The sequence below is a fragment of the Plectropomus leopardus genome, chromosome 1, assembly GCF_008729295.1.
Source record: "Plectropomus leopardus isolate mb chromosome 1, YSFRI_Pleo_2.0, whole genome shotgun sequence".
In the NCBI taxonomy this organism is placed as follows: Eukaryota; Metazoa; Chordata; class Actinopteri; order Perciformes; family Serranidae; genus Plectropomus; species Plectropomus leopardus.
This window is the reverse complement of record NC_056463.1, coordinates 21,042,241-21,165,803: the sequence shown is the minus strand read 5'-3', so window position 1 is coordinate 21,165,803 and position 123,563 is coordinate 21,042,241. Positions and strand designations below refer to the sequence as shown.

Below are 123,563 nucleotides of genomic sequence, written 5' to 3'. Positions count from 1 at the left end.
CTGACCTGGTCTACAGTCACAATGCTATTGCTAAGTTATAACTGGTCAAATTAAATATCTATTTTTAATGCAGTCAACAAAATCATTCTGTACCATCTGTTCTGGGCCATGACCACAATCCCTAATCTCACCTCACAGCAGATGAGACACAACATACCCAAAGAAACTAGAGTGCTGCTGAAGAAACGTGAGCCACAATATTTCATTTTATTACGGGACTTTGCTCAATAATATGTACAGAAAACAGCTTTCATAGATTCCTGGAATGAGAGTTTTGATTTTTTTTTTCAGCTCATTACCACATGAGCCAAAAAAAGAAAGGCAGCATGATCCTCTCACACATTAAACCAACCGACAGATTTTTTATTTTTGCATTGAGCATTTTTGCAAACCACAGATATTTGACATTTGTACATTATTTTATTTTGCAATGGATGCGCTGAAACTTGGGTTAGGTTTAGGGTTAGGGTTAAGGTTAGGGTCGTGAAGGTTTGGTTATGTTTAGACACAAAAACCAGTTGGTCATGGTCATAGGTGTATTACTGAACAGGCCTACAGGGCCCAAGCCCAGGGGCCCAAAGGTTCGGGAAGCCTCTGAGTCAGAGCCTCTGTGTGTTACTGTTATTAGTCTTGCATTTCATGTCAAAGGTTTAAGTCATCATTTAATAACAGAGCCCCAAAAGCCCCCCAAAAACTGAAGGAATAGCCTCAACATTCACTCTGAAGATGTCACAACAAACTATCTGTATTTTCTATTTTGTTTTCTAAAATGTTTGTTTTGTGAAATGTTGCAGTGTTTTCTGGAATGCTGTAGTGTTTTGGGAAAAGTTAATATGTTATCCAAAATGTTTAATTTTGGGAAATGCTGTTTTGTTTTCTGAAACGTTGTAGTGTTTAGGGAAATTTTGCAGTGCTTTGGGAAATGTTATTTTGTTTTGGGAAATGTTGTAGTGTTTTGGGAAATGTTAATTTGTTTTCCAAAATGATTTGTTTTGGGAAATTTTGTTTTGTTTCAGGAAATATTGTTTAGGGAAATGTAATGTTTCGGGAAATGTTCGTTTGTTTTGTTTTGGCAATTTTTTTTTTTTTTTTGTTTTCTGAAATATTGTTTTGTTTTAGGAAATGTTGTAGGGTTTTGACCCTCAGGGCCACCATATGGCTGGCATCTTGCCTCAGTGACACACCATCCACCATCCCCTCCACCTCCCAGCCATGAAATCAGCTCATATAAAACGTTGCCTCAAAAATGTGGATGCGATACGTATGAAACGTAATGTAACCTATTTGTGGTTTGCAAAAATGTGCAGTCTGGCAACTGGGCTGCTCACATGATGACCAGCTGTCCACGTCCATGTGCAAAAACACCTGTAGCTGATCAGCCTTCAGCCAACAGATGCAACCAACAGACTTCTACCTACATATTTTATCAGCCACCATCTGGGGATGCAGAATGACAGCAGTAAAAGCACCAGTATGTGTAAACGTTTCTTGGCACTGAGATAATGTCTCTCCCCATGTCATTCTTCTGTATCTTCTGTATCAAAAAAGGGTGAGCTGAGAAAAGTGCAACAACACAATATCACAATATTTGTAAGCACACACTCGCCTTTTCAAAACCTCATGTTTGTTTTATGTATCTCCATGTTTCTCAAAAGCACCTGTTAAAAATTTGTAAAGTCTTTTAACAGTCATAAAATCCCTTGTACAGTTTTCACCAGCAGAGGTGTGGTTTCTGTTGGTCCGTTGGATCCCCACTTGTTGGCTTGTCGGGGCACAAGGACATTCTTCTTCCAAACACTTCAGTGTCACCTTGTTTTTTGGAGGAGTGAGGCATCACAACTCATATGTTTTCCTTGTTGTTTACAGAGTGGAGGGTACCGTGCTCCCGGCACTATGATCTGTGAGAGTCTCTTTGGTGCAGTGCAGACAGAGCTTCATCAGATCTGATGGTTTCTCTTCATTTCATCCAGTGTTTTTTCAGTTGTTTATTCACCTTTATCCGCCTGCTCGCCTGTCAGGCTTCATGTCCCTCTGACTTTCTGCCTATCTGACTGTGCGTCAGTAATATCTGTTGAGACTTTGAGTGACTGTACTGATGTCTGGTTGTCCGTTCATCCAGATCTCTCTGAGAATCCTTTCCCGTTCTTCTAGCCGCTGGGCCCGGTCCAGCTCTGACGATACACACACACATACACACACACGCACACAGGATTAAAGCACGCCTATACACTGTCCATTCAAATAACCATCAAATTTCACATCACTGTTGAGAAGACTATTAAAGAAAGATATGAGCATGTGCGTCTGTGTCTACAGATAAACTGTCTGTGAGTGACTAGGCCTGCGCATAAAGGTGCACTGACACATAGTCTCTCTCTTAATAAGTCTATTTCATCTTTAAATACCTGTATAAAACACTTAGCAGCCCCTCCATAATGAGCTGCATTGGAAAAACACAGAGTTTTAAACTTAAAGTCCTTTATTCAGTGTTATCAATAGTTTAAATCACGTGAATCTATTTGTTTTGGAGAGAAAGAGACCTCTGTGCATAAACTGGCTCCTGAAAATAACTTTCCATACATCTGGATCTTCGGTGAGCACACATTGGCAGGTGGTGGGCTGGCAGCATATTTATGGTGACCCGAAGAAACACCGTTTGTTTGTTTGTTTTTTAATGTGAAAACTGATTTATTGGTGTTTTTCCTGGTTTAAATCATTTGCTCCTTTGGCTTTGAAGAGAAGGAAACCTCTGTGGATAATCCAGCTCCTGGTAAAAAAAAAAAACCTCCTTAACACAGAAGGAATCCTAACTGAGAGTTCACGCGTGGCACGTGGGAGCAGTTTCAGCTGGTTGCACTCTGCAATCCTCACCACTAGATGCCACTAAATCCTACACACTGCTCCTTTACGATATTTTATTTATGTAAAAGTATCACACCATATAAATATTTAGTTACAAGTAAACATCTTAGGCAGTTAAATGGCGACTTTCAGATTATCATATTATATTGTTATTGTTACTGAATCATTGGGCTACTGGCAAAGCTTTAAAAAAAATCTTAATGTTTAAAGTAACTTTATCTGTCAAATAAATACAGTGGAGTAAAAAGTACAATATTTGCCACAAAAATGTAAAGAAGTAGAAGAAAAAAGTCGCATAAAATGGAAATAAACTAAAGTGCAAGTTCCTTAAAAATGTACTATTCTGCTTTATCATCACGGCATTTGTCAATTATTGAGTGAATATAATCTATTGCATGTGCTTCCTACATGAGATATATTGATGACTTTTTTAATATTTGGTTTTAATGGTCTTCATATGACTCCTCATATGTTTGTGTTGTGTCTGTGAGAAATACCCTCAGCTGATGTGAACATGGTGGCGTGCAGCAGAGCTCTCTCGAAGCGTCTGCGTCTCCGTGCCGACAGGTCAGATGTGTCATCCCAGTCCTCTGATTCGCTGTCCCCAGCGGGCCCCGTCCCTCCAGAGGCAACAACAGCAGTGCTGTCTGGATTACTGTCGGTGGGCTGATGGAGGGGACAGCTAGGATGGCGACGGGGATGATGCCTGGTCCTGTGGCGATGGTGAGGATGCTTACTGTTGCCATAGTGACAGTCTGCTCGACAGTGTATCTGGAAGACGATGGCGCAGAGTGTGACAAGGAGGCCGATACAGACACCACCCAGAAACACCAAGGCCGTTCTCTCGGGTTGGTCTAAGAGACAAAGAGGATTAAAAAATGATGAAAAGTTTCAATGAATCATATTATTTATCAGTTAAAAGCCCCCCTCTACTAAAAGATGACACCAGATGTTTGTGCACTTCTCTAAGATCTGAGATTCAGAACAGGCAAGTTAGATTAGATATGTCACTAAGCCAAAGCTAACTGCTGTCTAATACTGGAGACATCGAAATGTAGGAGACAAAAGGGGATGATGCGCAGCAAAAAGCCACAGGCTTAAATCAAATGTGGGCTGCTGCAAAGGCCTCAGCCCACACGCTCCACCAGGGGAGCCAGAGGTCACCCCACCACAGTTCGTTTTCAGTGGAAGCCAATGACATAAGCCACAATCTGACGCCTAACTCTTGTCGCTGCCGACAGTATGACGTGCTACAAACAAAAGCTGAGCTGGCCTCAACTTTTTTTAGCACTCCAACGATGCAGTAAAGCGTCAACCAATCATATGTCTTTGTTTCTAACGATAGTACTGCAATTCTCTGAGACCACCTAGCTGCAGACACACAAACCTCCATAAGCACACGCGCAGTAAGATCTCCGTCACACTATGTGGGTTTCCATTACAGATTTGTGCAAAACTTAAGCAATATTTTCTAAATGTCAATGAAAAACAATTGCGAGATGACTGCATTTCCATTGAGTGATGTTATGCGACTTTAGCAAGACCGTTTGTCCTCTTCCCATATCTGTTTACTTATGACCCCTCAGATTTGTTATGCAAACCCATCAGGGCCCCAACCCCAATGTTGGAAACCAGTGTTCTAGATTATGGCCTGGTCAGCCAAACTCTCTTCTATTTTTTTATTTATTTATTTTTCAACTTGTAGTCAGGTACAATTTTTCAAAAGAAAAAAATTAGAGAAGGAGTTTGTCCACCCCTCCAATTTATTTTGTGTCCCCATCCTCAGGTTGGGATCATTGCCTTTTGGAAATCCATGAGGTGCCTAAAATACTGAGCTCTTTACTCCATTGATCTTATTGAAGACTATAAAGATGATCACACACAGTCACACATGACAGTTTTGATGAATGGACTTACCAGCAATGAAGGTGTAAGCTGCCAGTATGTTGCTAAGCAATGCCATCTCCTGGGAGACCACCTTCACCTCCATTTCTGGGCTTCCTGTCGTGGGAGCGCTCATGATTTCACCACCAGTTGAGCTTATTCTGTTGTCCTGAAGATGTTAGTGAAGTTCATACTTCATGACTCCTCTATTGTTGGTTTGAGGGGAGGAGGACAGAGGACAGAGGTAAGAAAAGACAAGGAAAAAGACAGAGAAAGTGAGAGAAGGGTGAGAGGAAAAACAATGGAGAAGCATTCACAAATCATTGCTTTTCCTTAACCCTTTGAAACTTGAGTAAATTGGCCTGATTTATTTAAAACATGAGAGAAGGCTATGAGAACTTTAATAAGAAATGGCCCCAAAACTTACCCTTCATAAATCTACTTGAAATTAGCAAAACGACAACAAAAACCCCCACATAAAATGACTTTTAAAAATGCTAAAACAAAAACAAACAAACAAACAAACAAACATTAATAATACTAATATTTCTTATGTTACCTAAATTTAAATCTATAATATCAGGATTATGATTTTGAGATTTGGGTCATTTTCTTGTCACCTTGTAATATTTTGATGTATTTAATTATTTATTTATTTTACAATTTGGAGGACATGTCATTGACTATCAAGTCACTGATTGCCCTCTTTCTATGTTTTTGAAAAAAAAAATCCCATTTCAAATGTTTAAACACTTGGGAAAGACATTTGAAGGCTATGCAAGAAAACTGATGCCCATCCAAGTTTTAAAGGGTTAAAGGTCCCATATTATGCTCATTTTCAGGTTCATACCTGTATTTGGGGTTTCTACTAGAACAAAACATAATTTTTCTCATACTGTTTGTCTGAATATACCCTTATTTATAGCGCCCATCTCTTTAAGCTCCCCTCCCGAAAAAGTCCAGTCTGCTCTGATTGGTCAGTTGACTCATAGGACGACTCATGAAGCAACAATATATTTCGAGCTGGGATGAAAATGTGTTGTGATAATGAGTTTGCATTAACAGTGAGTTATGATAACTTACCCTGAATACATGACCTTACCACAGTGACTGTTTATTTCTACATTCTTATACTAAAAAGATCAAACAAGTAACGCTAAAATGTCAGTGATCCTGTTACTCTGTGATTTGGGACTCACAGTCTGTGTTATTCATGTGAACCAGCCGTGCTTATTAAAATGATTCAGGCTGTGTTGAAATATTGTGTTGCATTTTCAGAGATATGCTCCTGGATAAAAGGCATCCCCAATCATTTCTATTTATCCAGAACTGAAAGATGTTATCATACAGAGAGAAGATGAGTTAATTGTGATATAATTATAATACTTTGGAAACTTGGACACCTTACACCCTAATCTGCACATCATCTCTCACTTTCCCCCTCTTTATCGACATGCCTGAGCTGTTCGCCTGCAGGGTTTAAGAGAAATGACAACCAAGGAATAAACTGAGGGGCTTTCCCCTGCAGTCACATGCCAATATTTAAATTTAAGATTGCACACATAGTATCAACACACAAACACACAAACTTGAATGCACTCATGTATAGTAGAACAAATACTACATACACACACATACACACACACACACACACAAACACACTATCCAGTGCAGAGGAAAAAAAATAACATCAAGTTAAAAAGTTGAATTTAAGGAGCATTTCTGGAAATAAAGGAAAATAAAAATGGACATAACCAGAATGGAAAATGGGCAATGAAGTGATACTTGTAGTTGTTATCTAAGTAACTTTTGAAAAGTATATCTTTTTCAAATCCTTTGTAATGCACTATTATGATGTATGAATTAGGATTTATCAAAGTTTACTGAAATTACTCTGTTGTTTCTGTATTTACATAAATTCAGTTCAATTTCCATAATTAGGATTTATTTTATTTATTTATTACATTATTGGTTTTATCAGCAGGGAGGGGATTGCTGTACTATATTACTGTACGAACAAGATAATAACTTTTTTTTTGATAATTAACATGTTTGCATGAATTAAAAAAGAAAAAAAAAACACATCTTGGGGCTTTAGGGGTGCCATAGTTTGTAGTTTAGTTTTTGGTTAACCACAATAACCCTCAGTATACACAATGCAGGTAAAGTTTGTCTCTGGAGGGAACCACTAGGGGGCAACAATCAGCCGTCAGCCAACTTCCTGTCTGTAGGTTGTAAATAAAAACACAGATCAACGTGTGTCTGACCTTGCTGGTGGACACAGACACACTCACACACTCATCATAGATGTGGTGTTGCTCTAACAGATAAGTTCATGTCGCATACTCAGCAAAGTCTTGCATGAACACAAATAATTTACGAGATATTTTAAAATAACAGTGCTGTTGGAGGGTCTTGTCCTGTAATCTTTGCCCACTTTCAGAGATCTAAACGCTCACTAACTGTTAATGTCTTGGGAGCTAAAAAGAAATCACAATTAAGGAACTGCTATGAGTGAGTTGCTTTTCATTGTTTGGGTAAACTGATTTCCAATTAAATAGTACAACTTTGAGGTAAAAGTGTTGACTTTTAGTGTTCACATCCGTACAGGACAAACAGTGTAGGCACTACACTTGTAGGCATTTTCCTCTTGGAGTATATACATGAAAAGGGCTACAGACAAGAAAGAAAAAAAACCAATGATTACAGTCATCATCAAGTCCTAAAATATCAAGATAAATATTTTAAGCATCTTGTCCAGCTCTCACTCGGCCATAATGAGCTGAAAATGAGACATGGATGCAGTATAACATTTGCTGTGAGCCTGGAAGTTTTGCGTGCTTGTTTCAGAGATAAGTATAGAGTATATCAATAAATGCCACACACCTTACCAACACTAGTTTGCCAATCTAGAGTAGAAATAGAAACAAATGCAGTATTGTGACTAGACATGTAGACACACACCCAGACTGGAATTCCCCCCACACACTCAGTCACTCCTTCAGAGTGTGTGTGTGTGTGTGTGTGTTACTTATTGATGGCTCTGATACTAAATATACAGCGTCTTTAATTGCACAGACCGTGATGGTAGAGAGATCAGGGGAGATGTCAGAGGGGAAGTGGGTAGAAAGAACAGAGCTGACGTGCTGGAGAAGATCCAGGAAGATCCTTCCTCCTCTGAAAATAGAGGAGGATTGAGAGGGAAACAAGAGGAGCGAGAAAAGAGAGGAGACTCCGCTGAGTCTGCTCTTCTTTCTTAACTTCTTCCTAACCTGATCTGATCAGCTTAAAGGCTCCACAGAGACGTCAATGAAAAAGCTCTGATTGTGATTTTATTTTATGAAACACTTGTTTTGTTTTGTTTTGCTTCACTTTACAAGAGATTCAATATTTCAAAAATATCCTGTTTTAAAGACTTGGGTCAAAGGTCAGCTGCTATCTTACAAGTGATCATGACAAAAATATATAAATCAGTGGTTCAGGACAAGATGGTTAACAAGTTGTAAAATCTGATGATTTACTTTAACTCAAACTGTTTGAGGAAACTGATTGCCTTAAACCATTTCACTTTATTAGGTGTAGCAAAAACATTTGATTTGAGTCCAAGTAACTCAAGTACTTATTGTTAAGGTAACTTAAGTAATTAATATCACTAATTTTGTTCAATTAATTGAACTTAAATCTATGAAGTATTGTGCACTAAGATGTGGCATTTCACCAAAGTTATTAAACATGAGTTAAAGAATTTATGTGAATTAAGTAAGATTAACTTAAATCTATCTTCTTTAAACAAATGTTACACCTTAAGTTTAATTTATTTCCACCAAAGCAAATCATCTTTAAATATTAGTTGTGAAAACTTGCTGCTACTCAATACAACAACTGAATTTGAGGAGGATTTAGTGTTAGTGTTTAATGTTAACCTTTACTTCTTTTATCAAGATGTGCTGTTGGGTTTGAAAGGAAAAAAAGAAAATATACATTTCTGCTATATATTTGTTTTTTACTTGTGGCAGCTACTTTGAAAGCAAAGCATTGCAAGTTCACACTGGAAGAAGTTTAACTACGGCAAAGCTAAAGGGAGAAATCTAGTTTAACAAAACCTACTTAGAAAGAGCAGTTCAAACTACTTTGTAGGAAATAATCAAGCTGATGATGTACATGTGATTTGAAATTATAACAAAATACAGTACCAAAAAAGTTACAATACAGCAAAAAGTACCACTCAATTCCCAGTAAGAATGTGTACATGGGGCCCATGTGGGTAAAATATGGGTTGAAAAATGGGCCCTATATGAGACTGTCCACTAGTACCATAATGGCTCAATGCCACTTGCACACATGGATGGGTTTACTCATGTGGGCCCACGATAAGATGCCCACTTTGATACCCAGTAAGCACAAGCATAACCCATGTGGCGCCCACTGGGGTAAACGCACCCAATTGGGGAATTGGTATTGTGTCATAATAGAAACAGTGGAAAATCCCATACAGGGCCCATTTTTCAGCCCATTAACTGCACACATGGGCCCTACGTACAAACACTGGCTGGGTTGAGATTTTGCCCACTACACAATTAAATACCCCATATTCATGAGAAAGTGTGGGAATGCCAGCTTTAGTTTTGTTTATTATGTTCATCAGATGCTAAGTTACTAAGTTACTGCATGCTAAAATAGCATGCAGTAACTTCTCTGAACATGTTTTAATACATAGCAATAAGCAATACTTATGACTAACTGTGGTCAAAAGGGTTTAATTAACCGTTTGAAACCAGTAGCAACATGGGAAAAACGCAATATGCAACTTGATAATAAATGTTTCACAAATGAAATTAGTGGATTAAGGACTATATAACTATCATAATTACATATTCAAACTTATGTTACAAAGTTATTATAATTTTTAAGCACTTTTTCTGGGTCATTTTAAATTTTCATTTTTATTTATCTATTTTCTTGGGAGTGAGAGAGTGGGGGAGTCATACACATCCTATGTCCAGGTTCCCCCTAGACTTGAGACATAACAGTTTATTTATTCATTTTTTAAAAATGTATTTTTACTAATTTTCAATTTTCCAATTTTCTTGTGTGTTTTTTTTTTTTTTTTTTTTTTGCTAATTGCCTTTGTCCCATGTTTTTTCCCCGGTGTGTTTTGTTATCCTTGGACAGAGCCTGGCTATTTGTGTCCCCCTGTTTCCTGTCTTTAAGCTAAGCTAAGCAGCTGCAGGTAGTAGCTTCACATTTACCATATAGACATGACAGTGATATCTGTCTCCTTATATGACTTTATACTTCTCTCGTCGAATAAATAGCAAATGTTTTTTTTAGAGAGACAGACAGGCAGATCAACAGAGTGAGATAAACTGTAAAAATCCTCTCATGCGTGGTGTGATCGTCAGTGTAAACAGCCCCTGTTGTCTAGACTGTTGGACAGAGCAGCTGTGGCTGCAGGCCAAGTGTCTTATGCACCAATGTCTTTACATAAGTGATGTTCAGCTGCCTGATAATAAATCATGGCGTGACTCTTCACCACACTAACCTGTTGAGACACAATGAATTTTTTCCTTCTCCAAGTTCTCTGCTTGTACTTGTTCATAAGTGTAGCAAAGACGTATTTACATCTTAAAGCAAAGTAGTTTTTAGTTTCTAAGAAACCAAGCATGAGTCATGCACTGCTAAATGAAATAACGTGCTGGTGATACTGAACTATGAATTACTTGTGATAGCATGGTGACATCCTTTTTTCTTTTTTCTTTTTTTTTTGCCATAACAAACAGTAACCCAAATTGACGAATCCAACAGACAGAGAGAGAGAATAAGAGCAAGCACAGGAGAGAGAAGGGCAGTCACGTCCTGCAGCATTTACACACAACATCACAAAATGACCCTGACAGTCGGTGGATTTAGAACTGCTCCGAGGTTGTGTTGTGTTTGGTTGTGTTATGTTTCACTGCGATGTCATGCGATCTGTTGTGTTGTTTTACTCTTGCACTTGCTGCATTGCCTTTTGACTGTTTTGTTAGTTTTGTAACATAATCACAGGCCCGCGGTGTATTTTTATGCAAATGAGCATGTGGATGAGACATAAATGTATATTGCATGTTTCCACAACATGCAGATTTGTTCTTCAGTTTTCACTAAAGGGTCAAGAGTGCTGTGCTTTCTGATTCAGTTTTTACAGCAGAAAACATCCTCAAAAATTAGGCCAGTTTGATCTTCTCTGAGAGCATCATCCATTTTTTATTTGTTCGGGCTTAAACTTCTGCCATGTCTTTAAAGCTGCACAGCATGACAGAAACACACGCAGGTTTTAGCTTCTTTATACTTCTGCTCTGTCTTCATTTTCTAAGGATTGTGTTTTCGTGATATGATACATTTACAGTTGTTTGTCATGAAACCTGGTCCGTCTTCATGGAGTAATTAGGCCTGCTTTCAATCATTAATAAAAGGTTTAGCGGAGAGAAAAGCTCATAAACACCGGATGAAAACACATTCACATGTGATGAGATGTGTTTAAAGCTGTCAGCTGGGAAATTATAACAGGATTATGAAATTAAAAAAGCTCTGCAAAAGAAGAAAATCAATGTCCGTGTCCTTTTAACCCCGCTGCGCTCAGTGTTTGTAATCTCATAACTGGATTACATCGACAGAGCTTCATTCAATTTGGAAGAAGAGATGTAAAAGTTTAGGATGAGAATATTACAAAATGTTGGAGAAGAATGTTTTGCCGAGGGGCTTCACACATTTTTGGAGTAATTATAGTCATGCTTCAAGCACACTCCACAGATTTAAAATTGTCACTCACATGTGCAGATACTGCTGAACTCAAGTGTTACAGTTTCACAGATAAAGAGAATAAAAGTAATTTAGGACACTTTCATTCATCTTTGAAAATGCTTAGAGGGGATTGTAAATGTTTGGAGGATTTTCAGTGTTGGTGAACTCTGAGTGATGATAAATATAAACTCTCTTATCTTTAACTGTTACACAAGACTGAAACTACAATGAGTGACAGTGGCTCATTTACATGATCCACTGTGAGAGGAGCGAGCTTTTAATTGCCGGACAAGCTGATGCAGGCAGATTTATTTCTGGAGCATTTTTAATTCAGTCAGTCGAACCACATCACGCAACGTCACTTCTGATACTTTGTCAAAGTTTTCATACATTTGTAAGATGGGAGCAAAGACAGATTTTTAACTCAGATGTGGGTATGTGCACTTTGGGTAGCCTGTCCTATACAATAAAGGCACAAAAAGACCCTATTAAATAAATGTGCAACGTGCAGATCCTGTGACAATGGTGACATCATGGCCGCACCTCACGCATCTGTGCGGTGTTCTTGTACGGTGTGTCATTACGAAGTTACACCACCAACTACTGGCCTGGCGTGCATACTACAACGAATTCAGTTGTTTTTGCAGCTCAGCGTACACAAGGATCATTCCCACATTATTATCATATGAATGCAGTTGTTTTTTTTTAAACGCAAAGCCATTTCCGTCTTTAGTAGGGCCGTTCTCGTCTAAACGTGGCCCGTTCACTGAAGCACAGAGCAGGTTAGGACATCTTCACCAGGAAACCCTGAAACAGCCACTTGCTTGCTCATTTAAATCGTGTCCAGTTAAGAGGAGGTTTTAGACTGTATAGCTTTTAGTGATCTGTACCAACAGGAGTAAACGTTTTAACATGTTAAATAGTGAGCTTTAGAGGAGTTATGAAGTGGATTTTGTTAAATTTGGACAGAACCAGGCTAAGCCATCAGCGTCTACCATGAACTCCCTGCATGGAAATTAAAATAATAATAATAATAATAATAATAATATCAGACTTACATAGCACTTTTAAGAGTCCTTAAAGGTGCAAATTGTGGAACTGTTCTTTTAAAAAATGGTTTAAAGCACCAAATGCATCAGGTTTTTACAACAGGACAATTCAAACCCTAACCCTAACCCTTTTTAGCCACAGAAAAGAATAATAAATTGACATTCATCAGCTTTCTTGGTGCATATTGAATAATCCAATGTGTTTCTTTCTGCTCCATGACCAAAGTCTGGATCCAACATGCAGTAAGTATAACGATACTTTTCCATCCTCGTCTTTTCACAGACACTGATCTTCCTCTCACTTTTCCTCTCTATGTGTGCAGCCTGGCCAGACTCTTATGTGGCACAATAGCTCTGTTTTTCTCCATGTGGTTAAGATGACTATTTGGTTCTTATGTGTGCTTCAGCCGAGCTCACGCTGTACTCCAGCAAACACACACACACACACACACACACAAGAAATACACAGACACACTTCACACACACATCGTCCACGTGCACTCATCACACTTTAAGCGTATTTCTCCCTCTGTGTGCGTGTGTAATGCTAATGCAATGTGACACTGGCCTTTCCCTCCGCTGCTGCACCGTTACTATCTAACATGACCTACAGAAGAGAAGAGACAGAGACACAGACAGTATGGACACAGATTTAGAAAAGATAAAATAAAAGAGAGAAAGAATTGGAGCAGGAGAAAGAGAAGATAGTGAAGAGGGAGACAGAATAATGTGTGGAGGGGGAGAAAGTAATCTAGAGACTCCCTACAGCAAACTACACTTGACATCATCAACATCATTGCGATCATCGACAGAGACAACAACAGAAAGTATCAGCAGCAGCAGCATCAACATGTGCAGCTCTCATCTCACGCACATGCAGTCACACTGTTTATTCTTACCTTTTATTAATGCCAAGATCCCATCTGGAGTGTGTTTACTCCTCTCCCCTCCTCTCCTCCCCTCTTCTCCTCTTCTCTCCTTCCTCCTCCTCTCTGTACTCCTCTCTGCTCTGGTCCTCTCCTCTCTCGGCTCTGTACTCCTCTACTCTCTCCTCCCCTTTCCCCTCATCCCCTCTCTTACTGTCTCCTCTCTGCTCTTTCCCTCAAAGAAGAAAAACACAAACAGTATAATTATATGAATAAATCCTCTGCATCCTCCAGACAGACCGACGCACCCAAATCCTCCTCTCCTCTTCACTTTCTTATGTTGATAAAAATCAAAATTTTCGGTCATTCTCTCCCTTCAGCTCTGTCTCTGATGCCGCAGGAGGGATGTTGCTCTGACTGTTTTGCAGAGTGGAGTTTTCCGATATCCCATTTTATTTTTTCCAGGTTATTTTCCAGACAGAGAGACAGAGGTCAGGTCCTCAGGGCAGAAATGTGACATGAAAGACCCCGACAGGTCAGCCAAATCCCTCTCTTCTCTCTCTGCCAAATGTCTGCATCCCTTTCTCTCCCTCTCTCACACACACTCACTCACTCTCTCACACACACACACACACACACACACACACACACACACTTGAACAAGAGCACACAGTCACACTCAGGCACATAGTTGTAAATGCAGAATCGCAGCCTCTGCCCTCCTGGTTTCTCTCTCTTTCGTTCAAGCAGAAAGCTAAACAGCAAGAGAGGGCAGAAAAGAGTGCAGGGAAAGAGAGAGAGAGGGACAGCGTGACATAGTGCCTTACAAAAAAAATCACATGCGAAAGAGATCTGACAGAAATGAAAATATATTTCATGGGTGATGCTGAAATATGACCTACCACATGTGAAATATCTGAAAATCACATGTGGATTTATCAATGTATCACGTATGAAACAGTGTTCAACTTATAATAAGCATATATTTATTAGAGATGCACCACTTTTAAGATTCTGTGCCGATACCGAGCGTCGACCTCCGAGGATGATAAATGAAGCCAATGTGGAAGTGCAATTAAAAAAATGGCCACTTGAGGCTGGCTCCAAGTCAATCTACCAATGGCAGTCAACAAGATGAATATCTGCCAACAACGATGTTCAGCTGATAAATCAGTGCATCCCTAAGCTGAGCTACAAAGTGCTTTACACACAACAAATATTAAAAACAAATATATAGGAATTAGACTAGTGAAACAAACATGAGATAAAAATCTAAAGTTTTGAGGTGTGAAACAAGATGCCAATAAATCAGAAAAAAGACTGTTGATCATTGTTAAAGAGTATTGTTATGCACATTTCATTCAGATGTGTTGAGAAATTCACCTTCTAGTGTTCACACACAGACACTTGCTGCTTTATTTGTGCTCAGACCTTATAAATGTGTGTGTGTTTGCATATCTGTGTGTGTGTGTGTGTGTGTGTGTGTGTGTGTGTGGGTGGGTGTGTGCGTGCTTGACTGAATTTTGCGGAAGCATGGGAATGGTGTTTCAGAGCTAAATCAACAATTTTCCTTAAATAACCTTATATCAGATACCGTTTATGAAATTTTTATCAGCCAACCTGTCATCTTGGCAGGTTATTTTCGTGCTGATGTTACGCAACGGGAAACGCCTGAGAAATCCTCCTGCTGCTGGTCGGGTGCTGACTGAGTTATCCAGGTCAACAGCTCTTAACAGGTATTTGAAGAAAAAACACCAAACTTTGCTTTTAGGTGAAATATGTGTGAGTGCTTTTATCCCTGTCAGCTTTAAATACAATGAAAGCAGCGAGGGAACTCCCAAACACTCCTGTCGAGGTTATTGGAGTCCATAATGAACTCTTGATGTTACTCAAAAGTGTTACTGGATGTGCTTTAGTCAATCTTAAATCTCAGCACATTTTAGCTGACTCCTCTCAACAGATCGCATAATTACTGGAGGGAGAACATTACAAGACATTACAGTAACGCCCTAATAGATGTAAAGGTCTTAATTCTGCCCTGCATGAGCAGAAGACTGAGGCAGAAAACCATCTTTCTTTTCTGTTATCCACACTGTGAGAGGGCCGATGAATCACAAAATATAAGAGAATAGTCTCAGATCATCTGCAAATATTTTGTAGAGTCCTCCCCCAAATTTTACCTCTTTTTTCTCAGTCCTCTTCTCATCCTACTCACTTCTCTTTCTCTCCTCATCTCCGTCATCTACACTCGGTCTACTCTGTCCAGGTTCTTCTCATGCATTGTTTGTACCTTTTTGCTACAAAAAGTAATGCAACAAAAATAGTAAAAAATAACACATAATCATGAGCTAGTAATTTGAGAATAACCCACATATTGGGAGGGCTGCAATTACATGAACAAAATGTGACGGGGGTAATGTAGGAAGGGGTCCCATACGGAGGAAAGCAGTTTTCCCAGAAATACAGATTCATTTTAATGTTCACTGTCAACACGTTTCTTTTCGTAAACCTGATCAGAGTAACTTTAAGTATGCGACGTCATTGTTGGGGCACTATTTGTAGGATATCATACAAACTGCTGTATGAGGATGTGTTGCTTTGTGTGTCTCTTTCATTCTGTAGCTCTTTACCACATCAAGTCATCTGAAGCTGAACATCATATGATGCTTTTGTTGTATGAGACTGCATTTGATAAACTAATAGCAATTAATGACAGTACCTATTTAAAATGTTCGCCTGAGCTTGGGAAAGTGGAGCTCTGCGAGCAGGGGGGGTGGGACTCAAACGGGAGTTGGCTAACGTCAGCTAACATCAATGAAAATGCTAACATGCTAATGTTTAGCAGATACAGTTTAGGCGTTTTATAGTGATCATGTCAATCTGGGTTAAATAATTTTACTATTTGAAACTGAACATACAGTGAAACTTATCTGTGCTCTCTTTATATTCAGGTGCAAATACTAAGGTTTTGGTGGGGTAAAAACAACAAACAAACGTATTTAGGAAGTACAGATACTTGTATTATACTGTGTTGCCTGTGAGTTTGTAAATGGATGTTTTGATATTGTTTTCCTGTTGTTAAGTGCTCTCCCCCAATCTGTCAATAAATGTATTTGTATTTGTTGTGTGAAACAACGTTTTCTTCGCACATTGAAGAACTAACTGATACGGTCATTTTGTGGGTGGAGTATTCCTCTAACACAACATCGCTGTCCTCACTGTTAAACACAGATATAAACTTTGTTCTACATACAGAATGCACAAAACATGCACCACTTACCATCCATAATGCATCTGTTTCTGCACCTCCTGCTCAGCGTGATGAAATATTAACACTCCCAACTCCGTGCAGTGTGTTCTGTGAGGAATTGTTGTCAGTCATCTCTGAAATAGCAAGGGACAGGAGTTGTGAGTTTCAGATGCTGGATGGGAACACCGGACTGCACAACAGTGCTCCACTAGTATTTCATTTCATTATTCATGACTAACGGGTGAACCTTCAGGTAAGTGTGGGCTCAGTTCAAATCCATCAGAGAGAGAAAAAAAAAGGGCCAGCTTCACTCTAATTCAGTGGTGAAATGTCTTTCCATCTATTGGCAGAAATGGAAGACATTCATAACTGTGTTTCCATTTGTTTAAATTTATAACCAAAGTTTTCATTACCTTAGAATGAGCTGTTTACATCTACATCCGGAGCGTGTCTTCTTCCACAGAGTACTACATGTTGTTCTACAGTATTGCAGTACAGACGAACCCAATACTGGGCCACTCGTGTTTTTACATCAGCCACCAAAGTTCTCCTGCATGATTGGAACAAGGAAGAAGTTTCAGTTCTGCAATCTCACAACTAAATGCCACCTTATCTTTAAATGTATACATTTAAGCACAGTACTTACAAGATAGCAATGTTTTACACTTTTATCTCTGGCAGCATAACCCATGAAAACACGAATATTCATTTTTCTAATTAAACTTTCAAGTTAATCTTAAAGGCAGCAATCACAATTCTGTGATAACAATGATACAACGATGTCTCAAAAGACTGTGGAAACATTGTGACTATGTCAAAAAGTTGTTTATATTGATTAACAGAGAATTATCAACTGAATCTGCAGCTTACCCCAGGCTTTACAAAGCCTTAAAGAGAGTTTCAGCTCATGATTTCAGCATACCGTTCATCTCTTACTGCTCTCACAGTACCATTTTCAGCCGCAGCAGGCTGCTATTTTCATAGAAAAAGCTCTAAGAAAAATCTACTGTACGCTACCTGCTCAGCACCAAACAGCAGACAGACACAGGGACTAGTTGGTAAACATAGTGAAGCATTTAGCAGCTAAAAATTTAAATAATTCCCCCCAGAGTTGGTGGAGACCAAAAACAGAGATAAAAGTGAGTGATTATTGGACTTACCCCAGCTGGCTACCAATGCTGTTAGACGTTGATATTTGGTTGAATATAGGCTGTGATATAAAGTTATCCAAAATTCAATGTCAACATCAACATGACACAGATTCTTGATGACTGATGACGTTGATATTTTGTGGGTGTTGTGTTTAGTAACCAAAACACAAAGTTATCCAAATTTTTCATGCCAACATCATCTTGACATGAACTCACATTTAGTCATAAGCTATGGAGAGCAAAACCAAACGTCTGCTAATGTCAACACAACGTGAAATACTAACATCATCAGACTTTTAGTAAATGGATTTTCATTCCATCCAAAATTAAATTACAAACATGAGAGTCCGACATCTTTCTGACATCATATTGACGTCTGGTGCTGACCGGGACATTTATCAGGTGGACATAAACACAACTAAAAATGACTGATAATGTTGCTCCACATTTGCTGGATGTGTTATTAAGCAACATTAAGCAACAGTTTGCTAAAAAGTTTCAGCTAAAAAGATGAAGATACGTCAGTGTTGTGTTTACGTCTTGTTTTTGCGGCCCCTAAGTGGCCTTTAATTTTTAAAACAATTACAGCTGTTTTTAATTCTTATAGAGGTTCATTTCATCTCAACAGATAAATTAAAGGTAAGTTAAATGTTTATTAAGCCATGCGAAAGGTTCATGAAACAGTGTTTTTGTCTCTGAGATCACCAGTACCTGGTCAATATGGAAGTAAAATGGCTTTGGCACAGCTGCCAACTAAAACTGTATTTTACTGCCAAACGATCGGAGTAATATTTCACATTTTGAATATTTTATGCAAGCCTTTTTGTTTTGTTTTTTTAAATCTTTCACATAAAAAAATAAGTCATGACTTCTGATTCAACATCTAATTGGACATTTCTTTATATATAAATGTACAGTAAGTGTAGAGGCAGACAGAAGACAGAAATAGCAAAAACAGGGCAAGGGGTGCGATGGGTCGAGAGTGCCTGTGAGTGAGATAAAGTATAAAAGAAAAGTGCAGTAAAGCAGAAGAAGAGAGTAGTTTGGAGGCAGCTGGAGAAATAAAAACAGAGACGGAAAGGAATAAACACATGTGGAGAGACAGAGACAGAGAGAGAGACAGAGAGAGAGACAGAGAGAGAGACAGAGAGAGAGAGAGTGACATGTGCAGGGAGGATGAGTCTGAGAGGCCCTCAGCTCCACTTGACTCAGTCATGGGAATGATTTGATTATCACCACATGAACAGCTGTCTTATGTAACACACACACACACACACACACACACACACACACACACACACACAGAACTCAAAATAATGAGGGGTCTGTGTGTTCTGGCCAAAAACCTGAGCTGAGCAAAGGTGGCCTGCAGCAACAGAGAGACGGAGAGTAAAAGAGAGTCCATATCGAGGTAAACTCACTGACAGGGTCATCCAGGTCTCTTCCTATTGTTTAAAAAAGGACTCTGCACATAGGTTTATTCATTTAACTGTTAGAACAAGGATAGGGACACGAAAACATGGAAATATCTGTCAAAACTGCCCTTTGCTGCATAGGTGTAGAATTTGGGGGAGGGGGGATAGTAGGAGACACGTTTCCTTCTTTATATTAATATTAAGAACAAGTGCATTTATCCCCCTCGATACATTCATGAAAGTAGCAGACAGCTTTTATTTTGACAAAGTCAAAGACAATTTCACAATATGTTTATGCATAGAAAGCAGAAATTGGTGCATAAAAATTCACCAGGATGCAGGAATGCAAGTAATTGGTACTCAAAATTTTCTGGTGGATCCTCAGACAAAACAAAACTGAAACCTAGGCTCATACTCTGCTGTGTTTGCAAATGACTACACCAAATCTTTAACAGTTGGGGGATGATGATAAATAGAAATTCATCATGAGTTTGTTTTTCGTGCTCCAAATCTGTACATCGTCTCCTGCATACATACGTTTTTTTACTTAGAGACGTACATGACCTTTACACTGACTACACACAGACATCATGACAGGCAACTTTGTTTTTATGCTGCCTGCCTGTATTCATTTCTTTACACTTGGCCAAATTTAGCTTTCCACTTACTTGACCAAATTCAATTAAATCAATGCACAAACACACGGCCTCTTATATCAGCTGAAGCAAGCTTTCTCTCTTTTACACTCTCATTTTAAGAGACACATTCTGTCTTTTCGGTGGTAGTGTTTCTCATGTCACTTACAAAATTTTGTTTTAAATTTTATTTTAAGGAAAACACTAAAAACAGGACATGACCTAAAAAAGTGTTAAAATAAAATAACAAATGTAAATAAATAATAATATATATTTTACTGTAACCTAATTTTAAACATAGAAGTATTATTATTAATGTAATTGCAGATTTGTTGACATTTCTCCCTTGTTATTTGCTTATTTTCTAGTGATTCTCCTGCTGTTTTTTAAGCAAATTTTCTGGTCACTTTCTTGTCACCTTTTACTATTTTTTATTGTTATTATTATTATTATTATGTTTTGCTATTCGTGGTGGGCGGCACGGTGGCTTTGTGGTTAGCACTGTTGCTGTTCACAGCAAGAGGGTCCCTGGTTCGAATCCCGGTTGGAACGGGGTTCGGTCTGGGCGGGGGCCCTTCTGTGTGGAGTTTGCATGTTCTCCCCGTGTCCGCGTGGGTTCTCTCCGGGGTCTCCGGCTTCCTCCCACAGTCCAAAGACATGCAGCTCAGGTTAATTGATGACTCTAAAAATTGCCCTTAGGTGTGATTGTGAGTGTGTATGGTCGTTCGTCTATATGTGTCGGCCCTGCGATAGTCTGGCGAACTGTCCAGGGTGTACCCCGCCTTCCGCCCGATGACAGCTGGGATTGGCTCCAGCCCCCCCGCGACCCTTACGAGGACAAGCGGTTACAGAAAATGACTGACTGACTGACTGGCTATTCGTGGTACATTTCATGCCAAGTTGTTGAGTGCCTTTCAAAAGAAATTTAACTGAATTTATTCAAGGTTTAAATGCTTGTGAAAGGCATCTGAATAAACAATAGAAAACTAAAGTTAATCCAGGGTTTAAACAGTTAATTTCTTGGCATCTAAATTTGAAAAAAAAAACAACAAAAACAACAGACTTTTATCTGTGATTAATACAGTTTAACTAAATCTTTTCATTGAGGTTGTATAAAATTAAAAACCCTGAAGTCATCGTTCCTCGATGATCAACAGAAACTTTGAGTTGGATTAGAAGGATCATCTACATCTGTGACACATTAGTTTCTAACCGAGCGTAAAATGATTAGTAACCACCGTTTATATCGACAGTCCCACTGCATTAAATCCATTACTCCCACTGTAGCGCTCGGCCACAGAAGGCTGGGCTCAGCTGACTTTGTCGACTGAGTTTCGTAGCTGTGTGTGTTGCTGTCAGCCGCTCGTAGAGTCACTAAGTGTGGTTACATAATGACTGTTGCTCCTGTGGACCCGGAGCCAGTGGAGGGTGAAGAAGGACTTAATGAGGTCTATTGGTGCGCACTGACAACTCCACACTCAACCTCAGTGACTCTGAGGCTGGACACCAACACAAACCAGTGAAATTAAATAAAATCCTTAAATCCTTAAAATGTTTGCCTCCTTTTTCTGTATCTTGAATTCCTTGAATATCCTTGAAAGTGAGTCTGGTTGTTTAATAATATATTACACAAAATATTGACTGTATTTTACAACATAATAACAATGTTGTCAAATATTTGATGCACTGGACAAAACAAGACACATTTCGTGGTTGTAACGTAGTGAAATGAACGCTTTGTCCTCCCTGTGCTCGCAAACATGGAATTTTTCCTCATAGTAGACAACTTTTAAAAATGATTGCATTGTGATTATCGTTTATTTCACCACACAATAGACATTACACTTGAAAACAGCAGTGAAGGTCTGTCTGCAGTCGTAACGGTGAGGTGGTGTTTCTAATTATGTGCAAAGGCTGAAGACTGTTTTCAGCAGAGTAACTCGATAACTATTTGAGAAATGAAGTTAGAATTGCATTTGAGATTATCAGATGTCTACGTGCTTTCTGAAATGCTCAAGTGTTTTGTGAAATGTTTTGTTTTCTCAAATGTTGAATTGTTTTCTCAAATTTTGCAGTGTTTTGTAAAATGTCAGGGTTTTTTTCTGAAATGTTAATTTTTTTTCTGAAATCACAAAGTGTTTTCTCAAACTTTATAGTGTTTCTGAAATGTTTAAGTGTCTTCTGAAATATCTACTTTTTTTCTGAATACTGAAGTTCTTTCTGAAATGTTGAAGTATTTTCTTCAATGTTGTAGTGTTTTGTGAAATACTGTAGTGCTCTGACCCTGAGGGCCACTGTACCTATCACTTAAAATCCAGAGGAGTCTGAGCCTCACTCATCAACATACAGCATTGAATAAATCTTGGTGAAAGGAGCAGTGTGTGAGGGTGACCTCTATCTCACCTGGTAGAGAGTGCGTCCCAGGTAGGCTCAGTCCTTTGCAGAGGCCTGTAGTTTGATTCCAGCCTGCGGCTTTTTGCTGCGTGTCATTCTCAGTCTCTCAACCACTTTCCTGTCAGCCTCCAGCTATCCTGTAATAAAGGCAAAAGCCCTAAAAAATAATCTTAGAAAAGGCGCAGTGTGTGATTTAGTGGCATCTAACGGTGAGCTGCAGCTGAAATTTCCTTCAGTGTTCACTGTTCAGGAGGATTTTACTGGGAGATTTATTATTTTCAGAGGTCTCCTCCGCTCCAAATCAAATGGACCAGGTGATTTGAAGCAGTAAAAACTCTGAGTAAGGCAGTTTCGCGTTACAAGTAAGTGTCTCTCCGTCATTGTTGGGCTCATCGCAGACGGGCCGCTAGCCCAGCAACTGCTAATGTGTGCTCAGCTTTTTTATGATAATTTAAGTTCCAGACCTTCAATAAGTTAGTACCATGAGCCAAATTATCAGCAGAGGTGTCTTCCTCTCCAAAACAAACAGACCAGGTGATTGAAACCAATAAAAACACTGAATAAAGCAGTTTCACGTTAAATATCTGTGCTTTCCGGACACAGCTCAGCTGATTGCTGAGGGGCTAATAACTATCGTGGTTTTTGTGAAAACATGAATGGCCTTATCTAAAGCCAGTGTTATGTTTGTCTGTTTTTTATGCCGGTGTAACATAGCAAACTACACTGGTGAAAACTCGCTCTCAATGTAGATATAAATGTCTCAATCTAAGGTAACGAAAACACAATGTTATTTTCAGGGGATTACACACTAAAGAAAACACGCTTATAATATCATATTATATTATATTTCTGACAATATATCGCCCTAAAGCCTACAGACTGGAACTTTAAATATTATTTTGTCTAAAGCTGAAGTTCAGGGGCCACTAAACCCTTACACATGGCTGCAGGAGGTTGTGCGCTGTCTTGAGGCAGCCAATAATTTGACAGCTTGTTGATTTTTAATGTCTTTAATTTGACTTAAGAAACCCTGATTCAGAGAAAGAGCCACACGGAGGCCAAAGTGAGTACAAACAGCAGGTTACAGACCCCAGACTGATCAGACGATCACTAAACTCAGTTAGTACAGCAGCAGTCGATGCAAAAGGGCTGCAGAAAATAAAAAGTAAAACAACAGACAAACTTCAAACACCCCTACACAGACAAGGAAGGTAGTCCAGTCTATTTGCACATTTCCACAAATTCAAAAAACATCAAAGTTAATACAAGACTTAAAAACGGAGTTTTGCAGATAATATAATACAAAACAGCAGGCCTAACAAAACGACTAGTCCCCTAGTCTACTTACAGTAAAACTCAACCGCAGAGAATCATCTAAGATGTTATATTGCCTTTCAAAACAGTATTGACATGTGTTTGCTGAACACATTTTTTAATATTTGACAACACACAAAACAAACCCAGTGGATACCAACTGATTATCCAAGATGAACACAGCAAGCAAAGCCGCTCCAAAACCTTTGGATAGTCACACAAGGATAACGCATAAATTAAGAAATAAATTACAAACACTTTTTTTGTTAATATCTGGAGCACCAGCAGGCACTCAGAGTTAGAAAAAAACTGAAGGCAAAGGACAAAAGAGTAAAAACGAGGCAGAAAAACGAGAGTCAACCAACAACATAAATAGAAACCTTTTACACACTACATCCACGTAAAGTTTTGACCATGAATGTTTATAAAAAGGGATACTTTTTTGGGGCAACAGAGGTGGACCATGTTGCTGTCAATGAGGGAGAATGACACTTAAAAATCTGTCTGGCGGGGTGAAAATGTAAAAATACTGTTTTATTATTCATGAAAACCTGCTAATCTGTGTTGCCTCACAATATTGATATCCAACTCCACGAAGTCCTCCAAACCAGAAAAAAAAAAAAAAAAAAAAGGCAGGAAGAGCTGACTCAGCGTGAGAAAAAGTTCAAGGAGTTAACCAATACAGCATGAAAGATTTTTACACACCCGTGTCATCTTGTCACCTAAATTATTTTGCGCTCAAACTACTTGGCCTTGGCTGATTTTGCACAGAAAAGAAAAAGCTTATACATTTCTCCAAAGACCACCAACATCATCCCAAATAACTGTAATGGTTTCAAAAACTGGCAGAAATTTTAAAAGACTGGGAGGCCAGAAGTTACAAGTTAACTAAAAAGTTGCAGCATCAAGAGCTCTCAGCTGAAGATACTCGTTACTAATATCTCAACTAAATATTCTACACTCCAGACACACACACACACAAACACACAAACACACACACACACACAAACACACACACACACAGTGATAGAGATGACATGGTCCAATGTACTTTTTGGTCTTTAAATTTTCCTTTCAGAAACAGAAATGGAAAAAGCAAAAATTATATTCATTTGATTTCCATTTTAAAATTCAAACAATGAAAACACTTTTGGGTCAGAAATTGAATATACAGAATAGAAATGCAACTTCCGCTTTCTCCTATCAAAAGAAAGGAAAAAGAAGAAAAGGAAAGGAAAAGAGATGAAAAACCAGCCTTTTTTTCTCCATTTTTTGTCATTTCTGAAACCAGAGGTTGTCCTGGTAAAAAAAAAATAATATATATATAATAATAATTCAATCTTTTTTTTAAAAAAAAACACTGTTAAATGCATGTGAGCTAAAATCAAATTGGTGTAGTTAGCAAGAGAAATATTTCTACACAGTAAAACTTCCAGTATTCAGACCGGTTTATCATCTTTTTTTTTTCTTGGTATTTAATCTTCTATCTTATTTATTCTTGGTGTTTGTTTTTTTACAGGATAAAAAGAAAATAAAGAGGCATTTGTATTCTTTGTATTCCATTGCTGACCCTGAACTGAAAACTAAAATGGTTTTTAATTTTTATTTCTTAAATGAAAATGAAAATCAAATAATTTATTAAGTTAATAAGTATTTTTTATTTCTGTTTCTGGAAGAAAAATTCAAAGAACAAAACATAGACGGACCTTCAACTCGGAACAGCATATCCTGAGATCCTCTATCTACAGTAGTAAACTGACTCCAGACCAAAGCTAACGACAAAATCTTCTCGTCGGGGTCATCCCGCAGTCCGTGCTGCTGTCCGTTATCTGCCGTCTACTGCTTATAACACACTTAATGTCACTGTGAGAAAAGTCCACAGCAGTGTCTCTTGAAAGCCATCAGTCACAACCTCAGCCCCCAAAAAAGTCAACATATACATATCTTGTAGGTTAAGAAAAAACACTAAACTCAGACTCAATAAACGGCCCTCGGTTGAGCAGACTTGGCAAAGTGCGTCTCAGTGAATGAAACAATTAAAACCAACTGTTGTAACTGAGATACAGAGCTGTTAGAGTCTAGGTAACATACAAGACCCTTTATAGTTATAGATTTATTGATTATTAATATAATGATTATTTGTTTTGAAGCAGTCTTTGTCCAGTTCTACGTCCCTCTGAACTCTAGTACAGTACATCCTGTGCAGGTGCACAAACAGCGGCACCAGTCAGGCCTCCTTTTCTACCTCAGGTCAACAGCGAGAAAAACACAGGAGATCTGACTCCTTTTGGTGGGTTCAGATGATGTCACTCAGACACCAATTCCCTACTGGAAGATTCAGATGACATCAGGAGAAAGGTATTATTAGTGCAGGTTAATATAAAATGTTAAGGCATGATGCGAGTTCAGTACAGAGGTGTCTAGTTTGATATTAGGCATGTGTAGGGGGCATCTGAGTTTGTTTAGGTGACAAAAGCAGCCTTTCTTATTTGGTTACTCTGCAGGAGGAAAATATCCTTATTGGATGTCTGTGTAGAAGACTCTGTTTTTATGTCACTTCATCCTATTTGTCTATTTATTGCCAAAGAGCTGCAGGTCGAGGCGGACCCACACTTCCCCTGTAGGAACCTCGTGCAGCAGCAGGCGGCGTGTTACTGGTCCCTTGTTTTCCAAACTCTTTCTTTATGGTTGCCACGGGAACCTCTGTACGACCCAGAAAGTCTGATATAAGAGAGGAGATAGAAAGATTAGGTTTTAAAAGAGCTCAGGAAATGTGATAGGCAGGTATGTGTGAGGCTACAATGACACAAAAGTGAGAATTAAGTTGGTTTTTTTTCACCATCAAGATTTTTTTTTTACTTTTGTATCACAATCTACAGTCTAAGTTAAGCAACAGAATATCATGTTTAAGCCTTTCAAACCTGGATTGATATCAGTTTTTCTTGTGCTGCATTTAGACGCCCTTTCACAAGCTATTTGACCCTTTAAAAATTTGTTTGATTTTTTTTGAAAACATGGGGAAAAAAGGCAATAACCAACTGGGCAAGAAATGTTATAGCAACTGCAAGAAACAGTAGCAAAAAGTGAAGAAGAAAATTACATAAAAATTAGCTTTGAAAAAGAGGGGAGGATTATCAGAAAATTATCCTGAAAACTAGGGAAAAATCTCCTGAAAACTCTATAATTATTATTATATTTTAAATTATGTTACAGAAAAATGTTATATATATTTATAGTTTAATGATTTGTTGATTTTCGTGTTTGTTGTTCACTTTTTTGTTGTTGTTGCTTAATGCTTTTTGGGTCACGTCATGGGAAGTTGCTCATTGCCTTCTCCTCATGTTTTTGAAAGAAATCAAGAGAAATTTGCTCAGGTTTTAAAGGTTAAAATTAATTTTACAAATAATTTCAGACTTTTGCAACAAGGAAACCTGAGTCGGTCGTTAGCCTGACCAGATCACGACTCTGAGTTAGTCTGGAGCCTCCTCGTTCATTTTTCGATTTCCAAGGGGTGTTATCAACAACCACTGACCAGTGCTGGGCTATTGTTTTGCAGCTTTACAGTGAAATCAGTGGGAGTCAATGAAGGAGCGAGGTGGAGAAGAAGAAAAGGGAAGAAATAAGCTGGTGACTGACCATCGGGTGAAAACTGGTCTCTTTCAAAGATGGTGATGCACAGGACGTCCTGGTAAAGATCTTTGATGTGGAACTGACAGTTGAAGTTCCACTTGGGGTTCAGAGTGTCGTTGAGCGTTCTGGACGTGAATATCTGAGCTCCCATGGTCACTTCACAATAGGGGTTACTTTTACCTGGGCGAGGACATGGACACAGGTGATAAGAGGGACAAGGGAGTAAAAGTAGGGAGAGGAAAGAAGAGAGAAAAAAGGCGAGGAACAGAGGAAGAGAGAGATAAGAGGAGTAATGGAGGGTCAAGAAAAAGAAGGAACATTTAAGGAGACAGAAAAATCCTCTGACTAAATCTGAACTGATGTAAAAAAAAAATTAAAAAGATGACAGGGCACCATAAATAAATGCGGCTTTATCTTTCTCCTCATTAGGTATCCATGCAGCAGTGCATGTAGCATGCAGCAGAGATTAAAATCTGGATTCCACCACGTTTTAAGTCCATGATGTGTTTCTTTGTCCACTGAACCGTGAGGAGCGTCCTGCAACACGAGTGTATTCATGCTCACCATTAGGTTTGGCTGCCTTGAGTTCAGTCGCCTCTAAGATGGTGACAAGAAGTCTGCCGATTCCACTCGCCTTCACTGATCGTGCTGCAAAAAACAACACACACACACACACACACACACACACACACACACACACACACACACACACACACACACACACACACACACACACACACACACACACACACACACACACACACACACACACACAAATTGATTGATCCAGACATTGGCTGCCATCAGTACTGCTGTGTCAGTGGAGAGACAAAAAGGGTTCCTACACATTTTCATGGACAAAATTTAAAAACTTTTCCAAGACTTTTCAAGGACCCATAATTTTTTTTCTTCTTGCTCATAACTGCAATTTCAGCTAGCTGGCATACATGAAGGGAGAGAGAGAATGTAACCAGGAAATGAAGGAAAAAAAACAATGTCACACATCAGCTCATGTCAGAGCTACATTACGCTGACAGATTTGGAGAATAAATCAGTCATCGTGTTACATTACATGGAAGGTCAACTGTGGAAGACTAGTGTAAACATTTCATTACGCACAACTAAATTTCATGATTCACTAAATTCTTGACTTTCCCAGGCCTGGAAAATGTGATTGTGAAATTTCATGACTTTGCCATGACCATGAGAACCCTGGACAAACCTTGATAGGCCTTTTCCCTTTTCTTCTTTTCCGTCTCAATAAATTCTTCAGACGCAGCCTTGATCTTCTGAACCCAGGCCGTCCTGACAACACAAACACAAACAGCAATTGTACAAGCAGCCACAGAAACAAAAGAAAAACCCAACACACCACGTCTGTGTGTGTGTGTGTGTGTGTGTGTGTGTGTGTGTGTGTGTGTGTGTGTGTGTGTGTGGTGTGTGTGTGTGCGTGTGTGTGTGCACGCGCGCGTGCGCACAACTACCGTTCATTGATGTTGTCCGTTCTGAGTACGTAGACTCTATCGATGTGTGAAATGTGGAAGGTGGGCTCGTCGCTGGAAGGATCCGGCAGCTTCACCAACACTTCATTAAGCAGCACAGGCTAAAGGAAAAACACAACATCAGAGGTGATTCTCGACAAGAAAATGCACATTTTCTAAGAGTGTGTCTATGTGTGTGTGTGTGTGTGTTTGTCTTACCGGCTTGTACATCTTGAGCTGTACGTTGTTCTTGTTGCTGAACAGTTTATCAGGCCCAGAGGAGTGAACTGTTTACCGTGTGTTGTCAAAAGCAGAAAGTCGTAAAGAGGAAAGCCCAGAGCTCCTTGTTGCTCTTTACCTTGTGCATCTGAAAAGACACGAGTCATATATACGTATCATATTATTCAATAAGTAAGGCAAGGCAGGCATATTTATATAGAGGTTATTCAAAGTGCTTTACAGGCAACAGATTAAAAAAAGATTCAGAAAAAAAGAGATATAAAATAAAAAATAGAAGTATAAAATAAGAGGCAAGTTATAAACTTGCAGATAGGTTTAAAGCCAGATTTATAAAAACAAATAAAAATAACAAAAGCTTATAAGCCCTTTAAAACGTGGATTGACATCCATTTTCTTGTGCTGTATTCAGAAAGCTTTCACAAGCATTTAAAAATTTCAAATCCTGAGCAAACTGGTTTGATTTCAAATGATCAAATGCCCTGCACGCTGCAAAAAATTATTAAAAGGTGCCAAAAAATTTGTTTAAAAAAACAAAACAAAATACAGATAGACAGAGAGTTTTTAGAAAATTATCAAAAAACAAACAAACAAGGGTTTTACACGATAAAAAGGTCAACCAGAAAATTCTATGTCACTTGGGAGTTTTTTTTTGTCTGGCTCAGGGTAATATCTGGTCATTCATTTCTTACCAAGTTGCTCATGCCTTCCAACTTTTTCAAGCCAATTTTCTCAGGTTTTAAAGGGTTAATTAAAAACTGCTAAGCTTAGCTTATAAAACATATCTTCATCCCAAAGGGAGCTGACTCCAGCAGTGGGGAGCTTACCGGCTAAAAGTCATTTTACCACATTTAGATCGAACTGTGGGCACCACTGACAGAATTTACAATTATAATCAAAACAGTTTTACTTCTGTAACTGCTCAGCGATGATGGTGGTATTATAGTCAACTGTTCAGCACCAGATTTAGTTTAATTCTTCGGCCAAAAAGCAAATGTCTAAGTTTATATAACAACATTATTCATGGTGCTGCTGTATCATCACTGCCTGAGATCCTTCTGTTGGGTTTCTGCTCAGATGAACCAGCTCGCTGATCACTGTGAAGGTTTTACTCTGTGGTCTGAGGTAACATGTGACCACGACAGCCCGCGGCCTGACCCTCTAATGTTTTCATTTCACCTCCCCGTACTCCCCAGTCTGTCTGGATGCTTCAACATTTAAAATATTCATTCAGCAAAATGAAAAATGATAATTTTATCCAGAATATGAAGCCCCACTGGAGTAGTTCACTTACTCTGGTTACCACAGTTTCAGAAACGTTGCAGTTGTACTCACTTTGCCGCTGTGGAGCAGTTTCCTGGGGCCCAGACAGTTGGTAAGAGAGTTAAACACCAGGTTCTGTTGAAAGAGAGTAACTTTAGAGGAATCTTTTACCTTATTTAAAATAACATATTATGGAAGATTATCTTTAGAAACCAACTTATAAGGTTAACAAGAGAATACAAATTGAATTCATTATGAACTTTAGTCATACTATATTGCGACTTAAAGGTGGTAGGCAGCGATTGTCATCCAATATGTTTTTGAGAAATTTAGCAAATATCTCCAAATGGCCCAGCAGCTGTGTGTGCTGCAAAAACATCTGATGTTAATTAGGGCTGCTGCCTGAAAGTTGTGAGCTTGAATTATCAGTCAGAGATCCCTCAGCTAGCTGAGATTCTTCAAGTTGAGCAGTTTTTTTTTGTCAGACAGTGTCTGCCTTTGAGGACACAAACATCCCAGTAAGTAATTGCTCCTCGCTCACACGGTGCTCTCTGAAACAGGCAGCTGCAGACCCAGACCCCGGGTGATTCTGAGTGAGACTGAGGAACTTTCCAGAGGGTTAACATTGTCTGCTGCCTTCTGCTTAGAAGCAGCGAAATTTACAGCTCACAGCAACGTAACATGAAACAGATGATGTCTTTTGTTTGATATCTAGTGTCAGCAAAAAAAATCCTGCTGCAAATTCCTGATTCTGCTGTAAACATAGTTAGCTCTCTCAAACTCAATTTGGACAAATAGGAAGCATGGTTGAATATTCGTATTGAACAGCCAAATCCAATTCTGAGTCAGGTACTGCCCTAGTGTTCATACACAGCCATGGCTCTGTTATTCGGAAACAAAGAAATGCTCAGACCAAGCCATGCAACACTATTCCAGCCACTCAGCAACAAGGGGCGTTCATGCTTGTGTACATAAAGAGAAAGGCAGTAGGAGCCTGAGGGAAAAGAATCACTGGCAGGAGATTGTATTTGTTTGATGGCTACACCTTTAATTAGTGAGCTTTATACCTCTGCAGGGCCATCACACTGTACGTGGTTCTGAATCCACTCCAGTCTGTCAGAGTTCTCCTTCTCTCTCACGCCCTCGTTTACCTGATTAACACAATAATATATAATACAAAGAAACAACTTGCAAATCTTTTCCACACAGAAAGAAAAAGGTTTTAAATTAAAGTAACAAGTAAGGAATCAGTAAGGAGAAATAAACCTGTTGACAGAGTTCCTCCGCCCTTTCTAGAGCCTCTTTCAGAGGACCTCTGTCAGCGTGGCCCTCTGCGGTGCACTCCAGGATCTAAACACACACACACACACACACACACACACACACACACATAAAACACAGACAAGTTAATCACACCCACCAGCAAGAGCCGAAAAGGCAAAGCACTGTTCTTTTTCTCTAATTACACACAGTAAGGTCAGTATTTGAACCGCCTAATGAGGAGTTCAAACACAAACACGCTCATGAACATGATGGCGTACGTTTTTGATGTGCAGTGGGTAGCGTGTGATCCTCTGCATGGGTTTCAGCAGGAAGCTGGACAGCGGCATGCCTTTACACCTGTAGTCTGTGGCAATTTTCTGATGGGAATAAAAGATAAGGTTAATAAGTACAGCAAGAGTCTTGTTTCTACCTTTGTACATGTGACTGCAGAGCATATGATTTTTAAAATACGTCTTTCAACACATCTCCTTTATTCTTCTGTCACACTCCTCCTTCTCTCTCCTCTCCCTGCTACCTTGAGGAAGTCCTTGAAGTTCGGCTCGTTGTCAATGCGTGTCTGAAGCAGCGTTGCCCCGTTAATCTGGCAGGAACAGAAGCGGATGTAGGGCAGCATGTGGGACAGCTCTGCAGACAGGATATCTCCGATCATCTGCACCGGCATGTTCTCCCCGCCCATCTTCTTACGCACACGAAGTGCCCTGCAAACACATCAATGTGCACTTATAAACACAAGCAGCTTTGTATCTTTGCACAGACACAACATTAAAATAACCATTATTACTGTTAGACCTACTGTCCCGTCTAGATCTCATGCACAGGTTAAACCTACTTGAGAAGTTTAGAGTTGCAGACTAGAAGTTCTTTCCAGTTTACGAAGATCATGGCCATCTCTGCATCGCTGAGCCGACCTGACTCTAGCATGGGTTTATGGAAAACCTGAATGCATGCAAACACAAAGACAGGAGCAAAAATGTTAGCCAAGAGACAATGACGGACTTACACACACTGCCAGGAATGTGATCAGAAAATCATGCAGACACCCTGACAAGTATCAGTCAGGCAGTATAAAAGTAAGCAAAATATACTCAGTGGTCCTGTGCGGAAGTAGTTTCATTTTTGTTGGAGTACGACTGTTAATGTGAGTTAGGTTATTCTACATTATGCCAAGAGGTAAATGCAAATATAAAGCACAGAAATGTGGACATTGACCTAAGAGAATTGGACTTATTTTGACAAAAACAAATGAATAGATAACTAGATAACTGAAAATAGATCAAATATTTGTGGCTAGTAAGAATTTGTGAATTTGAATTTATGTCTATTTAATGACTTTTAAAACCTTATATTAATAGAACTGAATTTAGGACATTTTCAGATTTTCAAGGACCTGCAGACACCCTGCTTTATATGTTGTTAAGCAGGACATCTGTCCGTTACCTCCAGCACTATCTGCAAGTCCTCTGTGTATCTCTCCTCAGTCTGGATCAGCTCATGAATGTAACCCTGTCTCTTCTTCTCCTGGGTGCTCATTGTGTCCAGGCTGTTCAGGTCTGCACACCCTGCAGGAGAGGAGGAACACAGGAGAGGAGGGTTGTAGAACATATACAAAAAAAGTAAACAGCGCCCCCCGCTGGACATTTAGAAACATAAAAAAACATGTTACTGCTTTTGACTTCCTATATTCCACTTGCTCAAGATATGTGCACATCACTAAAACGTTTAGAAAGGAGGAGAGAGATGACAACGGGAAAGAAGAGGGATGGAAATGGAAACAGGAAAGACTTTAGTCTATATCAGCATTCACACACACACACACACACACACGCTTACCTGATATCAGGAGCCCATTAGCACAATGTGATGGTCCCACACTAGCTGACTGTTGCTCCCTCACTGACCCTTCTGTTTTCTCTCCCTCAACATCCGTCTCATCCCAGAGATTTAGAAAGTGAAAGCTGCTTTGTAAATTCATTGCTATGACTGATTCTGACCGTCTTTAGGTTTTAGTTAGTTGTCTTCCTCTGCTGAGTTTGGCTGTTTGTACTACGTCTCTCCTGTTTGTCTCTTTCTCCCCCTGTGCTGTTATCTTGTCGTTGCTGGTATCTGACTACAACTTCTCAGAGACTAAATCTGTTTGTACCAAAACAGGAAGAGGAATTCCTTCTTTCTCAGCCTGCGACACAGATTCAGAGTAGAAAAAGCTTTGTTTTTTTCTATTTTTCAGTGACTTTTACCACTAAGATATTTTAGGAACGTTTTCTTAGAAAAGTCAATATCAGATACTTAATATTACCTGAACAAAAAGGAAGACAGGTGGAGGTTTAACTCTGTGTTTAGCTGAGTGCAGGTTACAAAAGCATTAGAAAAGGTTTTTCACATACTGTATATCTATCCATCTTAATCATGCGTACTGTGTTGACAATATAAACACTGCACACAACACATTCAAACACACAAAACCCTGCAGAGGTGAAGACTGATATTCAATTTAACAATAATAAAAAACTTTCATCTCAAACCAATCTTTATTTTTTTCATTTCAGAGTCAGAAAATATATTAGACACATCTTCAAAAATAGTTACACCATCTCGTACCACAAATGTTCTGTATATGCTGTCAGAGCAGTCGTGCTAACAGCTGCTATAAGCTCTCAATGCAGCTTTCCGCCGGTGTCGTTCACCCTGTTTTTGCTGCAGCTTTTCACAACTATAAGGGAGGTTTGTTGTTAACCAGGTAATCTCTGAATTAAATGAAAACAGCAAGCAGTTCAGCATCCATTTGCTTTCCTTGCATTAGCATTCATCACTAAACTGAATTTGATGGCAGAGCACTAAAGATATCTGAACTGTAGCATCTCCCCTGTAACACGACTGGGCTCAGCGGTTACAGTATCTCATGAGAAGCTTACAAAGCATTTTTTCACTTTCACTTTTTGCCCTGCGTTTTGGTGAATGCGATGAGCTGACATGCATTCACTCTCTAGACAGACTGAAAAGTTCAGAGCAGCAGCAAAAAAGCATTCAGTTAATATAAGGTGCAGCAGCAGTTTGTGATTTCACCCCAGAGTCAAAGTTAACGTCTGTTGATGGCTTTCAAACAGTTCGCCATATGGTAAGGAGTTGCTTCATTTCACTTCAAAAATACTTATGTTCCTTCTGTCAGTCAATAACAGCTGATCTAGTTGTGGCTTTTAAATGCAGACGACAAACCGTGCTATTCTGCTCGTATCATTTTCAGCCAAAACTAAGCTCAACAGAAGGTTTTTTTTTTTTTAAAAAAAAAAAAAAAGGCACACAATCAAAAGCCCACTGCAAAATGGTAACAGTTGGAAGCAAAATGTAGTGCTACATCTCTTTTTGGAATTATCTCCTCTCCAGTTTACTGTTGAACATATCTTTTACTTTATTGCTTTAAGAACATATTTTTCATAAAAAATTACCAAGTCAAACTTGCGTGGTAATGTATTTTCGCCCTCGAAGTTACTGTATTTGTATTGAAAATGCAACTGCATTTACACTATGTTGCAGGCGGCCCTGTTTCAAGCATTATATGCCTAAAAATATTTCCTTTTTGTTTCTTTGTGAAGCACTTTGAGCTGTATTTCATGTTTGAAAGGTGATATGTAAATAAAATGAATTATTAAGACAACTGCAGGAGCACTGGGCTAGAATTTGTACTGTCCATTATTTCCCAAAACACCCACAGGCTTGAGTATTAGTACAATGTTCATTGTTTGTATAAAGTGACAGTACAATTTACAAGTCAGGTCTGAACACAACTCTGAGGAGAAACAGAGAAAAATAGTGGGCTCTGTGTGAGCTGAACTCTCGAAATTGAGGAGTGAGAAAGATAAAAAAAAATAATCTTTAAGAATAGGAAAAAAGAAGAGAAGGAAAAGGAAAAGACATGAAGGGAAAAGAGGGTGATACAGGATGAACAAAAGGGGAAAACAAGTGTCTTGTCAAGAGAAACAAAGGGAAAGAGGAGAGACAAGCCACAGAGAGACCCACTATCACTCTACTCCAGCATTTTAGCATCATAGTGCAAGAATCAAAACAAGAAGCGAGGAAATCACGAAAGGCACCAACGCTGTAACAGTTCACAGAATCAGAATTGAGAGTCATTAGAAAATTTGCAGGGGTCCAGACCTTTGAATCTGTCCACTCCACAGAGCTCACTGATTCATTTCATCATGAAATGAAACAGCCGTGTCTCGGTTAAAGGAACACTTTGCCTCCTAAATAATTTTCAATTACTCACCCCCCAAAACTTTTTTTCCCGAAAAGGCTCCACAGTGAACAAATAAGTCAAAACCAGTACAAATTCTTGATGAATTGAAGCCATAAGGGTGCATCTTAAACAACAGCAAACCTACATCAAAACATCCATCGACAAATTCTCATACAACTCGTGCAATTTAATCCAAGTGTCATTTACCCAGTCGTTTGCTCAGCACCATCCAGACAGACAGCTCTGTCTGACCGCATAGTGAAAGGTATCTGATCAGGCAGTTTGTTTGTTTTACTGCGTGACTTTAGTGAATCCGAACCAGCGCTTACAGGGGAAGACCAGCAGCTTCTGTGGTCAGTGAGGTAAAATGTTTTTATCTATGGAGCCTTAGTTTGAAGAGAGCATAGATACTTGTTGTTCACTTGTAGTTCAGATCACTGTCAGAGAGACACTATTCTGTTAAGATCCTTATTATTTATTTATCAATCATTTTTTCCATTTTTGGATTCTTTGTTCACTGGAGGCATGCAAGAAAATCAAAGTTTTCTTAATGAATTCAGTGCAACAAAGTGAGTAACTGATAAACAAATGGTCGTTTGAGGGGTTAAATATTCCTTTAAAAAACACAGTGAACTTTTTACGCAGATGGGATGTCTTTTCAATATTGCCAGAAATTGTTGTTTGTTTTTACGTCGCTCTGCTCCACTCTTTAGACCCTGACAAAACCAGTGTGTTGGCATAACTACTCATTACTGTCAACTTAAAATTAAGCTAGATTGAGACGTATACGTTGGTGTCTAGTGCTTGGTTAGAGAAAATAAAATCACCCCCATGGACTGAAACGAGTTGTTCATTCTGTATGATGAGAAAGTTGTTTCAGTTCCTGACTCATTCACAGGCAACATGGGGATTTTTTTCTTTTACCATACAGACACCTGTTCACTCACACACACTCACACACACACACACACACACACACACACACACACACACACACAGGCAATAGCTCAGTGGGAGAAGTTAGTAGATAGGGAGTCCAGACACTCCGCCCCTTCAGAGCAGTGTGTAATAGTGGGTCTCTCTGAAGTCAGGAGTAGGAAGAAAGAAGAGGAGGTGGAGGAGGAAGAGGACTTTCTACCACCCTAGAAGGAAAAAGAGACAGAAGCCGAGGAATAGAGAGAAAGGGGAGGATAAACACAGATTGGGGAGGGGAGGAAGTGGGAAAAAAAAGGGGAAAAGGTAAAATAGTCAGTGAGAGGAAAGGATGAAGAGATGGGTGGATGAAGAAATATCAGTTATGGTAGATGGAGGTTTAACAAATAAACAAATGGTGAGTATTAGTTAGTCATAGCGGCTTAAGGCAACATGGAACAGGAGCATCTGTGTTTGAAACATGCATATTTCCTTTCATGTATAGTGTAGTCATAATATCATGTTACTTACACTGCTGGCTGGGGTCACAATCTGCTGTCGTCATCTGAACATAATTGGTGGGGAACAGACCAGTGGCCCCGTTGATCTCTCCTTTCCACCAGTCAGGGTCATTCTTGTCCAAAACGTTGATCAGCTGACCTTTGGAGAAGCTCATCTCGTCCCCATTGGCGGCTGTGTAGTCATATATGGCGATCACCTGACAGACTGAGAGAGAAGATACCGTTTTTTTTCAATTTATTTGTCTACTTTTTTTCTTTTCACCTCTAGTTTTGGAGAAGTGTGTGTGTGTGCGTGTGTGTGTGTGTGTGTGTGTGTGTGTGTTACCTGGTTGGTGTGCTGGCGTGGACTTGCCGCTGTTGGATCCCAATATTTTGACATTAGCGGCAGGAAACCAGCCCTTCTGACGCTTTTTGCCTCGGGCCTAGAGTCAGACAACACAAACAAAATCAGGGCAATGACTGACGGTGAACTGATTGGATTGTTTGACCAGTTTGGAGGGGGGTTTGTGTGTGTGTGTGTGTGTGTGTGTGTGTGTGTGTGTGTGTGTGTGTATGTGTTAAGAAGAGCAAGTCTCCTGCATGTAAACACTGCCTGCATTTTATGCAAAAATAAATTACTAAAAAGCACATGGAATACATTGGTATGACGTTATGTTTATCCCTCATAATGCACATAAAATTATATCAGAGTATATCGCATTTTTTCAAATTCATCACCCATCCAACGCCTAGTCACAACCGATATATACATTTATGGCAAAGGTGTTGGAATGGAAGTCAACAATTCTTCATTTTAGTGGACCACAAACCAAAAGCTTGGGAACCACTGATCTAGTGTGCAACGTCAGGACGTGCTCAGGCTGTTTGTGGTTATCTTCTGTACAGTAAGTTCCTACAGAGCACCACTGTGAACAGCGGGCGCTGACTGACCTGCAGTTCTCCCAGCCACCAGCCGGAGGCGTTCTTGCCGAGGATGAGGATGAGTTGGCCATTTTCCAGATTAAGCTGTTCAGGGCCCGTGGAGGGGTGGGCCCTAATCACTTGGGCAATCTCTGCACACAAAAGACACAAATGCAACTTTGCAAAATGCAACACCAGGTATAATGTTCTTATGTAAGTGATTAGATTTCAAAAAGACAAGGTGGTGATCTTACCCGGCTTCTTCTTTCCAGATATACTTGATGTCTACAAAAACACAATTATATCTTCATTACAACAAAAATACACGGATTAAGTTTTTTCCACCTGTATATCTGCGTGTGTTGAGTGTTCTTACATCTGTCTCTTTGGGTTTGACGTAGTTGCTGGGGAAAACACCACTGTTGTCGCCTATAGAGCCTTGCCACCACTCTCCCTCTCTCTTGCTCACCAGGATCACATCTCCCTCTCTAAATGTCAGATCACCAGGCTCCGGAGACTCATAGGTGTACAACGCTGTGTATTCTGGAAAGGAAAAGAACATAAACATAAGTAACAGCAACGTAGCAAAAGGTTCCAACCTAGACAAGACTTTCTAGATTTTGAAGAAAATACAGATTTCATCATAAACTTGAGACATAACACATAATTTAGGATAAAACTAAAAGGAAACATCATTTCTGTTACCTGAGTATCATCATAAAATGTAAAATAATATGAGCCATGATCCATTTTACTGTACCTTCAAGCTGCAAGCTGTCACCAGACTCCAAAGCGTCAGAAGTGGAGCTCTTCACGCTGAAACACAGAAAGACAACTTTAACGTAGTCATTCATGTACTTCATCCATCCAACCATCCCAGAACATTTATCTGGATCTCAAAAGAAGTACCAAAAAATAGTTCCATGCCGCGTTCTCCTGCTCGTCCTGAGGGATGCAAGGCCTTCTAAAGCCAGATGGGGTTCTCAATCCCTGCTACACGGTCTGCCCCGGGGTCTTTGAGTTGGAATACCAGGAGTCATACTATTCAAAACTAAAAGTGACTCCTTTCAATACAAATGAGCAGCAATTCTGCTCCCCTTAACCTGTAAAAACACACTCTTTTGGTTACTAGCCAGAGGTAAATGTTGGAACGTGCACTTGACTGGACAGACTGGTAAATCAGGAGCTTCACCTCAGCTTCCTCTTCACCACAGCACTTTGATACAAAGCGAGCTGTGAATCATACTGTATAAATGTGATGCGGTTGTGCAACTTGTAAGTGAACGCTGCAGATTCCTCATCACACACGAGGAAAGAAGTCATTTCTGCTGTAAATACTTGACATACCTTAACAGTTACAGTACCTTTAGACTCAGGCACACTCACTGACACACAGTAGACATTTTCATGTGGCTGATGCATGTTTTTACCATTTTTGCCTGAAATAAAATGCATCCCAATAGCGACAAAATATGTAAAGAAAGTAGCCAGGTGTGCTTCAGGATATTGAGTTTTTGCGCGAGGTGAAAGTTGGGTATGGGCTACAAATTTAGCCCTGTGTTTTATTTATAGGGCTAAATACAATTCCTTGAGAAACGGAATAATCTGACTGCTAAAAAAGATCACACTTAATCCATATAACTAAAAACACTGCACTGTGTTTTGCACAGATAATTATTACTGTCACATGACGCGCTTATGCTGTGGACAACTGCTGTAGACAACAGCTGTGGACGACGGCTGTGGACAACAGCTGTGGGCAGGTGTTGCTATTGTGGAATTGCAAAATGGAGCAATAAAGGGTAAATAATGAGGGACCAAGAGAAGAGACAGGCCAGAGAAAAGAACAGGATGTGTCTAGATAAGTCCAGATATGACATAATATCAATGCAAGCCACACTGAATATAAAACTGTATGCAGTATTTGCAGTCAGATTAGATTTAGAACAGGAATGCCTTTTTTGATGCATGTTATCTAAATCAGCGAGACAAACTACAATAACTAACATCCAGTTGTCTTAACAACACCGGCATACACCTGTCCCCTCCACTTCATACAGTAACTTTGCCTCATGTCTCTCCCTATGTGCCTCAATTTTCTTTTTAAATGTGTCACACTTCATGATTCAGTCATCACTTTATGACATTTACTTGAGTCCCTGAACAAAAAAAAAAACAAAAACAAATGCAAACTAATTTCTAATATAGCTGGGGAATAATGGAAGTGAAATACACGACTGTGCGTGTTTCAGTAGCAGTGGTAATTTGCCAACTCAACCAATAAGTCTCCTTTATGGCTTGTTTGAATTTGATATTGCTTTTAAAGGGCTCCAGAAAGGGCTCCAAGAGGAATTAATTTTTACAAAGAGACATCCCTGTCCCCAAACTACTTTAATCATGGGGAGAAAATATGAAGACTCACTCTGAACTCTCTTCTTCTCCCAGCAGTGTCACGTATGTTTTGGGGAACCAGCCTCGTTCATTGTTCAGCTCTCCCAGCCACCAGTTCTCCTGCTGCTCCAACACCTGAATGACATCGTCCTTATTGAAGTTCAGATGGCTGTCTGTCTTCGCTGTCCATGAGCACAGGGCCTGGGCCAAAAGGTTACCCACGACCTTCTGTCAGAGGCACAGAGGGAAAGACAGCAAAGAGAGTATTTGAGTGTTTCTGTATAACCAGACAGTTATCATACCATGGCCATTCAAGGCTGCAGCAGTAAGAGGGCTTGTTGTATATAAGGTATGAACATCTCACCTGTCCCTGTGTCTCAGAGGGTGCAGGGTGTGGAGAGTGCGTTGGCGTAAAGGCAGACTTTGTCCCTGCTGCCTTGGCAGCATCAAGGGCATTGGAAAGCTGTGACTGGAGCGGCACTTTAGGAGCAGCAGCAACAGCAGGAGTGTTTTTAGCTGTGTCTGATGGGGCCAATCTCTCGACGTAGCTCTCTGGGAACCAGCCCATCTTCCCCTGTCTGCTGCCGTACAACCAACCCTCCTCCCGCTCTGTCGTCTCATCAACCTGGCAGAACAAAGAGGAAGAAAAGTCAAAAAGTGAGGAAGAGTAAGGAGACTTTTGACATTTGGATATGATTACATGGTCTGCTAATCTGAAGAAAAGTTCTTCCTTTCACACCATCATCCTGCTATCAGGCTGCTAAATGTTGACAGTAGTCTTTTCAAATGACACCACATGGTTGGTTTATCATTGTGTCTGTTTTTTTCACATGGCTGGCAAGCCTATTCATACATACTATGAATCCATTTAAGTGATGTACAATGCATTGAAATGTTTTATTTATAAGCTTTAACATATGTATTAAAGCATGGGAATTTTTTATTTATTCTGCCTGGTCCTCGTGTGAGTCAGTATGCACGGGACCACACCAGGTGCCAGTGTGCACCTTTTGCCCATATATTGATTTCTCTGACATAGCACTACTGCCTGCTGCTGCTTGTTTCTGTCTGTGAGTTCATGTTTGGTCTGTGTAGATTGTAAAAACTGAATTACCCTTCCTGAATGAATAAAGTTGAATCTGAATATTCAATCTTACCTCAATGATGTCATCTGCATTGAAGGTGAGCTCTTCGTTGTTTCGGGCAGTGAACGGGTAGAGAGCTTTGAAGGATGTGAGAGCCGCCGATTTCCTGTGTTGAGTGGCTCTGGGTTGCCCACCTAAAGCAGCATATCGGGGTAGACACTGAGGACAGGAGGGGAGGACAGAGACGTACGGTAAACTTAAAAACGTGCGTTTGTGTCTTACCTTTCCTCTCCTCCAGTCCTCTCAGAAGAGCCGACAGTTTTTCGTGAATATCAACCTTCCCTCCTCCACTAGGCTGCTGCTGCTGACGAGCTGCCTCCTCCTTCCTCTTTCTCACCTCCTCTGCTTTCCTCCTCTCCTCCTCCTCCTCTTTTCTCTTTCTCTCCTCTTCTGCCCTCTTTCTTTCCTCCTCACGCTGCCTCCTCTCCTCCTCCTGCTGCTGCTGAAGCTTCCTCCTGTCTTCATCCCTCTTTCTCCTCTCTGCCTCCTCTCTCTTCTTTCTCTCCTCCTCCTCTCGCTTTCTCCTCTCCTCTGCATCTCGAACGGCAGCCAAGGCCGCCCTCTGTCTCCTCCTCTCCTCCTCCTCTCTCTCTCTTTGACGCTCCTCCTCTCTCCGCTCCTCCTCTAACCTCTTCCTCTCCTCCTCCCTCTTGCGTCTCTCCTCCTCTTCTTTCCGTCTCTTCTCCTCTCTCCTCCTCTCTTCCTCCAATTTCCTCCTCTCTTCCTCTAGCTGCCTCCTCTCCTCCTCCAGCTGTCTCCTTTCCTCCTCCTGCCTCTGTCTCTCTGCTTGCTTCTGCCGCTCCTCCTCCTCTCTTTTCTTCCTCTCCTCTGCCTCTCTTTTTTTCCGCTCTGCCTCTTCCCTTGCCCTGAGTTCTCGTTCGGCCTCCTCCTTGGCAGCCTGGATGAGAGCCCGTCTCTCTCTCTCCTCCTCCTCCTTTTGTTTCGCCTCCTTCTCCTCCTTAAGCCTTCTCTGATGCTCCTCTTCCTCCCTCTTCAGCTTCTCCTGCCACTGGCGCTCTTTTTCCATCTTAATACGCCTGAGAGTGAAAAGATAACATTATTTTAACATTTGTATGTCAATGTGAAAAAGTTTTTTTTTTTCATTTTAGTTTTAATAGAGAAACCAAAACTGAACCCCTGAAAAAGCAAAATACCTCTGAGCCTCCTCTTCCTCTCTCCGCCTCCTCTCCTCTTCCTGTCGTTTCCTCTCCTCTTCCCTCCTCCTCCTCTCCTCTTCCTCCTTCTTCCTTCGACTCAGCTCACGTCGTTTGTCCTCTTTGATGCTCCGTAGTTTTTCGAGTGCTGCCTGCTGTTTTTTCTGACTCTCTCTTAGTTCCTGGCACACACATAAAAATGCACATTTAATTGCAGAGTTAAAGATATGTAACTGAATTAAAGAATGAGCTGTCTAGATAGACATGATGGGCGAAGGACTGACCTCACACACCATGCACATACACACAGAGCATGCACAAAGGTGCCTAAACATTGAGCAAGTTGTAGGGGGGTGTAAGAGACAGAGAGAAGAGAGATATATCAAAAGAGTTAAAACAGCACAGACACAAGATGTCAGCATGATGGAGAAATATGAGCAGAGCAATGCAAAGAGAGGAAAAAATTGAGGACAACAAAGAGACCTAAAGCGAAAACCTTTAGTAGGTAGAAGAGGTTACGGAGGCAGGCCAGCAGACAGAGGACAGCCTGAAGCATAGAGTCCTCATCACCCACATACTGCAAATATGGGGACAAGGGGTAAGAGATGGGTGAGAGGGGAGAGAGGGGAGGGAGAAATAGAGGAAATGCATCCAGCAGAGGAAAAGAAGAGAAGAAGGGAATTGCAGAGGAGAGAAATCAAAGTTACAGATAATAAAGGTGAGATAGAAGGTTACGACAGATAACTGATTGGAGGAGAGAAAAAAGGCATAAAGGGTCAAGCTATAGTAGTATGTAATATTTGTGTAAATTAAAAACAGGCATTGCACACACCTAAATGTGTTAAAACTTAAAAGAAACGGTTTTTCCTTTTGCTTTTTTTAACCCTAAAAAGGCACTAAAAGGCTAAAATTAGGCAAACAAGATATAAAGATGAGTTCAGTTTGTAAGGAAAACAACAGGAAAAAGATCCAGTTGGATGATGAAGTATCACATTGCCACCACTACCCTGTTCATTTTATGTCATGATTCACATAATGTACTAACATTGCACTGCACAATCACAGGCAGAAGTCCATTTCATACTCTGCATCATACTTTTAATCAAGTCATTTACCCTAATTGCTTATCAGTTAAATGAGTCTGCCTGCAAGAGGTGCTGATCATTTAACAAACAAGCTAAAAGTTGTATTTGCAACTGATGATAACAAAGTGTGAGGCAGCAAAATACAAAAGATAGGTAACTTTTTACCAGTAATATCTTTTTTTTTGCCAATAGGTAAACTGGTTGTGGCGCCCTGGTGATGCAGTGGTTAGCATCGGCTCCTCAAAGCAAGAGGGTTTCAGGTTAGCACCCAGGGTGGGGCAGCCTTTCTGTGTGGAGTTTCCCTGTTATCACCATGTCAGTGTGGGTTTTCTCCAGCTTCCTCCCACAGTCCAAAGACATGCAGGTTAATTGGTGATTCTAATGAGTGTGAGTGGTTGTCTGTGTGTGTGTCAGCCCTGTGATAGCCTGGAAACTTCATCAGGGTGTACCTCGCCTCTCTCCCAGTGTCAGCTGGGACAGGCTCCAGCAGCCCGCAAACTTTAACAGGATAAGCGTTTACGGATAATGAATGAATGAATCAACTAGTTGTAGCATAACTTAAGAACTGAGACCTCCCCCACTTCTCTGTTGCCTCTAGCAGCCCGCGGATTGACTTCTATGTAAAGACCAAATTTTCTAGGATAATCCGAAAAATGTGATTTTATGTGTGTTTCCGAGTGCCTGTCTTCAGCTCTGCTACAGCACTAACAGTGTGCAACGTAACACTGGCTGAGAAATAGAGCTTGCTAATGTCATCAAACAACTGGCCAGCCAAAGTGCTCACTCACAGCTACCATGTGCAAGCACCGAGTGCAAGCTACAGGATGCTGACTGCAGTCACTTAACAGCCAAAGAGAGACTAATTACTAGGATGTTTTAATAGTTACATACAAATGATTTAAAAGTGATTAAGATAATAATTTCAATGAGATATTTTGAGGACCTTTGAAAAGAACTGGCAAACCTGAACACATATTCTACGTGAAGTTAAGTTTTATTAACTGATGCCATGTTAAGCTGCTCTACTTATGTTTTAATACATTTAATTCTCACCTGCATATCTTTGTTGTACTGGTCCATCTCAGACAGTTTGGCAGCGGTCTCTTTCTCCAGAGCTTCCAGCTGCTCTTGCAGTTTAACACATGTCCCTTTTTTCTCTGTAACTGCCACCTTCAGGGTGGACATGGTTGACACTACGAACAGATGAAATACAGTTAGAGAAGTAAGAATCAGAAGAGGAAAGAAAAGAAAGGTGGAATCTTGACAGCACCAGGAAAGATTACAAAGTGAAAATCTATAATTACATTCTCATTCATGTGTTTCCAATTTCTGTTTCTGCTGCGTGTTAAGAATGTTTATGCCTTTCACTTATTTAGGTTTTTTTTTTTAATGTGATTTAACTACCCAATTAACTTCACCCTCTATCATTTCATCCATCAATACTAACCAGGCAGGTTATTCAGTGACATGTTTCTGAGTTTGTCCGTCAGTCTCTTCTGCTCCGGAGTCAGCTGGGACAACTTCCTCTGGAACTCCTAAACAAGAGGAAAAGCATTAAAAACAACATCAATTCATTACTGAAGGAAAACATTTGGAAAAAGATTATAGAGTTGTGCAGGTATGACATTATTTTCAAGTTGGTATTGCCCTGGATCCCTTGTCAAAAAGCCTACAGGATTTTTTCTTTGAATTTTGGATTATTATTGAAAACAAGCTCTGTGGCAAAAAAAAACATTCGAATACTTACAAATTCAAAGAGATAACCCACACAAATTAACACGACTTTCAAGATTTAAGACTTAAGATTTAACGTCAACCCGACAATGAGGCTATAAAGCTGTGTTCAGCATGATGACGTTCTGTAGTCTCTTTTAGCCACTTGTTAGCAAATGCCTTTTTTAAAACACATTAAAGATTCAAAATTTGAGTGGGCTATTTACTGATGGATTTGATGTTGTAGAACAAAATCTGAAAGTCTCTTAAGCTTGTGTTAACACCAGACTTTATTTCAGGCATTTACCCCAGAACCCATTCAAAAAACCGATTGATTCTGAGACGACAGAACCAGGAGTGCAAACATACAAACTTATTTCTGCATCACTCCACTGGTTTGTCTCTCGAGAAAGCAATGATCCGACCCATGCATCACAGATAACAAAAAATGTTAAAACCATTAATAAGCATCATAAACAACTCAGAAACACAGGACACACACCTCTAGCTGATTCTGCAAGTTGTTAATGTCCTGCTGGCGTGTCTCTTTCCTGTGTTTGGTCAGATCCAGCTCAGTCTTCTGATGCTTTTTCTTATTCTGAAAGTCCCGTAGTCGGTCTGAGATCTGACGATGCTTGTCTCCCTGAGGTAGTGAGAAACACAGTGAGAGAGAGAGAGAGAGTATGACAGAAACTTTACAAACTCTCCTTAATGTGTTTTTGATGGGTGAAAGCCTGCAGTACAGCTGTATGTGATATGTTGCACCGAAATACACCTACAATCTCTCTCCACCACTCACCACGGCCTCCAGCTCCATCTCAAGACTCCTTTTCTTTGCTTTCAATCTGATGATATCATCCTGCTCCTGCTCCCTCTTTATCTGGAGCTCTCCTCGCCGCCTCCTCTCCCACTCCTCCTTCCTCTGACGCTCCAGTTCCCGCTGTGCAGCCTGGAATGAACCCATACAGGACACTGACGTTAAAGACACGACTCTCTGCTGTAAATATAAAGACGGAACCAATCATACACGAAAATACAGCATCCACAGTACCTCTTTTCTCTCGATCTCTTTCTGTCGCTCCTCTTCCTTCTGCCTCTCCAGCTCCCTCTGTCGCTCCAGCCTCCTCTCCTCCTCTTTCCTCCTCCTCTCCTCGGCCTCCCGAGCCTCCCTCTCTCTCTTCTCTCGCTCCTCTCTCTCCTTCTGAGCTTGCCGCTCCCTCTCTCTCCTCTCCGCCTCCAGCAGTGCCTGTCGTCTTTTCTCCAGTTCTGCGTTCCCTCGCTCCAGATTAGCTTTGAATTTATCCTCAAACGTCACTGAAGAAGACAAACAAAAGTTCTCATGAAGTCGGTGTTGGTGTACATGTTATGATGATTGGGAGTTGGGTTCATTGGAAAAATTTCAAACCAGTTTGATATTAAGCCAAACGTTGGACCAGACCGGTATACCGAAGTTTACCACCAGGAGCCACAGGTTGCTGATGTTGTGAACTTTTAAATTAGTGTCATAATTACAAATGCCAGTTCAGCCGGTTTAAGCTCGTACACCAGACTGGCAATACTTGGAAATCGACCCAACTCTACTGGGAGTAAGTATTTAAATCGAACTCAGAATATCTATTTTCTCTGAATGAATAAAGAATTTAGATAACTTATTTTAATCTTTATTCGGTTTGAACACTAAATGAACCCAAACTTTTTTAAAAGTATTTAAATTGCAAATGTGACTGCAGGACAACGCAATAGATACACAAACTTTATTTTATTTTTTTTAATTTAGAAAATGTTGATAACTTGTTTGACTAATTACTTATTATTTGAACTAACGTGATTGAATAGGAGGACCATAAACAGTTAAAATAGAAACATTCATGAATTTAATTGATTTTTAGGAAATTTAAGGATTTAAAACAGCTTTTAGCTGCTACAGTTTAGGTTGCTGCGAGTGGCCACTGTTTTTGTTACAACAATATGTATGTTATATTCAATTATAACTCATCAGTGTATGTACAAAAATAAAAAGCAAGTCTGACCACAGCCATTGATCTTATCTGGTTACTTGGCATCATTGAGAAATGGATTATCTTAATAATGGAGAACATAGAGAATGATACTTAACATAACACAGTTACACTATGCGTTTAGGGTTGGTGGTGTGAGTACTGACTGTTGGTTTTGGCTTTCTGTGGAGGTTCTATGTCCAAGTCATCAATTAGCGCAGCATAGGAAGAAGAGCTGGATCCATTCACTGCAGTCCTGGAGCATAGATTTAAAATAACTTGTTGGAATGCATACAATCAAAATATTAGACAAACATTAATGTAGTCCATGTTTAATGTACTTAAATATTGAAAACGCTTATATCTGCTGTTCAGGGTATTTGCAATGTTTTTGTTGAATTGTGTCATATGTGTGCACATACCTTAGTGAGGGTGGTACCAGTTCAGTTGGCAGTGTCAGCGGCAGTGGTTGTCCCATCTTTGCCATGTCCACCAGATGCATTGCCAGAATAAACTCCTCAGCTTTTAGCTTGCCATCTTTATCCACATCAGCTAAAGTCCTGCAGGTGAGTGGCAGATTGGAGGAACAAGGTTTATGCATGATTTCATACCATCAATGCAATAGTGAGCTTGGATGATATCTACAGTAAAGGATGCGATTTGTGTGATTTGTGTGCTACTTACTCTAGTTTGTTCGAAATAAGCCCTTGATTCGCCAATTTAGATGTGAAAATATGTTATTTATCCAAGGAGTCTCCCTCTGCTGTTGCTAGCCAATTATTTACAGTCCTGTAACGTTATCTCAACGACTGGCAGTCTCCGTGTTTGTCAGTTCAGCTGTCCAGCCGCAGAGACTGACCTATGGGTGTGCATGATGTGAACTACACAGCATACATCCTTAAAACAGCCTCTGAGTATGAGATTAATAGAAAGATTTGCACCTTTCTGCCGATCAGCTGTTTTCATCACATTTATGTTAAGTTGAACTGCTAGTTAAGGTCAGCGGCTATAGTTCTCAGCTACTTATGGATTCTGATCTACATTGACATGTCCAGTCTATAAGTTGAGGCACAAGTTATAGGGATCATTTATGAACATACGGGAGGATTTGGGGAGTTAAAGCTATAGCTGTTCACATCTGATCACATCTGCTGAAATTGTCGCTGTATTCTGAAAAAGGAACATGAGGGAGATATTTTGTGATAAAAAACCATGACCCTTGTCCCCATATAATGCCTCCAAGAGATAGAATCTCTGCTGTTAAAAGCTCTGATTGTTTGTTTTCATTCAGAGAAGGCCATTAGAAGCACTACGAGGCAACAGAGTAGACAGAGGAGTGTAACTGTTTGGTTTTTTTTAATTATCTGTTTAGTTAAGTGCTGTGTGAATACAGTGACAGTTTTAGCAAATATCAAAAAAATATACATTTTCTATAAAAGCTATGAACTACAGCTTTGCACCCCCCTAAAAATCACACTAGAGGTACGGTAATATAATTTAAAGTTTAACCAGATTTTACAAGTTATTTATTTCCTTTCTTTCAAACAATGGTGTAATGTCATACCAGCTACAGTGGAATGAAGTTTCTTTTGTCTGGCTGCCAAAACCAACTTTGGCTCTTGAACACAACACTGTAACAAACTGGGACATGAACACAGATGTTCTCACCAGATGGAAGCCAGCTGTGTCTGAGTCAGCATCGTGGTCGCCATGGCACCTCTCACCTGCTGACCTGGCAACAAGAGTGACAAACATCAGAACACCTGTACAGCACAGATGTGTGGGTGTGGTTGAGGAGGGAAAAGGTCATGGGTGTGTGTAAGGACCTGTACAATACGTGTGCCTTTACTCATTAAACTAAAATGTGGCAAGTGAACAAAGAGAGAAGTCCTGTGCACCATCACAACTGGTTTCCAAGAGCTCATTTCTGCTAAACTTTACATACGTATATGGGTATGAATAGAGCTTTCTCGTCTATATTTGTGCATGTTTTCTGAAAGCTAATGGATACGGAAAAACGGAGCAGTACCACTGGAGTACGTAAAGGGAGTGTAAATGAGCCCTTAAACTGATTCCAGGTTCTCTCCCTGTTTAAATAAAAAATGTAAACAACTCTCAAGATGCAATAGTTACTCTGAATCTTTTTAACCCCCATTCATCAACACGGATATTAGAGATGATGATCAAAGGACTGTGACAGTATGAAAAATATTTTGCCTTTTTAAAACAGTTTCACACTTAATCAACAGATAGCTCGTTTGTTTTGCTATAATCTACGAGCTCAAATAACTGATAAAAGCTATTCATGTAAGTTACTTATTGTGATGGACTAGGGCTGGTCAACATATCAGTATTTTATTGATATCATGATATGAGACTAGATCTTGTCTTAGATTTTGGATATATCCTAATGTTGTAAGTGTTGTCTTTAACTGGTTTTTAAGGCTACATTACAGTAAAGTGCAATTTTCTGAACTAACCAGACTGTGGTGTTCTATTATTTACCTTTACCCACCTAGTGATGATATTCACGTCAAATATACTGTAAGTAGTCAACCCTACAATATCATCCCTTTTTCAATGTTGGACTGCACATAATGTGCAAACTCATTCTGTGATTAAATCATCTGCAAGTGTGGCTGAAGTGAGTGTGTGTGCATGCATCGTGGCGGTTTCAAAAGAACAGGTCCAGCAAGGCTTGCAGTAACAGAAAAGGCAAATGCATACTTGACTCTCTGTGTGTGTGTGCGCATGCGTGTGTGTGTGTGTTGAGAAACTGCTGCTGTGTCTGAACACACCCACATCTGTGGCAGCCACAGCCTCCTCTTCCTTAAAGTTAGCAAAGGCTTGACACACAGAAAGTAAGAGGGAGTCAACTGCTATATCATCAATTGTTCATGATTCCTCCACGCCTGCATACCAGCCATAGTCTGTTTATGTAACCACCACACTGTTCACATGGAGTACATATATATATATATATACACACACACACACACACACACACACACACACGCACACACTTCGTACCAGTGAGGTATCCTGTCATTTGTTTGTCCAAGCTGTTGAACTGCTGTCTATATTTAAGTCTGGAGGCGTGTGGCACAGCCCAGTCGCTGGGAGCAGTGACCATGGGGGACATCACAGAGGGGGACGAGGAAGCGGAGCTGAAAGACAAATGAAGTGACACAAAAACACAAGCTGAATGCACCAAACTTCAGGAGGTTCGGTGTGTTTTGTTGCTTTCCAAAAAGACAGACAAGATGAATGAGGCACTGATTGTGCAAAAGGGGAAAGTGAGTTTTTGTGTGAGTTACCTGGTGGATGCTAGGTCCAGCAGCGAAGAGGCTTTGTTCATTCCAGCAGGAGAAGAAGAACGTCCGAGCGTAGAGTAGGGGGATGCAGAGAGAGGTAGGCCTGACAACACAAAGCAAACAATCACATACTTTCATATCATTATCTGTAATTTCATGATGATATTGTGGCCATTAACCACAACCAGAAAATCTTGATGACATCCCCCTCTCCATCTCCTACATAAAGACATTTTATTTATTATCAGAAAGGGAGGAAGGAGAGGACAACCTATCAGTGGGTCAGTGATATACTGTCATCCAGCAGAGCTTTCCAAGGTCAGGGAAGCTATTTGTATGGAGATGAGACAGAGAGATCTGACTCTCCCTTGCCCTCTTTTTCCCCTCAAAAATATATTATCATCTACATTCTGCTGTAGACACAGACAATATTCACTCTCAAAGTAGGGGACTGTGAGGGAAAAAAGCACTTTGCAATTAGAGCTGCCACAATTAGTTGATTAATCGATTAGTCAATGGAAAGAAAACTAATCCCCAACCATAACCAATAATGGTTTCAGTTTTTTTTCAAGCAAAAATGTGAAAAATGTAAATGTGAGAATTCGATAATTCTTCTTTTCATTTTTGTTAGTAAATAAAGAATCTTTGAGCCTATTTAGACCTGGAATAGACATGTGTTTCAGTGATCCAAACCCAAATGAACAGCCAAGACACATTGCATTCACATCTGTGTCTATAATGTGTCTCCAGCTAACCGCTTGTGTTCAGATTTCATTAATGCCTACGTCACTTCACTAGAGGGTCAAAGGGTCCAGGTCCCTTATGGCTCCCACTCTCTCACTTGCATGCTTATTAGCACATTAGTAGTTGTATCAGTACAACTGGAGTTACTGCTGTCACTATAAATCAATACTTCTCCTTCCACCAAGCAAAACTCTGGATGGTCATGCAACACTTTATCCATCTCATCAAGAAACAGGCAGGTTACAGAGCATTAGCAAACAACCAACATGTCCTGCATTATTGACTTAGTCCTCGTCAGGGACGCATCAGGATGCTTTAGAGTTTACACATCAAAACATATGTGGTGAAATGCATCCCAGACTACCTAAGCAAGTGGTTTGAGTGATTGCATCACAATGCGTCTTGGTGGTTGTTTACACTTGTATTTTGCACTGTCCACTTGTGATTGGATGACTCAAGATGCATGTTCATAATACCTGGCATAAAAATGCTCTTTGGGTTTGGGACTGTTGGTTGGGAAAAAAACAACAATATGAAGATGTCACTTTGGGTTCTGGGAAATTGTGATGTGCATTTTACAATTATTTGACATTTTATACATGGAACAACTGATCCATTAATAGTGAAAAAAGTAGTTGCTGCCTTTATGCAAGTAAAGTAGTAAATACAGTTTCTGAGTAAATACATGAATAAAAGGTGGAAATTTAAATCATCTGTACCAGTGGCCAATCCGGCTGGAATTGGTTGGTAAATGGAGCCGTTTGGGAGAGTGGAGACCATTAGAGGGCTCATGCCTGTTGCTGTAGGAACCAAAGGGGTAAGGCCTGTCATTGGTGTCAAGGATGAGAGTCCAGAGGTTGCCATAGAGATAGGGGTCAACATGGTGAGGTTTGTCCCGGGCATCATGGACATGTTAGGCACAGAAGCCATACCTAAGACACACATGCACAATAGATATACCAGTTAGATGACACAGCAGTCAGAATGAATGTGCACAAACATATAAGGTGACCAGTCAGACACATTTTACATATGCTTTTCAATAGTAGTTAAAATCCCCAAATTAGTTTTTTTAAAATTGCATTTCCATGTTTTAACCTAAACACTTTTTAATGTGTTGGGCTGCTGAGCCAAAAGACACATTTCACACCATGGAGAGTTCCTTGCTAATGAACATCCACCTGCAGTGTATAATAATATTACTGTACCATAGGCTGGGTTGCTCAAGGATGAGGTTGGGTTACTGAGGCTGGGAGCAGGCACTGGAGGCTGCTTCATGATGACTGGCAGTAATGAGGGAAGCTGTGTACCCTGGAGTTTTAGCTTTATGAGCTTCATAGCGATGGAAAACTCCAACCTGTCCATCTTCCCATCTTTATTCATGTCAGCCAGAGACCTAAGAGACAGACGGAAACAGATATAGTCATTAAAGACTGCTCAAATCTTTTGTCTCGTGATAAATTCCAGTGATAAATCACATTTAATCTGACACTGCAATGCAATACAATGCAATCACAAAAGTTTTGGTTAATCGAAACAACAACCGGGTCGGATATAACTGACAATGTAAGCTTCACATGCACACGCTGCCCTACGCTCCACATGACATATGCAAATAGAGGTAGATAAAGAAAACAACTTGTTATTACAGGCTTGAAGTTACAAGTTAGAATATTCTTCTGTGATTGAGGGTTTTTACAATTCAGTAGTTAAATAAAGATAAGTCATTTGTATCAGTTCATGCATCTGTTTATCTCATTTCATGATGACAGCCTGGATGAAAGAGCAGTGTGTGTTGACTGTATCCAATATTGTATAATAGTGTATAGTGTATAAAAGGTAATAAGGAACTTACATACTGAATGGCAATTATAATATTGGTCTAAAATCATTGCAATTATATTTTTTCCCAATAATGTTTTACCCTACTTAAAAATCTGAGTGTGTGAGTGTCAAAGTGATTCTCACCAAATCTCAGCCAAAACTGATGCAGGCAGCCCCGACTGGAGGAAAAACTTCCTAGCCTGTTCCCCTACAAAAAGAGACAAAGGTAAGACACAAGAAAATAGAGATTCTCCTGCATGCAAATCGAATAATGTGTCTGCATGAAGTTCATTAGTATCTACGGTATTTCTATGCCTACATGAGTGTGTATGTTTGCCTGGTCACCTGAGAATGTCAACAACATTTGTGTGCATTTCAAAGCTACTCATATTTGCAAGTGCCTGTGTTTTACTGTGGCTTTAAAAAATCACTGCTTTACACATCTCATGGCTGAGGGACGTGTCCTGGTGAAATGTACTGGCAGGTAAATCACTCTGAGTGTGATGCACCAACAGTCTGTGCGGTGATGCTTGTGTGTGTGTACCTGAGACATAGCCCATTGATGGGGAGAGGGTGTCAAACTTCTGATCATGTTTGACCCTCTCCTCTGGAGTGACCGCCCATATACTTGGACTACCTGAAGAGAGAAAAAAGAAATTCCAAAGTGTAAAGCACCAATCAGGAAATATAGCCATTATCTTCTAGATGAATATGAACCCAGTCATCACAGGTCTCTTCTAAAATTACATACATAATGGTTGTATGCCTCTGCCAAACAGTCAAGTTGCTGTTTACATCTATGTCTGTCCAATATACAATATGTAGTGAAGACTTTGAAGGAATTAAATGATCAAATAAAAACTTTTACGTGTATTTTGGCAAAATGTGGATGATTCACAACGCAGCGACACAGCAAATATTTACAATAAGCAGTTTCACGGTGTACACCAAAGATTAATGTCACTTTAATATCTGACCAAACGTTTCTCCTTCTGTTACGGCATTTTATAGAAACGTCTTTTTGCATAACATTATGATGTCACAATGAAGTTGAACCTTGAACTTTTGTTAATAAAATGTCATTATTTCACCATGTTATCCTATTAGATATCTGTGTGAAGTTTTGTCTTAATTAACATATGAATTCTTGAGTTTTGTACAAAAACATGTTTTCTGAGGTCATAATGAACTTTGTACAACAAAATCAAACAACTTCATTGCTGAGTCAAAGTTGACATTTGCGCCAAATTGAAGAAATTCCTTCAAGGTCTGGTTGGTTACAGATGTCCCAATCAAGTTTTTTTGCCCATGATCCTGATCAGAGTCATTTGATACTGACTATCTGCCCATACCAAGTTTCCATCCAGTACTTGTATTAACTTGGATGATACAGCTGCACAATGCACATTTCAAGTACTTTAAAGTTATTAAAAACAATCCAGTGTATATACAACCCAAACGAATTATGACTCTGGCCATGGCTGTCGTCAACCGGAAGCATGAAAATTAACCTTTTTATATTGATAAATGTGTTGGATTTGAGGGATTTCTGAGTCTTACTCAGCAAAACTGCTTCTTCAAAAAAGCCCACGGCTGTTTCACTTTCTCACTGTTTAAATAAATCACACAAGTGTAAATTACACACAGACAACACTCTGAGCAAAGCAAATGAGCATAGACTTTGTGTGGTTACAAAAAAGTCTGGAACCGTTTTATGAGTTGCAAAGAAACAGGAAGGAAGACAGTTGCACGCACACTCAAACACCAGCCTCAGTGGCAGCCGGGAGTCGAGAATGCATTGATATTGACAAAGTGATAATGAAGTGCACTGTTACTGTGTCACTTTGTTCAAACTGGAGGGCACAACAGCACTCTCACAGAGGCTGACTACACATCAGTGTTTAAAGTCAGTCAGCAGACACAGTGAATGGACAGTTCACTTCATCAACAAAATACACACAGCTCCTGTAACTTTAGTCCTGTGGCGGACACCCTAAATATGGTGTCACAATATGGAAAGTGATTGAATTTGTAATGACCACAGAGCACAACAAATTGACTAAAATTAGGACTCAAAGTAAGCTGGTCAAGAAGGGACAGTGGGGATTTGAAAATTAAGCCCTCACTCATACTAACAGTAAGACACAGTAAGACACAAATGATTACAACTGTATTCAGACAGATATATACGCAGCCACACACAAGCATCGAACTGGGAATTATTACTAGAAACAACACTGTGTTGGCCACAGCAGATCTGCAGAGCCAAAAAAAACATGCTCCTGTTCATGTCTGGTCCTCCCCCTTCCTCCACCTACTCGCGCGCACACACACACTGCAGTGGTCTTACCATTCATATTTGCAGGTGGCAGAGGCAGAGAGGGGGAACTCCCGGTGGCGTCCTCAGCTACTGCTCGCAGCCATCTGCAAAACACACAGTCACAGCCCAGTCATCAGTCAATACTGCAGCTAAAACAGGACAGTGGTGTCACTGAGAGGAGGGAGAGAAAAAAGGCAGCGGGGGAGAGATTCTGGTCAGTCAGCACAGTCAAACAGGGCTCCTCCTGTTCTCTTCAGTCAGGACGTCTGGCCATGTCCCAAAGCTTTTAAACTACTGGGACATGCTCCAATACTATCCACACTGATCACTGTAGTGGCCGGACACCAATACTACACAAGCTAGGCAAATAAATCTTCATAACGACGATATTTACCAAAATATAACCCCTGTTCAATACTGTGTTGGACCAGATTTAGGCTCTTGCAGCAGCTACGAAGGTTGTTTCAGTCACTGGACAAAATACCGGTAGTGTCCTGGTGATGAGACATCAGTTCTTTGTGCAAGTTTGATGGGTTTGCAGTATACAGATGCTGCATTAATGTTCATCCTTTGGCTCACTGCAGCTGTGCTTAAAACTAAATGCTAACGTCAGCATGCTAACATGGCTCAAAATATAATGCCAGCAGTGATGTTAATTACCCTGCATCCCTGTGGTGTCAGAATAATCAGAAAAATGAGTTGCCAACTGAGAAAATTCTTGTGAACGCTTCCTTAAGTAGGACAAACAACTTAGAAAGTCTGGAAAAATGTTTTTACACTATCTAATGAGTTGACGTCATATATGCAGAAACATGTCGAATAAAAGTAAATGTTTTTTTTGTTCATGTTAATTTTAAAGCCCATGAACACACCAAAGTCTGAAGAATGACTTTTCAACTCGGGAAATGGGACCATCAGAGGAGCATGCGAATACAGCAAAAAATGTTTACCATATGAACCATTTTATGTCAATGTGGTGGCATGCTAACATTTTGTCCTGATGATGGCATTAGGAGAAACATCACAGGATCAACAAAATGATAACAATTTATCCTCTGCGACCACAAATTTTAAAGGTCCAGTGATCGCCAGAGTCAGTGGGATTCATCCTCTGGTTACTTTGAACGTCCTTACAAAATTGTTGGAAATTCATCCAATAGCTGTTGAGATACTGCCAGCCAAGCTCTGGTCTCAATGATTTCCAACCTGCCTTCCTGTCACCAATGGCCACACCTTTCACAGTCTGCTTTAAACCCACTCCTGTTGAGTCAAGCACATGCAAAGCAAGTGTGGGAATGCAGCTGCTGTTACATGTGGATTTAGTGCAAGGGTGAAGGTGTCTGTGTTTCCATTTTTTTAGTTTACTGCAATAAAGATTGGAGTAGTGCGGTTAGATGAGGTAGATATTCAGCTAGAGAGCTGATTTATTGTCCTTTTTGTATTTTTTGTGACATAGTTAGACCTAGTTTCTGTAACTAGGGCTGGGTAATATGGAGAAAAACAAATATCACAATAAGAAGCACGATAATATCAGCATGTCATCAGTATCGGCAGATGTTGGCTTTAAAAGGAAATATCTGAATCGGCCAACTAATTTTTTTTTTTATTATTTTGCACAATGAATGAATATTGCATACACTGAAATGCATTATATTTCATGTCTCCATCTGCTGGTCAGCTATCATGATAAGAGTATGGATAATATGATACAGCAGAAGAGACTTAATGACCATCAAAATGAGGTGGCCCAGTAGGACAGTTGGTAGAGCGGGCGCCACATGTACAGAGGCTGAGTCTTCGTCACAGTGGCTGTGGGTCTGATTCCAGCCTCAGCCCTTAGCTGCATGTCACCCCCCCTCTCTCCCCCTTTCACGCTTAGTTTGTCCTATCAATTAAAGGCTAAAAAGCCCAAAAATGTATCCTAAGAAGAAAAAAAAAGGTAGGGGAAAAACGTGAACAGATGAACATCTGTAGTTGCCGAAAGGCTCAATAGCCTTGTCATTGTCATACCCCAAACTACCATGGGGTCAAAAAGCATGACTCAGCCTCTTTTGAACAGCTTTGTTTAAAGGATACACAGTATTCTATAATATTGTTGAGTCATATATCTCGTATTGATATTGATAAAATATCAACATCGTCCTATCTGTAACACCGTGGGTTTTTTTTAAATATTGTTTGGTTGTGGGGAGGCTTGTGGTGGGTAACAACATGGTATATTTCCAGGACTACTTGTCCACAGACTAAATGTACCATATATGGGCTCCTTGTTGACAAAAGACCAGTAACTTGTACCATGCTGGCAGGGTACAAAATTAGAACCACCCACTAGCCAAATGTTGGTAAAATATAAAAAATGGCTGTTAGATATGCTTCACTGACCAGCAAGAATAAAAAAAAAAAAATCTGTTATCTATTAAGTGGTTGGTACAATTTGACAATTCACAGCTGTTTCCTCCTGCTAAAACATAGCCACCACACAACTGCCTTGATTAGATATAAAACATTTTTTTGCTATGGGATGAAAAGTGTGACCTGTTGCTTCAGTACAGAGCATATATAATCAAAATCTCATTATATGCACTACTATGAGGACTACATTTTACACATTTACTTTAAGACAACTGATATGAATATATGTAACTTAAACATCAAATACAACACTGAATTTATTTTCATGCATCTTAGTTGGGGACACTGTGAATCAGACTATCGAGTTGCTTCTGTAGCTTTCACATTCCCTTCATCATTGGCATGCTGAACACCTGCTTCCTCCATATCTCCCTCTCTCATCAGCCAGTCAGACTCACATGATGTAGTCGGAGGAGGAAAAGGAGCAAAGAAATTCCAATCTTTCTGCTCAACACTTCCTGCCCCGGTAACCCACAGACACAAGCATTTCCTCGTCCGACTTCGGTTGACAGGAAGTGATCATGGATTTTGGCAGCAGGACAGCTCTGATGTCCCAGAAAATAAGAACTAGAGTCAGAGTGAGGGCTGGAACTGGGGCAGTAGAGACTGACAAGAGATTTTTAGGAAGCTAATCGACTGATCGCTGACTTGTCTGCTGAAATGAGCACATGATATAGAGCATGAGTGAGATAAAGAGAGAAAGAATGAGAGGGGCGAAGGGTAACAGAGTGAGAGTGCTAGTGTGTAGGTTTTGTGAATGTGGTCTAATCGATGCTCTCACAAGGGCAGAGAACAGCAAGGGAGGGCTAATCTACTGCCCGCCATCTGTCGCTCTCCCTCTCCTTTTCTTTCTCTTCTCCTGGATCAAGTCCCCCTGTACTTCCTCGTGCTTTCAGTTTTTGCCTTATTCCTTTTATTACAGATCTGTTCTTTGTATGCGGTCTTTAACAAAAATTGGAGTATGAGTGTGTATATATGAAAACTGTATTCTGTAAGAAGTCATGTTTGTAGCAGTCCCTACGCAGCTAGACTGCATCATTTACAGTAGAAAACAACAGGGAACATTATTCTAACAATTTCCTTGACTTTTCCAAAAGTTTTAAGGACTTTCCATAAATTTTTAAGATCAGGAAAAGCTGACTGTGAAATTCTATGACTTTTCCAGGTTTTCCATCACAGTGGGAACTCTGTTTAATACTTTAGTACAAGGTACCCACACATAATAATTCAATTTCAAAACTTTTCCATAACTTTTCCATAATATTTCATCTAATTGCCATAAATGTATTGATTTAGTTTAAAAGAAGATTGGCCTATATAGCAATAACACCATACATTAGGCACTTCCCAAGTATTTGTGGATAAGCAAACTGTTAAGCGCTTTCTAACTTTACTCCCTCATAAGACATTTTGACAATGTAATATTGACAAGTTTGTATGCATTTAATTCTTATTAAATAAATACTTTATGGATATGATTGTTAATGTTAATTCAAAGCACTTTTCGTGTATATTGCTCAACATAAAAATATGCCAGACATGACATTACATCAGCCAACAGCATCGGCCCTTCAGTATTGGACAGGCTCTAGTCAGGGAGCATAACCTCTGGTAATGTAACACAGTAAGAATTATAATGAATAAATGAAAGATAGCAGTAGACTGTCTGCTTTAGGGTTTACTATTTCAAGTCACAGTGGAGTCTGACTTTTCCTGCCTGGACGCCTCCCTTACCAACTGACTGACTGAGCGACTGACTTAGCTGACACAAGTGACGGACCTAAGTGGTAGATTCAGCTTTGCAAACCTCATGCAAATCCTTTGCGAGGGCTCCACCTACCCTAGAGTACTAACTCTAGCTGTACTTTACCTGTGATACAGGACCTATTAAAAGCCACTAAAAACAAGGTTGGAAAACTGACTCCAGGCTTCAGGAAGGCGTCTGTGAATGAAAGCCTGATGCGGTGTTTTGATAGCATTACAGTCGGCACCATAGCGAGTGAGACATAAGTAATACATTCACAGAATTATACAAAGTTTGCATTTTCTACACAGGGGTTTGCATGATCGTCAAATGGGCTGAGCAGTTTTTATAAGCTCAGAAAAACCCTTCAAAACAGACTGTATAGTCTGGACCCTACATTCTTATAATGAATAGGGACTGGCAACTGGAGGCAAGACTTCGATTTCCTCCCAGCTCTAGCTGATGCTGCATTTAATTTACAGTATGAGGAACTTTTCAAGGTCTGGCCCAATACTAAGATTGTGTAAGCCATCCTGCTACTCACACACGCACAGCAGTCCCATTACTGTTGTCAATGTTGAATACATAAATAGACTTATGACTCGTATTAGGTCCCAACCTGTAGTTTATGAAACTACTCCTCTACAGTCATGAAGAGCTGGCTCAACGTCAGCCAGGTGTAAATGCAATCCAACCACATTCTTAAGGAAAAAATCCACCCAAAAAGTTGAAAGGCCACTAAACTCTGCCTCTTCCTACAAGCTCAAGCAAGCCCATCAAAAAGCTGCAAGTCATAGCAGCAACTAGCAAGTTTTTCCTTACAAAAAAAGGTGATTTAATAATGAAATGACTCTCCATAGTTTTGCTTCCTGAACCTAAACCAGTTTCTGCCAATATATCCCTCTAAATCCTACACAGTGGACCTTTAAGTGTTGGTAGGCCTTGTCAGTGAGCAAGAATATACAGGCATGGCTCAGAAACTAGTAAAGGTAAAGACAGTACAGTCCACATTATATTATTCATTAATTTTCTTGTTATGTCAAGTCAGAGTGTCTTCTGTGAAAAAGGCCCATTGGTCCAAAGCAAGACTGGGTGTGCACCAGTGCACCAAGTAGGCAGAGTCTGCTCACCATTTGACCATCAGAGTAGGCAGCAGATCTGCCACTAAATTTGAGCGGCGCGAGCACCATAGACATCACCACGACCACATGTCCAATACAAACACAAACAAATAAAGGGAGACTGATAAAACAGTGAACTGTTGAATGTCGTTCCGGCTTAAAGAATCATATTGTGAACATTAATGTCCATGTAGGCAGTTATTTGTCAACCAGGAAAGCCACTAGGGCTTTTTTCATGTAGACAGACACTGTTGTTTGTTTTGTCAGCTGACAGTTCCAGATTACACTCCATGTCAACAGCTTTCCTGGCTTTCCCACCCACTTTGTTTTAAATGCAGGGCCTTTAGTTAGGACCAATAGAAATTTGCAAATCAGCTTCTATATTTTTATTGGGGGGAAAAATATATTGCATTAAACTATTCCTCAAAGTCAATATGAGCCACCACCGTTTGTGTCAATGCGTACCTTTAATTGCACTTGTCCGCTGACTTAACATTTAACTGCACTTTATTAAATTGGTAGCATACAGGTGAAAAAGTGGTGGATTAAGTAAATTCTGATTTTCATTTAGGTGCAATCCAATAGAGGGAAAATGCACTTAGAAGCAACTGAAAATAAAATTGAAAAACATAATCAGAAAGGTAAGGCATATTTCTCTCGTTCATGATTTTAGGCTGACCTCACTTTGGTTTTATTCATATTTGACATTAAAAAGAGTAAATATTAATTCAGTGGCTATTTCCACATGTAGTAATTTAAACCCCCAACAGAATGCTGTTTTAACACATGTATGTCCTCTCGCCTAATATCCTGCTGAGTGAACATTAGATATTGATATAAACACACACCGCACACACCGTGAACGCAATATTAACTTTCTATATGGGACTGAGAATTACTATGATGATTATTGTAGATAATGGTGCATACGAATGTGGGGATGGTACTTTTATTAAGCTAACTGATATTTGATTGTTGATTTTATTGACCGTCTTTTAGTGTAAGGTGGTATTTTAGCTTTTTAGATGTTTTTTAGATTTAATCTAATATTGGAGTTTTGTTGGTTTTACTGTTTTTAATATATTCATTTTATATGTCATTTTTTAATTTTTTTTTATTTTATTCATATTGGAGTCACTGTTTTGTAGACTAAAATCTTGGTGATGTGTATATGAAATTCACTAAAATATAAATTATAAAAAAAATAATAATATTTGGGTTGTACTCAGCCAACAAAAAGGTGGTGTGTGGGACTGGATAAGTACGGCCGGAGAACGTTATAAAGATAAATGATTGAGTGTAATGAAAAACTGTGCCATTATAATAAATATTCATTGGGGGATGAGATCCAATCGAGGTCTGAAAATCCTCTCCCAATGTAAGGCACTGCGTAATAATTCTGCTTCGATATCTATCGGATTGCAAAAATACAGACAATCCGTGTCTGACAGCTTGCTTCAGGTGGGAGGAGACAGGTAGAAACTCAGGGTTTCTTATAGAAAACCTGCCAGCGAGCAGATTATGTTAACGGAGTCAGTTACCATGGTGACTGACTCAGAGTTTGACTTAGCTGTCTTTCTGGAACAGATAACACAGAGTTTCCCTCATCTCAGGGTTAACATAGTCAGAGTTTTCACACAACCAGCTTTCTGGAATAACCCCTGCTTCAATTCTGCTTTGGTTCCTGCAAAGGGACTGAGACACTTCTGTCTCCTCATTAGTATACACACACAACACTGAAAACTGTTGGATAAACAACCTGGCTGTCCCTGACCTTAACTGCTTCAACAGCAGCTTTGAACCCTGCATATTGTACTCTCTTTCTCTCAGTCCAGGAGTATCTGTCTGGGTCTGTTTGTCCCTTATGCTCTGCTTCATGTGCGCTTGTAGACTCTGTAGACTCTGTAGACTCTTCAACACTGACAAGAGGAAATCATAACACAACGAAGAACCAGACACAGATGGATGAAACTGAGGAAAGGATGTTTTCACAATGACCGTTTCTCCTCCACTTCCTCATTCCATGCCTATCTTTTGGACCTTTTTCCTCTCTCTGTCTCTTCATGTACCACTATATCTATGTCTGTCCATTTGCCCCTAAATCTACTGTATGCCCTCCCAGTTGGATGACCCTGGCCTGTCCTCATCACTACTCTGTTCTGAAACAAGCGCTGCCTGTTGTTCTACGAAATCAATGATTGATTTTCAGCCGCCTCGCTCGCTGACCTCACACCAATGACATCAACTCCATCCCGATGACTCTCTCTCTCTCTCTCCCTCTGTGTGCGTGTTTGTTCCTATGTACAGTAAAATTACCCATGCTATCCATCTCCTTTACCACTCATCCCCCTATTTTTTCTGTCTTTCCTGCAGCCTCCCACTGTAGAGCTAACTCTTCTGACTGTTTCAGTGATATTTCAGCACAACCATTCAACAGTGCCCTTCACACATTCAAAAACTGCTGCAGGGGCCTTTGGAGTGTTTCAGATTGGGTTTGATTAACACTGTTTGCCATACTGTTTTGTTTTCTTAAGAGGCAAGGCATGCCTCTCCCTCTTTTAGTCTGCTTTGACTCGCCCTGATTTGTCCATAGACTATATCAGGATATATGACAGGACTAGAGGAGGTACTCTGATACACTGTTATTTCATAGTGAGTAATAAAGTTAAAACAAGATATTTATTTGCCTGTGTGTATATGTGAATGTGTATTATCTTAACGATCTTCTCTGAAGCTTGACTGAAGACATTAAGGAGGAGAAGTGTTGTTTATGTATTGTTATGTTTTAGGTAGTGTAGTATAGGCTTTTTTTCTTTACCTACTCAGGGACAAATGCAAATTAGCTGCTAGCCAACTCTGGTGCAATTACTTTTAATTGTGCACTGTCCCTGTACAAATCACCAATAAATTACATTAAACAAAATCAAAAGGCTGGTTACACCTCACACCTGGTGAATAAATGCCCTACGAAACCTATCCATTATTGTAATGCTCCAGGTCACACTTGTTGTAGAAGGTTTTTGTTTCTTTTGCTTTGGCAGTGAGATAGGGACTTCATTTTGTTTCCAGGCTTGATTTGGATTGGTGCTGTGCTGTTGGTATTTTGATTCAACAATGTTACGCAAACTGCAGAGATAACGCTGCACCTTTGTATCTGTTAGTTTTTATAGTACTTGTCAGTTTGTGATGATGTTCTTGCAGTAGAAAAACTTCAAAACAAATTAATAAAATAAACAAAAAATGAGAAAAAATGAATAAATTAAAACTCTGCTAGTCTATTGTGGAGCACATATTTCTTCATTCACGGGCTGACAGAGACTTCAGTGTGTCTGACCGATAAACTGATAGAGTAACATTCCCTGATCACCTGCCTGCAACCTGCTCAACTCGTTTGAACCGAGAGGAATTTAGGAGACTGACCTGCAAATGCGCTTACACAAACTTCACAACACCTCACTGAAGCATCACTAAACACGCTGTGTTTGGATCCAGATAAAAGCTAACATCTACTGAAATCATAACTTAGCTAGCTAACCTAACTCCCATCCAAACAGAGCATCTCCCTCCTTCAAATACAGTTTTCTTTCTTCCTGAATTAAAGACAAGCTAAACAAACATACACAGACGAAATTAACAGTCCAAACGCTTCTGTTACGCTTAAACGCCATCTGTAGAAACATTACCACAACACTATTAAACTTACGCTAATGCTTAGTTAAGCAGTTTCGCTTGCGTACCTCTCTCACCCCAATGACCAAAAAACATCAACTTCCGAGCTTCCGGCGATGCAAAAGTGATCCTCCACCACTTCTGGACGGTTTCCCGGACACACTTTATGGGTTTATTATCCAAGGAGAGCAGTATTAGTTGAGGAAATGTCAAAGTTTAGCGGCGTTGTTACTCAGAGGACCTGTTGCTGACAGCTCAGTGTGTCACACCAACAACATGGCTGACGACGACTGATGGGAGGCTGTTAACGTCTGACCGTCCACCGGGTGGGAGGAGAGACACAGGCAGGAGTCACGCAGAGCTGAAGAGTTTACATCCGAAAAACTCAAAACAGGTCCCTTTGAATTTCCAGGGGGAATGCAATGTTTGCGAATGCCTGTAATCATTTTTTATGCTTTTGACGAACTGTTTAGGGACTGTTCGTTATTTATGGAAGGGGAGGGGTTGGTGTAAAAAGGGGAGGGGGCATGTCATTATTTTTTTAAGTACTGAAGAGGGACTTCTTTTTTTATTTTGGCTTTGGGGATGGGTGGACTACTCTAAATGACTGTATTTTATATTCATTTTACTGCCAATTATAAAAGAAAACATGAGGCATGCTTTCTTTAACCATTTAAAACCTGAGCAAACTGGTTTGATTTCTTTTAAAAACATGGGAAGAAGGTAACAGGTAGAAGAAAGAAATTAGTGAAAAGGTTACAAGGAAATTACCTGAAATTAAGAAAAAATAAAATTAAAAATATGTTATTAATAATATCAATTAAATATGTAAAATAGAAGAAGAAAGGGACCATTTAAAGGTGCTGATTATTTTTGATTTATCTTTTTTTTTTTATATATATATAATGTGATTTTAAATCTAAAATGATTATAAATATAAAAAGCAGTTTTCTGGACATTTCTCCCTTGAACTTAGTTTTTTTGGGGGGAAAAGTTTCAAGACAATTACCTGAAAATAAGCAAAAAAAATAAATAAATAAAATATGTACACTAAAAACCAAACAAGAAAATAGAATAATATATATGTATTTATTTTAAATATTTTATTATTTTTTCTGTAACACCATTTTTAAGGTAATTACCTGGTCCCTTTTTTTTTTTTACTAATTTCTTGCAATTTGTGGGGAAAAGTTTTGCTAAGTTGGTCCATGTCTTTTTCCCCTATATTTTGTTTTTTATTTTGTTTTTTTTTTTTAAAACAAAAAGGGAAAAAATGCTCATGTTTCAAAGGGTTGAATAGCTTGTGACAGGTGTTTGAATGCAGCACAGGAAAACTGATGTCGATCCAGACTTCAGGGGGTTCAAAATCACCAAAGTTAAACCATTTACCAGAGTCGGAAACTGTAAAAACAGAAGTTATTGTTGTATTTTCAAATTTCCGATGGTCCTTGGGCACCTCATGTGCAACAAATGCTTCTGTCAGAAAAAAATTAATAAATTAAAAAATCTAAGCTTAAAATAGTGATATTTGATAACTTTATTCTAAGTCTCATTTAAATTTTTGCCAGATATAAACAATTTGCACTAAATAGCCAGCACAGACAACAAAAGAAAATCAAAGTTTTTTTTCAACTCCAGGACTTGATCTTTAACTTTTAATTTCAGACATCATTTGTTATATATGTAGGTTTATGTAAACAGGGCATCTCAATTCAACTCACTCAAAACGCAATTAAAACTGTAAAAGCTTGTACAGTATTAGTTTTCATACAGCTCTTTATCTCCCCCCAGTGTTAAATTTAAGCAATAAAATGTTTTTTAAATACTTTTTTCATTGCTTTTCTCTATTATGTGTTCCACTTTATACATGGTATGTACTTGTATGATGTCTTCAGCGAGGGAAATCAAGCGCCTGTCACCCTTGAAAGTGTAATAAGTGTTATTATATGAAGTAAAGGTTTGGGGGGGGAAACAACGATTAAATAAGGGATGTAATATAACGACTAATTGATGAAAAACACAATATTACATTGAGAAATTCGCTGGGAGAGACAGGTGTGCTATCTCCTAAATGATTATTTAAAAGCTACAGGAATAATATAGAGACACTTTAGTGCAGGGATACTCAACTTGCTTGGGGGCCACTTTTGCAAAAAGACAGGATGCCAGGGGCCAGTTACAGAAGCCCCATACATGTTTCTAGTATTTTAGAACTTTTCAAGAAATTTAGAAGGCATATAGGATTTTAGGACATTTTGAGAAATTTAGCAGGTTTCTAGGTTTTAGAATATTTCTAGGATTTTTAGGGACGTTTTTAGGACATAGCAACTTAACTAGCACCTCTGTCAAAGGGTGCTGGGGATCTTCCACTGGCCCTTTTTATTTATTTATTTTTTTTAATAAACAAGCTCTGTTTTTATGCTGTTTTTGGACTTTGGGCACTTTATGTAGCCTGTCTATACAAAAAGTTCAAAAATAATCCCCAGTGTGAATCACTTTTTATTTTTATTGTGAATTAGAAAATGGTTAGGGGACCAGATTTGGCCCGTAGGCTGTGAATTCATTATCACTGATTTCGTATGTTTGTTTTGTTGTCCTGCCAGGCCGCTGCTCCACCCTCCAGTCCAGCAGGCAGCGATAATGCGCCTAAAAAGCTGCTGTGATTACCGCCGTGAGAACCCAAATAGGGAAGAAGAGTCCACACTGTGTTTGGAGTCAACCGTAAACATGGTCCGAAAAAGAAGTGTTGTTTGGGGCTTTTTTAAAGCCGTCGACTCAGAGTCGGCCCAGTGTCTGCTCTGCGGGGATTATCTGGTCAAATCGGGATCGGGCACCACCACTAACTTGCTGAGGCACCTGCGTGTCAAACATCCCACCGCGGTCGTGAGGAAGAGTAAGGGTCGGCTGACAGAAACTACCCCCATCAATGGTCATGAGGACATGGAGGCGGGCAGTGAACGGTTCTGCTCCGGTACGATCACTTAAAGGGGCTCACAACGTATGAATTGTCTGTATACGGTTCTCAACGTGGAGGCTAGCAGCTAACGGTGCTAACGTGCTGTCGCTATAAACAACAGCAACAGTGCCGACAGAGCTAACATCACCTAATGTTGACCTGGTGCGTGTTGTGCTTCCGCGATGACGCCGTCCCGATATCAGCGGTGTATGAGCTAGCCCTGTGAAACTCAACGTAAGGCTCGCGGGCCAAATCTGCCCCCCCAATAGAGTGCCGGATGGCCCCCAAACCATTTTCTAATTCACAATAAAAATAAAGTTTTTCACACTGGTTTTTTTTTTTGTGTAATGTACTTTTAGAATACATAAGGTGCCAGAGTGCATAAACCAGCATTACATTAGAGCTTGTTTGCAAATAAAATGCATTCTCTGACAGATGATCTAGCTAAGCCCCTCATGACCTAAAATCCTAGAAATGTCTAACAACCCTAAAACGTCCTAAGATCCAAGAAATGCCTTGATATCCGAGAAATGTCCAACAAGCCTAGAAATATCCTAAAATCCAAGAAATGTCCTAAAATCCTAGAAATGTTCTCAAATCCTAGAAATACCCTAAAATTCCAGAAATGCCCAACAATCCTAGAGACATCCTAAAATCCAAGAAACGTCTTGAAATATCCTAGGATCGTAAACATGCAAAAATCCCAGGTATGTCCTAAAATCCTAGAAATGCCCAACAATCCTAGAAACGTCCTAAAACACCCTTAAATCCAATAAATGTATTGAAATCCTAGACATGTCTTAAAATCCTAGAAACATGCAAAAACCCTAGGTATGTCCTACTATTCTAGAAACATCCTAAAATCTTAGAAATGTCTTAAAATCCTTGAAATGCCCAACAATCCTAGAGACTTACTAAAACCCAAGAGACATCTTGATATCCTAGAAATGTCCTAAAATCCCAGAAACATCCAAAAAAAAAAAAAAACAAGAAATATCTTGAAATTCTAGAAACGTACTTTGCTGTACCGCCATGTTTCTACACAACACACAACCCAAACACAGGCTCTTGACAGGGCCATTTGCATTTTCGCATTGGCCATCAAAGTTAGAAGCCACTGTGCGATGAGAGGCGCTGGAAAAACACTGATTTTTTATGTGAAACTGCTTTGTTCAGTGCTTTATTAGGTATGTTTACTGGTTTTAATCACCGGGTCTGTTTGTTTTGAAGAGGAAGAGACCTCTGCATATAATTCCGCTCCCAGTAAAAACTTCCTTAACAATGAACACTGAAGGAATTGCAACCAATCCTGCAATCCTCTCCACTAAGCTAACACTAAATCCCCCTAAATCTTGCTCACTGGACCCTTTAACTGACACCAGTGCTTTCCCTAATAAGACATAACTTACCAAAGTGTGCTCCATGAAGAAAGTCCATTGACTTCAACCTTCAAACCCACTTAAGCCAGAAGAAATGCTTAATGCATGTGGGGGGGAAACACTGAGGGGGAAAAAAAGAACAATTTTGATTACTGGTTCACATTTTAGTCATTTAGAGAACATGTCAAATATTTACTTGTTAATTTTTTTTTCTGTTTTTACATCATTATAAAATCTCTGAATGTGTCACATTGGGCTCCAGGAACTTGTGATGGGTATTTTTTTACAATTGTGTCTTGATATTTTATACACAGAATCAGTCATTCAAAAAAAAAAAATGCATAGTTATCAGTAATGAAACTTTAGTTGCATCCAGCAGTATAACATTTTGTTTTCCTCTTTAGTGGAAGTAGCTTTGGAGGAAGGAGATGCTGAAACCCTTACCACAGAGAACGAAGCTGGTATTAACTCTGCTATTAATAGCATCCTGGAAGCTGCACATGGAGGTCCAGCAGAAGAAATAACACATGGAAAATCGAGCGTTGACCATCCTGTAACTCGTAGATGGACTAAACGCAGCTTGATTTGGAGGCATTATGAGCGCCTGGACAGTTTGGCTGCTGCTCGTTGCCGCATCTGCATGAAGAAGTTGCAGTGCTTTGAGGGCGGCAGCACCAGCAACCTGCATCGGCACATGTCCAAGAGACACCCTGAGATGTTTTCTCAGCTATTTGTAGACGGGAGGCACCCACCAACACCCCACGCATCACAGGGCTCCAGTGCTAACGGTGACACATCAACACCGCCAGAATCTGCTGGGGCGACAGAGAAGCAGAGACAGTTTTCTGGTGAGGTTTTATAGCTCATTTCTGTTTATCTTTGTCATTAACTGTGACTTTAAAGACATCTTGCTGAATAAATGAAATGCATAAATGCGTTACTTATAGGAAACCCACCTCTTCATTAATCAGAAGACAAATGTTAAATTAAATATTGTCTAAGATTTAATTGAGGAACTATCTGATCAAATAATAAAACAAAATTTTGAATCTCATTTGATGCCAGCTTTCAAAACATGACAGTTTTCAACACTGTGTGCTGGTGTTTTCAAAAGTATCGATCTCTCGATACATATCTGAATCTGAGAATTTTAAATGGTTTCAATACTAATTTTCAATAGTATCGATACACCAGTACCAGCTGCACTCTTTTCTGCTCTCTGTAAGACCTGGTCTGCACTTATACAGACATTAATAAAAAAAAACTTTATTGTCCACCTTCTTAAAAGAATAATAATAATCAGACCCAAATAACATTGGGCACAGCAGACGCCTCCGTACGTCGGTGAATTGGTGCTGCAATATTTAGTTAAAATGTAGTCATTAGACCATGCAGTGCTCACACAATGTCAGCAGATGTGGTAGTCTGCCGTTGCCGTTATTGTTTTAGGTTCATGCTCATTACACAAAGCAACTATGAGCATGTGTGAATTGAGGAAATAATGTCATTGTTTCCCAAACGCTCTGTTTTACATGTTCATACAGACACATAGAAACCAGGATTTCAAAAATATGCACCTTAAAAGGCCATTTAAACAAATCTCTGGAGGAAAAATATCAGTTTTCAAAAATATCTGTATATACTGTATGTAGCAAGTGCCTGAAAGTGAATCTATTCTATAGTATTTTTTGCAGTATTCTCCTACTAACCAAGAAAAGTTGTTGTAATATCATAGCCTTGTAATCTTTTAAGAATTTTAAATTTGATGTCCTCAATATCAATTTCCCCGGTGGTATTAAAATTGTATGGAATATTGATTTTTTTTTTGAAAGTATTGTATCAAAGTTTGAAATTTCAGTACAGTAACAACTCTGCAGTGTGCTATAGACACATTTGGGTGGTACTAATAGGTATTAAAGTTACATATCTTGCCCTGTTTTTTCTCTAATGAACATTTGTTTTGTAAAATCAGCCAGATGTTGCATGTAGTTCAAACATAAAGTTTTAGTAAGGTCATATTTTTCTCCCTGTGAATTTCCTTCATACTTTAAATGGAAAAGAAGTAAATATGAAGGCAAATCATTGTCCATCTCACATTATTTAAGTCGTTATCACTCATGTATGAGTGTTGTCATTTTCTCAGTAATTCTAAGAAAGCAGTTTGTTATCTCAGCAACAATAATCACCTATTTTTAGTCGAGTGGATGAATCTGCTACACATTATTTAAAATCAACTTTCAAAATAGATATTACTTGTCATTTCGTAGTTCTACTGTATCCCAGGCTGTACGGAGACTTAACTCATAACGTCCCTCTTCTGCTTTCAGGACTGTGTGAAGGAGAAAGGCGTATGTTTAGGAGAGAGCGGGAGCTGATTGAAGCTCTGAGGAGCGCGCAGAGGGAGGAGGCTCGGGCTCTGGAGCATCAGAGGGAGCTGCTTGACAAGCTGCGTACAGTAAATGCCAGGGAGGCGGCTGCAGAGAGGGAGCAGATTGAGTCACTGAGGAAAGCACAGCTGGAGGAAGCCAAAGACTTAAGTAGACAGAGAGAAGAGCTGCAGAAGGAAAAGGCCGAGCTGCAGAGGAAAAGGGAAGAGCTTCGGCAGGAAAGAGAAGAACTTGTCTTGTTTTCCAGAGGACGGCAAGCCTCCTGATTCTGATACAACGTGACTGTCCTGTTGCTGTCATCACCAATTTCGGATTTTCTATAAATACTTCTGGACCCATTCAGACACATGATGATGTAAACTCCCCTTTTAGTAAAATAATTTTGAAAACAATCAAGTTGTTTTTGTTTCTGTCATAGCTGTGTTGCACTGCTTCCTCCTTCCTCCTCTGCCCACTCTGGTCCCCTCTCACTGTCGACCTGAAATCTTTAATCTGGCATTAAATAAATAGAAATTTGATCCACGTCAGGAAAAACGTCTCAGTCCCCACCTCACCCAGCATTCACTCATGGCTGCAATAAGTAATTTTCAAATGCATACAGTAGGCAGAGAGTAGTCATACAAATTATTGTGTTGCCTCTCACTTTGCAACTGTGGAGGACAGGATAATTCAAAAGGTTTGTCTTTACACTCAAATTTGTAAGTTGGATATGAACTTTGAAATTATTAAAATAATTTTGTTGAAATAGGACATACTAAGGTATACTAAGATATTTATTATCTCTTTTTATATGATCCTTATATTCCCAAATTATTATTGTCATTATTATTTTGTTTAGCCCTTATTTAACCAGGTTTGTCTTGGTTAATTAACATAAAGGTACATTGATTTAAGTAACATAAAATGATCAGATAAAACAGTTGCATACAGACAGCCTGGACTCAAAGGATTTCACCATGGTTCACCACTTCTGATTTCATGAATAGACCTATATTGTAGAGAACTATTTTAGCACAAGATCAGTGGTTTAGGGGCTGTAGGCAAAATATAAATACGATTCCATGCTGAACCCAATATTAGCTGAGGTTGGCAATTGTATTTATTACTGTAATTTGGGTGAATTTGCGCTTTAAAATAAACCAACTTGCATCCTAGGAATAAATTACCGCTACTAAAACGCACAGCGCATGCGTAGATAAAAGTGTATTCCCCGATATTGACTTCTCAGGCGCTACTACGGAAAGCACCGGCACCAATAAAAAATGGTAAATTGTAGGTTTATATTCTAGACTAATAAGGACGATGTCACAGCCACGCTTAAAGTCACAATTACCAAATATTAAGACGAAGGGGTAGCGTGTCTTTTCTGTGGCGCATATTAACCCGCGATGAGGCGCTGCCTGACAGTCTAAACCCAGGACGGTCTGACAAAGTCGTGACGTGGTGTCCTGGTCCTGCGTCGGTGGCGGAAGATGGCTGACAGCGGAGCTTTGGCAGCCAAAATATGCGACTCTGGCTCACTGTCCTCCGTGAGTATGGAGACCATCTCGGCGCTGACGGAGCTGGAGGACCTGGAGAGAGTTTACCGGCAGCTCTGTGCGGAGGAGGTTTGTATTAACGACCGTTAACGGCAGTTTGTTAGACGTGTACACTAAACTGTCGTCATCCGCGTAAACTTCCGGGAGGCTCAAAACAAAAACTCCACTCTGTTGAATTATGGATAAATTAACATTTAACATCTCAGCACATGACCTGTCTGTGCAGGGCACGCTGGAGCTTCTGATTACTGTTTTTAAGACAAGGCAGAGGACAGGGTTAGGAGGTGAGTTAGCAAGGTAGCCTACCAAACCCTTCATAATACCTGTGTAATACCATATACCAACACCAAGTGCTGGATTTTGGGAGAATAACATTGTCTGCCTGCTGTGTTTTTACTCTATAAAGTTTCCTCTTGACTGAGGGGCTAGCCATACATTTGTGATCGCTATTTGGTTGTTAAGGGGCCAAATAGTCCCACCCCACCTCCTGAATATGTATGCCCTGCAGCTTCCGAGGATGTCACGCTGTCTCATATTTAGATAGGCCTATAAAATATTTTTTTCTTTTATACTTAGAAATGTTTAAATGTGTCCATCTACACTGGCAGATGTGACTGCTCCCTCTTTAGACCTTTACAGCCTGCCTTTCAGCTCTGAGTGCATCAGTTTTAGGGGTGGGACAAATCGATACAGTCGGGTATTGCAATATTTTGTATGGCAATAAAGTGTGATACACGGATGCCATTTTTTAAATCATAGCCTATAATATAGTTATATACAAGTACATACAATAAACTTTTGGTAGCCTACTAGAAAAATTACATCAATTGCATTTTTAGCCTACTAAAACAAAAAAAATATATTTATTTTTTTTAAAAACACAACTCTATCTTGTTCGTTAAAACAGATGAATTTGGGAACACAATTTGAAGTTGAAATGTAATAAATTGAATACATGTTATTGTAGCGACCCCGAGGCCAGAAAATGGACTAATAATACATCCTGGCCTGAGAGGCGATAGTGAGTCTTTGTGAGTCTCGGGGAGCTACTAGTGTTAAAGAAACACAGCGATGGCAGAAGCTGCAGGAAAACGAATAAGAAGCGAAATATCGGCGTGGCTTTCTAACACTGGAGACAGCTGTTAGAGAGTAAAAAGATGTGGTTAGATGCTGAACTTGCAACGTTTCTCTCTGACTGGAAAGTGACATTTAACGTCGAGGATTTACCAAAACACATATTTAGTGTAACTGATGACAACACAAACTGCTGAGCTAAGTAAGAAGTAAAGTAAATTATACACAAACGCCACATGTGAAGATCAGAATCTAGCAACCCCTGCTGTCACTTATTAGTTGCCTTGATTTATGACTGATGACTGTAAATTGCAGTTGTATGGACACAGTAGTAGGCCGACATTTAAAAGGTTAAATAGGCCCCCCCTCATTTGGGTGGACTGGGTGGCTGGAGAGCTCTTTTAAAAGTTTTTTTTGTTTGTTTTTTCTTTTTCCATCACAGTTTTTTTTATGATTGTATCCAAAACACACCTTCCAAAGCACACACACAAATAAAATCAGCAATTACATCAGTGAAACATAATTATATGACAAGTAGTTCCGACAAAGGAATCTGATTTCTCCACAAGACATTTAGAAAAATGACGACAGCACACCTGCCTCATCACTAACAGGATTACTCCGCCACTGTCGCGCTAAAATGACGATGAAACACACCCTCTCGAGTAATATGTCTTAACCATAAACCATAAACCATATAAATATACAAAAGCATATTACACAACTATTCACATGAGTGAAACAAGCATATCTGCATCGGTGATGTTAACGTTACCGAGCAGCTGTTTTTTAAGAACAGGCTACAGCCAAACACTTCAATTTTCACTATTTTACCACAATGTCAGTTAAAAAACATATATCAAAAACAAAGAAAACATATAAAACCACACCATACCTTGTTCCCATTTCAGCAAGAAACTGTTAAAAAACTTCAGTACAAACATTTCAGTGTTTTCTTCCATTTTTCTTAGACGTTTGTGCCGCAATGACCTGTTTCCGCCCAGAAAGCTTCAAAATAAAGGCCCTAAAAGATAAAACAGGAAATGAGATTTCAAAATAAGGCGCTACAGAAAGTGAATTAAATTTGATTTTTTTTTAAAATCTTATTTATGGAAATTGTTTTACCTTTTAAGCATCAGTTACACTGAGTGCATCAATTTGTATGTAGGCTATAGTATGATACACAATGCATACAAATATATGGCATACAAATATAACTTATTATTAAGGAAAGGAATCACTAATTGAAGAGTATATCTGAAGAGATCATCTCACTCTCTGTATGACAAACACAGCCACTCAATCAAATGAAGAAATGTGACTGGCTTCTAATAAAATAATAATTCATGTCTGCATCCATGCTTTGTGTCATTAAGCAAAACAGCCAAAGTAAGGAAAGAAATATTGTTCAGGAATCCTGAAAAGCTTACTAGCAAACAGCATATGCAATAGGCTTCAAAAGTCTGAATTTACAAAGATGTCAAGTCCTCTAATGACCCTGTAGATCCAAAAAGGTTATTCGTCTCACCCTACGCTCTCTTCAACTTCCTACATGCCACAGTTTTTTTAGTCATTGACACATCTCCTTCCTCATCAGACATCTGCATGCAAAAATAATTACCAAATGTATTTTGGTTTCTTTGGTTAGGTTTTGATAGAACATGAGGGCAGTTTGAAACTGGATAAAGGAAAACAGACATGTTAAAATACATTGCAATTACAGTGCAATGCACAGGTTATGTGCACGGTCTATAAGGTGCTGATATTAAAATAATCTTGCTCATTTAAACTTTTGTTTTCTCCTCTTATACAGAAAGAAGTGGATGCTGAGCTGGACAGACTGGTGGGGCAGGAGGGAACCATTCACACAAAGATGCTGGCACTGCAGAGGATGGGGTACAGTTCGAACAGATTAGTGTAGTTTTAAAAGCACCAAACCATCATCATTTAATTAAGGTCCAGCCATCACAGTTTGTGTTAGACAATTATGTGTTTTTTCTTGTGCAACATGCCGTCTCTGTGCTTTATAGGCCTAACCTACAGCTGATTGGAGGAGACGCCAGTCAGCTGTCAGGCATGATCACATTTACCTGCAGCCTGGCTGAAAACGTCAGCCGCAAAGTCAGACAGCTAGACCTGGCCAAGGTAAATACACACACTTCTTAAATCTAATACAGACGCAGCATCAGCTTTGCACTGTCAGGGGTAACACATGTAAACACTAAAACATTTTTATTACTGGAGGAGTGTAAACCCGTGGGTCCATTTAATTGATGATAACATGCATGTACATGTACACCTCTGCAAAATGTATCATTTTAAACAGTTGCTGATACTAAGTGAGAGATTTATTCAATTTGTTTACAAGATGTATTAATGGCATTAATGTTGTACTAGATCAGACATACTGATTGCTTGGTGTATGTTTTATTTAATTGTATTTTAGACACGGCTGTATAACGTCATCCAGCGCGCAGACGATATCCTCGATCTGAAGTTCTGCACAGACGGCGTGCAGACAGCTCTACGTAATGAAGACTATGAGCAGGCTGCTGCCCACATCCACCGATACCTCTCTCTGGACCAGTCGGTCATTGAGCTGAGCCGGCAGGGAGAAGAAAGTACGAGGCCTCCAGTTCTCTGTCATAGTGTATTTGCATCTTTGCATAAGTTTGACTTTAAATATTTCAGATCAGAATAGGATTGTTGTTGGTCCTAATAACCTTTTCTCAATGCACTGTTAGTAAAAATATAAATAAGCTCTAAAATAGATGCAATATGTCAAGTCTTGCACTTAAATGCCACTATTGCATATCGTGTGTAGGCAGTGCTGTGGATGCCAGTCTGGTGATGCTGCAGGAGGCAGAGCAGAAACTTAAGGTCATTGTCGCTGAGAAGTTGGATGAAGCTGTGGCGGCAGTCGACCTTGCACAAGTGGAAAGGTTTTTCAAGATTTTCCCTCTGTTGGGGCTCCACCAGCAGGGCCTTGCACGCTTCGGCCAGTATCTCTGCACTCAGGTCAGTTGTGTTTTTGGTCCTGTTTGTCTGCTTTGTGTCTAAGTACGTATCAAAAACTGCAATTAACTTTTAAGAAAAAGATCCACTGAACACATGATCTGTGAAGTTTCTAAAACCTTCCTTGTTATTTGCTTTAGTAAAACATTTGCACTTTGTTGTTTGTAAATTCTCTGAAACGAATAACTTCCTCATTCTAATGTTGCCTCATTGTATTTGGTAAGAGTGTCGGCCAAATACTTACATTAGTAAAATGTTCCCACTCTGCAAGTCCACGTTACATGGTCAGTTCCTTAAACAAAAAGAGAAGGCACCGTGAATTAATCTGATTTTATATGACTGTCAGAAAAAGTTATTTGTTGATCATATAAGATTATGAATTTAAATCTCAGTTTTTGTTAAACAGAAATAGTCAGTTGTTTTTTTTCACACATATTCTCACAGCTTGCTTCCAAAGCTGAGGAGAACCTGGTGCTGGCTACAGGAGGAGACCTGGGCGAGAAGCGAGCACCGCTGGTATTTGCAGACACTCTGACGCTGCTGCTGGAAGGTGAGAAAACGTGCCTGATGCTGTGAGTGTGTGTGTATAGTTTCCTTTTTGTGGACTCCACTGACATGTAGTGTTTACAGGTATTGCTCGTGTTGTTGAGACACATCAGCCCATAGTGGAGACGTATTACGGTCCAGGCCACCTGTACACACTTATCACTCACCTGCAGCAGGAGTGTGACCGACAGGCCCAGAAAATAGTCGACAAGTTCATCCAGCAGAGAGGATACCACAACAAGGTGTGCCTGACATCTGAACCGCATGACATTTTTCTTCCATACACTGTAAAAAATAAAAATACATCTGTTGTTTTTACAGAAAAATAACCTGCAGCTGTGGTTGCCAGAATAATTCTGTAAAAAATACCATGAAGATGCAGCACTATACAGAACAACCTGTAAATTTAACAATTTAAAATGTTTGTAATTGCACTTTTAAACTGTAAAATTTATACTGTTCATTTGGAAGACAAATATATATATATATATAATTTTTGTCAGTGTCCATATTAATGCCCAAAATATTTTTTATTCAATTTTTCACATGAACATCAATAGGAAAGTTCAAGTTTTAAGGAATATTGAAATGTAACACTAGGATGTTTTGAAATCAATTGTAAAATCAATTTGTAGGCTACATATTTATCTGTAAAGCATAACATATGAATTTGGAAAATTTAATACCCTTTCTTTTCCCTTTAAAAAAGGAAGAAAACTACAGTAATCTGTAAATTCTACAGAGAAATGTCATTATTTCAACATATTCTTACTTTAAAATTTAAAACAGTTTTGTTTATTTCAGTGCTTGACAAAATATGACTGTAAACTTACTATTTCATTGTTTTTCTATTTACAGTTTTATGATTTTACAGCATGTTTACAGTGTACCTGTACCCACTGTGAACCTGTATCCCTGCTGTAGTTTCAGGTCGTCCAGAGCAGCATGATAAAGAGCGTGCCGGGAGAGAGGATCGAGCCCAGGTTTGTTTGTCTCTGTTACATCCTGCGCTCTCTTCTATGATGTTTTCGTCCACTTTTTCCTGTCAGCACTAAGTTGTAAAATATTCATTCAAATTAATAAATAATAGGTTTAAGTGAACAAATGATTGATAGCTATCATGTGAATAGCCATTGCATTAAATGCATTCATTTGTTTATCTGTATAATTATTTTTCTGTCTTTAAATGTAAAGTCAGATGCTAAAGATACTAAATACCAGGCCGGTAGAATGCAATTATCTTAAATTATTGTAATAATTGTGATACTTGTCAAAGATTTCATTTAGAGTAAATAGAAGGATAATAGTAGTTACCAATTAGACTTGTTTGAAAACAGAGTTAAAGATATGCATGACATCTATTTGTTAAATACTTTTTAGAAATAACTTTCTAGAAGCTTTATTTGCCAATGACTTTACGCATCTGTCTGTGGTGAACAGGGAGCTGGACCCTGTGCTGACTGAAGTAACCCTGATGAACGCAAGGGCAGAGCTCTACCTGCGCTTTTTACGGCGTCGCATGCTGGCTGATTTTGAAGTCGGGGATGCTCAGAGCGTCACACAGGGTAGTTTTACATGAGCATGTGGCAATACATGCACAGATGCCTTTTTTTTTTTAGATGTGGAGCAACAAGTCTATCCATCTAATCATGGTTTGTACTTTTTTGAACACCCAGAGCATCAGCAGAACGTGGAGAAACTGCTGAAACTCTGTCTGCTGAGCAGGACGATGCAGGAGCTGATTGGATATTATATTCCGATGGAAGAGTACTACATGAGAGAGTCAGTCAACAAGGTAAATAACTCAGTTTGACATAGTATTTGTCTATTTTAGAAGATAACCTTAAATCTTTGAAAATTCTAAAAATCTGAGAAAATTAAAAAAAAAAATACATAAAATTATTTGAAAAAAATGAGAAAAAAGAAAAAAACGAATACATTTGAAAATATTTTTTAAAAGAAATGAAAAAAGATATATATTTAAATTGGAAAATCATAGAAATCTGAGAGTAAGGAACTGAGTGTACCAGACCTCTGTATCCACTCCTCATGTCTGAGGGCAGGGCCGGCTCTTGGCATAGGCGATATAGGCGGTCGCCTAGAGCGCCAACACCGCCTATGATAATAATATCCTGCACCCGTTAGCGCCCTTTGCTCATGTTCCGCCCTGAAAATGACGAACACACAAAAAAGAAATAATCTTAAACTAGACGCCCATGTTGTCATCATCTGATGCGTCCCTGACCAGCCTGCACCGTGAGCACTGACGGCGCGACGTACTGACGCACAGATGCGCACCTCAGGTCAGAGAGGGAGAGAAGCCTGACTGACACATGTCAAAACGCGGGTCTTAAGTTATCCACGTTTACGTTTCTTTTTTCATAAAAAAAGGTCTAAACCTTCAAGTGCGCAATTTATAAATCTAAGAATGATAAAGCCATGGTTGAGGGTAATGTAGGTTTTGACAAGAAGCAATTACGTGTGTAGTAAAAATATTATACTGCTGCATCCATTTTGCCTCTTATTGAAACACGAAGTTTATTTTAACAAACTGTTCTTGGAATAAAAGTACACACTTTCCTCTAAGATGTGAGATTGATCCGATTTTTTTTTTTTTTTATAAATACCAACCTCGACAAAGAAATGACCATGTGGCCCTTTTAAGGACAGATTTGAATATATGATGATTAACATGCTCCATAATTGTTTGCAAATTGTTGACCATTTATGTATTTCACACATCAGAGGTCCAGTATTTAGATGTAAATATTTCGGCTTCTAAACAAGTTTGAAATTACAAACGCCACTGGATAAGACCATCTCGACATATCTGGTTACTCACTGTTTTTGTTAGATGATCTTCGGGTGTCGACCGGTTGCAGGATGTTCAGGGAGTTGCTGTGTGATGCTGAGCTGATTTGTCGCGTTCAAATTAAATCAGAACACCCCAAAATAAAACAAGTCTTTTCAAAAACAAAGTTGAAATCACTGGAACAAAAATAAAAACGGATTTATCAAACAATAATGCTGAGATGTGACCAAAAACACGGCGGTTGGAGACTGTGTCCTCCTCAGCAGCTTCCCTTTTGACTAATTTCACACACGTGCCTTTAATGAGAGATGCAGGGTCACGTGATGCATTCAAGCGATCTTCCCAAAGATGGGAAATTTAAGAGGCTTGCTAGAAATGGCTCTAACAAATTTGAATAAAAATTGAATATAGTTTTCATTACTGTGTTACTGTGAGATCTTTACATCTTTATACGGATCTCATCCACAGAGTTCATTTTGATGTTTTACAGTAGCTCGAAAGGAAAAATGTCAGTGTAACCTCACCAACTCAGCCACTCACTTCTACACAGTGAATCTTTAAATGTAATATTTACTCTTCCGAACATATTAAATTCATTAAGTAACATCAGTTTTCCTCCTCAGGCTGTAACTATGGATACATATGAAAAGGGTCAGCTGACCTCCAGCATGGTGGACGACTGTTTCTACATTGTGAAGAAGTGCATCAGTAGAGCGTTATCCAGCTCCAGCATCGACTGCCTCTGTGCCATGATCAACCACGCCAACTCTGTGCTCGAGTCGGACTTCAGGTGCTGTCACTTCACAGTTGATGCATTGAATGCTTCTATATTATTTGTTTGCACTTCTTCACATCTCATGCATGTATGTGCGCCTCCCTGCTCTGTCTCTCTGCACCTGTCAGGGAGGTGTTGTATAATAAGCTGCGGCAGGGCTTTCCAGCTACAACACTTCAGGACATCCAGCGTGGCGTGAGCAGCGCAGTCAGTCTGATGCAGAGCAGCTTACAGCAGGGGAAGTTCAACACAATGGGCATCGAGAGCACCGAAAACGCCAAGGCTGCGTTTCTGGTAAAATAAATGTCACACAACACACGCGCACACACACATACCGTGTGCAGCATCTTAGAAGTTATTTGTCAGACTAACACAAAAAACAGGGTCAGTAATTTAAGTGAGGAATCAGATGCATGAATAAACCCCTAATTTAAGTGAGGTAAGTAGAGCTTTAATTTTTAAAATGGCTCTTAGCTGAAGGATGCACTACTTCAAAAACCTTTTAACCCATTTGTCAAAAAAGGTGGATTAGATCAAGACGCACTTAAAGGTTCATAGATACCAGCAGTGGCAGAATGTAACTAAGTACATTTACTCAAGTACTGTACTAGTACAAATTCCAGGTACTTGTACTATACCTGAATATTTTCTTTTTATCCAACTCTTTGCTTTTACTCCACTGCATTTCAAAGGGAAATACTGAACTTTTACTTTGCTACATTCATCTGAAAGCTTTAGCTACTTTACAAATTATTATTATTAATTTCATAAAAACATAAGAAGAGTGTATAAAATATGAAGTTTTCTTACAAATTAAACTGCCCAATTCTTTATACAAGTACAGCTGAAATGATTAATTGATTAATGAAATAGCTGATTAATGGAAAATTAGTTGGCAACTACTTTTAAAGGATCTGAGTACTTCCTCCCACTGGATACCAGTTAGACATCAGAAATAATTCTACACACTATATTTACGGGGAAAGAACGATCGAGTATCGCTGAATCACACTGAACTGTATTTATCTTTCTTCTCAGGTGACTCTGAATAACGTTGAGGTGTGCAGTGAGAATATCACGACTTTAAAGAGGAACCTTGAGGTAAGTTCCACACCAGCACTAGCACTCTGCATCACCCTCTATTCACTTTGTCATTTACTTGACAAATAGTTGCTCGCAGGTTCACGCCTGTCGTTTTTTAAATGTATCTTTTTCCTTGCAGAACGACTGCTCCAAGTTGTTCAGTCAGGGCGCCGCCTCTGGAGAACAAGCCAAGATTGAAAGCTGTTTGTCCGACCTTGTCAACACATCCGCCAAGTTCAAGGATCTCTTACAGGTTGGGCACACACACACACACACACACACACACATCGATCAGTGTTTGTCAGCTGAGAGTTGTGTATTTACTTACTTATAGTAGGTGCTACGCCAGAGGAAACAGTTTTTAAAATTACACAGTGTTTTTAAAATATTAGTGTGACAGTCTGGTGTCCACAGCAGAGGGAAACAAAGTGTCTTTTATATTTATCTAACAGTTACTGCCAAAACAGAAGTATGTTCCAGCTTTGCTGTAATCTATTTTAAGGAGACAACTACTCCAATGTGAAGATGAAATCACCCTGCCACTGTTTAAATTATTTTATAGCAAAGTGATACATGTCGTTTAGGTTTTGTGCTGTAGATGTGTGTAAACTTGTGGCACTATAAGCCTCCTTATGAGCGGTAAAAGTTTCACACTCTAATAAAGTGGTTCTCAAACCGGCGGGCAGGCCCCTCACAGTGCAGAGAGCCGATGCAGGAAGGTCGTGACTGGGGGAAAAATATGGAGTGAGACAAAACTGAATAAATATAAAATGGTAAAGTAAACAAACAAAAATGTTCATGCTGATCTTTATTCATTCATTCATTCATTCATTCATTATCCGTAACTGCTAATCCTATTCATGGTCCGGGGCACGCTGACCGTTATTTCACTAAAATTCAAAATGGATCTTTTTTTTAGTTGCTTCCCCGGTTACTGATTATGACTGATTAAAAAAAAAAGTGGGTTGGTGGAAGCATGGCCTTTTTTTGGCTTTTAAAGGGACATGACAGAAAAAGTTAGATAACCGCTGCTCTGATGTGCTTTTTTTTCACAGGAGGGCCTGACTGAGCTAAACACAACAGCCATAAAGCCTCAGGTCAAACCCTGGATCAGCAGCTTCCTGTCCATCTCACACAACATAGAAGAGGTAACGGTCTCAGAGTAGTGAACAAAAATAAACCAGAGGTCATCAGACATGTCGCTGTAACAGCTGCTGTTCCTCACAGGAGGAGTTTAATGATTATGAAGCTAATGACCCCTGGGTGCAGCAGCTCATCGTTAACTTGGAGCAGCTCATGGCAGAATTCAAGGTGTCGTATATGTGCAATGACTCCAAAATATAATATAAGTATCCCTCCTTCTTATTTTCATTTAAACTTCCGTGTGTCTCCTCACCAGACAGCCTTGTCTCCTGTCATATACGACACACTCACCAGCCTGATGACCAGCTTGATATCTATTGAAATGGAGAAGACCGTCCTCAAATGCTCATTCAGCAGGGTGAGGAGCCGGGCTCCGCCACAAGGTGGCGCTGAGCATCCTCTGCATCACACCGCATCACATCACTGACACACACACATGTGATGTGGAGCCTCAAGCAATGATTTATTAATGAGTCCAGAGACGCCTGCTTCCTTTTGTCACGACAACATCTTCCTGTTTTTAACCAGAGTGTTTACAGGAAACCTCTGAATACATGTTGGCACATTGTACAACTTACAGACCATCTATTGTTTCTGGTCTTTCTGTTGTAGCTCGGAGGGCTGCAGTTCGATAAAGAGCTCCGCTCTCTTGTGGCGTACCTCACCACGGTGACCACCTGGACCATCAGGGATAAGTTTGCTCGTCTCACACAAATGGCCACCATTCTCAACCTGGAGCGGGTAATTTAGATCATCACATACACTTTCACAGAATATACATCGCAAATTTAATGTTTATGGCAGTTGACACCAATGTGAGTTATTACTCACATGCTTTTGTATGAGTCAATACATTGTTTTTTTTAAGGAAAATCCAGCACAGACTATCTTTTAAGTACAGGATACTTCTTCCAGGTTTACTCACATGTACCTTTTTCTACTGCAGGTAACTGAGATCTTGGACTACTGGGGCCCAAACTCAGGCCCCCTGACATGGCGGCTAACACCAGCGGAAGTGCGTCAGGTCCTAGCGCTGCGTATCGACTTCAGGAGTGAAGATATCAAGAGGCTGCGACTGTAACTCACCCTGCAGTACCCACCTGGTGATGCTTCTCACTAAAGAGCTCTGCACAATCCAGATTTAATCCACGTTTCTGAAAATGGACGTGTGCACGGACAAATGGCCGGGGATTTCTTTTTGTCTGAGACAAGAGAAACTGGAGATTTCAGTTGGGTTTTCAAACTCTGCCTTCTGCTTTGCACCCGGCTCATGTCAGTCTGTGTCAGAGGTACAGCTCTAAGCTTTTAGGGGCATGGTTTCTGGTTAATGACACTGTGAGCTATTTGATATGAGTATCTGTAAAATATGAAGTAATTTTCTCTTAAATGTGTAATTAAAAAGTGTGATTGTGTCACCGTGGGGGGTTCCAACCTTTTAACCTGTAGCTGGCTCCGAGAAACGAGGACGCACTGGGACTGCGGAGCGGAGCTGTGCGGCTGTCAGTGAAAGAGAGCAGTAATGAACATCATACCCATTAAACTGACAGAAGCAGGTCAGACAGCTGATCCAGCCTAGTCATTCAATATATGAATAGCTCCTTGTCTGTGATGATGGAACACTTTTAACCTAATAAATTGAGCGCCGCTGTGCAACGCCTCTGATCCCTGCCATCCGCCACATTCCACGAAAGTGCTGCCCTATTGCCATGCAAGACCTGTTCCCAATCTTTTATACATATTTCTGACACTAAACACAAAGCTGTGTTCACTACGCAACGAAGCATTAAAAGTGGTCCATTCTCATAACGTTCAGCCTAATTTCCTGGTCTAACCTTAATTCTCTGCGCAGATTAAAGCAGGTCAGTGTGTATTTGAACTTCTGCTGGGAGGACAGCGCTGCCAGCACACAATTTGTCATCTTCCTGCCACAGGTGTAATCAGACCACAAACCGCAGGAGTAGTTAGGAAAAGTGTGGCTTTAATGTAAACACAACATTCGATTGGCTCAGCACAAACATTCCACATGAGAGCAACCAATAAACTACCAAATAGGATGGGGTGCAGCACAAAAACATTCACAGTAAAAAAAAAATCTGGTATAATCATAATATATATACAGTACGGTGCTTTTAAGGTGAAAATGGAGATAGGATATGGGGATTGATATGTGATAGATAAGAGTATACAGGGATGGGAAGATGAATTTCTGGGTGCACAGGTGAGAATGGAGAGCTGTACTTTTTCTCTGTGAGAAGAGAAACGTGACAGACGGAGGGATAATGGTTCCCTGTTTACTGATCGGGGGAGAAGAGGGTCGCAAAAAACCCACAGCTCCCCAGACAGAGGCTGCCTCGAATGATATTGTTCTCCTCGTGCAGTCTTCTACTTCTACACAGATTCACATCGAAGGGTAAAGCACCACACAGAGAACAATGTGTCATTGGAGGGCTGCTTTCTACCCTCTGAACCGCAGACAGGTGTCGGTGTACCCCAGTTTTTCATGTCAGGAAATAAATATGTGGCACGGGATTTCAGGAGGTAGGAGGAGGCATGTAGGGCATGAGGCTTAAATAAATAAATCATTCGATGATATTAATCTGTTAAATAATATATGTTTGATAGAATGAGCATGATCTATGGTTTCTGATCCTAATCCGTCCCTCTTAGATGGTTGGCACCGATATGACTTTTTTTTCTGATATATCATTGGCTGATAGGCATTTCCTCACACTACAGGAGGCCAATGGAAATGGGCAGCCACTCTGAACAGAAGAACCCTCTCTTTCATAATGTTTGAAAGTAAAAGAGAAAACAGAGAGTGGAAATGACCTGCAGGCTCTCAGTCATGTGTGGGTCTGAAGGAGAGTGGAGCTTTGTCCTTTCTGAAAGTTAAAATAGCCTCCTTCCCAACCATGACCCCCAGCCACGAGTACAGCACCTCCTCAACATCATCGTCATCTCCACCTTCACACACACACATGCAGCTGTTCTTCAAACGGAGCACAACAGGCTATATTCAGTACAGATATAAATGCCTCGAGACTTGCACATTAAAAACGTCACATAAAGAATGGGACTATAGTCCACGCTGTGGTTAAAAATGACATTGCACACTCCTCGCGTTGCATTTCTGTGTTTTGCAAAACAAGGCTCCGGCTGAATACAACCCTGGTGCTGCCTCTTCTGACCCTCCCAGTTGTCGACACAGTTATCAACGAAAATGTGAAACAGTCAGCTCAAAAACACATTTTTTTAAAGGACAAAACTGGGGTTGTATACTTAAATCAAAATGAGAGGAAGAGAACAAATCATGGCAATAATCCAGTGTGGTGTCTGACGGCAGCTCTTTGGGTCCATTTGGACGTGTAGAATTACATATTTATGTGTTTAAGTATCATCAAAATTATCATTATTAACACCTCATACTCTCCATGACAACCTCTGTGCTTGGCCAGGCCTCAGTATAAGCCACACCCTCTAAGGTTGTTTGCAATAATGATGTCAGTGACGGCATCAAACACTACCTGGATGTTTCCCGTGTCTGTGGCACAGGTCAGGTGACAGTAGATCTCTTTATTGGGAGAGCGGTTCTTACTTTCAAACTGAACCTGAATATATGCAGTAGCATCGTCGTAAGTATTAGCACCTGGAGACAAGAGGAGGAGACACAGAGAGAGAAGAGCAGACGGCATGAAGGACCAACATTCATCATCTGTTTGCTCATGAGGCAGCAAAAAAATAATGAAACGCACCTGTGTATTCTGGAAAACAGATCGTCAGCGGTGACTTCTTGATCTTCTCACCGAACAGATCCTTCTTGTTGAGGAAGAGGATGATGGAGGTGTCGATGAAGAACTTGTTGTTACAGATGGAGTCAAAGAGCATGAGAGACTCATGCATGCGGTTCTGCAGGAACAATGAATATGCAGATGGTGTTACAGTTATTAAAAGGCCTGGAGAAGAACAAAACACCAGTGTGACAACCATGTATCACTTTATCAACAACAGCTGATGGCTTCATGTGTAACTGATAAATATCAGAGTTATTATCTGCTGGCAGTGATGGAAGAAGTTGATGATATTTAAGTGAAAGTAGTAATACTGCAGTGCAGAAGTACTCTGTCAAAAGCAGAAGTCTTGCATCCAAAATCTCACTCGAGTAAAAGCATCAGCATCAAAATATACCTAAAGTACCAAAAGTAAAAGTACTTATCATGCAAACTGGCCCATTACAGAATTTTATATATTACATTTCTGTTTTATATTAAAAAATGTGTCCATCACTTTGATGCTCCAAAGGTGAGGCTACTTTATACACTATTGGGTAGATTCACCCATCGGCAATTAATGGGACAATGGGCCCCTGAGCGTGGACGTGCTGAGGGCCCCAACACCACCACTCCTCCATAAGAGCAAGAGAAAATAATTTTATGGCTGTTTTGCCCCGTGTTGTTTTTGTTTGCTGTAGTTGTCTGTGGTTTTGTGTCTCTTTGTAGTTGCTTTGTGTCTGTATATTTGCTTTCCGGGTTTTTTCATAGTCAATCGAGTCTCTTTGTAATTGCTTTATGTCTCTTTGTTGACATTTTGAGTCTGTTAGTAGTTCCTTTGTCTCCTTTTAGATGCTGTTTGTCTCTCTTTGTAGACATTTTTGTCTCTTTGTTATTGTTATGCCCATTTGAATAGTTGTTTTGTGTCTCTTTGCAACTGTTATTATAACTGTTCATATCAAGTGTCAGCAGATAGAGTATTATAGATTGAGAAACCCTCTGAGACAAATTGGGATCATAAATGAAAAGAACTTACAATTACGTTTTACTTGACTTATTTGGAGAGAAATCTTGCAATTCTTTGAACTATTTCAATGAAGCATAAAGTGAATAAAAACAATAAAAATGGCAACATAACTATAAATCTTTAAGATATAATTTGGGGGGATTTAGCCTTTAATAGGTAACACGTAACAGTTGTGTGCGGATGGAAAACTGAGAGAGAAAAGAGTGATCCAAAGTGAGGGCATCAGTGCATCAACGGTTTCCATCCAGAATGAAGTGATGTTGCAGTTATATCTCATGTATCTTAACCACAGAATCAACCAGGACACATTTAACATCAGTCAAAGCCCTGCTGTGAATTGTGCACCGCAGGGATTCAGACTGAATTAACTGAGTCACACTTACAGTCGTTTCATCTTCATGGAGCACCTGGTCGTATCCACTCAGCGCAACGCAGAAGATAATGGCTGTCACATCTTCAAAGCAGTGAATCCACTTCTTCCTCTCTGACCTTTGACCTCCGACATCAAACAGCCTGGAAAAAGTGCAAAAAGTCAATTCAGGTGCAGGGCTGTAGTCCCTCGTTTATAATGCCAACAACAAAGGCCAAGTCGTTGCGAGCTGCACGTACGCTACCTGAAATGGAGGTTTTTGAAGGTGAAGTGGGTTTCGACGATCCCGGTGGTCTTCACTCGGGTTCTCAGGATATCCTGCTCTGTGGGCTGGTAGTCTGCTGCCCCGATCCGGTCTAGACTGTCCAGGTAGCTGAGAACGACAGGGACAAACATCAGTGTGGATGAGATAACTGGAGTTTTTTTTTTGTTTGTTTTTTTGCAAATATGGGCTCTTATTCATTTAGATCCACTCACTATTGAGCAGAGTCGTTGAGTTGGTATTCCCGGGCACGGCTGAAGCACTCCTGAGTCCCAGCATCGGCCCATACACGCTTCATAGCAACAAGAAGTTCTGCAGAGTACGGCTCTGTGTCCTCCATACGACTGACCACATCACAAACCAGCTTAGCATCCGCCTGCACAAAAACATTTCACAAAAGCAGGGAAAGAGAACAATATTACATCTGTGGAGTTGTTATTTATCACCTGTTGTAAAGGTACTGTGGTCAAATATTTCTACTAGACCACTGGTTCTCCAGTGGTCCAACCAGGGGGTCCAGATTTCTCCTCAGTCATTAGTCTGTGGTCCACACATTAGATATATTACCACAATATTCTGTTTTATTTAAACATGTTGGCTCAATAAAACATAATGCAAGAATAAACAGAAACGGCACTTCAAAATAAAAGCTCTGTGCTAGAAATTCACTGTACTTTAAAATAAAGTGTACTTTTTACAAATTTGACACTTTCAAAAGTCACTTGTACTTCTCGACCGGGATCCACCAGTTGGTACCAGACCACTGGTTCCCAACCTGAGGGTCCCGAATAATTAGGGGTCACCAAAGCTTCACAGGGACGCAAGGCGGTCTTATTTTAAGAAGTATAAGAAAACTTTTCAAAAACATATACAGTAGGCCTGTATCTCAGCATTTCATTCATGTCCTTGAAGAAAACTGAAATCTTTTTTTTTTTTTAAAGATTTGATTATTATTCAAGATATAACGTTATTGCATTGATTATTTGGGTTAAATGTACAGTTTATCTTTTTTTTGTACTGGTATTGTTATACAAGATAATTTGAAATATCAACAAAACATTTGAAAAAATTGAAAAGGTAGCACATGTCAATTCTTCAAGTCAAAGAGGACAAAATACTCACATTTCACTTATTTATTTGGCTCCAATCACTATAATCACTATTTTATGTGAACCAAATAAATAAGTGAAATGCAAGTATTTTGTCCTCTTTGACTTGAAAACTACCTTTTCAATTTTTTGGAATAAACTCGCTGGATTTTGGGTTGGGTACTGCACTGACAATCCCATTGTTGAAGCACAACCTCTTTTTTTTCAAATATCCATAAAATATGTCACTTAGTCAGTGGTTGTCAGTTTACTCCATAATAGAAAAGGGATCCCTTAAGGCAAAAGATTGGGAACCACTGACCTGGACGCCTTAACCCATTCATTCTCAAGATGCTCTTGTCTAAAGAACCCAGTCCTGCTTAGGCTACATCAAATTTTAACCTGTAAATATGAATAAAACCTCTGTTTTTCTGCAGTTTGTAGCTGAATTTTCAGCTGTAGGCTAATTGTGAGACTAACTTTTCTATCTTTGTCTCCAAACTCGATGCCGAGCGAGTCCATGGCTCGGAGGATGGCTGCCAAGCTCTGGATGGTGTTGCTGTAGACCACAGGCTTATACTGCTTCACATCATCCCCAGAAAAGCCATCTTCATGGATAATCCTGCAGGCGCACACAGATATTAGCACAAAGACACAAGCGTGGACTAAAGAAAATAAGTCACACATATCCATATGTTCCCGCAGACCTAAATACACAATAAGACGTCCACATGTTCTGGCAGAGCCTTTTCTTTCTGTGCGAGTGTGCCAGATGATTCTTGGCATCATACACAACACATCTTACAGCCCTCTCTCCCTCTTTCCCACCATCTCTACATAAGATGCATCTTTAAGTGTGTCAGTGTATAATGGGATGGGAATTGATCACACTGTCAGTCTGTGATCTGTAATTGGACAGTAATGCGATATTTAAGCCATTTATAATTTATGATGGGCAATGAAGTGGAATCAGTCAGAGCACTAATCAATCACACCACGCAGAACTGTGCTCTCACATTGAGTGCGACACAGTTAAACTCCTGATAATCTGGTCAACATTAAATTATCTATCAGCACACCCTCCCTCTGTCCTCATGTACACTGGGTCTATGACATATATCACTCAGAACTTCCTGACACAGTTAAACTTCTGTCTTTGGCCTGTGAGGCCTGCAAGTGTTTGGCACACACCAAACACAAAAAAACAGAAAAATCAACATCTCTTTTAGGGGTTTCCCCTAAGATCCCTATGCATATAAATTCTTAAAAATGATGACAATTATTTTGGAACTCACCTGATTTGTTAATTAATGGATTCGTTTGACAGAAAGATTTATTTGCAGCTATTTTCATCAATTGCTTTAGTCACTTCTGTTTGGCAAAAATCCCAAACATTTGCTGGGTCCGCCTTCTATGTCAAGATTTGATTATTTGTTTTATAGTACAGTGAATACCTTAAGGGTTTTTTTCTTCTACTTTCTTACGCATAAAACTGCATTTAATCCTGATACTAAAACAAATAAGAAATGTGTCAGGAGAGGTCAAGGAGCCACAGGCATGTACAGTGGACCTTTCCTCAAATTGAGGCAATAAACAACAAAGAAAACAGAAAGAATTAAGTCTGTAGTTTATCTGTTGGTCAAACAAAATAAGACTTCTGAAGACACTGATCTGGGCTATAGAAAACTAAAATGTGCATCTTGCTGATATTTCATAGACAAAGCGATTAATCTGCACATTATTTTAATAAAAAATAATCATTAGTTCCAGCCCTACATTATTTAATGGCCTTTGCTGTGTGAACCTGCACATAACTCTGCTCCTTTCTCATTACGGTTAATGTTTTAATTCATAAAACTGTTCATTTTTATGATGTTAGCAGAGGAGACTGCCATAGGTGGTGGACTTCTGCTATAAAACATTTTTCATAACAAGCACCAATGGGATAAAATTAGGAAAAAAAACTTCATCCCTTCTTTATTTTCCTCATGAAACATCAATCACGAAGGAGTTCAAGAGAAGCTGCTGAAGTTTGAAGCTGCAATTAGCAATCCTTATTAATAAATCTGATGACTATTTTCTCAATCAATTCTATAAAGAATATAGAAAAGTAGTCTCAAGGTGATATCTTCAAATCTGGCATTTTGTCCAACCAACAGTCCAAAAGTCATATTCAACTTAATATCATAGGGTAGAAAGAAAACCAGTAAATATTCACATTTAATAAAGTCAGGAGCAGTACATTTTTACTATAAAATGACTTAAATGACAAAGGGGTCATCAAAACAGTTGCTGATTAATTTTTAATTTCATGGACTAATCAGTTTAGCTCTATATAGGCTACATTGTGCAAGACTGATGAGAACTTAGCTGATCAGTCAGTGTCTGAAAAAAAGTAAAAATAGACGCTGACATTTCTGCAGCTCTACATCACTCTCAGTGAAGCTGTTTCTTGTTTTATTCATAATCAAAACACCAAGTCTAGTTCATTGTGTAATTTTTTGCAGCAATGGATTATTAATTACATTTTCTGCGAATTTTAAGTTTTTTTAAGCTCCATTTTTTCTTGCAGGTTCTCTTGCCCTCTCTCTCTCTCTCTCTCACACACACACACACACACACTGCAAGAGAGTGAAACTACATCAGGGTGTAGTTTCACTCTCATTACAGTCATAAAACTACCAGAGTCAGGCCTGGATCACACAATATGAAACCATCAACCGTTAAACTAACCTGCACAACAGAGCATGCTGCACTTAACCTCCAACACCTAAACTTAGTGACCCAAACCACTGTGGAGTAAAACACATCCATTTGCTGCATGCTTAGGCTAAAAAGACCCCTTCAAAGTATTTGTGAACACAGTTTGGGCTGTGTTTTGTGTTCTGGGCAGAGCATTGAGTTATGGGCAAGCAGAAAGCACAGGGAGGGTAATGAGGTGAAGGAAAGAGGAGAAAGCAGGGCATGCAGGGGAGTAAGGAGGGAGGGAGGGCGCAGTCAGTGCACTGCAGGCCGGGATGCGCTGAGCAGGACGGAGAGATGCTTCACAAGACAGAGCCACAATGGACCGAGTCCGTTTTGCACTGAAACATGTAGAAACTTAACTAAGAGGTTTAGAGAAAACAACAGTGATTTAAAACATCAAAGAGTGATTTAGCTTAGACAGGGGGAAGGTTTAGATGCGGTTTTAGAAGCCATATTTCTGCGTAAATCCGCTTTATAGGCAAAGTACTCCCGGCGATATCGGGCACTTAAAGCCATTAAGATTAAAAGCAGAGGTATTCACTAATGGAGCTGTAGTGACCTCGATGTAATTCAACACACACATGCATGCACGCACGCACGCGCGCGCGCACACACACACAGAGGAACAACACCCACATACCCCCCAGTCGCACACTCCCTGTAGTCAAGTAAAACCCTCGTTAACTACATTTCAGCACCCAGGCAGTGAACAGCACCCTGGGAGGCACCGGTGCGGCCTCACTGTCGGTCTGCAGGAGGTGCTCGAGTCACCGGCACTCCTCCGGGGCTACGGCCTCTCGAAACATGGCGGCTCAACCTGTCTTAGCACAGATATGGGAGGCGCAATCTCGGGCCTTTTACTCCCGCTGAGTCTGAGGGGGTTAAAATAATAATAATAAAAAAATAAATGCACACTTACTTCATCTGTTTGACGATGGTGCTTTTACCGGACTCTCCGCCGCCTGTAAAGAGGAGGAGCAGAGTGAGCAGCGAAATCAGTACCACGGAGAGCACCTCCGCCCCATGCAGCCCCACCACCACCACCACACCGAGCCGAGCCGCAGCAGCCCCGCGGCCGGAGAGGCGCGCCTCTTACCGAGCAGGAGCAGCTTGACGTCCTTGGCGGCGACCATCCCGTCCTCCTTCAGGTTTTTCTCGATGGCCTTGCTCCGGTCCAGAGCGGCGCGCTCCTCGGCGCTCAGTGTACATCCCATGTTTCCAGGCGAATGAACAATCCCGTCGTCTCTCCGGTCCGCCCTGTCCCTCACCGACTCTCAATCACTGCGTTGTCTCTCGCTCGAGCTCTCCTCCCGCGCGGTCTGCTACAGCATTAGGCCCGGATTGAGGGCAAAACAGAGCCGGGATGCCGAAACCGTCTTTTCTCCGTGACTCCGTATGCGCCTCTCTCGCTCCGTCTCCTCTCAGAGGGGGTTGGGGGGTGGGGTCGTTGTGCTCGAGCCTGCGGGGTTGGGGTTGTTGTTAGGTGGGGAGGGGAGGAGGGGGCCTCGAGCTCTCTCTCTCTACAGGGCGGCGCTGACGATGATGACAGCGAGCGCGAGCGATTTCATCGTATCTTTTCACGAAGCTCGAGCAGGAGGGGCGCGAGAGGAAGAGGAGGGAGGCAGCGCGAGACCGAGACTCACCTAACGCCGACAATCTCGCTTACGTCAGAGCAGCCGAGCTTTAATCACGTCCTATGAAAGATTATTCAAATGAAAGAGCCGTTTAAATGGCAACTGTTGCCCTCTTGTCTCCTGGTATTAGTGGGAAATGTGCTGTTGTTGAAATTAAAACGCCCAAACACTGATTTTCTACAATTCCACAAGGATTTCACTGACGTTTGACGACATAACCAGGCTGAAACACACACATGCATGGATGTGTTCAAGGAGTACAATGTAAACTGTGTTTTTCCCTTAAAAATAATCTACATACAATTAAAGTGGGCTAATTAATTGTGGAAGCTTTGCAGTAAATTAAAAACATCCTGTTCATTTGCATATAATTACTCGATCTACAACAACTAGGCTACATAGATGCAGTCAAATTCCATTATTGTTATAAACATCCAATAAAAATTGTGCATTCAAAGTCATTTAGCCTACATAAAAGTAGTTACTACATTATTATTTGCAAAACGTTATTTTAGGTATTAGCAATTAGATGTAAAGCGTCCTTGGGTCCTATGAAAGGTGCTATATAAATCCAAGCTATTATTATTATTATTAAATGTACTTAAGGTAGGCTATCAAAAGTAAAACAAATTTAGACAATATGTTTGATAGCCTATATTAAACTAGCAATGCTTTGTATTTCATAAGCTCATCATAGGTTTTTTTTAGCCCATATAATGACTTGATCTGCAAAGCACTAAATGACTTGAAGATGATGTTGAATTCCAATACTGGTATAAACATCCCATTACAAAAAAATACATGAATAAATACATTTTTAAAAAATCCTGCTTTCAAAATTGTTTTAGATAACAGTGCAAAAGTATTATTGCAGAAATGTATGGCTAAGTATTTTTAAAAAAAACTACAACACATAAGATACACATAATCAATTCTGGAAGAGAAGCTTTACAGTAAGTAAAAAGCAGTGAAGGAAGTATCCAGAACCCGTCCTTAAGTAAAAGCAGTAATTGTCCTACAAATACACCACAATAAGTAAAAGGTTCTGCATTAAAACAGTTTCAATTACTGGCAGTTAAATGTTCTAAAGTAGGCTATTAAAAGTATTTTTTATGCCATATTCTGATAGCTATAGTATATAGCAACCTATAGCAATGTTTTGTTTAGGTTTTGTATATAATAACTTGATCTGCAAAGTAACAGTTATTTACAGATGCAGTTAAATTCTGTTATTGGTACAAACATCCAAAAAAACAAACAAAAAAAACAAACAAACAAAAAAAAAACAGCTGCAAAGTATTTTAAAAGAAGTACAAATATCAGCAAAATGTAGGTCTGCTTGAAGGCTAAGTATCAAAAATAAAACCAAACACAATGCAAATGTGCATCTAAAACCTGACAATCTGCAAAGTAACTGGTACATGTCAAATAAAAGTAAATGAGTATAATTTGCAATATTTTTTGCAGCAGAAATACAAAATAGCAGAAAATGGAAATACTCAGGTACCTCATTTTTTGAAAGTACAGTATTTTGAGTTATTGTACTTGTGAAATAAATATACTCAGAGATCACGCCAAATCTGAAAGGCAAAACCAAACACACCAAAAAAAAACAAAAAAAAAAAAAACAGATTAGCCACCAAACAAATAAAAAAGGGGAAAAAAAGATTTTTTTAAAAATCAATTTAAGTTTATCGCCCTTGATTATGGCTTGATTCTTGTTTCGAAGCTAGCTTTCTACACTGCTAGATATGAATACATTATTCAATTCTATTTCAAGATATTTAGTCTGAAATAGTCTTAGAATCCGCCTTAAAAAAATCACATGTGCAATATTTGTTTAGAATAAACTCCTCTATTATCTCATAAACACCCCGAATTTCCCAGAAATATTACTGAGGACATAATCTCAGCTTCCAGGTTGCAGCAGACGTGAAGAGAGAGATGAATGCATTTATCGTAACTTATAAAACTGTGTATGTCCATACTGGGGGTTGTGGACGAACCATATAGCCATAATAAGTGTTTGTGTGTGATAAAAGCTTCTAATCCACACATCACATCTGGATGGATGGACAAGTGGAGTAAAAAGGGGGGTTGGGCTTTTACAGTGGACCTTGAATGGAGACCAGCAGAAAAGCTCAACCTGAAGAGACTCCATCCATCAGTGAATTTCCTCTTTGACAGCCGAGCAGACATAAAACCTCCAACACACACACACACACACACACACACACACCTCAGCTGCAACCTCCACCTCTCTGCCCTGAAGCTCCCACAACGTGACAAATGCACACACACTCACACTCAACGACAACATCGGTTATCAGCACAGTTTAATCATATGAGCCTGTGCACGTGTGTGTATGAGTGACAGAGAGTGATGGTCGGGAGGGAGGGAGGATTAACACTAAATTATACCTGAGGGAATTTTGACAAAATTATGTTTTCAGTTTTAATTACACTAATGCATCAAACACAAACATGAAGACATTTTTTTGACAACCATTTAATTTGTATGCACCCATTTTGTAGAAAAAAAAAATCAATAACCCTCAGTTGTGGGGGATTCATCTGTAAAATGACTTATAAAGCAGAAATTAAAAAAAAAGTTTAAACAGTGCATCCAACTCAAGACAGTATTTTTTTTTAAAACAGTGATGACAGGTCATTTCATCTAAGGGACTGCACGTTATTTATCGGGGTATGGGGGAGGCTGGGATGGGACTTCAGGTATCATGACCCTCATCGGAGCTACTACTATTTTTCCTCAAGCCTTCCTGAGTGACCGGGGAAAATGCATGACCCTCCCTCCACTATAAATAACCATAATTCACAGTTTCTGACTATGATAAAAGGTGGGATTTTGGATTTTTTTTTAAAGAAAAAGAAAACATGCATTGAAAACCCACTCGCAGGGTTTTGAGGTTCTGAGAATATATAAAATAAATACAAAATACAACCATTTAAAGTTGAAATTATGTTAGAAAAAGCACCAACTCTGACCACTTTAAAGTCAAAGCTAAAATTGTCTTTTTTTTACCCTGCAAACTCCACCTAGTAATGACTGCAAAGTTGTTTTTAAACCTGATTCTAAATTATTGTTAATAATCTTTTCATCTTTGCACCTCTTGTCTACACTTTTGCTATTTTTAATGGAGATTTTTTTTTAAAAATTGTAGATCATTTAGTAAATAATTTTGTCTTTTATATCTTTTTCTCCTTACCTGTTTGTTGTCAGTCTCTATTCTTTAATATGTTTTGCATTTTTATTTCTCTGCAAAGCACATTGAGTTGCCCTGTTGTATGAAAAGTGCTATACAAATAGATATAATAATTGCTTTACCTTTAACGTCCCTCCCCTTAGTCAAATCAAAACACATAACTCCCTCCCCAGTGCTTAAAAAAATGCTTCCCTTGTTTAGCACCACTCCCCTCCCCTCTCATAAATAATGAACAGTCCCTAAATGAAAACAATAATAACTGAAAAGCAAATCAAAAATCAATTCTCACAGATGTTAGAATGTGTTCACACAAACTGTCTGAAACACAAGTGCACGCACACACCCACACCCACACCCACCCACCCACACACACACCCCCACACACACACACACACACACACACACACACACACACACACACAGAGAGAGAGAGAGAGGGAGAGAGGAATGATTTTGAATGACACTCAATCAAGAACAAACATACTGGATATTAACAGCAGGCAGGACAAAGTGCACCGCTCCTCATGCACAGAGGACCTGTCACCCCTCAGTTTTCACGACTCGTACACGCAGAACAAAAGCACACTGAGTTACTCTCGTGGCTGTATGTCCAGAATATTTTCAGCCAGGCTGGTGAGTTTGCAGTCCTCCAGCGCTCTGACCAGCCGGCTCAGCTTCGCCCCTCTCCCCTCCGCCTGGATAAAGCGGTTGAGCATCTGATAGGCTTGCTCATACAGCCCTTCTCTCTCGTACTCGTAGGCCAGGTTGTCTATAGTCAGACCCTTCAGAGCCCGGCAGCTCTTCCCCAGGGTCCTCCCTACGTGCCTCCAATGACGGCCCACTCCAGACGAAAAGCTCTGAACATCTGCCGCCGTCAGCACTCGGTCCTCTGACAGGCCAAAGGGTAAAGGATGAAGGAAAAGATATTGATGCAAACTGTACTTAGCTGTGATTACATAAACTATTGTTTATAAGCATATGTATGTGTGGACAGTAAACATTTCCACGAATAATTTTTTTTATATGCTACAAGACATATAATGAGCAAAATAATCAGTCCGCACCATGGCTGAGCGTTTCCCCCTTGGAACTGTAATGTACCAAGTGACATTCAAAGCGGATCAGAGTCTGAGCCGAGTCGCCCGCACACGGCTCTAAACACGGACCTGTCTAAGGAGACTAGCCATGAGCTGCACAAACAGTGCTAACGACAACAAAATGGTGTCAACGTGGAGGCGGGTGGGACGGCACAGGGTGGTGTTACACTTCTGTGACAACACCATACCGTCACCATGGGTCAGGACAGTGTTCTCAGCGGGAAAAAAACGTATGAATGTATTGCAGAGAAGCAGCTATTAGTTTGCCAGTGGAGCATGAACATGCAACCACAGCCTGACCGCAACAAACCAGAGAAGCTCAGATTACAATACACACACACACACACACACACACACACACACACACACACACACACATATACACACAGAGGGAGTGATTTCATTCTCTGTTCAGGACATCATCACGCCACTTTACAAAGCAAATTGTTGCTTGATGCTTTTTATTATTGCTCTGAATGTCGAACTTTAAAAATTTAATGTGAGCAGCTCTGTTTTGTTTTTGTCCCTCTGAAGTGGACGAGATTACCGATTTTACCCTCAACACAGAGGGAGTTTACCACAAGTTTCATAGTCTGATGCTCAAAGAAAAGGCCATCATATTTTAGTCATAGCTTTCATAAACCAGCGGCTGCATGAGACTGTACAGAGTTTACACAAGAAATCTGGAAATGTATAAATGTGAAGTTGTCATGAATTAACAGACATCAATTTGTTACAGTTTTTGAATTATTAATGTGGTTTACCCACTATGAAATCAGTTTTCATCTTTTAGAGTCAGCTTGAAACCAGGTCAGCTGAGGCTGGAGGAGGCACTGAGGGAACAAAAGTCCCTGATGAGGAAGCTGAATCTACATTTACATGAACTGAATTCAGATCTTTAATTAACTGAATTAGAAAATCAAATTAACTTTCAAGGCACTGTAGTGCAGTTAATGCTAATCTACAGTTCAAACTGAGGTCAACAGATTCTAATCTAGCATTGAAATGAATAGTTTGAAGCTTTGAAAGTTCATTCATAATGTTGACACTCAAATTTTAAACAACATTCAAATGCTGCTTTCTACACAGTTGCAAATAAAGTTTAGGCAGCACTACTGTTATAATATTTTGTAGCATTAGATTCCAGTGGTGGCTTTCCGACTCATGTGATCCAAACACTTTTTGAGCGTTGTAAAGTCCAAAAATCAACATTTATTTAAGAAAAGTTAAGAGTTAAGTCAAAAGTAATCAATCATCATCTGCTTCAATCCGTATTTATAGGTGTATAACCTCTCAAAAACAACATTTTCACTGCCGTCAAAAAAATTGCTTACCTGTTTCCCGCACACACCTGCATGCACCTGTATTAACGGGGCGGTCAGCATCATAAGTTACATTTATTCACTAAAGAAAGTTGATTTAATAAAAGCAAATCCCTTATTTAATCCGATAAATCACTTAATTCAAATTGAGAATTTTGTTCAAGGACTTTTTTTTGTTTTAGGGGGATGATGTCATAAAATGAAACGATCGCGTTCAAAGCTTCATTCATAAACCATAGAAGCTTCAGATGTAAAAAAAATAAATAAATAAAACCATTTGGTACAGCCCTATTCAAATGAAAGCAATCTAAACATACTATTTGCTGGCATTAATCTCTTCATATACACTGACCATCAATTTGTAAAAGGTTGGATTAGAGAGTCAGCTGACAAACAACACTGAATTTATATGCTGTCAGAAAATCAAACACAAGACAATCAATTGGCCAAGTTTTATGTTATGAAAAAGACAGCACGTTGTCGGCTTCATTAAAAACTATTTGATGGCAGACTAGTAAATCCCAAACGTCGAGGTTTCCAATGAGGACATAAACTAACTGACATTAAAGAGGTTTCAAAAGAAAACAACCTTCAGACTGCACGACCACGCAGCAATGACACAATCATCTCAATAAATAAATACCGGCTGATGCTCGCTCTCACGGATTATATATTACGAGCAAGCTTCTTTTTTCAGTTCACTTTAACGCGTTGCTCGGAAGATAAGAAATAAATTTTAAAAACTTATGGTATAAGTAATGTAGTGTGCACAAACACACAAACAACTGTATGCTCATTGAATGTGTTTCTTCATGTGTAACTGACTGTGCTTCTGGTTAATCTAATAATAAAAGGCACAAAGCGCATAAAAATGGAGATAAAAGTTTTTATCGGATATAAATGCTTTTTAAATCTCTGCTGTGACCTCTGTGGGCCAAAAGTTTGACACAAAGTCTGTAAAAGAAGAAATAGTAGAAATAGTTGTCTCAACTCACCAAAGACTTTATTCTGAAACTTAAAGCAGTTGCTGGGGACGGGGGACTCTTCCTGTGGGATGGGGGTCAATTGCGGTGCGGGGCCGAGGGCCTGATTCTGCAGCTGCTGCTCCAGATCATCAATCTCTTCATCGCGCAGGCGCTCCGGCTGACGCAAAAAATAAAGATCACTTGAATTGAATAAAATGAATGAGAACATTGAGGTTACTTTTTATGTTTAAGTGCCACCTATGAGACTCTAGTCTTTGTATGTTTCGCTGCTCTTTCCTCCTCTATTGTTTCTTACCTGAGCTTTATTCATCTGGTCTGTCAAAACATCAGAGTCAAGCTGACTATACAATATGTACTATATGCTACTACTACATGTTGCAGTTAGTACACAAGAAAACAATTTTAAACATTTTATACCAACATGAAATAATACATCCACATGTGGCACCAGATGTCAATTAAACTTCACAAAGAGAACACGATGTGATTTTCCAAATATTCTCTTTTTGATGTTGTTATTCAAGATTTTTCTGGATTTGTTTAAATTCATTGTCTCAAACTCAACCGCAATGTAACTCGATCTTGTCTTTGTCTCAGACAAAAAGACTGTTTTTGAATTTTATTTCAAATCTTGTAAACTGCCTGTGTAAAAAATCTGTTGAATGTTTAGTTGATTTCAGTCTCAAAACACTCTGGTCTTGGTCTGGGTTTAGTCTGTCTTGACTACTACACTGAGCTGTACTATTCGGCCTATGGTTCCCAAACTTGTGAAGGCTATTGAGGGAAAATGTTAAATTGTGCAAAAATAACAAAACCGCAGGTTCCCTGTTACTTCAAAATGAGGCAGGTGGGATTTATCACTCACTCGTGATTGACTAGGCCAAAACAAAACAAAATCCCACCGAGCAATCAGTCTGACATGAACACAATGTAAAATAATGACGTGAAATGAAATGATAATTTAGCCTGATTCACCTGTCTCCATTTCAAATCACCAAAGAACAGACAAACAGAAACTCCCAGTGTACCTGTGACAGGTGGATGTGCTGCAGGCAAAGCTCCAGCTTATCCAGATAGAGATCCAGGATGTGCGCGCTGGCCTTGAGTTGAGTCTCCACTGTGATTTCTTGGGGAAGAGCGAGAAGCCTGCAGGCGTGCTGAGAGAGGGACTGACGCACCGCTCCAGAGCTGTAGCTCTCCAGGAACTGCTGACACGCTGCCACGTTCTCGAACTTCACCTCCACCCCGAGGAAGGGATCAGCATCATGGACTTTAAGGATCTGATAACCACCCAGACCTCCTGCAGAATCTGACCACAGATGAATACCCATTAATAAATGTGACAATGAAGAGAACATTGAGTTGTAACAAGTGTGTCTTTTATGTTAGTAAGTACACTAGGAAAAGCCTAATAGAGCCTAACTCACCTGTAAGTGTCAGCTTGATGACTTTGAAAACGATGAATTTTCCCTGTTCTCTGTCTTTGAAGAGAGAGAGCAGGTTCACACCAGGACACAGCGACTGCAGGAACATGACGGCACACCCTGTCCACGGCCCACCATCCAAAATCTTGTTTGCCATCCTTTGAACACAAGTTGAGACACAAAGGACACTGTTTCAATGGTCAGGAGACAACATCAAAGGTTCCTCTGACAAACACAACACAATCTAAAGATAAGTTAAAGCCAAAGAAGCATCTGTGTGTTGCGTTGTTCTAAGATATCCTGCAAGAAAGAATCACTGTCTCCGCTTTGCTTTGGGTGCCGTCCTCTTAAAACATCATACAGAAAAACACTGACTGATTTTAAGTCATGTGTCCACAGTTATTCACAACATTTGTGTATGAAGCGTTGTGTAAATCTGAAGAAGAGAAGGTGCCCTTAACTTCAAACTGGTTCAAAGTATCCCCTCTAGGAAAGTTTGCATTCAAACATTCGATTGACGAGGTAATATACTGCAATATGCAATGAACAAAGAACTGGACTCAGGGCAGCAGAAAGAAAGTGGCGTAAATCCCAAGAACCCACTGATTTGTCCTCATACAAACAGAAACTTGCTTCCTTTACCTCTTCCTTGCAGTCCGCTAAGAAAGCCTTCTATCAGAACAAGATCTGTGCTGCTACCGACTCCAGAAAACTGTTTATGGTGTTTAACTCCTTGCTTTCTTCTTCAGCTGTTTAGTCTTCCGCCACACTGACTCCAGACATGTTTGCCTCCTTTTTCACTGAAAAGGTGGCTGCAATCAGCAACCAGTTCTCTGAGCCTGACCGGCCCAGTCAGCTCAAATCCACTACTGCTGCTTCACTCTGCTCTTTCACTCCTCTGACCGAGGATGAGGTCTCCAGACTTCTTCTGAGCTCAAAACCTACAACATGTCCTCTCGATCCAATACCCACCCGCATCCTGCAGACCATCCTGCCCACTATCAAACCTGCAGTCACACACATTGTCAATTCCTCCCTAAAAACGGGCACTTTTCCTGTTACTTTTAAGCAAGCCCATGTCACCCCACTGCTCAAAACGCCTAACCTCAACCCCGCCCAGGTTGAAAACTACAGGCCAGCCTCACTCCTCCCTTTTCTGTCGAAAATACTGGAGCGCGCAGTATTTAACCAGGTCTCTGAACACTTGTGGAACAACAACCTACTTGACTCCTTTCAGTCTGGCTTCAGGTGTGACCACTCCACTGAGACTGCACTCCTGTCAGTCACTGAGTCACTGAGACTGGCTCGAGCGGCTGTTCAATCCTCTGTCCTACTGCTGCTGGACCTGTCTGCTGCCTTTGACACGGTGAACCATCAAATCCTCCTCTCCACACTCTCTGAGCTCGGCATCTCAGGTTCTGTCCTATGGTGGTTCAAGTCCTACCTTACAGGCAGATCCTTCAGAGGGTCATGGCGAGGAGAGGTGTCTAGGTCACATGGCCTATCGACAGGGGTTCCTCAGGGGTCGGTGCTTGGTCCCCTACTCTTCTCTCTGTACACCACCTCACTCGGTGCAGTGATCCGCTCCCACGGTTTCTCCTACCACTGCTATGCTGATGACACTCAGCTCTTCCTCTCCTTTCCACCTGATGACAGAACGGTCTCAGCTCGGATATCAGCGTGTCTGGCTGATATCTCCACATGGATGAAGGAACGCCACCTTCAGCTAAATCTGTCTCAGACCGAACTCATGGTCTTTCCAGCTTGTCCATCTGTTCAGCCTCGGATCAGTGTCCAACTTGACTCGAGCCTACTTGTGCCCACAAACTCAGCCAGAAACCTGGGTGTCATGATTGATGACCAGCTGACCTTTAAGGTTCATGTGGCCTCAGTTTCTCAGTCTTGCCGCTATGCCCTCTACAACATCAGGAAGATCAGACCCTTCCTGACCCAACAGGCCATACAGCTTCTTGTTCAGGCTCTTGTGATCTCACGCATTGACTACTGCAACTCTCTTCTGGCAGGCCTCCCTGCATGCTCATTCAAACCTCTTCAGATGATCCAGAACGCAGCAGCACGTCTGGTCTTCAACCAGCCCAAAAGAGCACATGTCACCCCGCTGCTAATTTCTCTTCACTGGCTTCCAGTGGCAGCCAGAATCAAATTCAAAGCACTTCTCTTGGCTTACAAAACAATCACAAGAACTGCTCCAGCCTACCTGGAATCCCTGATCCAGGTCTACTCTCCTTCTCGCCCACTACGCTCTGCATGCGAAAGACGCCTGGTGCTTCCAGCCCAGCACGGCTCTAAATCTCTAGCCAGACTCTTCTCTTCTGTTTTTCCCAAATGGTGGAACAAACTTCCAAACTCTGTGCGTTCTGCTGAGTCCCTTTCTACAAGAGTCCATTTCTAAGAGACAATTGAAAACTCATTTGTTCCGAGAACACCTAGGCACTTAACCTGACTCTTCTCCGCTTTGCCCTTTGGGGTAAATTAAGTCAGAAGGTCCAAAACCCAGCACCTAATGATTATCTAGCACTGACAAAGTTGTGTGATGTTGTATGTTGACTGTCATCGTAAGTAGTGATAATTCTTGCTTGTGTTGTACGTCGCTTTGGATAAAAGTGTCTGCTAAATGAAATTGTAGAATTGTAGAATTGTAGAATTGCAATATACGCCTCCCTCAAAATTAACCCGGCTCAGGGTCCGCAGCTTTCTGGACCCGCTGCAGACATTCCCACTGATCGGCTGACTTCCCCCAAAAAATTCTGAAACTGAGGGGTCTCAAACTGATGATCCGAATCACTGACTTTCAAGGGATAGCCCTAGTATATCTGTTAAATCTGCTGCATAGTATTTCTTTCACCTTCCCTGGCAATACTGTTTCAAAACAGTAACAGAAAATTCCCGCACAGTACACCTTTAAGGATTTTTGAGAAGGGCTATTATTACATAATACTACACCCTTTTCATATGATGATAAAATGAGACCTGAATAATACTAAAACCCACAAAGGTCAACACCACAAAAGGATTAGGGGCATAGCAATTCAAAATATTCATTGATTAAATTCAATATTTTACTGTTGTTTTAGTGTTTTCAGTATAAAAAAAAAACAAAAAAAACAAGCAGTTTTACTATGGCCTTTAACTGTAGTTGATCTTTCAGTGGAGTTCTGAAGAAATCAGATAAAGTAGAGAGTTTTTATGGAGCACACAGTATGTTGGAGTGCAATTGCTAAGTCATTTTTAAGAAAAGTTGCCAAACATCCAGTGGTTTGTCTTTTTTGCTTTGGGGATTTTTTTTTTGTTTTCGGTTACTGTAAACAGAATATATTTGGTAATCTCTTTCATCACCTTTGGCTCTGTTATATTGTGTTGGGCATTTATCACTGTTTTCTGACATGTTACAGACTTAAAGATGAAAAAAAACACATGTGGTTACAAAAATTGTTGGTACTGTATCAGGCACAGCATCACTGCGTTGGACTGTCAATCCGATTCTGAACTTGAAACGTGATGAAATGTTCGATAAAACTTTCCTTTTCCTTTGAGGCAGATGATACAATGTCCAGTCAAAGCAAAGAGGAAAATAAATCATATAACCTCTCTAAACCTCTCTCTGCCTGTGACAGGCAGAAATATGTTTCCTCCTGGAGTTAAACCCACTTCTGTCATAGTGGTCCCTGGTTGCTGCAGCCTCACTCCACTTTACCCGTTTTTACCCCAGCCTCCTTCTGAAACCCTCATTACATAAAAACATGTTTAATCTCAGTCCTCCCCTCCCCCAGTCCAGCCCCTAACTCCTGTACTCTGAACGGACCATCGAGGACTGTTAGCTCACTCTTGGTGTTGTCTCCATGCGCAGGATGCGCAGCGCTCTGCATGGAAAGAGCATCCTCTGAGCTGGATTATATGCATGTCCTCATATTTCACTAATACACAGTATGCTTGGGGTCTACAGGAATCTCCACAACTTAGCCAGTATGTAATTATATGCTATCCCATCTACCGGTTCTGTGGAAGTATACTGTGAGATTTGTTCAACAGCTGTATGAGGATTAAGTGATCATCAGGAGCTTAAAATATATCATTTAGCTTCTGCTGCCAAAAGGCAACCTCTAGTATTCCCTGGACAGCTCATCTGACATTTACGTGAGATAAAAATTTGATTCACACAAAGATGCGCTTCCACAGATTAGTAATTTTTCCTTTTTGTGACAAAATGAGATGATGGTTGTTTCTGTCTGTTTTGTGTGGTAGTTTTAAGAGTTTTATAGCTCCAGATGTAATTTTAACGGACTCGTAGATCTGTTGATTATCTCTTAACGAATCATTTAGTCACGTGGAAAATGCCCATCACAGTATCTCTGATATCAAGGTTCAAATTGCTTATTTGGTTGTTGCAAAACAGAGAAAAGCAAGAGGTCATTACATTTTTAAAAGTGACAAACACTAGCAAATCTTTGGCATTTTTCACTAATAAATGAGTTCAATTTTTATTATCAATGGTTCAGTTGAATAGTCAATTAATCAACTAAGCAACAGATATGGACTTATAAAGATTTTCAGCTCAAATGAATTGTTTACTTTACCTAACCCTATAATTTTATTGTATCTATGCAATTTAGAAAACACATGTGAAACCAAAAAGGTCAACATGAAGTTGCACTTCCTCTGTTTGCGGTAAACCTCCGAAAATCCAGGTTTTTATCCAAAACACATAAAATGTGTCATTTCCTAAGTAACGCACTTCTTATGTTGCATGTGTACTAAAATTAAATTTGTGTAGAGGCTTTGCATACCAACACAAACACATACTGTATATATCTCAAACATAATTTAAAGTAATTAAACTCATACTTAATAAATTGTCAGTGCTAGGGCTGCAAAATTAATATTTGTCTATATTTTCGAAATCACAAAATGGCAAGGTGCATATGCAAATCGCAGGAGCTGCAAATTTTTTTAGAAAGGTAAAATGTGTCACAACATACCTGCTTGGTAGACCCCAGAAAAATCACATCATCATCATTTTTTTTCTCAGTGAAAATTAAATGCAAACATTACCATTCCCACAAAAATCACGACTCTGAATCAACATCTGTCAAAATAATAGCAATATGATTATTCTGCACATCATGCAGCCCCAGTTAAAGCACAGTATTTGTAACCATCACAAAACCAACTCCTTAATCAGATGAAGGTTTTGAGTTTTTCTGTAATGTAAACACTTGCAAGTCATAAACATGGGAATCAAGTGAAAGTTAGAAAAAGCTGTTCTGGGGGTTACAGAGGTCATCAAACTGTGTGTATTACTATGATAGATGTTATATTTGATTGCAGCAAGAGACCAGTCAATTAAACATTGCTACTGTGGCTAGTTGCCACCTAAACTGTTTTCTGGCTTTGATTGAATTTCTTAGACCAGACATGTCCAAACTCCGGTCCGGGGCCAATCATGGCCCTCAGCTTTATTTTCACAATATACTTTAGCTTGATTAACCACAATATTGGTTAATTAAGCATGATCACTTTGCCTTTTATCCCTTCATTTCACAATGGCAGGACTATTATTCAGCATGTAGACATGCATCTAGTGGGAACTACTGAAAGATAAAACTGTTGTATTTGTCTTGTCTGTTGTAATTTTTTTTAATTAGTTAATTGATGCGAGAAGCAGTAGGCCCCCAGGTATTTTCACATTATATACTTTGGCCCCCATTAAAAAAAGTTTAAACCCCCCTGTCTTAGACTATGGAATTAATGAGGGATCTACAGATTATGGGCCCGGCCGATTATTGGAGCCGATATTTGGCATATTGTGGATTATCTGTATCCTTTTTTTTAATGATCGTCAAAATTAAATAACTAAAAAGAAAGTGTCATGCATGGGAGGAACTTTTACTTTGTGACACCTTAGGGAGCTATTTTCATTTTTTTCATTTTCCATTTACATTTTTACTTGACTTTATAAAAAACAAAAGCTGCAGGGAACTGTATATGCTGTTGAAAGACTTAGTTTTGAACATCTGCTAAAAAGTTTTGTGTTTTCATTTTTATTTTAAATGCATATTGGCTCCAAATATCAGTTAACAGTCTCATTAACAACTAATAATCAGTACTGGTATTGGCCCTGAAAAAACAAAATCGGTCGACCCCTAGAAATAACAAACTGTAATTCCTAATTTACGTGTTGTTTCCCCTTATAAACCACATGCAAACCTTTGGTAGCTCTTGTTAAACTAACCATGCACTGTAAAGCATCATATTAGTGTGTTTAGTGCCCCAGAGCAATCCAATTAGTACTAAAATGTATCTTATTGTACTTCTTGAGCTAATATTTTATAGCAAAATACAGACAGAACGTTCTATAATGTCACGTATGGTTGCTAAGCGACTCGGACGTACAGGTGCACGTAATTTTCCGTAAAAGAACAGGTGTGAATTTTGCCACAGGTGTGAATTTTTATTAATGATTTTACAGCAGCAAAACAGATTGACTCGAACTAACGGAAACATTAACAACAGTTGTGTTAAAAAGAAAACATGAATGAGTTCGGTGGGTTATCATGGGAACACAAACCGTGCTGCTAACGTAAACTTCACGTACAGTAGTAAAACTTCGTCCACGGTGCGACCAAATAAACTGCTGAAGTGTTAACTTTACAGCTAACATACACGAGACCAGGTAGACGTAGTTTCTAACGTATTGTTCTTTTGATTAACTCTTTGTTAAAGTCGGTAAAAACTTACCTTAAAACTTTGTTATATTGTTCGATGACGCTTCCGCCTGCGGGATGACACCCACTGATCACTTCCTGCCCTCCCATTGGCTTAGACGGAGTCAAAGACGGCTCTGATTGGTGGAAATCAACATGGGAAAAGAACATGACGGGAAGGAAGTGATTTTTTTTAATGGAGGAACTCATATGTAGGGCAAAATACCTCAGTTACATATACATAGCGTGAACGTTTCTATGTTTTTATTCATTTAAACTGAAATATAATAATCGATGTAATGGATAAATCTGATGAGGGGTAAAATAATCTGTGAAATAGGACAGTAAGGGAGTGGCTGAGGGCAACAATTGACTAAATCAGGGGTACTGTCAAACATTATGCTGTCAATTTTAACTAGTGGTGAGAAGTAACATAGAACATATACTCACGTAAATACTGTACTTGAATACAAATAGGTACTTGCACTTTTTGAGTATTTCCATGTACACTTTATTCTATATTTCAGAGGACACTTAACTATAACTACAATCACCAGGTGCATCACAAATTCCCTCTACATGGTAATTATGATGTATTATTATGGACAAAGCTAAAATTTGACTGCTACCCAGCAGTGTACATAATGACAAATTAGCTCAACGTTTAGTAGCTTCAACATGATGAACATAATAATAATAATATATACTGTATATATATATTCTGAAAGGGACTATTCTGCATACTGAGTAGCCTGATTTTAGTCTCCTATATTTGTCCTAGATCTCCTATATTAGTCATATTCTAATGCTAATACTCCTGTATTTTAATTTAAAGGTCCAGGGTGTCGCATTTAGGGCCCTGTACTGGTAGAAATTGTATATGGTATTCATTACTATGTTTTTGGTTGTTTACAATCACCTGAAAATAGGAATTATTGTGGTTTCGTTATCTTAAAATGAGGTGTATATATAGCTACATATGGAACCTCTTTCACCGAGTCCACTATGTTGTTCCACATTGGCTCAGAACGAACAAATCAAACACTGGCTCTAAATTGGGCCATTTGTTTCTGCTTTATTTTGTGGTCACCGGAGTTCTCCCTCATGCTTGGCTTATGGGAGAAAAATTTCAGTTCTGCAACCTCACCAGTAGATGCCCCGAAATCCTACACATTGAACCTTTAAGTATGCTTTTGTTTTGTTTTTGAATGTAGGACTTTTACTTGTAACTTACTTATACTACTTTACTTGTACTGACGAGTACTTACACTGTAGAATTACTACTTATACTTAAGTAAAACATCTGAGTATGTCTTTTACACTGCTGTTGTTATTCATGTTAACAGCTGTAAAAAAAACAAACAAACATGCAAAGCAGTTACAGCAGCAGTTTTTTCTGTTTTTTATTATTATGTCCTATAGGTTTTTATAAGCATTTTATTTAATATAATGGAATGAGTGATTAACAGATGATGAAAACAAAATATTAATAATATAATGCCTTAACAGTATGTATTAAAATGTAACTAAATTAAACTTAACTGGTGCTGGTTCATTAATAAAAAAGTTCCATTTTCCCGCTACCAAGGAGCAGGGCAGCGTCTGTAAATGTGTACATGGTATATCAAACATGCACAACACCTTTAGAAAGATGAAATAAAGATGTCAAGAAACACACAAAGTAGATATAAACATATTAATTTATTCATAGTACACAAAAGAGAAGTCATAAAATGATCTGTTAGCAGAACCAGAGGAGCTTTTGTGGTTTACATGTTTGACGAATTTAAGAGTTTCTTTGTCTCTGTAGACAAGGGCGAGGGAATTATCCTCTGGGTACACTGTCAGGAGCTGTGATGTGGAGGAAACAGAGCAATGATGAAGATAATATATTGCCTGCATATGTACAATTACTCTAATTATACTGTAACCAACACTCACCTCCTCATCTTCCTCATTAGCAACATAACATGTGTAGCCCCCAAACTCTGACTGCCAGTCTGTGAAAGGAAGTTTTGAAACAGTCACAAGATTGACTCTGTGTGTGTGTGTGTGTGTGTGTGTGTGTGTGTGTGTGTGTGTGTGTGTGTGTGCGCGTTCTCACCTGCACCACAAAAAGGCAAAACAAGGTCGAGAGCGTACTCTGCCCGTGCTGCTTCTGCATCATGCAACAGCGTGTAGCCGCCATGAGACCATCGCCGCAGTTCACCACAACACACAGGTGTGCTTGGCTCTAAAGCACAAATAAAGGTCAGAACACACACACACACACACACAAAAAAACACACACACACACACACACATAAGCACACAGAGCAGTAAAGACTGAAGGAAACCCACTGACAGACACACACACACAGACACACCTTTCTCTCTGCTCGTATTTGCTGATGGTGATTCAGTTGAAGACCCTGTGGCTTCTCCTGCCTGTTTGTCCTCTTTCTCTTCATCTTTATTCTCGTCATCATCATCATCTGCAGGACACAGGTAGTGCAATCGAAGGCCGGTGAAGTTGGAGAGAAGCAGGAAGAACGCTTCTGATCGAAGCAGCTCCCAACATGCACTCACACACTCAGGGAAGGTTTCCAGGGAGGCCACTTCATAACATCTAAATGCACATAAAGACAGCAGCTATAATCATAGTGTAAGAGTGAGAGGGGGATATGTTTATAGTACGGTGTAAGCACAGGTTAAAATAGCTAGTTGGCGCTGTTTGCATGGCCGTCAGTTCTTGAAGTTGAGGGAGAAGAAGAAAGGGGAGAGAGATGAGTGAGGGCAAGGGATACTGAAGGTGGCGTGAGCTGACTGCACATGCACTGGAGTTACTAAAACACCAATTTATTCCTTCACACACACCCACGTCGCTTACAATAGTCTTAAGTCCATATTTTTCGTATGCATTTGTTTAATCCATCATTCGATGAAAAAAGGTTCACACAGAAACTTTGCACACAGTGTCCAAATAGTTTTATTTTAATAAGGTCTATTAGTCGTGAAAATTTGCAATACGAGACAAATGTAGAGACACATTTGCTTCCTTGCTCCTGTCAGCTGGAGTTTCCAGTTCTCCAGTTGTTTCTTGTGTTTCGTTGTTTGTTTTTGAAATGTATTGATTGTACTCTAGACATCATTGTAAATGAGGGCATGCTTTCAATGATATCTCAAGATTAAATAAAGGTTGACTGAATGAAACGAATGGCTGTCGTCGCTTTCTCCCCGCATCTTGCATTTGGCATCCTCCTCCCTCTCTGTCTCCCAGCTGTCGCTTTCTCTCTCTCTCTGTGTCTGTGTCTCTGTCTTCATCCCTCTTCATCATCATAATCATCCACCTGAATGTGAATGTTTAAAGTCTGCTATCGGATTTCTGACATAAGACTGTGCTCTCCGTTCCTCTCCCTTGCTGTGGATGTATGCGTCTCGCATTACACCACATTTTCTTCACTGTTTCTTCATCAAAAAAGTCTCTTAAGGCTTTTGACAGACGCGAAAAAAGGCCGACCGACAAAAGTTTCAGAGTCAGTGTGTTAATGTGACTGACACAACATGAGGTCATTTATTTTTAAACGTGCAACAATTTCAAACAAAAAATACGGACTTGATGTGCAAATGCTCTTCGACACAGAACTCTTAAAAATGCTAACAAGTCGAATGATCTCTGAAACATGTCCTACCTCTTATTAGGCGGACCTCTCTTCGTCCACTCAATCTGAGTGAGTCTCAGTGCTTCACTCACCTCCCTGAACTTCTCCTCCTGAGGACAGAAACATAATCAGCCGACAGCAGCGAGTGGACATGTGCAAGGCAGATAAAGAAAGTTACCTGAAGAAAATCTTTGAGCTGAATTTCAGAGCTCTCCTCGAACTCCGTCTGAATCTGCTCTTGGTAGGAAATGTCCAGGTACACTGGATTGACCCACTCCAGCAGCAACGTTTCCTGTAATAAACAAACAAAACAAACACCTCAGCGGGAACATAAATTAGGCTGTGTTAAAGAATTAGTTTGACAATTTGAGAAATACACGTATTCACTCTTTTGCTGAGTGTTGCATCTGTTTGTTAAAAAAAAGTTGGAGCCAGAAGATCAGCAGCTTTGCTCCTGTCAGGGACTCAACTTCAATTCAATTCAATTTGCTTTACTGGCATGAATGTTTGCAAAACAATATTGCCAAAGCCTCAGATACATTTAAATGATGATATGAATAAATACAAGAAAATCAATAATGATATTCAAATCTACAGCAAACCATTGGATAAAAAAATAGACGCAAAAATAAAAAGAGCAAGAACATTTTTGTGTTTTGTGTGTGCATGTGTGTAACGGCAAATATTACAGCACATAAACACTGAAAAATGTATTAAACAAGAATTCGCAGCATACGCCAAAAAAACAGATCGCCACATATTGGTACTTCATAAAATGTCAAGGTCTCACCCCTTTTTGGGAAAAAGAAAGATCATATGGATTTAAATGCATTTCTACGTGTGTTTAGATTATGATTTTGACAACTTTATATGCATCTGTTTCTTGTTACAAAAACAATTTATTTCATGGACATGTGTAATAGATATTTTGCAACGTTGCCTGAGCCTGTGTGATAACTTAATAAATTACGGTTGATCACCAACATGTCTGCCATTTCAGCGACACTAGATTTTAAATGAGTAATACAAGGAATGTATTTCGGAGAATGTTAATCATGTGTTGGTATTTTAATAAACATATTTTAAATAATAGCCAAAACAATGTATATTCCAAACTTATCCAAACCATTCTGTTAACTCCAAACCCTTTACAGGCCTGGAAAAACATTTTTTAAACTTAATAAATTTTCCAAAAATTAACAACTGTGAGAACCCTGAAAAGACAATTAAACTTGTTTTGGTGGGGATTTTCCCTTTATTTCACAGGCAGATAGTGTGAAAGGGGCAGAGAGAGGGGATGACATGCAGCAAAGGGCCAAGGGTGAAATCAAACCCATGGCCTCTGCACATGGGGCGTCCACTCTACCAGGTGAGCTAATTGGCGCCCCGCAGCTACATTTACAACTAATCATATACAGGCAAACTGTACACATCTTTGACCATACTCACATCTCTCGGTAGGTGTGGACTCCGTGGGACGGGGGCCTCTATGTGGCGGGGTGGACGCTCCAAAGACGGCCCGTGAAACCAGCCGCTCAGAGACAGACGACACTTGTCCTGTGTCAGAACCTCTGACACCTGGACAAACGAAACACACGTTATGGATCTGCAATCACAGATGCTTCTTTGGTGCTGTGGTGATAAAAAAAAGGCAGAAGTTACTCTTACCTGGTGAAAGGAGACTGGAGAAACTTCAAAGAGGACGAGCGTGTTTAAAGAGGGAACAAGCGACTTCACTGTACTCTGCGGTTGAAAATTACCTGAGGACAAAGACGGATATTTGTCCTCTGTTGCCTTCTGTTGTCTAAAAGAAATACAAACACAAAGCGGGGCACTCACTGTCTGTTGAGTAGAGATCGAGGGTTCCTCCGTCGCTGCTCTGCCACGGTGGCACGAGATACAGAATGAAAGCAACGCGCCTTCCCTCCAATTCATCATCATGACACAAAAGAACATCTGGAAAGAAGAGAGAACGTTACATTATGGAAAAAAGGGAATTCAGTTATCAAGAATCTGATAAACGGAGCCGAAAAATACAACAGTCCCTCCTGCAACATTTCAAAACAAAGCTCACCTGTGTACTCGTATCTGGCACAAGAGATATCCACTGTGGGCTCAAGTTCAACCCCCAACACTTCCCCGAGCCAGGAGCGGAAACGCCCAAACAGCGCTGCCCTGAAAACAAAAAATGTATACATATTTAAAATTTATGGTGCAGCCCTGTTGTGTATTGAGAGTAAGGTTTAACCTTTCACCTCGTATAAACTGAGGAAGCCTCACCACGCGGGCAGATTGTTCGACTGCTCAAACCTACCGTGACATTTTGTTGTGACATAAATAATAAATGATCACGCAAGGGGAGGCTGTTACTGTGTATTTAATTATGGTATTCAGTCCCCCGAGCTGTATTTCTTCAGTTGATGCAGCATTGTATGTATAACTACAAACACATATTAGAAGAAATTACACGTTGCAGTCTGTCACTGTAAACGCAGCTTGTCATAATCATAAAGAACTGCACATTATTTCTAAATAAAGGAAAAGTCAGCACATTATTTTGCTATCTGGATAATGTTTGAGTCTCAGAGGGATCATCTTGGGCTCAGACTTGATGCCCAGCTCATATCTGTCTTGATTTATACACTGAGCTTTTATTTTTTTCTTGGATTTGGTTCAAACACTGAACCTCTTGGCAGGTTTTGGCGGCTTTCACTGCTCAATAACTCTACAATATTTCTTCCGGATAATATTCTTTGAAAGCCTCAACATTAACACCGCAGTAAATGCTCTGATCACTTTGACTCGATTTTTTAAATACTAACTTACAGTGTGCTACATTTGTGTTCACTGCAACGTTCAGCACTGTGAGCAGACTGAATAGAAACAGTCTTCAGCTTTAAGAAGGATCATCTGTGTGAGCAGCTGAATCTATTCTCCATTAAAGTTTACTGCACAGTCCATCATGCAGGATATTGGCACTAACGGCAGCACTAAATAAAGAAAATGTACTAATTAGAAGGCAGATGTGATCTTTGGCTCCACCTGCTGGAGCTGATGAATAACTCCCCAACATGTTTCCTCAGCACTGAAATAACTTCCGCATTTCGGCCTTGTGATTCATACAACAACTTGGTCAGACATGTTGCAAATATTGCAAGAAATAAATAGATTTAGAACTTATTTTTATCTAAGATATTATACATATATATACATACACACATACAAATAAAATTAAAATAAAACCTAAACCCCATATGAGTGTATGAGGCTTAATTTTTTTTCCCAAATAAAGTAGTTTTAAAGGCTAGAGGTAATATGGAATCTATCAAAATTGACTCAATTAAAAAAAAAGATTCATAACACTTTAAAAAAGAAAAGAGCAACACAATTGAAATCTGGTATTTGAGAAAGGCATGAAATCTGTCAGGTAGGAAATATTGATTACAATGGACTACCAGTGAGTAAAATGTGATGTAAATACAGCTGTGGATCAGGGCTGCAGTGAGAATGAACTACCTCCCATTAAAAACACTTTTATTCCATCTTTAGATCAGTTGAGAGACCAAAGACCGTATATATCTTAATACAGTCTGAGACCAACCATTATCATTACTTGACCTTTCTCCACATCTATCCTATTTTACTTAATAATTCTGCTGCAAAAGAAACTCATACAAACCTCAAATGCAGTAAAATACATGATATTAATATGTTATTTCTCACCTCAGTCCTGTGATATGAGGCTCTGTTCTCTTCTTTAGGTCATCTGACTGTGTCGGAGCAACAACACAGTGAAGATAATAAGAGACAACAACACAGCCCACATGAGTAAATCAGTGCGTTTGATAGTCACCTGTTTAAATTTGTACAGATCGTTTGACTTCTCGTGGAAGTTGAGCTGCAGCAGCTCTCTCTGCAGGTTCTCCACGAAGGTCTCACTGCCGAGGAAGTTCTTGATGATGCAGTGAGGGAAAGGATGGCAATCCAACTCCAGATCCCCTACACATAAATAACAACAGATAACGAGTCTGCCTGAGATATTAGCAATTATGCAACAGTAGACCAAGCAATTTAATTAGACAGGAGGCACTGGAATCACAGCCGTGCTGATATTTAGTATAACAGCGCTCCCTCTCGTGTGATTTTGCTTTAATAGCCCATGTTTGCATTGGCCGTTCCAGCTAATCAGAAACACACTCTCAATATCAAAAGTGAATTATTATTGGTACCAGTGAACAGATGAGACCTTTCACTGGGGAAACATTCACAGAGTTGCCTTCACATCTATTTATGTGGAATGGGTTAAATGAGTTCAAATTAAAGAGAAGAGAAAAATAGTATTCTCATCTCAGATCCAGTCGTCAGACATAAACATAAAAACTAGGGTTGGGCAATATTATAATTCATACTATTAGAGAAAATAGATATTTGTCCACACATCAGAGATTTGAAGAACAGAACATTAATACCACTGACCTTCAATAGTTCTGCATGTATAAGATAATTGTTCAAATTGTTGCAAATCAATGAATATCAGTGATGTTTTATGATGATACGGCCCCAAACAGAAAATTCCTGTCTTGTTTTGGTATCCATAAACAGTATCTTGTTTTTTTTTTAATAAACAATATAATAATAAATATAAGAATATATAAACTCATATATACCGTAAGAGATCCATATCACCAATCCCTATTTGAAGGAAAATATAGTTTGATTAATTAATTAATTCAAAATAAGGTCTTGCTACCTTGGTGGTCAAGCATTTTCTGTGTACATTACTCTTTTAAAAGCTCATCTTACTATATCATATATATTAGTAGTAGGGTTACCCTACCCATACATTCATAAATCAGTAATCATTGGCAAGCATATGCACACTCATAAACAAACATAAATGGTTCTTACAAACAGTTCGTGTATTAGGGTGTTCTGCAGTGTCACATCTGGTTTGTCCTGTGGTGTTGCCGTACTACAGCAACTCACAGTTCATGGGCATATTCAACCAACACTGATGTCTTTACTACATTATATTAGTCAGGCAGCATTCAAAGGTAGGGCTGGAAATTGACTTTTTGGTCCACTTGTTACTGTGGCTGGTGGATTCCAAAATTTACCGGCCACTTAATAGATAACCATTGTTTTATTGGCTGGTGAGTGAAGCAAATCTAGCATCCATCTGCATATTTTACCAGCATTTGGCTGGTGGCTGGTGTCGATGTCCAGCCCTGTTTAAAGATCCAGTGTGCAGGATTAGTGGCATGTGTCGAGGCTGCAGAACAGAAACTCCTCCTGTGTACCAAACTAGTGGAGAATTTCGGTGCCCGACATGAGCCAGTGAACAACATTGCGGACTCCACTCTGTATGTAGACATCAACAGCTCATTCAATGGTAACGAAAACACAATGATTCTTATTTTCAGGGCATTATAAACTAATGAAAGCGCAGTAGAAAATATTGTATACCATTTCTTCTAATAGATGCCTGTAGATGGCTACACACTGGACTTTTAAGTTGTGTTTCATGTGTAATTTATGTAGATGGTAGTAGCTTTCCTTTATTGTATATTCATATGCTATACTGCAAATCTGTACTTGCTATATCATAATATAAGAGGGGTCAACAGGTTATCAGCCTGGTCAATCACTGGAGCCGATATTTGGCATTTTGCCGATAATTTATTTTAATGATCGCCAATAAAATTAATTAATCAAAAAGTGCAAACAAAATCTCAGCATGGGGGGAACGTTTCACTTGTAAAACCTCGGGGAGCTAATTTTACTTATCCATTTTTTTATTAAAACTTTTACTTGAAAAAAGTTGCTGGGAACCTGCCTGTTTTGAGTAACATTTGCAGAAGGCACTTCAAATTTTCCAAATTCTTAATACTGACAAAATAATATTCATTTTTATTCGGTTATTTTTATATCGGTTCCAAAAACCGGTTATCGGTCTCATTAACTACTAATAATTAGCATAAGCCCTGAAAACCCAATATTGGCCTACCTCTATAATATATATAATATAATATAGTAAAAAATAACTTTCAGTTTTCACAATTTGAAAAGAAAAATGGGGGTGAACCCCAGACCTCCTGGCAGACTGGGTCAGCCCCTAATGTTGACAGCATGTCTGTGGTCTTGACCTCGCGTATATTTGTTTTTCTGTGGTATTTATACTGTAGAAGAGTCACAGTGGACACAGTGAAACTGAGATTCACTGGTTTGTTTCTGTCAGTGAAGCAGCTCAGCTGTGCGTTGCTTTATAAGCTCAGTGTGTTTTGCTGTCTCGGTACTGACCGTGTTTGCAGAGGGTCCTCTGTCTCCATGCCTCCTTCAAAGTCCTCTTCACCTGCTCGTCTTCAACCTCTGGACAAAGTTCAGCTGTCTCCTCGCAGCTCTTTGTCTTCTTCTTCCTCTTTTCGGCTGTCCTCGCGCCCTCAGCCGGTCGTCGTTTGGACGCCATTATAGAAACTATCCGGTGTGAAACCGGATAAATACGCAGGTTATGGACAGATTTAACAGCTACATTCACACTGCTGCACCAGACTGACGCGCGTGGGTGTGAAATGGCCCGTGAGTCGCGGGTAAATGACGTTTAGTAACTGTATGATGATTTGCCCAGAGTTTAGACTGCCAGGCAGCACTGGCTAATTGACCGAAAATACTAAGAAACCTATAGAAATATTAGACATTTAATTTTTTATGACTAATGTACTCTCTAAGTCAGTTAATTCATCTCGCTGTTGGACCACTTCAAACTATGCAATGCATAGTAACAAGCCCTGTGTGTTGGTCCTTGTTTTTGACCGCAAACTCAAGACCTACCTTTTTAGTTTGGCTTTTCATTGAACTTTACCGATTTATTTATCGACTATTTATATATTTAAGCATTTTTTTCTAGATGGTATACAATTTAAACATTTGTATCTATTAGATTTTTCTTCTGGTATCCTTTTATTTACCTTTCATCTGCTATTTGAAGGATTTTTCTGGCATCTTATTAAAATTATATTTATTATTTTTATTTTTCTATGGCTTTTATCAACCTCTGTTCCTGGCTTTAATGAGGACTCTTATTTTAGTGCTTTAATTAATTACAAACTCTTTCGTTAGCCATGTGCCATGTGGTCTTGCAGTGGTATAAAGCACTTTGTATTAGTTTTGCTTGTATGAAGTGTTATGAAAATTAAGTCTGACTGATTGACTGATTGGTACTATGTTATTTAAAGGTGTTGTTATGATGATTCATTTTTATTAGATTTGACTTTAACAACAATAATGTTGCACAATGTGTGCTGGGATGACCCTTGCAGCAGACTGCGACCCCTATAAGAGGTTAAGTGGTTTGAAGAATGGATAAATTTATATTATGCCATGCAGGCTGCATTTAACAGTGCAAAAACAGTCTAACAAACAGTCAGCCCGAAATATGACCTCTGTGTTGTTGTAATAGTCACCGGTGTTCATCTCCATAATACTGTTGATATGAGTGACATATACGCGCTGCCAGAATTATTCTGCCATTGTTTTAATGTGAATGTTTTTAAAATTACCCTAGAATCATTACTTGGGATGTGATTTTAACACAGCACATATCTAACAATAACCGCAGACATTAAAAAGTGACTTATGAAGCTTATAAGGTTGTACTGAGCTGTGAGGCAAATTTCAGGGCAAAGTCTCTCAGTTAAGCACTGAAAGTGAAAAACTAATCTGTCAAACAGTTAATGGCTGCAAACTTTAGACTTATGAGCAATGTCAAATTAAAACACCAGCATTTGTTTCATCATTGGAATATCTCTGATGCTTTCTACTCAAAAAAACAATAATACACGACACTGATTTCAAATGCAGAGTGACTTTTTAACATTAGTTTCTACTGTGACTGTTGAACAATTTAATATAATAGTGCCGTCTTGAATGATGTGATAAACTAAGGAACCAAAATTAGAGCTTACTTTGACACTTAATTGTTATCAGTCAGCTACACACTTTGAACTTTATAAAAACATACTCAAAGGACTTCTTTATTAAAAAGAAAAAAATACACAGACTTGTTACAGGTTAAAACAACAGGAAACACAATGATGTAGTTTGTTTAATTAAACATTGGCCTCCTCTGAGAGGACATAAAATCAGATTCGTAACATACTAAGATACAGACTTGCATACTACAAAACCAGAAGTTTCTCAAGATTGAAAAAAAAACCCAAAAATGACATTTTCATTATCTTCTTCAAACAGTACAAACACCCCTGTGAACTGTCAATATACTTGACATGACAAGCTTTTCTTTTGTGAAAGTTGAGCCAAAGATGAGAAGTATTTTTTTCTCCACATTGTCTCTCGTCTTCACTCACACAGGACTGCACTCACAGAGACAGCCAGACAAAAGTCTGCTCACTCAAGTTAGTTGTAAATGAAGTTGAACCTATAAAAAGACAATTATTGCAAATGTTATTGGTATGTTACGAGATTATTTTTCACAATAATGTCAATGCATTTTTGTCTCTTTAAATAAAAAGTTAAAATTAAATGTTCTTCTCTGTTAAAGGCAACCTGCAGAGTTTTTGTGCATTTTTTATGAGTGGAAAATCTCCTGCACACTGTCTCACATATCTGTTTAATATCTTAGTCTTAACCTTGAATCTTTATCTGCAAATACTGCGTGTTTGTGTCATCCTCTGCCTCCTGGTCTGTATTAATAGGAAGCTGTGATGCAGTCTTCAGTGTCGTCCTCAGACACTTCAGAAGGATGGCTGCTATCTGAAGAAGCTTCTAAGTAGTCTCTTGACTCATCATTTTCACTGTGCCTTTATAACGTTACATTACAGTCACGACAGAAACATGCAAATCTAATAAATTAGTTACAGGTTTTGTCAGTAATTAAACAGAACTCATCCTCTAACAAGACAGTTAAGGTTTCGTTTGATTCCAGCCCTTCACTTTTTAATTTAGCCACAGTGAAAATAAGCAGAAAAACAGCAGTTCAGTTTAGGCTTTTTACATATGACATAAAGAATACCTGCTCAACAGCTGCGGTAGACTGGAAATGATTGGTCCGTATCCAGGAGCGTTGTCATACAATTCAAACAGCGGTGCTGCCACCAGTTTATAGTTCTTGGGGACAGCAAACAGCGCTGTAGAAACATGAATCACAGGTTTCCAAACAAGAAAAAAAATACAGCAAAATTATGGTACATTTTTCATGGCCCTTCTCTCCTTTTATTTACACTTCTGTCCACTATATATTCTCTACTTATGTATATTTCTGAGATCAAATTATTTCACGAGTTACGCTGTGATGTACTGACCTTTTTCCTGCAACTGAACCAGGAATAGCTTCTTGTGCTCCTTAGGTTTGGTGATGTGAGCTGGAATATACGGATACTGCAAGACAAACAACTTCAGATCAGTTCACATTAGAGAAATAGACGGCATCACGACCGACTGACCACGGAGACTTCAGCCTGGGATTCAGAGCGCTTTCTCATGTGTCATTCTGGATTAATGAGAAAATGGCAGCCATCTACAATACGTTGTAGTCTGTAAGTGATGTGTTGTTTTTTGCTGTACAGCGGGCACAGTCACACATGAGTGACCACTGCCTGCAAAGGTAATGTCTGTGCTGCACGAGGGCAGTACAAGTTGTCCCATGTCTGTCTACCAACTCACCTCAGCCAGGCGACTTCTCTCATGTGAGGCAGTTTGTATTTTTTATGGCTAAAATTATACAATATCAGTCGGTTACACAAAGAAGCACTCAGTGTCTCCTCGTCACACACTTCTCTGCTACTGGTTGATGCTGCGACTTTGACGATCAAAGTTAATCAAAAGCTTAATTCCACACGATGCCAAGATGCAAATTTGCTTTGCCACCAAAACCAAATGTTTTATTCGCCCCTGTGGTTGCAAAGAATGGAAGTGAACAGGAGGCAAATATTCGCCAATGTTAATTTCACACGTGTGACCGTGTCCTAACAGTGACTCCACACAGTTTGGAGCATCTGTGTATGAAGTGACTCAATGCTTGTCTGACACAGCGGCCAGGTTTTCTCATTATCTTTGAGAATTTAAAAAGTACCTCACATTATTGTTGGGTTTGCAATTAAAGTGAAAATAACTAGGACTACGACCAATCCTCAAAATCTTATATAAATCTCTATATTGTTGGCTGTTCTTTGCCATGTATTTTGGATATTAAAGCTCAAAGAAAGAAATGGACGATAGAGGAGTTAGCGGTGGTCACAGCTAGATGCAGCTTCTTCATTTAACTAACAAATTCTAGATTTAACATTGCTGTATTTAAATGAACTCTATTATGTATTGTATTTTGACATATTAAATTTTGACATAATATATGTATACCTATTGTCCCTTTGTGATGTTTTTGTCTTGTTTGTTTTTATGCTGCTATACGGCCCTTCTTTTATAAGGAATGACAAATGCTGACCAGGAGCTGCTAAAACATTTCATTACTGATATGTTAATGCTACCCTGCTTTCTAATAAAATATTTGAAATTATGTCTATTTAAATGTTACTTCAGTTGTCCTCAAAAGTCAGCACTGACATTTGTGTGTACGAACCTGTGGAGGCTCAAAGTTGGGGCGCCACCAGTTGCCGATACAGTCGTCAATCACCCAGTCCTGCTTCACGCCGTCTTGCCGTCCGAGAATCTAACATTAAAAGGAAAGATAACAAGGTAACCTCTACAATCGTCACAGCAACTAGACGCTCAAACTGTGCTGTGATGCAGCTACCTCCGTCATCAGGCGTTTCAGACCCTCCACCTCATCTTCTCCTGGACTCAACTCTCCCCCAGGCCTGCAAGAGTGACACAAACTGTCAG

At 39.7% G+C, this 123,563-nt stretch overlaps 8 protein-coding genes and 1 long non-coding RNA gene across 11 annotated transcripts in view; 2 read left to right on the top strand and 7 right to left on the bottom strand.

Annotated features, from left to right (window-relative positions):
- Positions 1-2,058: 2,058 nt before the first annotated feature.
- Positions 2,059-4,882, bottom strand: eva1a (eva-1 homolog A (C. elegans)). Its single transcript, XM_042485519.1, has 3 exons — positions 4,780-4,882; positions 3,360-3,716; positions 2,059-2,171 (listed from the first exon to the last, which is right to left on the bottom strand). Exons 1-3 carry the CDS (start codon positions 4,880-4,882, stop codon positions 2,059-2,061), a joined length of 573 nt encoding a protein of 190 aa, XP_042341453.1.
- Positions 4,883-26,138: 21,256 nt separating this feature from the next.
- On the bottom strand, positions 26,139-65,065 carry LOC121950508 (intersectin-2-like). The gene is given in 43 exon segments (XM_042496566.1): positions 26,139-26,273; positions 26,275-26,321; positions 27,237-27,410; positions 27,795-27,878; positions 28,453-28,535; positions 28,715-28,833; positions 28,931-28,995; positions 28,998-29,033; positions 29,036-29,078; positions 30,284-30,346; positions 31,279-31,362; positions 31,478-31,561; positions 31,753-31,851; positions 32,010-32,193; positions 32,325-32,431; positions 32,933-33,054; positions 37,170-37,364; positions 37,485-37,581; positions 38,090-38,211; positions 38,314-38,344; positions 38,436-38,602; positions 38,820-38,875; positions 40,482-40,678; positions 40,815-41,075; positions 41,608-41,719; positions 42,510-42,632; positions 42,750-42,931; positions 44,888-45,027; positions 45,282-45,369; positions 46,050-46,190; positions 46,347-46,496; positions 46,599-46,861; positions 47,712-47,800; positions 47,967-48,104; positions 49,213-49,276; positions 50,575-50,711; positions 50,862-50,961; positions 52,322-52,534; positions 52,811-52,998; positions 53,571-53,634; positions 53,971-54,063; positions 55,777-55,850; positions 64,761-65,065. Coding segments are annotated over 42 exon segments (4,914 nt in total). The 5' UTR covers positions 55,784-55,850; positions 64,761-65,065; the 3' UTR covers positions 26,139-26,171.
- A 2,336-nt stretch (positions 65,066-67,401) lies between these two features.
- LOC121950236 (zinc finger BED domain-containing protein) lies at positions 67,402-71,774 on the top strand. Its single transcript, XM_042496213.1, has 3 exons — positions 67,402-67,663; positions 69,432-69,875; positions 71,355-71,774. Exons 1-3 carry the CDS (start codon positions 67,420-67,422, stop codon positions 71,678-71,680), a joined length of 1,014 nt encoding a protein of 337 aa, XP_042352147.1. The 5' UTR covers positions 67,402-67,419; the 3' UTR covers positions 71,681-71,774.
- Positions 71,775-72,868: 1,094 nt separating this feature from the next.
- cog4 (component of oligomeric golgi complex 4) lies at positions 72,869-85,053 on the top strand. The gene is made up of 19 exons (XM_042495678.1): positions 72,869-73,021; positions 75,840-75,922; positions 76,057-76,171; positions 76,473-76,647; positions 76,851-77,044; positions 77,486-77,591; positions 77,672-77,829; positions 78,512-78,570; positions 79,028-79,152; positions 79,264-79,382; positions 81,023-81,189; positions 81,303-81,468; positions 82,213-82,275; positions 82,397-82,510; positions 83,313-83,405; positions 83,485-83,568; positions 83,657-83,758; positions 84,013-84,141; positions 84,347-85,053. The coding sequence occupies exons 1-19, from the start codon at positions 72,887-72,889 to the stop codon at positions 84,479-84,481; spliced, it is 2,322 nt and encodes a 773-aa protein (XP_042351612.1). The 5' UTR covers positions 72,869-72,886; the 3' UTR covers positions 84,482-85,053.
- On the bottom strand, positions 77,016-80,705 carry LOC121950600. Of its 3 annotated transcripts, XR_006106333.1 has the most exons (5): positions 80,430-80,705; positions 79,620-79,754; positions 77,755-77,872; positions 77,286-77,333; positions 77,016-77,082 (listed from the first exon to the last, which is right to left on the bottom strand). It is a non-coding gene; the product is annotated as an uncharacterized LOC121950600 (long non-coding RNA). The 3 variants fall into 3 exon arrangements; XR_006106332.1 differs by lacking the exon at positions 79,620-79,754; XR_006106338.1 differs by lacking the exon at positions 80,430-80,705 and having other exon boundaries at positions 79,620-79,824.
- A 292-nt stretch (positions 85,054-85,345) lies between the features above and the next one.
- Positions 85,346-94,720, bottom strand: gnao1b (guanine nucleotide binding protein (G protein), alpha activating activity polypeptide O, b). The gene is made up of 8 exons (XM_042496098.1): positions 93,756-94,720; positions 93,579-93,621; positions 90,395-90,536; positions 89,042-89,202; positions 88,809-88,937; positions 88,578-88,707; positions 87,153-87,306; positions 85,346-87,046 (listed from the first exon to the last, which is right to left on the bottom strand). Exons 1-8 carry the CDS (start codon positions 93,871-93,873, stop codon positions 86,859-86,861), a joined length of 1,065 nt encoding a protein of 354 aa, XP_042352032.1. The 5' UTR covers positions 93,874-94,720; the 3' UTR covers positions 85,346-86,858.
- Positions 94,721-97,891: 3,171 nt separating this feature from the next.
- tradd (tnfrsf1a-associated via death domain) lies at positions 97,892-109,161 on the bottom strand. The gene is made up of 5 exons (XM_042496331.1): positions 109,103-109,161; positions 102,350-102,504; positions 101,951-102,231; positions 100,932-101,079; positions 97,892-98,406 (listed from the first exon to the last, which is right to left on the bottom strand). The coding sequence occupies exons 2-5, from the start codon at positions 102,501-102,503 to the stop codon at positions 98,108-98,110; spliced, it is 882 nt and encodes a 293-aa protein (XP_042352265.1). The 5' UTR covers position 102,504; positions 109,103-109,161; the 3' UTR covers positions 97,892-98,107.
- A 1,589-nt stretch (positions 109,162-110,750) lies between these two features.
- On the bottom strand, positions 110,751-119,275 carry ogfod1 (2-oxoglutarate and iron-dependent oxygenase domain containing 1). The gene is made up of 13 exons (XM_042495990.1): positions 119,010-119,275; positions 116,563-116,708; positions 116,433-116,479; positions 114,784-114,884; positions 114,549-114,665; positions 114,378-114,469; positions 114,159-114,287; positions 112,888-113,001; positions 112,740-112,819; positions 111,435-111,676; positions 111,173-111,301; positions 111,010-111,068; positions 110,751-110,919 (listed from the first exon to the last, which is right to left on the bottom strand). The coding sequence occupies exons 1-13, from the start codon at positions 119,173-119,175 to the stop codon at positions 110,770-110,772; spliced, it is 1,572 nt and encodes a 523-aa protein (XP_042351924.1). The 5' UTR covers positions 119,176-119,275; the 3' UTR covers positions 110,751-110,769.
- Positions 119,276-120,626: 1,351 nt separating this feature from the next.
- nudt21 (nudix hydrolase 21) overlaps positions 120,627-123,563 on the bottom strand; it is a 4,645-nt gene continuing 1,708 nt past the window's right edge. Inside the window, exons 4-8 of the mRNA XM_042496448.1 lie at positions 123,475-123,538; positions 123,301-123,390; positions 122,027-122,102; positions 121,738-121,852; positions 120,627-121,143 (exon numbers count right to left, since the gene is read on the bottom strand). Of these exons, the coding sequence (XP_042352382.1) occupies positions 121,122-121,143; positions 121,738-121,852; positions 122,027-122,102; positions 123,301-123,390; positions 123,475-123,538 (367 nt within the window). The 3' untranslated portion in view covers positions 120,627-121,121. The remainder of the gene's footprint in view (positions 121,144-121,737; positions 121,853-122,026; positions 122,103-123,300; positions 123,391-123,474; positions 123,539-123,563) is intronic.

What these genes read in the sequence shown, in the direction of transcription:
- eva1a (XM_042485519.1), bottom strand. Translation starts at nt 4,882, where the DNA reads ATGAGCGCTCCCACGACAGGAAGCCCAGAAATGGAGGTGAAGGTGGTC. An exon ending in AGCTTACACCTTCATTGCTG is followed by an intron (nt 3,717 to 4,779) that starts GTAAGTCCATTC and finishes TTTGTCTCTTAG; the next exon opens with ACCAACCCGAGAGAACGGCC. An exon ending in CATGTTCACATCAGCTGAGG is followed by an intron (nt 2,172 to 3,359) that starts GTATTTCTCACA and finishes GTGTATCGTCAG; the next exon opens with AGCTGGACCGGGCCCAGCGG.
- LOC121950236 (XM_042496213.1), top strand. Translation starts at nt 67,420, where the DNA reads ATGGTCCGAAAAAGAAGTGTTGTTTGGGGCTTTTTTAAAGCCGTCGAC. An exon ending in CAGTGAACGGTTCTGCTCCG is followed by an intron (nt 67,664 to 69,431) that starts GTACGATCACTT and finishes TTTCCTCTTTAG; the next exon opens with TGGAAGTAGCTTTGGAGGAA. An exon ending in GAAGCAGAGACAGTTTTCTG is followed by an intron (nt 69,876 to 71,354) that starts GTGAGGTTTTAT and finishes TTCTGCTTTCAG; the next exon opens with GACTGTGTGAAGGAGAAAGG.
- cog4 (XM_042495678.1), top strand. Translation starts at nt 72,887, where the DNA reads ATGGCTGACAGCGGAGCTTTGGCAGCCAAAATATGCGACTCTGGCTCA. An exon ending in TCTCACACAACATAGAAGAG is followed by an intron (nt 83,406 to 83,484) that starts GTAACGGTCTCA and finishes TGTTCCTCACAG; the next exon opens with GAGGAGTTTAATGATTATGA. An exon ending in CCATTCTCAACCTGGAGCGG is followed by an intron (nt 84,142 to 84,346) that starts GTAATTTAGATC and finishes TTTCTACTGCAG; the next exon opens with GTAACTGAGATCTTGGACTA.
- gnao1b (XM_042496098.1), bottom strand. Translation starts at nt 93,873, where the DNA reads ATGGGATGTACACTGAGCGCCGAGGAGCGCGCCGCTCTGGACCGGAGC. An exon ending in CGTCAAGCTGCTCCTGCTCG is followed by an intron (nt 93,622 to 93,755) that starts GTAAGAGGCGCG and finishes TCCTCTTTACAG; the next exon opens with GCGGCGGAGAGTCCGGTAAA. An exon ending in TCCATGAAGATGAAACGACT is followed by an intron (nt 87,307 to 88,577) that starts GTAAGTGTGACT and finishes TTGTTCCTGCAG; the next exon opens with AACCGCATGCATGAGTCTCT.
- tradd (XM_042496331.1), bottom strand. Translation starts at nt 102,503, where the DNA reads ATGGCAAACAAGATTTTGGATGGTGGGCCGTGGACAGGGTGTGCCGTC. An exon ending in CATCAAGCTGACACTTACAG is followed by an intron (nt 102,232 to 102,349) that starts GTGAGTTAGGCT and finishes ATCTGTGGTCAG; the next exon opens with ATTCTGCAGGAGGTCTGGGT. An exon ending in GTTTCAGAATAAAGTCTTTG is followed by an intron (nt 98,407 to 100,931) that starts GTGAGTTGAGAC and finishes TTGGCCTGTCAG; the next exon opens with AGGACCGAGTGCTGACGGCG.
- ogfod1 (XM_042495990.1), bottom strand. Translation starts at nt 119,175, where the DNA reads ATGGCGTCCAAACGACGACCGGCTGAGGGCGCGAGGACAGCCGAAAAG. An exon ending in AGAGGTCCGCCTAATAAGAG is followed by an intron (nt 111,677 to 112,739) that starts GTAGGACATGTT and finishes ATGTGCATTTAG; the next exon opens with ATGTTATGAAGTGGCCTCCC. An exon ending in TTTGCCTTTTTGTGGTGCAG is followed by an intron (nt 111,069 to 111,172) that starts GTGAGAACGCGC and finishes TTCCTTTCACAG; the next exon opens with ACTGGCAGTCAGAGTTTGGG.